This window comes from Humulus lupulus, chromosome 6, assembly GCF_963169125.1.
Source record: "Humulus lupulus chromosome 6, drHumLupu1.1, whole genome shotgun sequence".
In the NCBI taxonomy this organism is placed as follows: domain Eukaryota; kingdom Viridiplantae; phylum Streptophyta; class Magnoliopsida; order Rosales; family Cannabaceae; genus Humulus; species Humulus lupulus.
Genome location: NC_084798.1, coordinates 4,896,711 through 5,040,889, shown reverse-complemented (window position 1 = coordinate 5,040,889; position 144,179 = coordinate 4,896,711). Strand labels below are relative to the sequence as shown.

The 144,179-nt window shown below is 32.7% G+C and overlaps 7 protein-coding genes, 3 long non-coding RNA genes and 1 pseudogene across 22 annotated transcripts in view; 10 read left to right on the top strand and 1 right to left on the bottom strand.

Annotated features, from left to right (window-relative positions):
• The window catches only part of LOC133781473 (receptor-like protein EIX2), a 4,434-nt gene extending 526 nt beyond the window's left edge, over nucleotides 1-3,908 (top strand). The window contains exons 2-5 of one of the 4 annotated variants that reach the window (XM_062220466.1): nucleotides 902-2,061; nucleotides 2,170-2,209; nucleotides 2,304-3,344; nucleotides 3,617-3,908. In XM_062220466.1, the coding sequence (XP_062076450.1) occupies nucleotides 902-2,058 (1,157 nt within the window). In that variant the 3' untranslated portion in view covers nucleotides 2,059-2,061; nucleotides 2,170-2,209; nucleotides 2,304-3,344; nucleotides 3,617-3,908. Of the gene's footprint in view, nucleotides 1-901; nucleotides 2,062-2,169; nucleotides 2,214-2,303; nucleotides 3,345-3,610 lie in introns of all 4 variants that reach the window. The other 3 variants (XM_062220467.1, XM_062220464.1, XM_062220465.1) reach the window with 3 other exon arrangements.
• A 113-nt stretch (nucleotides 3,909-4,021) lies between these two features.
• On the bottom strand, nucleotides 4,022-5,327 carry LOC133781474 (uncharacterized). Its single transcript, XR_009870127.1, has 2 exons — nucleotides 5,061-5,327; nucleotides 4,022-4,432 (listed from the first exon to the last, which is right to left on the bottom strand). It is a non-coding gene; the product is annotated as an uncharacterized LOC133781474 (long non-coding RNA).
• A 36,169-nt stretch (nucleotides 5,328-41,496) lies between these two features.
• LOC133781472 (receptor-like protein EIX2) lies at nucleotides 41,497-45,418 on the top strand. Its single transcript, XM_062220463.1, has 2 exons — nucleotides 41,497-44,848; nucleotides 45,127-45,418. The coding sequence occupies exon 1, from the start codon at nucleotides 41,849-41,851 to the stop codon at nucleotides 44,843-44,845; it is 2,997 nt and encodes a 998-aa protein (XP_062076447.1). The 5' UTR covers nucleotides 41,497-41,848; the 3' UTR covers nucleotides 44,846-44,848; nucleotides 45,127-45,418.
• Nucleotides 45,419-54,439: 9,021 nt separating this feature from the next.
• LOC133781470 (uncharacterized) lies at nucleotides 54,440-57,913 on the top strand. 3 transcript variants are annotated; one of them, XR_009870125.1, is made up of 7 exons: nucleotides 54,440-54,602; nucleotides 54,694-54,771; nucleotides 56,048-56,152; nucleotides 56,259-56,330; nucleotides 56,587-56,639; nucleotides 57,147-57,199; nucleotides 57,291-57,913. It is a non-coding gene; the product is annotated as an uncharacterized LOC133781470 (long non-coding RNA). The 3 variants fall into 3 exon arrangements; XR_009870124.1 differs by lacking the exons at nucleotides 57,147-57,199; nucleotides 57,291-57,913 and having other exon boundaries at nucleotides 54,446-54,602; nucleotides 56,587-57,140; XR_009870126.1 differs by lacking the exons at nucleotides 54,694-54,771; nucleotides 57,147-57,199; nucleotides 57,291-57,913 and having other exon boundaries at nucleotides 54,446-54,602; nucleotides 56,587-57,140.
• A 1,940-nt stretch (nucleotides 57,914-59,853) lies between these two features.
• On the top strand, nucleotides 59,854-63,396 carry LOC133781469 (receptor-like protein EIX1). The gene is made up of 2 exons (XM_062220462.1): nucleotides 59,854-62,881; nucleotides 62,990-63,396. Exon 1 carries the CDS (start codon nucleotides 59,873-59,875, stop codon nucleotides 62,876-62,878), a length of 3,006 nt encoding a protein of 1,001 aa, XP_062076446.1. The 5' UTR covers nucleotides 59,854-59,872; the 3' UTR covers nucleotides 62,879-62,881; nucleotides 62,990-63,396.
• A 6,336-nt stretch (nucleotides 63,397-69,732) lies between these two features.
• LOC133781481 (pentatricopeptide repeat-containing protein At1g03100, mitochondrial-like) lies at nucleotides 69,733-141,230 on the top strand. 6 transcript variants are annotated; one of them, XR_009870130.1, is made up of 4 exons: nucleotides 69,733-69,801; nucleotides 69,923-70,001; nucleotides 70,748-70,848; nucleotides 71,913-72,231. XR_009870130.1 is itself a non-coding variant. In XM_062220486.1 (4 exons), the coding sequence occupies exons 3-4, from the start codon at nucleotides 105,475-105,477 to the stop codon at nucleotides 140,771-140,773; spliced, it is 2,451 nt and encodes an 816-aa protein (XP_062076470.1). In that variant the 5' UTR covers nucleotides 69,733-69,801; nucleotides 69,923-70,001; nucleotides 105,423-105,474; the 3' UTR covers nucleotides 140,774-141,230. The 6 variants fall into 6 exon arrangements, 2 of the variants coding, with proteins under 2 accessions (XP_062076470.1, XP_062076471.1); XR_009870129.1 differs by having other exon boundaries at nucleotides 70,744-70,848; XM_062220486.1 differs by lacking the exons at nucleotides 70,748-70,848; nucleotides 71,913-72,231 and adding exons at nucleotides 105,423-105,556; nucleotides 138,405-141,230.
• Nucleotides 73,691-75,440, top strand: LOC133784561 (pentatricopeptide repeat-containing protein At1g03100, mitochondrial-like; the record flags this gene model as incomplete). The annotated part of the gene is made up of 1 exon (XM_062223856.1): nucleotides 73,691-75,440. A coding segment is annotated over one exon (1,545 nt), but the record flags the coding sequence as incomplete, so codon positions are not given.
• On the top strand, nucleotides 80,906-83,786 carry LOC133781468 (pentatricopeptide repeat-containing protein At1g03100, mitochondrial-like). Its single transcript, XM_062220461.1, has one exon. It carries the CDS (start codon nucleotides 80,970-80,972, stop codon nucleotides 83,118-83,120), a length of 2,151 nt encoding a protein of 716 aa, XP_062076445.1. The 5' UTR covers nucleotides 80,906-80,969; the 3' UTR covers nucleotides 83,121-83,786.
• LOC133781467 (receptor-like protein EIX1) lies at nucleotides 94,854-98,364 on the top strand. Of its 2 annotated transcripts, none has more exons than XM_062220460.1 (3): nucleotides 94,854-97,884; nucleotides 97,993-98,032; nucleotides 98,127-98,364. In XM_062220460.1, exon 1 carries the CDS (start codon nucleotides 94,873-94,875, stop codon nucleotides 97,879-97,881), a length of 3,009 nt encoding a protein of 1,002 aa, XP_062076444.1. In that variant the 5' UTR covers nucleotides 94,854-94,872; the 3' UTR covers nucleotides 97,882-97,884; nucleotides 97,993-98,032; nucleotides 98,127-98,364. The 2 variants fall into 2 exon arrangements, with proteins under 2 accessions (XP_062076444.1, XP_062076443.1); XM_062220459.1 differs by having other exon boundaries at nucleotides 97,993-98,036.
• LOC133781483 (pentatricopeptide repeat-containing protein At1g03100, mitochondrial-like) lies at nucleotides 105,928-109,247 on the top strand (annotated as a pseudogene).
• LOC133781487 (uncharacterized) lies at nucleotides 132,020-135,177 on the top strand. Of its 2 annotated transcripts, none has more exons than XR_009870135.1 (4): nucleotides 132,020-132,259; nucleotides 133,835-134,084; nucleotides 134,206-134,284; nucleotides 135,126-135,177. It is a non-coding gene; the product is annotated as an uncharacterized LOC133781487 (long non-coding RNA). The 2 variants fall into 2 exon arrangements; XR_009870134.1 differs by having other exon boundaries at nucleotides 135,117-135,177.
• Nucleotides 141,231-144,179: the final 2,949 nt, after the last annotated feature.

The following is a 144,179-nucleotide window of genomic DNA, read 5'->3' as shown; positions in this document are numbered from 1 at the left end:
GAGTTAAATCTTGAGGACTTTGAAAACACATTCCCATCTTTGATATATTTATATCTTGATAATAATCAGTTGGAGGGTTCTTTCCCTAACCGTTTAAAGATATTTCCTTGTCTTCAAATGTTGAGTTTGGATAACAACAAAATCACAGGGCTATTGCCTGATCTTTCATCAATGCCAAATTTGACATATGTCACTGTATCCAACAATAAGTTGGATGGTACTTCGAGTGAAAGTATTGGCAAGCTTAATTATCTTGAAACTTTAAACATTTCTTCCAACTCTCTTTCTGGGATTATCTCTGAAGTGAACCTACAGTGTCCCAAATTAAAAACTCTAGATTTATCATATAATCCAGCTATGAGATTGAAATTCAACTCCAATTGGATACCTTCATTTCAGCTTACTTTCATTGGAATGAATTCTTGCAAGTTAGGTCCCTATTTTCCTAGTTGGCTCCAAACTCAAACACATGTCTCCTATCTAGACATTTCCAACTCTAATATTTCAGGTCCTGTTCCTTCTTGGTTCACAAATATTACTTCCAACTTGAATTATTTAAATATGTCCATAAATCTACTTAATAGCACCTTGCCAAATATTCCATCAATAGAACACTTTAGAGTGTTGAAAAATTCTCCATATTTACACGATGGCAATAATTCATATGTGAGATCCTCTTCATCAAATTATAGTGGGAAAATAGGTAATTTTATAGTTGACTTAAGTTTCAACAAATTCCAAGGTTCTGTCCCACCTTCTTTGTCATCTACAGCAACTGAATTGTATCTCTCCAATAATAAATTCACCGACTTGCAGTCTTTTCTATGTGAATCAAAAGATGAGTACAGGCGAATAGTAATTATTGATCTTTCTCATAATAAATTATTTGGAAATATTTCAGATTGCTGGGATAGTTTCCACCATTTGTATATTCTAAATTTAGAATACAATAAGTTGTTTGGAGAGATTCCGAGCTCAATTCAAACGAATACCATTGAAACTCTACAATTAGGACACAATAACTTCTCAGGAAGTTTGCCTTCCTCATTGGAAAATTGCACTTCACTTCGAGTTCTAGATTTGCCGAGTAATAGTTTGGAAGGACCAATACCATCATGGATTGGAGAGAAACTAAACAAGTTGGTTTTTCTTAGTTTGAAGTCAAATAAATTTAATGGAAGTATACCATTGAATCTTTGTCATCTTACTCAAATCCAAATATTGGATTTTTCCTTGAATGATTTATCAGGAGCCATTCCTCATTGCATTAAAAATTTCACTGCAATGGCTCAAGCGGATAAATATTTGAATTCTACCCTTACTTCAGACATCGACTATGGCAGAGGAACTTTTGGGTTGGATGTTGTGTCATACCATGACAATATTTTGTATATGAATTATGCAACAGTCACTTGGAAAGGAGTAGAGCACAGATATGATAAGTTGTTGGGATTGCTGAGAATTATTGACTTATCAAGTAACAAATTGAATGGAGAGATTCCTGCTGAATTGACTGATCTTTCTCAATTGGTTCAACTGAATCTATCAAGGAATAATTTGAGTGGGGGGATTCCAATAAATATTGGGAGCATGACTAACCTACTAGTGTTTGATTTGTCCCACAACAAAATACATGGCGAAATTCCCATAAGCTTGGCTGAAATACATTTCTTGAGTTACATGGATTTGTCGGACAATAGACTGTCAGGAAAAATCCCTACTGGTACTCAGCTACAAAGCTTTGATCCTTCCGTATATGCAATGAATCTTGGGCTGTGTGGGCTTCCTCTGTCAAAGACATGCCAACGAGATGACAATAATGAAGGAGATGATGATGATGAAGAAGATGGTGGAGAATTATGGATTGACTTGCCATGGTTTTACATGGGAATTGGAGTTGGATTCGCTATTGGATTTTGTGGCGTTTGGGGGAACCTATTGATAAACACTTCATGGAGAATGTCCTATTTTCGGATGATGCATAGATTTGGCGACTTGCTTTATGTGATGATCATTGTAAAGTGGAATTTGTTGAAGAGAAAACTAGCTCGGCACTAACTAGTAAGTTTTAATTCTCTTTGTTTGAATCTATCAATGTGTATTGTTTTGCTAATGACACTTGGACAAGACTAGAGTGTAATTAATTTGGGTATTATTTTTCATTTGCAGAGAGGACATAATCAACAAGCACACATCTCTCTTTGTGAAGGCAAGTAAGTGATTTTTTTGTTCATATTTCATTTTTTTGGAATGATCATATATAATAAGTACTAGTATTTATGATCAAATTTGATGTGGTCTAGGGTTTTGTTGCAAGGGACAGTAACACCAGAACACAAATTTGGATGGAATCTTCAAAACGACATCGTCCATAGGTCTTCTGTCTATCTATCTGATGTTCACTCAGCTGTATTGGATAACCATATATATATATATATATATATATGTTGTTGTTTACTTTGTCATTACTATTTGTTTGTAGTTGTTATTTTTGAGCCTCTCTTTGTGAGACACCATATTACTATTGTTTCTCTATTTTAGTTTCTGTATATATATATATTCAAATTTCTGTGTTTGTTCTATTATTACCAAGTACTCAATCACAATCAACATTTTAATTAAAATAAAATAAAAAAAAACAGAAGAAAGTTGATGTAATGGAACATATTCGCAATCTGCTATGTCACATATAATGTAGTATAATCAGATTGCTCACAGAATGCCAAATTCTGTTTTAATTTTCTTAATTTTTATATAACTATAAGAAAATGAATATTTTGCTACGAAATTAACCAACCAACACGTTATGAAAAGATAGAGAGTTGAACCAAAAAATGTTGGACATGAAGTAAATAATAAGTTTCCTTTTCCACACTTGATTCTATACGCTAAAGAGATGGACCCATCGTATTACATTTTACTTTCATGGCTGGTGAACTCTCAAATATTCTTTGATCATTTTACCAGGAAGAATTCCTACTGGTACTCAATTACAAACCTTTAATAATGCTTCTATATATTCCATGAATCCTGGACTTTGCGGACCTCCTCTATCAAGTTCATGCCCGGGAGATGAGACATCCCGTGATCATTTACATTCAACTTATTATGGCAATGAAGGTGATGATGAAAATGGTGGAGAGTGGTTTGACCTACCTTGGTTTTACAAAGGAACTGGAGCTGGATTTGTTATCGGATTTTGTGGCATTTGTGGAAATTTGATGATCAATACTTCTTGGAGACTTTCTTATTTTAAGGTGATGCATAACATAGGAGATTGGCTTTATGTGATGATCATCATTAAATGGGCTTTGTTGCGGAGAAAACTATCCTTGCACTAATTAGTAAGTAATTTTCTTATTTGCAACTTTCTATTATATAATTTTTTTTCCTAAAGTTCAATTAAATTGCAAGTTTATTTTTTATATAATGCATGTAAGGGAAACTATCAGCTTTGCTAATGACACTTGTACAAGACTAGGCTATAAGATGAAAAGTTCTTAAACCCAATTTATTTAATATATATATATATTTATATATTATTTGGATAGTATTACAACTCTGATGTGGTAGTGTCTCACTAAGGTTTGCTCTTGGCTTTTGCTGTAAGGGACAGTAACCAGAACACAAGTTTGATGAAATGGAAGCTTGGAGCTGGGATTGATAATGTTGTATTTCAATGCCATTCAGTTGTGGTGGTGGCCAATATCGTCGTCATTTCTACAACTTATCAATTTCTCCATGTTATATTTGAAGTTCCAGCTTTGGTTTTGTTTTATTAGTTTCTGTTGGATGTTGTTATTGCTTGTTTTGTTGGGTCTTTAGTATGTGTTTTTGTTGTGTTTTCGTTGGGCTCTGTTTTTGTTGGAAAACCTATTGCAATAAATACAAACTTTTTTCTCTTTGTATGTCAAAAATGAGATTATTTATCAAACACCACAACTAGCAATATCAATATATAAACTAAAGCAAAACAAGCAATGGAAAACACAAATCAAGAATTTTCCATGGAAACATAATGTGGGAAAAACTACGGGGACCGTAATCCGCTTAAATCATCCATTATCACCAAAGTTCAATAATGAGATTACAATGTTCTTTTCTAGTATAACTAGAGGCTCACAACAACATCAAGATACAATATTGGATCAACAATACACATAGTCATCATCTATAAAAATGGATATACATAGAAAAAGTTTGGGTCTCACCAAATGATTATAGTAGGAGAGTACCTTAGAGATGTTGCAGGCTTCACCACCCAAAATTTGAGCTAAAATTAATGAGAACAACCACTGAATCTTCAAGTCAAAGTACCAATACCCACTTTTTCTCTCCTCTTTCCCTCTATTTTTCTTCTCTGTTTCATGCTGGCCTCTCTCACTCTCTAGCCCAGCTTTTTTTTTAATCAACTGCGTTTCTGTTTTCTTTTCTACAAAGAAAAAAAAAAGCAACCAGTCTCAAACTGACTTTTTCTGCTTTGGTGTGATACAAAATTCTTCAATTTCAACCAAGTAATAAACAAAACAATACGTAACACCACCCGTCACCAATTGAATCATATATGTCATTAAAAAAATTAAAAAAAGTAAAGGAATAAAAAGAAAAACATCATTGCTAGGATTCTTGAGCATGATCATAATAGGGATTAGAGTAATTTCTTGACAACCGTACCCAATTGGTCCAAATTATTTAGTTTTTAATTAAAAAATTAAATAAAAAATTATTTAAAATTAACAAATATTTTAAAATTTCATTAAAATAAATAATCTTCTTAAAAATTAAAAATAGTAAAATTCTAAAACCTAAATTAATTCCACTATAAAATAAATAAACAAGATCTGATTTGGGAATTCATTCATCGTCTATTTAATATTGTTTCCTTAAGAAAAAAAGAAGAAGAAGAAGAAAAGAACTCATCATTCCCGGCACATTTTCAACAATAGATTTCAGATCCACAAACCAATCTACTGACTAGAAGACATAATTTCAACAATAGATTTCAGATCCACAAACCCACCATTGATGAGAAATAAAGAAAAAAGTTCAGTACTTTATACCCAGTACGACTTGAGCACGAAGAAGAAAGAAGTTGCCTTTCCACAATAGATCTCTGCTACACTCGCCCCCTTTGCTCCTCCGCCCTGCCTTGCCGGTGTTAAATCCTAGCTCCACCCATCTCTGTCACTTAACTTTTTTGGGTTTGCAAAGAATGAAAGAAAGAAAGAAAGAAGAAGGAGAAGAAGACGAAACACTAGTAAAAGGAAGTCATCGAATCAATCAGTTAAAGTTTGTGGTTTTAGTTTTTTAATTTTTACTGGTATTGTTTATTTTAATAAAATTTTACATATTTTTAATTTTCAAAATGACTTTTAAATAATTTCTAATGATTTTTGGATTTTATATGCTTATATATATATATATATTTAAATAAAATTTTTAATTAAAAAATAAAAAGTAAATGATCTAGGTCAATTATATACTACCACGTAGTTGACTACCTTGCATTTAACGTCCAAGTAACTACTGCTGTAAAAAAATATTGACAGAAGTTATTTTATTGGTAAAAAAAACTTGGGTATTCAAGTGTAATTTTGTGGAATCCATTTGATATAAAGAACTGGTCCTTGAAGTCATTGGGGTGCATGGGCAGCTTAATGACTGGAGGCGAGTTAGGGAACCGGGTCAAGTAATAGAACCTGTCCCCTCGTCCCCTCTGGTCCGAGCTGGCTTTGAGGCAGAGAAAGTAAAGGCTGTCTGCCGGAGTGGGGACCTCCCACTCATGTTTCAGGAACAGGTAATTCAATCCTGCCAGCAGCCGGTACGAGTTGGGGGGGAGCTGGAATGGCGCCAACCTCACGTAGTTGAGGAAGTCCGCAAAGTACTGGTCGAGGGGGAGAAAGGCGCCAGCCTTCAAATGTTCGTCACTCCAAGCCGCGAAGTCGTCCTGGAATGGTGAGCAGCTCTGCTCCCCCTCGTAGGGAGGTCGAGTGATTAAGGACCCTTTCCCAGCCTCAATATTGTGGGATAAGAGGATTTTGTTGACCCTTCCTTGGGTCGTAATCCTGGAGATGATCCTCTCGGCCTCGAAGAAGGCATTCTGGAGCAACCGCGACCTTTGTCTCCACCACGGGACCAAACTCCGGAAGGGGGGAGTCGGGGATGACCTCCTTCCCCTTGCGAGGCTGCTGGGACGATGAGCCAGCCGCGTTCCTCTTAGGCGCTCCTTTCTTTGGTGCCATCAGCTCGCCTATCGAATAAAAACGACGGACATTTTTAGTAGGCGACGTGGAATTTTTTAACAAAAGATATAGCAAAGGCAAGTGTCCTAACACGCGAGCTGATGCGATATCAGCCCGCATGATGCCACGCGTTGCCTGTGCCACGTGCCTAAGTTTTCCAACAGACCCCTGATATTCTGTAGAGTCTCAGAATTTACTTAGCTAGTTAGATAGTAGTAGTAGTAGTAGTAGTAATAGCTAGTATTAGTTATAGTATATTCATTACTGTGGATTTTGGTTCAAGCCGGGACTTAGTTGGAAACTCCTAGCAATAGTTATGGATTTTATAAGTTTAACCTATAGTTTAAGAATATTAATTATAACATAATGTTTGATTAATATTGTTGGTTATTAATATGATAATTATTATAACCTAAGATTTAGATAGAGCTAATAAGAATATGACACTTGTCATGAGCATGGTTATTCCTAAGGTTTAGATAGAGCCAATAGGAATATGACACTTATTATATGTATGATTATTAAGAAATTATTATTTTAATGATAAAATAAGATAAATATAAGACTTAGTCTTCACCAAAATCTGATAGGAGTATGATATTTGTCACAATTTTATTTATTTGTGGATTAGGTTGTAAATAGATTTTTCGTAACTTTAGGGTACTGTAACTTTCAACCTATTTTTGACCCAGTTATGTTATGAATTTCGAAAAATAGTATTTCTAGAAAGTTGTAGATAATTTAATTAGCTTTCTAACGGTATAAAGAGAGTTCAAATTAGAGTTCTACAGCTCCAGATATGTTGATTTTACTGCAGGGGAGTTTAGAGTTACGAGATTTAGGGAGTTAGAAGTTAGGATTCTATTTGTTTTTATTATTTTAAAAATCAAGCTTTGAATCCTTAAATCTCTCTGAAAAATTTGACCAATTCCTAAGCCTTTGGCTGAAGGATATTCAAATATTTTCAATTAAATTTATTATTTTTATTCAAAGCCAAAAAGAAGATTTTTATTCCTAGAACTATAGAGTGAGACTATAGAGTGATAAATACTTGGATTGGGATTATAAGCTTAATAAACACTTGGGAAGTAAGGTTATAGTGTATTTCGGTTTCGAGGTATAGTTCGGTCATAGAAGCATTCAAGGTATTCCTAATTCTAGTTCCTTTCTGTATTGATTCTTATAGTTCTTCTATGCTCAAATCCTAACTCAGTCTTTTCTATTCTTGGTTAGGCATCTAAGTTCTTCGAACTTAAGGTTTTCGTTGGTAAGTATCGTTTCGATGGTGTAGTTTATTCTTTCCATCTCTTTTCTTTAGTATACTCACCTCTATATTATGGTTTTTAGGAGTGTTCCAAAATCCCGACTTTGTTCTCATCATCCCGGTATATTGGTAAGGAAAATAGGATAGGATTTTATATGTTATATGATATGTGATATGTTATCTTATGTTATGTTGTGTTATGAAATGTTATATTGTGTATGTTTGTAGACTTGGGCATATGACCTGTTCACTAACAAGCCCCAATAAATTTATGGGCACATGACTTGCTTAGCTAGCAAGCCCCACAAATCTAATGGGCATATGACTTGTTTAGTTATGGGACCCCAAGTAATAATGGCCATTATAGTATGTGTGACATATGTTTATGATATGTTTTATTATATGCTACGTTATGAATTTTATGAATATGAGTTATGTGTTAGGTTTTCCTTGCTGGGCATTAGGCTCATTCCTTTATTTTTTTAGTGTGATGCAGGAAACTAGATACGGAGGCGGAAGGATTCTTGGAAGCTTGGCATGTGTGTTGAGGATGAACGAACTGAGTGGACTGCGTGTCGATCGAGGATGAAGTTATTTATATTTAGTCTTTTAGATCATGTTTTTCCGCATTTAGTTTTGTAAACAATTTTCTTTAGTTTAAAATTATGTTTTATGTTTTAAACAATGGGTACCCATGCCATATTTTCTATTATGTATTTGATACAATATTTCAAGATTTAATAAAGTTAGTTATATTATTTCTTATGTATCTTTCCCAAAATAGTAGTTATGTATAGTAGATCTAATGGTCCAAGGTCTTAGAAATAGTTGGGTCATTACATATTCAGGGATCCGTGTGTCAGGCGAGTCAGGCCACTACTGGCCGTGGGAGGAGGGTTTTAAAGAAAAACCACCTAGGAAACGTGACCCTTAACTTACCCGATTTACACCCTAAAAACCTCTCGCCTTCCACACCCCGAGTGGGTATTTCCTAAATTTACCCAGAAATTGCCTAGTTATGAACTTCTCAATCTTAGACATGTTTTAGGACCTACTCGATATGCCTAAAATCAAAACATATACGCCAAAGTTATTCAGAAACAACCTACGGTTCATGACTATGAAATATAGATTTGCATGTCAAAGAAAAAGGAAACTGAAACACACAAAAAGCAGAAAACTTACAGTATATTTTCCAGATGAAAGGTGCAAGTAGCGTAGAGGTGTAAGCCCTAGAGAAATCCTCAAGACTGGGGCGTTCGAAGGGTTTTTGTGGCAAGAATATGGGGACTTCTGGGGTGTTAAGGAGAAGAAGAGTTCTTGAGACTCAGAAGAGAGAACATGAAGAAAATTTTCGAATAAAAGGTAAAGAGTACTGAAAATGGCCAGCCCTATTTATACGTAAGAGGCATGAGGAAACGAGGACCGTCCGATCAAATCAATGTGAGACACGAGGGTCATAACTCGAAAGACGAAACGACGGCAAAAGGGTGGCCATGCCATTTAATACAATCCTCGAAACCCGAACAGATGGCAATCACGGTGTTCCACGTGTCCGATACTCAAGTAATGGACAGGGTCTGGATAATCGAAAAGAAAGTTAAAAGCCCCCGCTGTGAAAGTCAAAAGTGACGTCATAGATCACGAGCAGGGGCTTGGGGGGAAAATGTACGCCCAGAGTATCAGCACGTTCTTTGTTGAAGTAGCTCGGGAGAAGCAAACTAATAAATAGCCATAAGAAATACGCCACGTGTTCACCATGTATTCGGGGAAACCTGGAGGGATCCCCTAGAAGAATAGCTCGAACTGATGAATCATTTAGCAGCTTAGCACCTAGAACCATTGTATAAACATGGCACCAAAAGACACGAGCTAGACTTACATTAAGCTCGTGGTACCACATAAGCCTGACATACCCCAGGGTCTTTATAAAGTTGACCATGCAATATAAACGTGCATATAACAGACATCATGTGTCTGTTTTATTCCTGAATTCCTGGATACGCAATTTAAACGTGCGTGATCAGACATCCCACACTTGATTTAGGCCATGCGGCCCATTATCCATTTTTACCTATTGATTAGACCACACTTCAATGTAAGGTTTAGATATTAATCATCAGTGTCACAGAGATGACGTGAAGAATGAAGAGATCATGGGATGACCCCAATACCTACTCAGAGATCATTCTCCTATAAATACCGAAACCCTGAGTAGTGCAAAGGGTTGGATTCTTCTTGTAAGGTAAATACTCTGTAAAAATAGCAAGAGAGAGAAATAGTAATAATATTGACTCGTGGACTAGGGGGATTTTAACCTCTGAACAATGTAAAATGGAGTGATCATTTTTCTTCTCTTGATAGTTGATTGCCAGCTTCCTTGAGCATTATCATTTTCTTATTACGGTTTACCATTAAGCACTAATCCTTCCTACTTATTCATATAATTCACTGTTGGCGAAAAAACGCGTCAACAGTAGCAATGTTTAAATAATTTGCTTTTTTAGATGGTCCTGTCTACTGGCCAGCTGTAATGACCCACTACTCTAGACTTTTTGGACCATTAACGAAACTATACATAAAACTTACATTTTTGCGAAAATACCATAATTTATCAGAAACTTGTAGAAACAAAGTTTACTTTCATAAAATAAGTAGGATATGGGTACCCATTGTCTTTAAAACAAAAATAAATTAAAAACTAAAAAGAGTTACATAGAAAATGCGGAAAATACATTTAAAACCATAAAAACATAAACAAGACTACATCCTCGAATCGAATAACGCTCGGCCCCTTAACTCCATTCACCATCGATACATATCCTCTAAGCGTCACGAATCTTTCCGCCTCTAAAGCTTATTTCCTGCACATAAACAGAAAGGAATGAGCCTAATGCCCAGCAAGGAAAAATCTAACACATAGTCATAAACATAAACATAATTTCATAATAACGTAAAGACATATCATAACACATAATTCACTTATTATAATGGCCATTATTACTTGGGGTCCCATAGACTAAACAAGCTTATGCCCATGAGATTAGTGGGGTCCTACCAGCTAAATAGGCATATGCCCACAATCTTTTTGGGGTCTTGTTAGTCAAATAGGGCATAAGCCCAAGCCTACAACAAACACATGCACAACATATTCATAACATACTCATATCATATCACAACATAACACATAAGATAACATAAACATAAACATATAGATTCTAGCCTATTTTCCTTACCAAAGTTACCGGGATAAAATGGACTGAGTTGGGACTTTTTGGAACACTCCTAAAACCATAATGAACAAGAGTGAGTCTAAAGAAAGGAGATGAAATGAAAGAGAATAGGAAGACTAAACCATTAAAAGAAAATATGCTTACCACAACTTAAGTGCTTAAGAACTTGGATTCCCTAACCAAAATAAGAATGAGGTTAGGAAATTGAGTAGAAGACTAAGAGAAAGGAAACATAATACAGAAAGGAACTAGAGTTTTGGTTACCTCAAAGATTTGCAAGATCAATCTAACCTCCACCGAAATACTATAGAACTCACTTCCCAAAGTGTTTGATAAGCTTATGATGTTTAAGCTTATAGTTTTTCCCCAAACCACGTGTTTACACTCTCACACTCACTTAACACTAGCAGCTTCTGAACTTAGAGCAAATGGTAAATAATGGCTGGGTACTAGGTCCTATTTATAGAGTTTGGAGATGAAAAGATCTTGATTTTACTTGAATAAAAATAATGGCTTTTTAGGTGAAAATCATTTGAATAATCGTTCAGCAGAGGCTGAAGACTCGTTCAAAAGATGCTGGACTTATGAAGAAGTTTGAATGGCTGAAAGGAAAAGAATTAAAAAACAATTGAACATATGCTGAAGGAGGCGATATATCGCCCCCTGTAGGCGATATATCGCCTGGGCCAGTATGCCCGAGGCGACCGTGCATCGTTTCGTATTTTCCGTATCTACGTGCTGCGATATATCGCCCCCTATAGCTGCGATATATCGGCACACGCTGAATATTTAAACACGAAATTACACATTTTTAGCTAAGTTTGAATGGAGTAAACAGCCTTGACTAAGACCTCAACGTACTCAAAGCTGCTGACTGACCCTATAACATTCAAACTTTACTCCTTATTAGATTTAATCCCCAAAAATACTTAATCCTTAATCACCATTCATAACATGTGTTTAAAATCCTATTGGTTGATGTCTAAACCTTATAATATAATAAATATGATCCTTAATATCAGTCACATAATCAAACCTTAGGTTATACTTAATATTCTTAAACTATAGATTAAACTTAGAAAATCTATAAGTACTACTATGAGTGTCCAAATAATTCCCGGTCTGAACCAAAAATCCATAGTAACAAAGATAATGCTATAAATACTATCATACTATTATCTATCTTAGCTAAGTAAAGTTCTTGGACTCTACACCAGCTTACGAGCATGATTGACACATTCAAGCACCTCCACAAGAAGAAGGATAAGTGGATTAGTGATGTAGCGGCGACAAAACATGTATTGTAATGACCCACTACTCTAGACTATTTGGACCATTAATGAAACTATACATAAAACTTACATTTTTACGAAAATACCATAATTTATTGAGCAACTTGCAAAATAAGAGTTATTTACAAATAAAAAGAATACTAAGAAGGATTATGGGATCCCATTGTTTTTAAAACAAAAGATGATTTAAAATAAAAGACATTACATAATTGGTGCGGAAAATACACATAAAATCATAAAAATTAAAATGAGACTACATCCTCGAATCGAATAACGCTCGGCCCCTTGACTCCATTCACCATCGATACACTTCCTCTAAGCGCCACGAATCTTTCCGCCTCTAAAGCTTAGTTCCTGCACATAAACAGAAAGGAATGAGCCTAATGCCCAGCAAGGAAAATCTAACACATAGTCATACACATAATTTCATAAGAAACATAAAGACTTAACATAATACATATAACATACACTTATTATAATGGCCATTATTACTTGGGGTCCCATAGACTAAACAAGCATATGCCCATGGAATTAGTGGGGTCCTACTAGCTAAGTAGGTCATATGCCCATAACCCATTTGGGGTCTTGTTAGTCATATGGGTCATATGCCCAAGCCTACAAACATACATACATATCATAACACATTTAATAACATAAAACATATAGATAACATAGGCACATAACATATTGATTCTAGCCTATTTTCCTTACCAAAGTTACCGGGATATAATGGACTGAGTTGGGACTTTTGGAACACTCCTAAAACCATAATGATCAAGAGTGAGTTGAAAGAAGAAGAAGAAATGAAAAGGATGGAAAGACTAAACCATAAAAAACATACTTACCGACTTATATGCTTAAGAACTTGGATTCCCTCAAAGATTTGCAAGATCAATCTAACCTCCACCGAAATACTATAGAACTCCCTTCCCAAAGTGTTTGATAAGCTTATGATGTTTAAGCTTATAGTTTTTCCCCAAACCAGGTGTTTACACTCTCACTCTCACTTAACACTAGCAGCTTCTGAACTTAGAGCAAATGGTGACTAATGGCTGGGTACTAGGTCCTATTTATAGAGTTTGGGAATGAAAATATCTTGATTTTACTTGAATAAAAATAATGGCTTTTTAGGTGAAAATCATTTGAATAATCGTTCAGCAGAGGCTGAAGACTCGTTCAAAAGATGATGGACTGTTGAAGGAGTTTGAATGGCTGAAAGGAAATGAATTCAAAAGAGTTTGAATTCATGCTGAAGGAGGCGATATATCGCCCCCTGTAGGCGATATATCGCCTGGGCCAGTAGGCCCGAGGCGACCGTGCATCGTCTCGTGTTTTCCGTATCTACGTGCTGCGATATATCGGCACACGCTGAATATTTAAACACGAAATTACACATTTTTAGCTAAGTTTGAATGGAGTAAACAGCCTTGACTAAGCCTTCAACGTATTCAAAGCTGCTGACTGACCCTATATCATTCAAACTTTACCCTTATTTAATTTAATCCTCAAAAATACTTAATCCTTAATTACCATTCATAACATGTGCTTAAAATCCTATTGGTTGATGTCTAAACCTTATAATATAATAAATATAATCCTTAATATCAGTCACATTAATCAAACCTTAGGTTATACTTAATATTCTTAAACTATAGGTTAAACTTAGAAAATCTATAAGTACTACTATGAGTTTCCAAATAATTCCCGGTCTGAACCAAAAATCCACAGTAACAACGATAATGCTATAAATACTATCATACTATTATCTATCTTAGCTAAGTAAAGTTCTTGGACTCTACAATTCTCCCCTACTAAAAAGAATTTCGTCCTCGAAATTTACTTATCAAATAACTCCGGATACCGGCCTTGCATGTCCTCCTCCAACTCCCACGTTGCCTCGCGTTCAGAACTATTGCTCCATAGGACTTTGACTATAGGAAATCTCTTGGACCGTAACTGCTTCATCCCTCTATCTAGGATGCTAACCGGTCGTTCCTCATAACTTAAGTCTTTCTGGAGCGCTATGGTATCGTACTTGAGGACGTGAGATGGGTCGACACATACTTGCGTAACATCGAGATGTGGAAGACGTTGTGACTATCGGCTAGTGCTGGCGGTAGGGCTAGTCTATACGCAACTGGTCCCACTTTGTCCAATATCTCAAAAGGACCTAAGAATCGGGGACTGAGCTTGCCTTTCTTCCCGAACCGCTTGACACCCTTCATAGGAGATATCTCTAGGAAGACTTGATCTCCAACTTGGAACTCCACATCGCGTCGCTTGGTATCCGCATAGCTTTTCTGACGACTTTGAGCAGCAAGCATACGCTGTCTAATAAGCGTTACTGCTTCTTGTGCTTGTCTAACAGCTTCGGGCCTTAGAGCTGCCTTTCTCCTACCTCGTCCTAGTGCAACAGTGATCGGTACCTTCGTCCATATAGCAACTCATAAGGTGCCATCCCGATCGTCGACTGGTAGCTGTTGTTGTACGAGAACTTGATCAGCGGTAAGTACTTGTTCCACGATCCTTCGAAATCAAATATACACGCGCGTAACATATCCTCTAAGATCTGAATCGTACGCTCAGACTGCCCATCTGTCTGAGGATGGAAAGCTGTACTAAGGCTTAATTTAGTACCCATAGCTTGCTGTAAGTTTCTCCAAAATCTTGACGTAAATACTGATCCTCTATCTGACACTATCGTCTTGGGGATTCCATGCAATCGTACAATCTCATGGATGTAGATGTCTGCATATTTGTCTGCCGTGCATGAAGTCTTAACAGGCAGAAAATAAGCCGACTTGGTTAGTCTATCTATGACTATCCAAGCGGAATCATGCTGCTTGTTCATCTTTGGCAGACCCGTCACGAAGTTGTAGAGTCCAAGAACTTTACTTAGCTAATTGTTTAGTAGTATTATAGTATGTTTAGTGTTATCATTGTTACTTTGGATTTTTGGTTCAGACCGGGAGTTATTTGGACACTCATAGTAGTACTTATAGATTTTCTAAGTTTAACCTATAGTTTAAGAATATTAAGTATAACCTAAGGTTTGATTAATGTGTCTGATATTAAGGAATATATTATTATATTATAAGGTTTAGACATCAACCAATAGGATTTTAAGCACATGTTTTGAATGGTAATTAAGGATTAAGTATTTTTTAGGATTAAATTAAATAAGGGTAAAAGTTTGAATGTATAGGGTCAGTCAGCAGCTTTGAGCACGTTGAGGGCTTAGTCAAGGCTGTTTAGTTCATTCAAACTTAGCTAAAAATGTGTAAATTCGTGTTTAAATATTCTGCGTATGCCGATATATCGCAGCTATAGGGGGCGATATGTCGCAGCACGTAGATACGGAAAACACGAATCGATGCACGGTCGCATCGGGAACAAAGGTCCAGGCGATATATCGCCTATAGGGGGGCGATATATCGCCTCCACCAGCATGTTTTCAAATTCATTTGAATTCTTTTCCCTTCAGCCATTCAAACTCCTTCAACAGTCCAGCATCTTCTGAACGAGTCTTCAGCCTCTGCTGAACGATTATTCAAATGATTTTCACCTAAAAAGCCATTATTTTTATTCCAAGTAAAATCAAGATATTTTCATTCCCAAACTCTATAAATAGGACCTAGTACCCAGCCATTATTCACCATTTTCTCTAAGTTCAGAGGCTGCTAGTGTTAAGTGAGTGTGAGAGTGTAAACACTTGGTTTGGGGAAAAACTATAAGCTTAAACATCATAAGTTTATCAAACACTTGGGAAGTAAGTGAGTGCTATAGTATTTCGGTGGATGTTAGATTGATCTTGCAATCTTTGAGGTAAACCCAAAACTCTAGTCCTTTCTGTATTCTATGTTATTTCTTTTCTCAAAACCTTCTACTCAGTCCCCTAACCTTATTCTTATTTTTGGTTAGGGAATCCAAGTTCTTAAGCACTTAAGTGGTGGTAAGCATATTTTCGTTTAATGGTTTAGTCTTCCTATTCTCTTTCATTTCATCTCCTTTCTTTAGACTCACCCTTGTTCATTGTGGTTTTAGGAGTGTTCCAAAAGTCCTAACTCAGTCCATTTTATCCCGGTAACTTTGGTAAGGAAAATAGGCTAGAATTAATATGTTATGTGCTTATGTTATCTATATGTTTATGTTATTAAAAGTGTTATGATATGTATATGTGTATGTAGGCTTGGGCATATGACCCATATGACTAACAAGACCCCAAATGGGTTATGGGCATATGACCTACTTAGCTAGTAGGACCCCATTAACCCCATGGGCATATGCTTGTTTAGTCTATGGGACCCCAAGTAATAATGGCCATTATAATAAGTGTATGTTATATGTATTATGTTAAGTCTTTATGTTTTCTTATGAAATTGTGTATATGACTATGTGTTAGGTTTTTCCTTGCTGGGCATTAGGCTCACTCCTTTCTGTTTATGTGCAGGAAAATAAGCTTAGAGGCGGTAAGATTCGTGATGCTTGGGAGGATGTGTATCGATGATGAATGGAGTCAAGGGGCCGAGCGTTATCGATTCGAGGATGTAGTCTCCTTTTATGTTTTTTATGGTTTTACATGTATTTTCCGCATTATTATGTAATGTCTTTTATTTTAAATCTTATTTTGTTTTAAAGACAATGGGATCCCAAAATCCTTCTTAGTATTCGTTTTTTTGTAAATAACTCTTATTTTCAAGTTACTCAATAAATTATGGTATTTTCGTAAAATGTAAGTTTTTATGTATAGTTTCGATAATGGTCCAATTAGTCTAGATTAGTGGGTCATTACAGTTGGTATCAGAGCAACGGTTCCTTCGCATGAAGTTCTCCTCGATACACATGCTCAAAGCTCCGAATCGGACCGCCAAGTAAGTGTTTAAGTTACAAGTTACAAGTTACTTTGTCTATGTGTATAGCTAACAACTTTAGTGTTTATGTTTCAGTTAAAAATGAATGGAGCTTTAACCTACCAAGATATCCGAGCCATTAAGGCCTTAAAAAGAATAAGGGAGCCAAGAAACACCGTAGGAGCCCTAGAAAGGATTACACAAAGGTTGCTTTTGTTTCACCAAGCAATAGGTGGCCTTCAAGAGGCTAAACAAATAATGCTAAGATCAACGGAACAATATGTATTAGTGATTAGGTTGTTTAAAGATTTCCATCCTGTAATAGCAGCCTTAGAAGAAATATGGGAAGAAATGAATGATGAGGATGAATCACCATTAGCAATGAGATACTATTTCCTCTTAGTTAGGTTCACCGCAAAATTTGAATTTCAATTCACCAAGGAGCAAAAGAATAGGATTCTCACAAACCTTCCTAGAGGGCATTTTGATGCTCATGATAATGATGACTATGAGGCTATAGATGATGATATGTTAGATGACGGATCGGATGTAGAAGATCCCGATTTTTAGATTAGTAGTTTTTATTTGTTTTATTTACTTTTATGTTATGATTGTAATAAGTGAAATTGTTTTCCAAACGAATAAACATGCTATTTGAATATCATGTGTGAGTTTGAAATTTTTTTCACAATCATAATAAATACTAAATAAAATGAATAATGACTGAGTTCGGTGAGGGTGGATACGAATCAATGAACCTGGTTTCCTTGTTGAGAGTTAGGGGGCCTTAGTAGTGGGAACGATTTTACTGATCCCAGCCCTCCCTCAATATGGTTAACTTTGGAACAAAGATAAGTTTCGAGCCTGAGAATTAAGTCATATAGGATTATTAGAAACACACTTAGAAAATAAATATGACTTGTTTTTCTAAGTATAGAAACCCACTCTAATAATAAATAAAGACCTATATAATTTTTCATAAAAAGTCATAATAAACAGGTCCGAGATATGTTTGTTTTAGAATAAGTTTTTGCCTTAGAGCCTATTAGGAAAAGTTCTAACATGTTTCTTTTAACTGTTAGAACTCTGCTACGATGTCTCTCCGAAGATCTGCTCGCACCAACGGGAACGCTTCCAACGATGTTCCAGCGACCAATGCGGTCCCTACCGTTCGCCGAAGGAGAGTGCGTGTTACTGCTCGCCGCAACGCGCCGGCACAGCCAGCTGACAACACTGCAGAGATTGCCAGACTGCGACAACAAGTTGAGGAACTTCTGCAGCAACGACGCCAACAGGCTCAATCTCAGCCTCAGCCTCCGCCACAGCCGCAGCCGCAGCTGCAGCCGCAGCCGCAGCCACAGCCAATGGCCCCAGCACCCCAACAAGTTGGTCCGTATGGGGGATGGCCTATGACGAACTACGCTCCTTATCCTGTACAGCATATGGAGCCAGTGTACGAGAGGTTCCGCAAGCAGCACGCTCCGAACTTCGAAGGGACTACGGACCCCTTTGAAGCAGAAGAATGGCTAAGGAATGTGGAGCCGATCCTAGCCCACATGAACCTCAATAATGCTGACCGCATATCCTGCGTCTCATCTTTACTCAAGAAAGATGCCAGGATATGGTGGGATTTGGTCCAGCAATCCCACGATGCTGCCACTATGACGTGGACCCGATTTGTGGAGCTCTTCCACAAGAAGTACTACAATTCAGCAGTGCTTGCTACGAGAGTTGAAGAGTTCACCAATCTGAAGCAAGGGAACTTAACAGTGGCGGAATATGCTCGTCAGTTCGATCGCTTAGCAAAGTTCGCAGCAGAGTTGGTTCCAACCGACTATCTAAGGGTGAACAAGTTTGTTAGAGGACTTCGCCCGAAGATCGAGATGGGGGTTAAACTAGCAAACCCGGGAAACACTTCATATGCCGACGTTCTTGAGACGGCAATTGAAGTAGAAAGGTTGCAAGCCAACGTGAGCAAAGAAGAAGCCAGCAAGCCGGAACCTAAACAACAGAGCCAACCTCAGGCCAGTCGGAACAGCAATCAGTCTACCAATAGCGGCAACAGTCAGTCCAACAACAACGGCAACGGACATAAGAGAAGGCATCCTGACAACAGGCAAGTTGACAACAACAAAAGGGCACGACCAAATAATGGGGGAAACAAGTCGGGGTACGTGGAATACCCGCCATGTGCCAAATGTCAGAAGAAGCACCCCGGAGAATGCCGTGCCAACACCAAGGAGTGTTTCAACTGTGGTCAAGAAGGGCATCGTAAAAGAGACTGTCCTCAGCAAAAGCCGGAAGGAAAGAAGGACGAAAAGATGGTTCCTGCTCGGGTTTTTGCTTTAACCCAAGGAGAGGCAGATGCTAGCAACAAGGTGGTCACAGGTCAGGTTTCCATCCTCAATAAACTATGTCATGTATTATTTGATTCGGGAGCCACCCATTCGTATATTTCGTTAGGAATGATAGATAAACTAGACAAACCTAGTGAAAGATTTAGAACTAGGTTTGCAACCGAGTTGCCTTCGGGCAAAGTAGTTCTATCATCACGAATTGTACGAGGCGTACCAATCAAGATTGAGGACAAGGAACTAGAAGGAGACCTGATAGAGCTGGTGATCAAAGACTTCGACGTCATACTAGGCATGGATTGGCTAGCACGGCATGGCGCAACGATCGACTGCAGTCGCAAGAAGGTGACATTCGATACTCCTGACGGCCAGAAACTGTGCTTCATGGGACAAGCTTCAGGACTACGCACACCGTTAGTATCATCTCTCAAAGCTCAGAGAATGATGGAGAAAGGATGTCAAGCATTCTTAGCCAACATCACGAATATGGAGAAGGAGACATCACTCAAAGTTGGAGATGTTCGAGTCATACAAGAATTTCCAGAAGTATTTCCCGATGACTTGCCAGGATTGCCGCCAACTAGAGAAATAGACTTCACGATAGAATTAGTACCGGGCACCGAGCCTATCTCTAAGGCACCATACCGGATGGCACCTACGGAACTCAAGGAGTTAAAGACGCAGCTACAAGAACTCCTAGACTTGGGTTTCATTAGGCCAAGCCATTCACCATGGGGAGCTCCGGTACTATTCGTGAAAAAGAAGGACGGAAGTATGCGCATGTGCATAGACTACCGTGAGCTGAATAAAGTAACGATTAAGAACAAATACCCGCTACCTCGGATTGATGATTTGTTTGATCAACTCCGAGGCGCGACTGTATTCTCTAAGATCGATTTACGGTCCGGGTATCATCAGCTCAAGGTAAAGGGGGAAGATATTCCTAAGACAGCCTTTAGGACTCGTTATGGACATTACGAGTTCTTAGTTATGTCTTTTGGTCTTACTAACGCGCCAGCCGCGTTTATGGACTTAATGAATAGGGTCTTCAAGGACTACTTGGATAAATTCGTCGTTGTGTTCATCGACGACATTTTAATTTACTCCAAGGATGAAGTGGAGCACGAGGAACACTTGAGGATAATTTTGACGCGATTGAAGGAGCACCAACTCTACGCGAAGTTCAAGAAATGCGAGTTTTGGCTCTCACAAGTGGCGTTCCTCGGGCACATCATATCGAAAGACGGAGTTGCAGTAGATCCATCGAAGGTAGAGGCCGTGAAAGATTGGCCTAGACCAAAGAACGCGTCGGAAGTAAGAAGCTTCTTAGGGCTAGCAGGTTACTATAGAAAGTTTGTAGAGGGCTTTTCTAAAATAGCCACTCCACTCACCAACCTGACCCGGAAGCAACAAAAGTTTAACTGGAATGATAAGTGTGAGGGAAGCTTCCAGTTGCTTAAGGATAAGCTTTGCTCAACACCAGTACTTAGTGTCCCAACACCCAACGACAAGTTCGTTGTCTACTGTGATGCATCAAAGTTAGGATTGGGATGCGTACTGATGCAAAATGACAAGGTGATAGCCTACGCGTCACGTCAGTTAAAGGAGTATGAACAACGCTATCCAACTCACGATATGGAGTTGGCAGCGGTGGTCTTTGCGTTAAAAATCTGGCGCCATTATCTTTACGGAGAACGGTGCGAGATTTATACGGACCACAAAAGTTTAAAATACTTCTTTACTCAGAAGGAGCTTAACATGAGGCAGCGCCGGTGGTTGGAATTAGTAAAGGATTACGACTGCGAAATCCTATACCACCCGGGGAAGGCAAACGTAGTTGCCGATGCACTTAGCCGAAAAAGTTATGGGAACTTAGCAGCCTTATCCGGAATAGAAAAGCCACTACAGCAGGAGCTTATCAGTGCCGGAATAGAAGTGGTTGTAGGCAAGTTGGCTAACTTGTCTATCCAATCGAATATGCTAGAAGACATACGGAATGGTCAGAGACATGATGATTCACTAGCAACGCACATGGATGCAGTCAGAGAAGGCAAGACTACAGATTTCTCAATATCCAGTCAAGGTTTATTGAGATATAAGGATCGGGTATGCGTGCCAGACGATCAAAGTATTAAGAAGACGATCCTAGAAGAAGCGCACAACACCCCATACTCGGTTCATCCAGGGTCTACCAAGATGACTCATGACATCAAGGCAGTCTATTGGTGGCCAGGGATGAAGAAGGACATAGCGGAATATGTATCTAAGTGTCTGGTATGCCAGCAAGTGAAGGCGGAGCATCAGCGGCCTGCAGGATTATTGCAACCGCTTAGCATACCGGAGTGGAAGTGGGACGATATAGCCATGGACTTCGTGACGGGTCTGCCAAAGACAAATAAGCAGCATGACTCTGCTTGGATAGTCATAGATAGACTAACCAAGTCGGCTCATTTTCTGCCTGTTAAGACTTCTTATACGGCAGACCAATATGCAGACATCTACATCCAAGAGATTGTACGATTGCATGGAATCCCCAAGACGATAGTATCAGATAGAGGATCAGTGTTTACGTCAAGATTTTGGAGAAGCTTACAGCAAGCCATGGGTACTAAGTTAAGTCTTAGTACAGCTTTCCATCCTCAGACAGATGGACAGTCAGAGCGTACGATTCAGATCTTAGAAGATATGCTACGCGCATGTGTACTTGACTTTGGAGGATCGTGGAACAAGTACTTACCGCTGATCGAGTTCTCTTACAACAACAGCTACCAGTCGACGATCGGAATGGCACCTTATGAGTTGCTATATGGAAGAAGGTGCCGATCACCGTTGCACTGGGACGAGGTAGGAGAAAGGCAGCTTCTAGGGCCCGAAGCTGTTAGGCAAGCTCAAGAAGCAGTAACGCATATTAGACAGCATATGCTTGCTGCTCAAAGCCGTCAGAAGAGCTATGCGGATACCAAGCGACGCGATGTGGAGTTCCAAGTTGGAGATCAAGTCTTCCTGAAGATATCTCCTATGAAGGGTGTCAAGCGGTTCGGGAAGAAAGGCAAGCTCAGTCCCCGATTCATAGGTCCTTTTGAGATATTGGACAAAGTGGGACCAGTTGCGTATAGACTAGCCCTACCGCCAGCACTAGCCGATAGTCACAACGTCTTCCACATCTCGATGTTACGCAAGTATGTGTCAGACCCATCTCACGTCCTCAAGTACGATACCATAGCGCTCCAGAAAGACTTAAGTTACGAGGAACGACCGGTTAGCATCCTAGATAGGGGGATGAAGCAGTTACGGTCCAAGAGCTTTCCTATAGTTAAAGTCCTGTGGAGCAATAGTTCTGAACGCGAGGCAACGTGGGAGTTGGAAGAGGACATGCAGAGCCGGTATCCGGAGTTATTTGGTAAGTAAATTTCGAGGACGAAATTCTTTTTAGTAGGGGAGAATTGTAGAGTCCAAGAACTTTACTTAGCTAATTGTTTAGTAGTATTATAGTATGTTTAGTGTTATCATTGTTACTTTGGATTTTTGGTTCAGACCGGGAGTTATTTGGACACTCATAGTAGTACTTATAGATTTTCTAAGTTTAACCTATAGTTTAAGAATATTAAGTATAACCTAAGGTTTGATTAATGTGTCTGATATTAAGGAATATATTATTATATTATAAGGTTTAGACATCAACCAATAGGATTTTAAGCACATGTTTTGAATGGTAATTAAGGATTAAGTATTTTTTAGGATTAAATTAAATAAGGGTAAAAGTTTGAATGTATAGGGTCAGTCAGCAGCTTTGAGCACGTTGAGGGCTTAGTCAAGGCTGTTTAGTTCATTCAAACTTAGCTAAAAATGTGTAAATTCGTGTTTAAATATTCTGCGTATGCCGATATATCGCAGCTATAGGGGGCGATATGTCGCAGCACGTAGATACGGAAAACACGAATCGATGCACGGTCGCATCGGGAACAAAGGTCCAGGCGATATATCGCCTATAGGGGGGCGATATATCGCCTCCACCAGCATGTTTTCAAATTCATTTGAATTCTTTTCCCTTCAGCCATTCAAACTCCTTCAACAGTCCAGCATCTTCTGAACGAGTCTTCAGCCTCTGCTGAACGATTATTCAAATGATTTTCACCTAAAAAGCCATTATTTTTATTCAAGTAAAATCAAGATATTTTCATTCCCAAACTCTATAAATAGGACCTAGTACCCAGCCATTATTCACCATTTTCTCTAAGTTCAGAGGCTGCTAGTGTTAAGTGAGTGTGAGAGTGTAAACACTTGGTTTGGGGAAAAACTATAAGCTTAAACATCATAAGTTTATCAAACACTTGGGAAGTAAGTGAGTGCTATAGTATTTCGACATCAACCAATAGGATTTTAAGCACATGTTTTGAATGGTAATTAAGGATTAAGTATTTTTTAGGATTAAATTAAATAAGGGTAAAAGTTTGAATGTATAGGGTCAGTCAGCAGCTTTGAGCACGTTGAGGGCTTAGTCAAGGCTGTTTAGTTCATTCAAACTTAGCTAAAAATGTGTAAATTCGTGTTTAAATATTCTGCGTATGCCGATATATCGCAGCTATAGGGGGCGATATGTCGCAGCACGTAGATACGGAAAACACGAATCGATGCACGGTCGCATCGGGAACAAAGGTCCAGGCGATATATCGCCTATAGGGGGGCGATATATCGCCTCCACCAGCATGTTTTCAAATTCATTTGAATTCTTTTCCCTTCAGCCATTCAAACTCCTTCAACAGTCCAGCATCTTCTGAACGAGTCTTCAGCCTCTGCTGAACGATTATTCAAATGATTTTCACCTAAAAAGCCATTATTTTTATTCCAAGTAAAATCAAGATATTTTCATTCCCAAACTCTATAAATAGGACCTAGTACCCAGCCATTATTCACCATTTTCTCTAAGTTCAGAGGCTGCTAGTGTTAAGTGAGTGTGAGAGTGTAAACACTTGGTTTGGGGAAAAACTATAAGCTTAAACATCATAAGTTTATCAAACACTTGGGAAGTAAGTGAGTGCTATAGTATTTCGGTGGATGTTAGATTGATCTTGCAATCTTTGAGGTAAACCCAAAACTCTAGTCCTTTCTGTATTCTATGTTATTTCTTTTCTCAAAACCTTCTACTCAGTCCCCTAACCTTATTCTTATTTTTGGTTAGGGAATCCAAGTTCTTAAGCACTTAAGTGGTGGTAAGCATATTTTCGTTTAATGGTTTAGTCTTCCTATTCTCTTTCATTTCATCTCCTTTCTTTAGACTCACCCTTGTTCATTGTGGTTTTAGGAGTGTTCCAAAAGTCCTAACTCAGTCCATTTTATCCCGGTAACTTTGGTAAGGAAAATAGGCTAGAATTAATATGTTATGTGCTTATGTTATCTATATGTTTATGTTATTAAAAGTGTTATGATATGTATATGTGTATGTAGGCTTGGGCATATGACCCATATGACTAACAAGACCCCAAATGGGTTATGGGCATATGACCTACTTAGCTAGTAGGACCCCATTAACCCCATGGGCATATGCTTGTTTAGTCTATGGGACCCCAAGTAATAATGGCCATTATAATAAGTGTATGTTATATGTATTATGTTAAGTCTTTATGTTTTCTTATGAAATTGTGTATATGACTATGTGTTAGGTTTTTCCTTGCTGGGCATTAGGCTCACTCCTTTCTGTTTATGTGCAGGAAAATAAGCTTAGAGGCGGTAAGATTCGTGATGCTTGGGAGGATGTGTATCGATGATGAATGGAGTCAAGGGGCCGAGCGTTATCGATTCGAGGATGTAGTCTCCTTTTATGTTTTTTATGGTTTTACATGTATTTTCCGCATTATTATGTAATGTCTTTTATTTTAAATCTTATTTTGTTTTAAAGACAATGGGATCCCAAAATCCTTCTTAGTATTCGTTTTTTTGTAAATAACTCTTATTTTCAAGTTACTCAATAAATTATGGTATTTTCGTAAAATGTAAGTTTTTATGTATAGTTTCGATAATGGTCCAATTAGTCTAGATTAGTGGGTCATTACAGAAGTCCATGGCTATATCGTCCCACTTCCATTCCGGTATGCTAAGCGGTTGCAATAATCCTGCAGGCCGCTGATGCTCCGCCTTCACTTGCTGGCATACCAGACACTTAGATATATACTCCGCTATGTCCTTCTTCATCCATGGCCACCAATAGACTGCCTTGATGTCATGAGTCATCTTGGTAGACCCTGGATGAACCGAGTATGAGGTGTTGTGCGCTTCTTCTAGGATCGTCTTCTTAATACTTTGATCGTCTGGCACGCATACCTGATCCTTATATCTCAGTAAACCTTGACTGAATATTGAGAAATCTGTAGTCTTGCCTTCTCTAACTGCATCCATGTGTGTTGCTAGTGTGCTATCATGTCTCTGACCAATCCGTATGTCCTCTAGCAGATTCGATTGGATAGACAAGTTAGCCAGCTTGCCTACAACCACTTCTATTCCGGCATTGATAAGCTCCTGCTGTAGCGGCTTTTCTATTCCGGATAAGGCTGCTAAGTTCCCATAACTTTTTCGGCTAAGTGCATCAGCAACTACGTTTGCCTTCCCCGGGTGGTATAGGATTTCGCAGTCGTAATCCTTTACTAATTCCAACCACCGGCGCTGCCTCATGTTAAGCTCCTTCTGAGTAAAGAAGTATTTTAAACTTTTGTGGTCCGTATAAATCTCGCACCGTTCTCCGTAAAGATAATGGCGCCAGATTTTTAACGCAAAGACCACCGCTGCCAACTCCATATCGTGAGTTGGATAGCGTTGTTCATACTCCTTTAACTGACGTGAGGCGTAGGCTATCACCTTGTCATTTTGCATCAGCACGCATCCCAATCCTAGCTTTGATGCATTGCATTAGACAACGAACTTATCGTCGGGTGTCGGTACACTAAGTACTGGTGTTGAGCAAGGATTATCTTTAAGCAACTGGAAGCTTTCTTCACACTTATCGTTCCAGTTAAACTTTTGTTGCTTCCGGGTCAGGTTGGTGAGTGGAGTGGCTATCTTAAAAAAGCCTTCTACAACTTTCTATAATAACCTATTAGCCCTAAGAAGCTTCTTATTTCTGGCGCGTTCTTTGGTCTAGGCCAATCCTTCACGGCCTCTACTTTTGGTGGATCTACTGCAGTTCCATCTTTCGATATGATGTGCCCGAGGAACGCCACTTGCGAAAGCCAAAATTCGCATTTCTTGAACTTGGCGTAAAGTTTATGCTCCTTCAATTGCGTCAAAATAATCCTTAAATGTTCCTCGTGCTCTACTTCATCCTTGGAGTATACTAAGATATCGTCGATGAGTACAACAACGAATTTATCTAAGTAATCCTTGAAGACTCTATTCATTAAGTCCATAAACGCGGCGGGCGCGTTAGTAGGACCAAAAGACATAACCAAGAACTCGTAATGTCCATAACGAGTCCTAAAGGCTGTCTTAGGAATATCTTCTCCCTTTACCTTGAGCTGATGATACCTGGACCGTAAATCGATCTTAGAAAATACAGTCGCGCCTCGGAGTTGATCAAACAAATCATCAATCCGAGGTAGCGGGTACTTGTTCTTAATCGTTACTTTGTTCAGCTTATGATAGTCTATGCACATCCGCATACTTCCGTCCTTCTTCTTCACGAATAGTACCGGAGCTCCCCATGGTGAATGGCTTGGCCTAATGAAACCCAAGTCTAGGAGTTCTTGTAGCTGTGTCTTTAACTCCTTGAGTTCCGTAGGTGCCATCCGGTATGGTGCCTTAGAGATAGGCTCGGTGCCCGGTACTAATTCTATCGTGAAGTCTATTTCTCTAGTTGGCGGCAATCCTGGCAAGTCATCGGGAAATACTTATGGAAATTCTTGTATGACTCGAACATCTCCAACCTTAAGTGATGTCTCCTTCTCCACATTCGTGATGTTGGCTAAGAATGCTTGACATCCTTTCTCCATCATTCTCTGAGCTTTGAGAGATGATACTAACGGGGTGCGTAGTCCTGAAGCTTGTCCCATGAAACATAGTTTCTGGCCGTCAGGAGTATCGAACATCACCTTCTTGCGTTTACTGTCAATCGTTGCGCCATGCCGTGCTAGCCAATCCATGCCTAGTATGACGTCAAAGTCTTTGATCACCAGCTCTATCAGGTCTCCTTCTAGTTCCTTGTCCTCAATCTTGATTGGTACGCCTCGTACTATTCGTGATGATAGAACTACCTTGCCTGAAGGCAACTCGGTTACAAACCTAGTTCTAAATCTTTCACTAGGTTTGTCTAGTTTTTCTATCATTCCTAACGAGATATACGAGTATACTGCTACCAATCAAGCGATACTAGAACATATACTATCGAGGATAGGATCTGACCTGTAAATGCTTGTTACTAGTATGGGTTCCTCCTTGGGTCAAGGCAAAGACTTTGGTCTGGAACCATCGTTTAATCCTTCTTCTCCTTACTAACATTAATCTGAATCCTTTCTACTTCTATTGCCGTTTCTAGAATATTGGCATAGGTAGTGGTTCCCAGGTCTGCTAACTTAACCCCTAATTCCATCTTTGGTCTAAGTCCTCTGACGAACTTGGTCAACCTCGTAAAGTCGGTTAGGACCAACTCTGGTGCAAACTTGACTAATCTGTTGAACTGACGAGCATATTCTTCTATCATTAGCGATGAATGCCGAGGTGTAATACTTCTTGTGGAACAGCTCCTTAAATCTTGTCCATATCATGGTGGTGACATCGTTAGTCTACTGAACTAAGTCCCACCATATTCTGGCATCCTTCTTGAGTAATGACGAGACACAGGATATGCGGTCTGCATTACTGAGATTCATGTGCGTAAGAATTGGCTTCACATTCCTTAGCCACTCTTCTGCCTCAAAGGGGTCTATAGTCCCTTCGAAGTTTGGAGCGTGCTGCTTGCGGAACCTCTCATACACTGACTCCATATTCGGTACTGGATGTGGCGCGTAGTTCGTCACTGGCCATCCCCCATATGGACCAACTTGTTGGGGTGCTAGGGCCATTTGTTGTAGCTGCGGTTGCGGCGGAGACTGAGGCTGAGTCTGCGCCTGTTGACGTTGTTGCTGCAAGAGTTCCTCGACTTGTTGTCGCCGTCTAGTGATTTCCGCGGTGTTGTCAGCTGATGGTGTCGGCGCGTTGCGGCTAGTAGTAGCACGCACTCCTCTTCTGCGAACTGGAGGGCATCATTGGTCGTTGGAACAACGTTGGAGGCGTTTCCGTTGGTGCGTGCAGATCTTCGGAGCGACATCTTCACCAAAAGTTCTAACAGTCGAGAACTTGTTAGAACTTACCCTAATAGGCTCTAAGGCAAAAACTTATTCTAAAACAAACATATCTCGGACCTACTTATTATGACTTCTTATGAAAAATTATATAGGTCTTTATTTATTATTAGAGTGGGTTTCTATACTTAGAAAAACAAGTCATCTTTATTTTCTAAGTGTGTTTCTAATCATCCTATATGACTTAATTCTCAGGCTCGAAACTTATCTTTGTTCCAAAGTTAACCATATTGAGGGAGGGCTGGGATCAGTAAAATCGTTCCCACTACTAAGGCCCCTTAACTCTCAATAAGGAAACTTGGTTCATTGATTTGTATCCACCCTCACTGAACTTAGTCATTATTCATTTTATTTATTACTTATTATGATTGCGAAAACAAAATCAAACTCATACATGATGATAAAATAACATGAAATTAATTTGGAATTTTTTTTTTCACTTATTACAATCATAAAATAAAGAAATAAACAAAACAAACAATGAAAAACTAGCTATTCTAAAAATCGGGATCTTCTACATCTGATCCTTCATCTAGCATATCATCATCTATCTCCTTATAATCATCATTGTCTTGAGCCTCAAAATTTCCTCGGGGAAGATTCAAGAAGATCCTATGTTGTTGCTCATTAGTGAATTGAAACTCTAAATCATAGGTGAACTTAAGTATGAGAGAATAATATCTTAGGGCTGCTTGTAAGTCATCATCATTATTTATATTCTCCCATATTTCTTCTAAAGTTAAAATTGCTGAAGGAAAATCTTTTAAAAGCCTAATTACTAGGACATATTGTTCTGCAGCTCTCATCATGATTTGCTTAGACTCTTGAAGGTGACCTATCTCTTTGTGGAACAAGATCAATCTTCGAGTGATCTTTTCTAGTGCTCCTACGGTGTTTCTTGGCTCCCTTATTCTTTTTAAAGCCTTAATGGCTCGGATATCCTCATTGCTTAAAGCTCCGTTCATTCTTAACTGAAAACATAAACATTAAAGGTGTTAGCTATACACATAAGTAACATAACTAGTAACTTAAACACTTACTTGGCGGTCCGATTCGGAGCTTTGAGCGTGTGTATCGAGGAGAACATCATGCAAAGGAACCGTTGCTCTGATACCAACTGTAATGACCCACTACTCTAGACTATTTGGACCATTAACGAAACTATACATAAAACTTACATTTTTACGAAAATACCATAATTTATTGAGCAACTTGCAAAATAAGAGTTATTTACAAATAAAAAGAATACTAAGAAGGATTATGGGATCCCATTGTTTTTAAAACAAAAGATGATTTAAAATAAAAGACATTACATAATTGGTGCGGAAAATACACATAAAATCATAAAAATTAAAATGAGACTACATCCTCGAATCGAATAACGCTCGGCCCCTTGACTCCATTCACCATCGATACACATCCTCTAAGCGCCACGAATCTTTCCGCCTCTAAAGCTTAGTTCCTGCACATAAACAGAAAGGAATGAGCCTAATGCCCAGCAAGGAAAATCTAACACATAGTCATACACATAATTTCATAAGAAACATAAAGACTTAACATAATACATATAACATACACTTATTATAATGGCCATTATTACTTGGGGTCCCATAGACTAAACAAGCATATGCCCATGGAATTAGTGGGGTCCTACTAGCTAAGTAGGTCATATGCCCATAACCCATTTGGGGTCTTGTTAGTCATATGGGTCATATGCCCAAGCCTACAAACATACATACATATCATAACACATTTAATAACATAAAACATATAGATAACATAGGCACATAACATATTGATTCTAGCCTATTTTCCTTACCAAAGTTACCGGGATATAATGGACTGAGTTGGGACTTTTGGAACACTCCTAAAACCATAATGATCAAGAGTGAGTTGAAAGAAGAAGAAGAAATGAAAAGGATGGAAAGACTAAACCATAAAAAACATACTTACCGACTTATATGCTTAAGAACTTGGATTCCCTCAAAGATTTGCAAGATCAATCTAACCTCCACCGAAATACTATAGAACTCCCTTCCCAAAGTGTTTGATAAGCTTATGATGTTTAAGCTTATAGTTTTTCCCCAAACCAGGTGTTTACACTCTCACTCTCACTTAACACTAGCAGCTTCTGAACTTAGAGCAAATGGTGAATAATGGCTGGGTACTAGGTCCTATTTATAGAGTTTGGGAATGAAAATATCTTGATTTTACTTGAATAAAAATAATGGCTTTTTAGGTGAAAATCATTTGAATAATCGTTCAGCAGAGGCTGAAGACTCGTTCAAAAGATGCTGGACTGTTGAAGGAGTTTGAATGGCTGAAAGGAAATGAATTCAAAAGAGTTTGAATTCATGCTGAAGGAGGCGATATATCGCCCCCTGTAGGCGATATATCGCCTGGGCCAGTAGGCCCGAGGCGACCGTGCATCGTCTCGTGTTTTCCGTATCTACGTGCTGCGATATATCGGCACACGCTGAATATTTAAACACGAAATTACACATTTTTAGCTAAGTTTGAATGGAGTAAACAGCCTTGACTAAGCCTTCAACGTATTCAAAGCTGCTGACTGACCCTATATCATTCAAACTTTACCCTTATTTAATTTAATCCTCAAAAATACTTAATCCTTAATTACCATTCATAACATGTGCTTAAAATCCTATTGGTTGATGTCTAAACCTTATAATATAATAAATATAATCCTTAATATCAGTCACATTAATCAAACCTTAGGTTATACTTAATATTCTTAAACTATAGGTTAAACTTAGAAAATCTAAAAGTACTACTATGAGTTTCCAAATAATTCCCGGTCTGAACCAAAAATCCACAGTAACAACGATAATGCTATAAATACTATCATACTATTATCTATCTTAGCTAAGTAAAGTTCTTGGATTCTACATGTATGTTGCCTAACCTTAACTAATTTATGATCATTTAACTTTAAAAAAGTTTAGTAAATAATTAATAAATATTAATTATTAATTGGTTGGTGTCAATTAGTAATTATTTATTAAATTTTTAACAATTAAATCTTTATAATCTATGTGCCAATATTTTTATGATTAATGATTGTGGACTAAGATAAAAAAAAAAAGAATGTAACTAATGTTGTCCCCGTATCAGGGAGCTTGTGAGCTAAGTTAGTTTGTTCATGAAAATCCATAGCTAAATCACAACACATACAAATATAGTTGATGTATATGTGTAAAGACGTAAATTCCCCATTAATGGAATTAACTGCTCTTACTGTATATATCAACAATATCTTCATGATTGTGATTTAGATATCGATTTTCATGACCAAATTAACTGTAGCCCACTTGCTCCCTGATACAAGAACAAAATTAATTACATTCTTTTTCAATCAGTGGTCTGCCGTCATTAATGATAGGATGTTGGCAGATAGATAATAAAGTTATATTTTATATGTAGTTGTATTAAAAATTTATATTGGTTGGTGTCAATTAGTAATCATTTATTAATTATTAATTAAATTTTTAACAATTAAATGTTTATAATCTATGTGCCAATATTTTTATGATTAATGATTGTGGACTAAGATAAAAAAAGAATATAACTAATGTTGTCCCCGTATTAGGGAGCTTGTGGGCTAAGTTAGTTTGTTCATGAAAATCCATATCTTAATCACAAACATGCAAATATAGTTGATGTATATGTTTAGAGACATAAATTCCCCATTAATGGAATTAACTGCTCTTACTGTATATAACCACAATAACTTCATGATTGTGATTTAGATATGGATTTTCATGACCAAATTAACTTTAGCCCACTTGCTCCCTGATACAGGAACAAAATTAATTACATTCTTTTTCAATCAGTGGTCTACAGTCATTAATGATAGGATGTTGGCAGATAGATAATAAAGTTATATTTTATATGTTGTTACATTTAAAATTTATAAGTTAGGTTTTCAAATAATGTTATATTAGAATTCGAGATACGTGGTTTTTATTGTGCAGACTGAGATGACCGAGCGTCGAGCATCGCAGAGTACGACCCCTGTATCATCTGCTGCTTCTTGTGTCGGTGATAATGTCGATGGTCAGTTCCCGCCTGATATGGATATTGTCACGGATGTCCTTGGACCCCGCTCGCGTTATAAGAAAGGGTTTGGGGGGTTGCCTAGGTTGAGGACAATTGGCGCAAAGAGGACAGCATCTTCGTCAACTTCTCAAATGTCCGGGCAATTGCCACCTGAAGTGGACACCATTTTGCAGCAAACTCAGGATATTATGCTGTAAAATCATAACCTAAAGAAGTATACGACTAAACTTGAGAGTTGTCAACGACGTCAAGATGTACTGCTCAGTGCTTTGTTGAAGCAGGTTGGTGTATTGGGTCCTGGTTTTACTGTCGACTTACCAGAATAGGATCCGGACGAGGACGATGATGCTCACGGGGGCGGGGATGCTGAGGAGGGTAGTACACATTTGTTGAACTTATTTATTTATTTATAGTTTAATTTATTAGATATTTAATTTACTAAATTACTTTTATATTTTAATGTTTGGTGGAGACAATAAATATTAATAGTTATAATTTTTTTTATTTATTTATAAAATTCTAATTTTAATTTTATTTCCAATTAAATAATATTACTAAAAAATCGAAATTTAATATATTAAAATCGAAATTTATTAATTAATATTAATATATTGAAAATAAAATTAGTAATATTATCAAAAAATTTATTTAAAAAATACTTTTACAGACGCAAAATTATGTCGGCAAAAGTCTCAACCTTTACCGGCGCAAAAACGCGTCACTAAAAGACACATCTTTTGCCGGTGCAATTTTGCGCCACTAAAAGAATCATCTTTGCCAGCGCAATTTTGCGCCACTAAAAGTGTTTTCCACAATCCCGTGACAAAAATTTTCATTGGCGCATCCTTATTTTTCCCGGGGCATTTTTTCATCGCCAAAAGATACAATTGTCGACGCAGTCCATTTCGTGTCGACAAAAGTGACATTATCGATGGAGGTATGCCGTTGCTTTTTGTCGACGTAAAAGCGCGTCGGGAAAGGCTATAAGGCTTTTGCCGGCGCAAAACGTGACTTTTCCTGGTGCAAAATTGCGCCGGCAAAGGTGACGTTTTTTTTTGTAGTGAAAGTGTAGAAAATACAAATTAACTATATTGCTACAACCAAAAAAATAGTTGTTACACATTTAGACTAAAGTAAATTACTCTTTGTTAAATACAAAAATTAAAATTTTTGCATTTAATTAAAACTAGAGAGACAAAAAATACATTAAATAAAGATGTCTAGTCTTATAATAAAGATTAAGAAGGGCATTTTTAGGAAAGAAAGTTGTGTGTTTCTTTTTTCTGCAATGATATATATAGAAAAATTCCATGGTGTGGGCGTACAAAACGCCCGCACCACGCACCTGTGCGACTGTTTTTCTTCTAATTTTATTGGTTAAAAATGAAAGATGCACCACTTTATATTTATGAATGGGTGTATTCTAACACTTCTCAGTATTCCAGGCTCCTCTTTTTTTCAATCTTCCATGTTTCTTCAATCTTTCTTCTCTATCCTCTATGTTTCTTCACTGATCAGGAAAAACTGACAAAATAAAATTACCCTTCTCCGTTCCACTATCGCCGACACCTGTCTAAACTCTTCTAGGGAAAGCGTTCACCATGGCAACAGAACACTGCTGAGGAAAACAGTACAATTTGGTAGTTCAAAAGTCCTACCACGCGTGGCTATTTTTTTAGACCACATATCTCTGAACAGATGAGTTAGATTTATTGGATACATTAAAATTATAGTGTGCCAAACCACCAATATTGTCCCTGTTATTTCACCATCTTCACTTTTTTCTAAATTATAAAAATAAAAATTTTGCAATTAGAATGAGACTTTATGTGCTTGAGACATTTACATTAGTCACAGTTGCCTAATTTTTTTTTTTTGGGAAAGTTAGATTGGATTTCGAACAAAGGAAGAAGATTAACATTTTTTTTATTACACATTTGTTAGTTGTCTAGAGGATTAGGTTTTTTTTTCCAAGTACCTGTAGTTGATTCCATTTTAAGTGCAAAAAGTGTTTATTGAATGTTATTTTCTTTGGTATATGTGTGTTGGGAAGTTAAAAAATGGTTGCTAAACTTGAAGAAGATGAAGCAGAAAGAGTATGGTGATAATGACTTCTCTCTCCAACTCTTTCAAATGTGCATTAGTGAAAGGAAGCTCCATGGACGGCACCATGAACCCATAATTCCAAATAAAATATTTTGGGCTCTATTGTTTTCCCCTAATTACACAAAACTACTTTATTCATTCGATAAATTATCAACTTATTAAAGGGTCAATTAAAAAACTTGCACTTAACAAAAAAAAAAAAAAACTTTGGTAGTTTGATAAAAAGAAAAGAAAAAACATGGTTTTGCAATGGCTATCTAAGAATAGATGAATGCAAACCAGTAATAAAAGATGAAGAGTTAAGGAAAATTTTAACTACACTAATTATGTGTAGTGAGAATTACCATACATCCAATCTTAATTTAAGATTGTACAACCTTAAATTTTAACCAGTAATATTTCTCAAAAATCAATCGCATTGGTGCAGGCGTTTTCGTACGCCTGCACCACAGATGAACCCTATATATATATTGGATAATTATTCTATAGGGTCTTTAAGCCCTATCGGTGGAGCTCTTCAGTGTTCTTGACTCGTGAACAGTTTTCGGCACAATTTTTTTATGACCCATGTATATTGTAGTTGTTTAGAGCATCCTGCAAATTTTTCAGAAAATTCCGAATAGTTTACAGTATCGAAAACTAGGTTCAAACATGTTGTTTTCTATATGCATACAAAAAATTAGTCACGCGTGCAACATATTTGAACTTAGTTTTCGGTACTGTAAATTATTCAAAATTTTCTAAATATCGTACCGATGCTCTAAATAGCTACACCTACAATATACATGGTCATAAAACAAAAATTATGCCAAAAACTGTTTAAAGGTCACTAAAAGTCCCGTAAATAAAGCTTAAAGTGAAGTCACATATAAAAAAATTCCCTATATACATTACCCATTTAGACTAAAAGAGATTCCGTCCTTTCTACGTTCGGTTGACTTCAAAACTGTACCACTAAAGCATTTGTCCCATTTATGGATCTCAGTGGGGATAATCCCTTTTTCTGATAACTAATTATTCAAGTGAAGAAAAACAGAGTACTAATTATTCAAGTGATTCTACACGCCATGACTCACTAGTATATGGGTTGTTGAACTTATTGAATCCCATTAATGGCTCATTACTTTTGTGACTTTAGTACATTGGTTGATTTATTTATTGAAGTGAAATGATGTATAATAAGAGTCTTGTTTATTCATGGAGACTTCTTCATATTATTAATTATTGGGGTATTATTCATTATTATATTCTTAATCAGCTAGAGTTTTATACTATATTGTGATTTTATTTATTAGCACAATTATGTGAGTGAAACTAAAATGCTTTCAATTGAATAATAATACAAATAGGACACGCATGACATTTCTTCTCTACCCATTTGGATGTGGTTGGAGTGATCATATGAATAGGACACGCATGATCGTTTTATTAAAGAGATATTTGACCAAAGAACAAGTCATTTTTTCCCACTCTTCCAATTCAGAGTCAATGGCTTAACTTTAATTTGTTTTTGGATTGAATATGAAGATTATCGAATTTCATATAGACTTTCGTTTTTTGAGATCGAATTTCATATATATTGATCGATATTGTAGGAAGACTATTAGAACTCTAAACAAAATGATACAAAGATAAGATGATTGATTAAATAAGGTTACAACTCATTACCCAAAATACAAGTAAATGTAAAAAAAAAAAAAGTAGATGAAGTGAATGATTAAAATAGAACTCTAAACAAAAGATACAAATAAAGTAAAAGTAGTAGAACAAAAGATGTATAGAAGATTACAACTCTAAAGCAAAATATACAAATAAATATGTAAAGAGAAAATAGAAGAAGATGTGATAAAAGTAATAGTAGAAAAGAAAAATAACAAGAACACTTTTACTCACACAACCAAAGTGAAGATCATTGGGAATTACCAACTTGAACAAGATTTACAACCTTTGTCCAAAAGTTTATTTCTCCTATCTCAAGTACTAAGAGATTTCTCACAAATGGAAATAACTATATGGAATAAACAAGTCTTTTGGTGTATTTCTAGCTAAGTGATCTAGTGGATAGAAAATTGTGTATCTTACAAGTGAGCAATAGACTCCTATTTATAGAGTTTTGAGACACCATTTGAATTTCAAATTCCACCAACCCCCATGGTTGTTACCAATGTTTAATTGGATGCTTATAGAATTAAAATGAAGTTTTGGGAGTTACATGAGTTTTTAGAACCGTTCAAAATGGAAAAAGGGAAATTGGTTTGGCTGCCAGCCTCACTGGCCACAACCACTAGCATTCCTGGCCGCAGCCGTGGCTCTTTGTCCCCCAAGCCGCGGCCACAGGCCAATTTCAGCACATCACTTTTGTCGTTGACATAAGGATCGTAGCCATAGGGACCGTACTCTGCTGTGTCATGCAAATATGACAGATCTCTAATAGGGATATCATCATGGACTATAACGTCTAGATTTGTCTCGGGAACAAATGTCCTAACCTCACTTTGAGTTCCTTTGAAACCATGACATGGGGGAGAAATGTTCTCTTTCAAATCGAACTTCTTTATTAACATTGGAAAAGGCCGATGCATTTCTTATACCTTCCTTCTTAACCAATGTCACACATAGAGGAATAAACTTATCTACAGATTTCAATGCTAACCCAATGAATGCACGCACATTCCTATCATTTTTTATAACGGTAGGTTTGACGGATTGTGATAAGCATGTGTATGGGACCTCAATTTTCAAGTCCTGCACACATTTATCCACTTCAAGCTCATCATACAGAATGTCAAACATTTGCTCATACGTCACACCCTTCTCTAAAGGCAGAACTTGATTTTCAGCATCCCTGAAAATCCAATCCCTATTTTCCAGTTCTCAAACACCATTGAATGCAACAAATATTGAAACAGTCGAATATGTATCCAAAAAAAAAAATAGGTTGAAAATTAAAACTATAACATAAAACAACAAAAAATTGATTTATGGAGTAACGGGATTTGGTAAATGACTAAATTGCCCTTAGGTTACTTAAGCGTTGAGGATAAGTTCAAGGGGCAGTCTGGTCATTTGGGCAGGGATATACACTTAGAGGCTTAGGAAATCACTGGAACTCAGAAAAAGATAAGGCATAAAACTTTCAAGTCTCTCTCTCTCTCCTTCGGTTCTCCTTTCTCTTCTTGGTGTTTGAAGGCTCTCGATTAGTTGGAGGATTTTGATTGAGTTCTTTGAGGAATGGGAAGCTTAAAGCTCAGGGATTCAGTTCAGGAACTCACTTAAGTGTAGAGGTAAGCTTTCAAATTGAATTAAGCTGTTGAATTCTGCTGGTTTTTTTGAGAACTCAAGCTTGCTTGAGGTTTGGTTTGGTTAGCTATGTTTGAATTTAAATTATGGTGCAGGTAAGGATTAGGGAGCTGTTATTAGGTGGATGTGATTCCTAGGATGTGTAGATGAAGAATCCAAGGCTAGGAATGCCGCGAACCGTGTGTGTGTGAAGGCCTGGGGAGGCCTCTGTTCTTGAGGCGCGCCTCAGATCTAGGAAGGGTATGCCGCGACTTGTGTCTCCTAGCAGGGAGGCCTTTTGCCTCTGTCCTAGGGCATACCGTGGCCCTTAAGGGGCTGGGCCACGACCCTAATTCAAAGTGTTGGCTGTTTGTAGGTTCTTGGCTCGGGAACCCAAAATTTAGGGCTCGGGAAGGATCTTACCACCCGGATTGGTAGAATCCAAGGTCCTGGAGACTAGAATTTTAACCCAAAGTAATCTAATGGATTAGAGCTCTATGGATAGCTTTTTTCAATGCGTTGTGACTAGGTTTTCAGCGAGGCTTGGATTAGAGGACTGTGCCCGGGAATGTGGTGCTCAGGAAGCTTGGGACACAGGTAAGAAAGTTGTTGTACACGTAGAGTAGGGCGTGGCATTCTAGTTTGTATTGCAGGGCTCGACCCTATGTGATTAATTGCAGGGCATAGCCCTATTGTTTATGTTTTTTTTAATTTTTTAAGTATTTGTTGATTATATGCTACGTATTGCATATTTGTGAATGAACGGTGAAGACCAGGAATGGCGAAGGCCGAGAACGGCAAAGGGCCGAGAAGAGCGTTAAGCACGTGGAGTGCAAGGCCGAGTATGGTAAGGGGCTAGGAGTGGCGTTGAGCATGCATAGTGCAAGCCGTTAGGGTGAGACCTTTCTCGGATGCTTGAGTTGTCCTCACGGTGTAGACCGCGAACCCATGGCCTGGTAAAGCGCCCGGGGCGGCATGGCCTGCTTTGTTATATGTTGATTAATAGATATGCATATGTTGATTGTTTGTGTTGAGTTTTCTTGCTGGGCTTCGGCTCACGGGTGCTCTATGATGCAGGTAAGGGCAAGGAAAATGTCGACCAACCATGAGTACGGAGAGCGTGAAGCGACAGGTACATGTTCGGCCTGGTTGGCTGCCACAGCCAGTGGTGTTTTTGGGAAATGTGATGTATTAACCTGAATTTTGTCGCCTAGACGACCTTAGTTGTATTTTGAGTTGTAAATATTTTCTAAACAGTGTTTTGGGATTCCAACTGTAAATTTTGACATTTTCAATGAGAAAATGGGTTTCTATCTCAGCTTAGCTATGCTTTTAAAATAAAACCTCGATTAGCGAGTGATTAGCACATTTTAAACTCACTTAGTAATGACTCTAAGGAAGTAGGGTGTTACAACTTCTACTTCGGTTTTTACATAATAACCGAAGTAGAAAGCCTATATTTGACTTCGGTTTTTATATACTTTTTATTTCGCCCCGAACTACTGCGATTGCGAATTTAAGCGAAAACCGAAGGGAATCCAGCATAAAAATTGAAGTAAAATCCATTTGTTCTTGTAGTGTAGACAAATAATATAAACCTATGAGGGTTTTATCGAGGTCCATCGAGGACCATCGAGTCTCATCGAGGCATATCGAGGTAGAAAAATAATATAAACCTATGAGGGTTTTATCGAGGTCCATCGAGTCTCATCGAGGCAGACAAAAAACAAAAAAAACCAAGAAAGGAACGATTCGACAATGATAAATTACAATAAAACATGAAGGCATACATAGATTTGTTCGAAATAGCAAAATCAATGTTGATAAACAAGTTTTCTCACTACATATAAAAAATATATACTTACCCATAAGATTTTTATCCGAAATCCAAAATGAAGTTATTGCATTGTAAGGATTCACAACTTGCCCCTAAAATCCAAGCCTGAAAATTTGTATAGGTTAAACTGCCTTGTTTTTTTTTTGTATACGAGAGCTTGAGAGATAGAGAGGGAAAACGTGAGAGATAGAAAAGGAGAAGACAATTAAAAAAGAGGGAAATTTATAATATGAGCATTTTGGAAATCCAAATAATACTAGAATAAAAATGTGATATTTTTTTAGCTTGATATCATTTTGTTATGCGATCACATTTAATGCATCAAAATCAAATAATTAATAAGTTAAAAAATTTTAACTTGTAAATTGTGTCCAAACGCCAGGAAAGTGCATGACAAAAAAAATCAGTTCTTAGATAGTATTGTCGTCAAAATGTTTACATTCGTACATTTAAGTGTTGCAAAAATAACTAATTTTAATGTTTTCTTTATATGAAATTTCCACAAATACATTTTAATTGATGGAAAGTGATGTATTTAATTTCCACAACCAACCAATGAATGATATATATTTTGTTTTTATTAATATTAGTATTATTATTACTTTATTGAAATTAATTTATTTTCAGTTGACTAGTAGACAAAACCAAACATGTGCTTGATTAGTAGATTATTCTACACCAAACATGTCAGTTGGATCACTATATATTATAGATTGAAGAAAGAAAACATGTATGTTTTTTTTTCTACACTCTATTCTACATATTTTGACTTTTGAATTCATGCATGTAATTAAAATCATTTTTTTTTCTTTTCTGTTAAGATCAAATATACCAAAATAATAAATATCAAATATACCAAAAAAATGTTTTTTTTCTTTTACATACAGCTTCTTCCAAAGTTCTTTTTCTCTTCTTCTTTTATGATCTACTTCTAGAAGACATTAAATTTAAGAAGTTGTCTACAAATTTACATTATTTGTCTAAAAATATATATGAATTATCAAATAAAGAATTTGAACATACGAAGAAGACATCAAACTAAAATACTAAATAACTAGTTATGGTTCAAAAATAAGTAAAATATACTTTGTTTATAGAATCTTTTAAAAGTTACGAGAAAAGTCTCTTTTGCATATTTGACTTAGTTGATTTTCTAACGTTAATATTACACTAATAATTAATAATGAAAGTATAAAATTAACGTCTTCAAATTAATAGCTATTTTTAGAAAAAAAGAAAAAAAATGAAAACACACACTAGATTATGTTTGGTTCATGGTATACTGAATGGTATTAGAATAATGGATTTAAGAAAAAAAATGCCACTCCTGTATGTTTGGTTCAATATTACAAATGGATGGAAAATTCATTGACAAGTTTTAAGGAATTGATATTCTTTCTAATTTGGGTGGAATAACATCACCATTCCAATGTCAATTCAAAAAAATAGTGTTAATTTTTGTCAAATATATGTAATTTAACTTTGCAATTAAAAAATTTTCTATAAATTTTTTTGAACTTTACAATTAAAAATTATATAAACAGTATAATAATCAATTTTAAAAAGATTGAATTGGGTAGCAAGTGATGTCAAACATAAAAGAAAAAGTCATAATAAATTAGTAAACAAAATTCTATCTATTTTCTAATAATAGCGACAAATCAGTAATAATTAGCAAAAGTTTTGTGGTAAATATAATAAAGATAATGGTGGTTTTGTATTCTCCTCTAGTGGAGGAGACTATCTTTTCAGGAGTGTCAACATCATAACCTAATAAAAAATCTTCCAAAAAATAAAAAATAAAAAAACTTGACAAAAAAATTCCAGACCATAATTAAAAAACGAAAGAAGATAAATAGAGAGTAATTTTATTCATAAGCAGGGACATGTATTATAAATAGAGAGTAGTGGGTAGCCAAGGAATGCAACATTCCTAAATTTCCCATCTCGATCATTGCTATACACTTATATTGATTATATTTGAGAAAATGAGGAGAATGATTGTTGAAGTGGGTTGGCTTATGCTCTTGCTTGCCACCGCTGCAAATGTGGTGATGAGTTCACAGACCAATCAACCTCTCTGCATACCCAAAGAGAGACAAGCTCTCCTCACCTTTAAGCAAACTCTCAATGATACTTACGATGATCTCTCCTCCTGGACCAACAGAAGCGCCGACCAAAACTGCTGCAATTGGCACAGAATCACTTGTGACAACACCAATCATGTTATTTCCATTGATATTAATGGGATTGACACAATTGGTGGTGACATTGATTCTTCCTTGGCTGAACTGCAACATTTGAAAAACTTGGACCTCTATCAGATGAACATTCGTCGGATTCCCAAGTTTATTAGCTCTTTGAAAGAGCTTACAAATCTCGATCTTGAATTTAATGAGATTAACTCGGTTCCTGATTTTATTGGCTCTTTGAAAGAGCTTACATATCTCAGTCTTGCAGGAAATCCTATCACTGGAATTATTCCTCCACAACTTGGAAATCTCACCAAATTGCAAAGTCTTGATCTTTCAAGCATTTCTCAGATGAGTAATTATGAATGGATCTCTCATCTCACTTCTTTAAAGACCTTATCACTGTCTGAAGTGAATTTCACTGCAGCAGAGTTTCAATCATTCAAAGGGGCACCTTTCTTGTCAAGCTTATCCATATCAAATTGTCTGCTTCCCAAGGTAGATATTTCATTTCTTTCCCATACAAATAATTCCTTTCATTTTCTCCAATCTCTTGAGCTATCTGACAATTATATACATCCTTTAGCAATTACATGGTTGTTAAATTCTAGTGTTCACCTTACAGATCTTTGGCTCATAAATAACATCATAGATGGTTCCTTTCCAAATTCCTTTGAACAAACAAAATCACTTCAATTTGTAGATTTGTCTTCTAACAATCTTGGTGGAACATTACACGATCTTTTAAAAATTCTATCAGGTTCCACCAAGAATTCATTAGAAAATTTATACTTGAGTTCTAACCAACTTGGAGGGTTGATTCTTGATGACTTTGAAAATATTTTTCTGTCTTTGAAAGAGTTATATCTTGATAATAATCAGTTGGAAGGTCCTTTTCTTAGTGGTTTAAAAAGATTTCCTAGTCTTGAAATTTTGGTTTTGGACAATAACAAGCTGACAGGACTATTGCCTGATCTTTCCTCAATGCCAAATTTGACAAGATTCAGTGCATTCAACAATAGGTTCAATGGTATTTCAAGTGAAAGTATTGGGAAGCTTGATTATCTTGGTACTTTAGATATTTCGTCAAACTCTCTTATTGGCATTATCTCTGAAGTGAACCTACAGTATCCCAAATTGGAAACACTAGATTTATCGTATAACCAAGATGTGAGATTGAAATTCAACTCCAGTTGGGTCCCCTTATTTCAACTCACTTCCATAACATTAAGCTCTTGCATGTCAGGTCCAGAATTCCCTAGTTGGCTCCAAACCCAAACAAATATCGAGCATCTAGACATTTCCAATAATTCTATTTCTGGTCCTATTCCTTCTTGGTTCACAAATATAACCTCCAACTTGGGATACTTAAATATGTCCCTAAATAATCTTAGCAGCAGCTTGCCTAATTTTCCACTATCATCATATAAGAGAGACACAGTAGTTGACTTAAGTTTCAACCAATTCCAAGTTTCTATCCCACCGTCTCTTTCCATCAATGCAACACGTTTGCTTCTCTCCAACAATGCATTTTCCGAGTTTAGGTCTTTTCTATGTGAAGCCAAAGAGGAGAGCAAGAAAGCAAAATTGATTGACCTTTCCCATAATTATTTATCTGGAAACCTGCCTGATTGTTGGGAGAGTTTTCAAGACTTGCTTATTTTAAATTTAGGATATAATATGTTGTCTGGCCATATCCCAAGCTCAATTAATATGAAAAATGTTGCTACTCTGCAATTGAGGCATAATAACTTTTCTGGAACTTTGCCTTCCTCATTGGAAGACAACACTTCACTTCAAGTTCTAGATTTGACGAATAATACTTTGGAAGGGACAATACCACCATGGATTGGAGAAAAACACACTTTGGTTTTTCTTAGTTTGAGATCAAATAAATTTTATGGAAATATACCATTGAATCTTTGTCGTCTTACTCAAATCCAAATATTAGATTTATCTTTGAATGATTTATCAGGAGCCATCCCTTCTTGCATCCAAAATTTCACAGCAATGATTCAAATAATGGATGATCAAGAAGCCACCATCTCCACATTGATTAAGATACCTTCTATTACTAGGCGTTATGAAAGAATTGTTAAATATTATGAAAATATTGCCTCAATCACTTGGAAAGGAAAAGAACACGAATATGAAGAGATTTTGGGATTACTAAGAATTATTGACTTATCAAGTAACAAATTGAATGGAGAGATTCCTATTGAAGTGACTGATCTCTCTCAAATGGTTCAACTGAATCTATCAAGGAATAATTTGAGTGGAAGAATTCCTAAAAATATTGGGAACATGATGAGGCTAGAAGTCCTTGATTTGTCCCACAACAAATTATATGGTCCAATTCCCACAGGCTTGGCTAAAGTATCTTCTTTGAGTTACTTGGATCTGTCAGATAATCAATTGTCAGGAAGAATCCCTACTGGTACTCAATTACAAACCTTTACTACTTCTATATATTCCATGAATTCTGGACTCTGCGGACCTCCTCTATCAAGTTCATGCCCGGGAGATGAGACATTCCATGATCATTCGCATTCAACTTATTATGGCAATGAAGGTGATGATGAAAATGGTGGAGAATGGTTTGACCTACTGTGGTTTTACAAAGGAACTGGAGCTGGATTTGTTATCGGATTTTTTGGCATTTGTGGAAATTTGATGATCAATACTTCTTGGAGACTTTCTTATTTTAAGGTGATGCATAACATAGGAGACTGGCTTTATGTGATGATCATCATTAAATGGGCTTTGTTGCGGAGAAAACTATCCTTGCACTAATTAGTAAGTAATTTTCTTATTTGCAACTTTCTATTATATAATTTTTTTTCCTAAAGTTCAATTAAATTGCAAGTTTATTTTTTATATAATGCATGTAAGGGAAAATATCAGCTTTGCTAATGACACTTGTACAAGACTAGGCTATAAGATGAAAAGTTCTTAAACCCAATTTATTTAATATATATATATATATATATTTATATATTATTTGGATAGTATTACAACTCTGATGTGGTAGTGTCTCACTAAGGTTTGCTCTTGGCTTTTGCTGTAAGGGACAGTAACCAGAACACAAGTTTGATGAAATGGAAGCTTGGAGCTGGGATTGATAATGTTGTATTTCAATGCCATTCAGTTGTGGTGGTGGCCAATATCGTCGTCATTTCTACAACTTATCAATTTCTCCATGTTATATTTGAAGTTCCAGCTTTGGTTTTGTTTTATTAGTTTCTGTTGAATGTTGTTATTGCTTGTTTTGTTGGGTCTTTAGTATGTGTTTTTGTTGTGTTTTCGTTGGGCCCTGTTTTTGTTGGAAAACCTATTGCAATAAATACAAACTTTTTTCTCTTTGTATGTCAAAAATGAGATTATTTATCAAACACCACAACTAGCAATATCAATATATAAACTAAATATCAAAACCTCCTCAGTATCAAAACCGATACATTTTTGGACACTCTTCCTAGTCTCCTCCACTATATTTTAGCTTTACCGATTTTCAAGGAGGATAGATGCGACCTCCGCTACCTAATGTTAGGTATGGGGAGGTTGGAGGTTCGTCGTCGCAGCAACCATATGTGAGATATGGTGAGTTAGGGGGGGAGGGGGGGGGGGGGGTCGCAGCCACAGCCTCGAGATCAGTTTGGGGATCTCACGCTCGGATGATCATCACAGCCACCTTATATTCCTTCACCGCCACAGCCACAACCACACCAAAATGTTGAAGATGAGGACAATTTTAATATTAATCTTAATGATTTTATTTAGTTATTAGTTTATGTATTTGGATTGAATTAATACTGTATTTATTTTTAATGACAATATCGATATTAGCTAGGTTGATAAATATTAAAACTATTCACATTAATTTTAATGTTAGTTATGTTTAAATTAATTAAATGCTTATTTTGTTAAATTTTGTTATGAATTATTTTTAAAAATAATTAAATTTAATAAATATTAATTTATTAATTTATTTCAAATACATTTTAAAATATATTATAAAAACAATATTAGCGGTGGATCCCGTAGCTAATAATTATGCATCTGACAAAAATATTAGCGGCGGGCTCCGCCGCTAATAAGCATTAATAGCGACAAATAATTAGCGGCGGGTCATTAGCGGCGAGTCACCGCCGCTAACACTTATTAGCGGCGGAGGACCCCACCGCTAATGAGGTCAATTCTTGTAGTGTATATAGAAAAATTCTCTTATAGGGGCTTCACTTTAAGCTCTACCGGTAGGACTTTCAGTGTTCTCGACCTGTGAACAGTTTTCGACACGATTTTTTTTATGACCGTGTATATTGTAGTTATTTAGAGTATCTGCAAATTTTCAGAAAAATTCCGAATAATTTAGCGTACCAAAAACTAAGTTCAAACATATTGTTGTACGCATGACTAATTTTTTTGAGCCTCTGTTTGTGAGACACCATATTAAACTATTGTTTCTCGTTTTTAGTTTCTGAATATATTCAAATTTCTGATTTTGTTACCAAGAACTCAATCACAATCAACATTTTAATTAAAATAAAAAAAGAACAGAAGAAAGTTGATGCAATGGAACATAGTCGCAATCTGCTATGTCAAATGATCTATAATGTAGTATATCTGATTGCTCACAGAATGCCAAATTCGGTTTTAATTTTCTTAATTTTTATAGTTGTTTTCTTTTTAGATTTATTTATATATTTGATTTTTTTTTAGATTTTAAATGTTTTGAAAATAATTAATTTTAACTCGTAAATTGTATTGTCGTATATTTAAGTGTTTAAAAAATAACTAATTTTAATGTTTTCTTAATTTATATGAATTTCCACAAATACATTTTAATTGATGGAAAGTGATGTATTTAATTTCCACAACCAACCAATGAATGCTATATATTTTGTTTTTATTAATATTAGTATTATTATTACTTTATTGAAATTAAAAAAATTTCAGTTGACTAGTAGACAAAACCAAACATGTGTTTGACTAGTAGATTATTCTACACCAAACATGTCAGTTGGATCACACTATATACTATAGATTGAAGAAAGAAAACTTGTATGTTTTTTTTTTCTACACTTTATTCTACACCTTTTAACTTTTGAATTCATGCATGTAATTAAAATCATTTTTTTTTCTTTGCTATTAAGATCAACTATGCCAAAAAAAATATGTTTTATTTTTATTTTTTTATATACAGCTTTTTCCAAAATTCTTTTTCTCTTCTTCTTTTATGATCTACAGCTAGAAGACATTAAAATTAAGAAATCGTCTACAAATTTACATTTTTTTTGATGTGGAGCTGCAAAAGTAAATTAAAGTAACCAAACAACACGTTAATTAAAGTAGTAGACATTTTCTATTTTCTACAAGACTCAATGGGTTGACTAAAAAAGCTGTCATGTACTAATTCATTCTCGTATTCTCATTACTTTATTTTTTTCTTGGTTATATATTTTTGTCATCCTATACTTATACTTGGTAGAATGAACGTAATCGGACCATTTTAATATAAGTATCTTCCCAAATCACAAGTAGCTCTTTTGATTCTTTTTGGACCATGTTTTGGATTTTAGATTTTGGTTTGGATACATACTCATTAGAAATTTATTAGGTGTATAGTAAGAAACATATGGTTTTATCTCAAAATTAATTAATGATTAGTGGAATAACTCGTATTTTTATGTATTTTTATGTATTGTTGAATGTACTCATACATTTTTTTATGTAGGATATTTTCTCTAACAAATTCACATTTGAAATAATTGTATAATATGAGCTTTGTTTTTGGGTTTATTGTGTCATGTCACATCTAAAATTGGCACAGTCCACACTATTAATTAATTGTGTATAGTATTTGGTGTAGAACCATATTTTTCTTTTGTCTCATGTTGTGTTAAAACACATGACACACATTTAAAGCTTTACCAGTGTAAAATTACGAAATTGAGGTATATAGGACAAATGTGAGGGCATGATTATCGTCACTTTTCTTTGTGTTCCCATTATGATGTAGTTGCCATAGGCCAACTTCGATTTCATAAACAAGACATGTTTTTATATAACTATAAGAAAATGAATATTTTTTCTACGAAATTAACCAACCAACACGTTATGAAAAGATAGAGAGTTGAACAAAAAAAATGTTGGACATGAAGTAGATAATAAGTTTCCTTTTCCACACTTGATTCTATACGCTAAAGGGATGGACCCATCGTATTACATTTTACTTCCATGGCTGGTAATATTCTTTTACATTTTATTTTAAGATTACGTACCACAAATCTAACATATTGAAAATTCATAAACAATAAATAACAAACAATAGTACAATCAATCATATTTATATTAAAAGATATATATTATCACATACTAAATTCAATGTTTTTTTAAATATCTCTTCTATATAATATAAGTGTGTAGATAGCGGAAATTCTTGATTTTAACAATTTTTTTATTTTTTTTATTAATTTTAACAGCATATTCTTATATTTAACAGACTATTCTTATTTAACAATATATTGTAAATATTAATTAAACTTAAATAACAGTTGTGTATGTATGCAGCACAACAAGAAAGAGAGATTCTTACATATATGTAATCACATAGATATTCACTTACATATATATATATATATATATTTTGACAAAACAAATCAAATCAAATGACACTGTAGATTATGGATAGTAATAATATAATGGAAACGTGATAAACATTGAGATAGATGGAACCTCATAATTATTATCACACACGTCATTGTCATATAAAGAAAACATTAAAGTTGCTTAGAAAAATGAAAAAAAAATGAAAACACACATTAAACTATGTTTGGTTCATGGTATAATGAATGATATTAGAATAATGGATTAAAAAAAATGTTATTCCTATATGTTTGGTTCAAAATTACAAATGGAAATAACCTTTCCAATGGAAAATTCATTGACTAGTTTTAAGGAATTGATATTCTTTTCTAATTTGGGGGAATAACATCACCATTCAATGCCAATTAAAAAACGTGTTAATTTTTGTCAAATATATGTAATTTAAAGTATTTTTGTTAACCAACCAACATGTTATGACTAATTTTTTTATCTACGAAATTTTCTATAAATATTTTTTAACATAATTAAGTTGATTTAGAAAATTATATAAACAGTATAATAATAATTTTTTTAAAAAATGAAATGATTAGCTAGTGAGAGAGTGACCCCAAACATAAAAGAAAAAGTCTTTATAAATTAGTAAACAAAATTCTAGCTATTTTCTAATAATAGCTATAGATGAGTAATAATTAGCAAAAATTTTGTGGTCACTATTTTCTCTTCTATTGGAGACTATCTTTTCCAGAGTGTCAACATCATAACCTAATAAAAAGTTTTCCAAAAAATACAAAATAAAAAAAAATTGAAGAAAAAATTCCAGAACATAATTAAAAATCAAAGGCCATAAAAATAAAATATATATCTTAAATTTTTAATTAATAAAATAAGAGCTCTTGTCAATGTGACATATATCAGACAAGACATTAAAATTTAACAGTGATGGAAAGTTACATATATCATACCAAAGAACATGTCTTTTTTTTCTTCTAATTTAGAGTTAATGGCTTGACCTTGACTTGAAGTTTTTATTTGGATTAAATATGAAGATAATTGAATCTCAGAGTTAATTATTGTAACAAAAGAGAAATTTTTTATTTATTAAGGACTATTATTACAATATAATAAGGGTTTGTAATCATAATATATAATATTATATTTTAACATAATTATAGTATTTTCAGTCTTATATAATGAATTGAGGAGCTTGAAATATTTATTATTTATTAATTAATTGTGTCTAACACGATAATTAACTGTGATATTTTGATATTCTATTATAAATAGAGAGTAGTGGGTAGCCAAGGAATGCAAACATTCCAAAATTTCTCATCTCGATCATTGATATACACTCTCTAATATGTTATTGATTATATTTGAGAAAATGAAGAGAATGATTGTTAAAGTGGGTTGGCTTATGCTCCTCCTTGCCACCGCTGCAAATGTGGTGATGAGTTCACAGACCAATCAACCTCTCTGCATACCCAAAGAGAGGCAAGCTCTCCTCACCTTTAAGCAAACTCTAAATGATACTTACGGTGAACTCTCCTTCTTGGAAGATATTAAATTAAATGACCAAATTGGAGTCGATTATACTCTTACCCTATGACTAAGCTTTTGGATGAAGTTGGGCAAGATGAATGGCTGCTCTCTAGAAGACTGTTACATCTCTCCAGAATTTCAGGAAAATGAACCACCTTTTGGATCTCACCTTGGCCAATTCCAGAGCCTTTCGTGGCCTAAGAATTAGGAACATTGTTTTGTTTTTTGGTTTTTTCCCCTCAAATCATGTAAAGCAAACCTTCAAATAATTTATACAAGCAATAAACATGGGCTTTAAAAGCTATTTTGATTGCAATAAACATGGTACTGCTGCTGTGGCGGTGTATGAAGGTCAAGATTGGCAGTGTTACTCTGAGAAGACGAACCACTTTCGGATTGTGGTGGCAAATACCTCTGCAGAAAACTGTCAAACCGTGGGTCATACAGATTACTAGGTTGCTCAGGTACCACCTTCTGAATCGTCTCACACATTGCCTTCATCATCAGAGCTATAGTAGTCATATCTTCATTAGGCGTAGCAGCAGTATTTGCTTAGGACTGACTTTGATATGTAGAGCTAGAGGTTGTCTTTCTTGCCTTCCCTTTCACCCTATAACCCACTCCTCTTTGGTAGTCAGATCTCTCCGGGAGTACTTTACTTAGTATCTCGTATTGATCGACCGGGGACGAATCAACGCCAGATACATTAAGAGATGCCTCACTCTGTTGTTGACTCTGCCTCTCAAGCTGTGACCTCTGAACCTCTGCTGCCATTTTTTCCTGTATAAAGATAACATTATAAACAAAAATCAGAAACATTAGAAATATTAGAAACAAGAAAACAATACTATTCACTTACATAATCTTGTTGAGCTGCCTCATTGACAAAATATTTTGTCGATTTTTTCATATGAGCATCCCTCCAAGTATCAACAACATGCGCATCTGGGTTCTCCTATACAAATGTAAACAAAATGTTTTAGAATGTGTTATTTTATAAAATTAAATCAACATCTTCACTTACATATTGGTGACGCTTAGCTACCAACGAATTTGTGCCTTGTGTTGTTACATACTTTCGCTAAAAAACAATATTCTGCCAAGCCTCCTTAGTGCAATGGTCAGGTGGCTTAGAGAGGATATTCTCCAAATCTTCTGGTCCAACATAATGACTTTTGAAGTGTTTATGTCTATTGTTCTTTCTCTCGCGATATCTTTCGCCCATCTCCTTATTGACAGTTGCCAGAACTGACTCACGTTTTGGATGACCGTCTATATTATAGTAATACTGCATTAAGAAAAAAAATTAGATGACTTTGTAAATAATGGAAATAAATAATGAAAAGTACAAGATTTGTAATTTTTTTACCCTCATACGATCAAGCACTTGATCCTTAAACTGTTGAGGTACATCAGCAAAATCCAAGTAATGTCCCGGACACAAAATGGTAACTAGAGTGCCCAACATGCGAATAAAAGCTTGATCCTCCTGCCCAACCACTTTGTTCGTCACAGGATCAAGCTCTAGATCCAATGGTTTCTCGGCTTTTTTCCTTCGGTCTTCAAGAACATTATTACTAGCAAGGCCACGACCTTTTCTTCTCGTTGGCGGGGCTTTAAAATTTATTAACAATAACCAGTATTAGTATTGATGTTATATTTCTCTAACAATATAATTTCTAAAAATAATTTTGATATGCAATATTTAACCTGACTCGCAAGATGATGGTACCCTAGAAGGATCTGGCGGGTCTTGACCCCCACCATCTCCGCCATGATAAGTTGCTATATCAGCTGACATTATACTTCAGTTTAAAATTTATTAGTTAGTAATTAGCATTAACATAGAAGTATATCACATTCAATTCATAATAATAATTACAAAAAAAAAACTTTATTATATTTAAATATATAGTTCTGTTACATAAATAAAAAAACTAAACAGAGTAATCACTATCATTTCCATCAGTAATCAGAGACACATTTTCATCTTCACAAAGCTCAACTAACAATTCATCATCTGCATATGCGACTTCCTCATGTTCTGACATATCAGCTTCGTCGTCACCCTCTTCATCAGCTCCAACATATGCAGGAAGTTGATCAGATTGCATAATCAACTCTCCGAGGTCCAGAGTCAACACACAATTTGATGAACTTGTTTCATGTACAACATCAATAACATCATTAACCTCATCATAATTGTCCTTAATGTCCCAAATCTGTTGATTATTCACATCTTCTACAACTTTCCAATCACGACCTCTAAGTAGATCATCGAGATAGAAAACTTGCTTAGCTTGAGTAGCAAGTATGTACGGCCAAGGGATTGCAATCATAGTCTCATAGAGATCATAGCTGACCTGGAATAGAACAAAAATGGATCACTGATAACGGAAGTTCTGGCTTCTTAAACCAGAAAAGATCATCCCTTGGCCTCATCCTTTCTCCATGAACTCTTAAACCAACATTCTCTAGTGTCAGGGTCGCAATAATATGTTGTAGCTTTGTGCCAATCAAAAGAACTAGTTGCATCTGACAATATTCAACGGCTCGTTTTAAAGGTTATCATTGTTGCAAAATATTCAAATGCCTGGTGCTAGCACCTTATTGAAAGACTTACTGAAATTGGAATGATTGCAATCCAGAAATAGAGGTTAGAATCTGTTATAACGTACACAAGAAGGGAAAAAAAAACTTTCAGTCTCAGAATAATTTAATCAGAATAATGCTTAAATCACATTAATATATCTAATTCAAAGTAAAAATTACAACCTAAATAAAGAGCATTACATAACATATATGTGTATATATATAATCCACACTGTATCAATATCTATATTATATGTATATACACACAAATACAACTGAGATGATGATTGATACCTCCTACGGGCTTGCGAATCCCAAGAGAGCGAGAGAGAGAAAATCATTGGAATTCGATGTCGTATTAAGCTTTTGATGAAGAACCCATAAAATCAGTCACCGCTGCCAATGTTCGACTCTGCTCTTCGCCTTCTACTACTTTGGCAACATTAGTAGCGTCGTATCAGATTCAGTTCTGCAGTCCTCTGGTCCTCCTCAGAAGCCGATCGAATACACTTGGTCCTCCACCAAAACCCTAAGCACAATCGGAGCAATTAAAGAAGTGGAGATCTCAAAATTCTTACGTGGTGCAGGCAGAGAAAAGCTTCGCTGGTGTTGTTGACGGCGCCGGAGAATGGACAAAGAATTGGAGGAGAAACTGTCGTGAAGTGAGACGGAGACCATCTGTGAGAGAGAAGGCGGGGTGGAGAGAGACTACGGCGGAGTGAGAATAAGAGATCAAAAGAAAAAAAAACATGTGATAGGCCCAATGCTCAATATCATACTTAGAAACCAATATATGAGATCTTACTGGCCCAATAAACAATAGGAATATCCTAAACAATAACACTTTTTGAAAAATGTCATTTTTCAGTGGAATACAAAGTCAAAATTGTTGTAGTGTTAAAACGAAGGAAAGATTGACTTAAGACATTATATTATGAATTTTGAACACTTGTGTATAAGATTTTTTGGTTTTGTTTGGCTTTCTTATAGATATAAAACTTAAAAAATTGTAGAAAAAACACTGCATTAACCATAACCATGCCAATACTATTACAAAACGAAGTGCAGGAATAATTAAGACATCCAAGAACCTTTTTTGTAAACTAGGTTTACCACGCGCACCCCAACACCTGACCCAGAGACAATTCAAGTGCACAGATAGGAGAACGAATTCAAGGCCTTTGGCCCCTAAATAGAGCTGCCCTTACCAGCACCTAAGAATATGTAGTGATGGACTAAATCCCATAGATATAAATAGTTGGTAGGATGTAAAAAATAAAAAAAATAAAGGTAACAAGGTTTATAGGGTAATGTTCTAGCAAAATACTGTGACCCTAATGTTTTACCGTTCACATACAAATATGAACAAGCATCAAGCTGGTGGGAGTGTGACTTTTAAAGATGAATTGTTCAGCCTTCTGTGGGAACTAATAATGTGTTTCCCAACCTTCCTCAGGACTTGTAAAAAACCAGCAACCAAAAAGTAGTGGAAACGTGACATGGATGTAAGGTGATATGGAAATAAGTTCTACAATCACTGCAACAATTTTATTATTTAATTACATTAGATGATAACACATTTTAAAAAATGTTACCGAATTATATTAAAAAATAAACATTTTATTAATTATTTAGTACTATTGTTTGATATTAAAAAAAAAAGATTGAAAAAATACACAGTACCACTGTTTCACTCTCTCTCTCCCTTTTCTCCTCATCTTCGATTCTCTCTTCCATTTCTCCAATCACTCTCATGGATTTCTAGCAATCATTCTTGTGATACTCAAGCTCTCATCAACATCAACATTAATAGGTATATCTCTCTCCCATTTCTCGACAACTCCTCTCTCCCTTTTCTCCCATTTCTCACTTTGATTTCTGGCACTCACCTTCTCGATTTCAAGCTCTCATCGGCATGGTTATGGTTATGTACTTCGGCATCTCCATTTATCCATCTTCATTCATTTTTACCCTCACTCTAGGTATATCTTTCTTTCAATTTCTCTTTTTGTGTTTACATCACTAAATCAGTGATTCATCAATAATTTTCTCTTTGTTAGTTTTATTTTTGCAACCATGATAATAGTGATCTATGTTTCTCAATCTTTGTTTCTCTATTTCTCTGTTTCTTTCAACGAATGAATGATCTCTATTTTTCTGTTTTCTCTCTCTATATATATTTATATATAGATGTATATATATTTGTTAGGTTAGCCCTAGCCTAGATTAATAATACCTCAAATCATCTCATATGAAGAAAAAAAATGAATCTATTATATCTATAATGTATATGTTTGACACTAAGCTCGATGATTGACTCTATCTCTATAAACTTTGTCTGTCTAATTATACCAAATTAATGTCACCTTTGAAAGTGACTAATTATATATAGATTAACACCTTCCATTCCATTGGAGATTGGAATATGAGAAAAGGTAAAGAAAAAATAAAAAGATTAAAGAACACCAGACCAGTGGCTGAGATGACTGGGAACCTGTTCTTTCTTTTTAATTTTATATATATATATAATTCTGTTTATTATATATTTTTTAAACATTGTTGACACCTCGTAACTAGCAAAAGGTGATAAGAGCATTCTGGGCATATTTTTTATTTAATTATAGACGTGTCCCACAAATTTATGAATCAACACCTCTTATTTTTAATCTCTAACTTAATATCATGGATTTTCAAGGCTTAAAATATTGATTTCCACTGTTCTGTTATTAACTGGTTTGTCTTTTTTCTTTAGCTTGTCTCATTTTTTAGTACTATTTCTATATAAATATACGGTGTGACTTGAAAAATAATTTGGGAATTGAATAATACCCATCATAAGGAACAAGTCAGCTACATGTCGGATTGGATTGGGAAGATTAGGTCACAACCAAAGACCAATTGTCCCCTATTTTCTTTTTTCTAATTTGTTGAAGAGCGTTCTACTTACCATCTGACCTCTCCACCCCTAATCTCCCAAAAGGGAATATAAATACACAAGTCTTCTATGAAATTTTCAGGAACAGGAACCAGAAAGGCTAGAACTATTCTCTAGTCTACAAGGCTCTCACAAAAACCACCATGGCTTCTGTTCTTAGATGTTCAGCAGAGCTAACAATGATGTAGCAAAAAGTGTTTCATGTCTATTGTTATGTTTGTTGTTTGTTGATATATACACATGCATACTGACATGTCAGCACTTCATGTCAGCATACTGAGTTTAATAATTGTCATTAACAGATAATTTTTCACTACTTGCAGTTTGAATCCGAAGACACTTACTCTTTCTTACTTTTTGGTGGCGGTGCCTTGCTTACCCTGTGGCTAGCATCAGCTGTTGTTGGAGCAATTGATTCTATCCCGGTGGTGTGTAGGCTTTTCCTTAGCATCTTTGTTTTTCAATCAAGTCAATAGATTGTTTTTCACTAAGTTGGCATATTGATGATATGCTTAATTCAATGAAATCAATCAGTTCCCCAAATTGTTGGAGATTGTTGGTCTTGGCTATACAGTTTGGTTTGCATCTCGCTATCTGATATTCAAGGTGGATATACTTACTATTAACCCTTCAGTTTTTGACGACTACCATTAGATATCTATAGTCAGACTAATATGAATCGAATGTCCATACTAATTAATACAGATAAACCTCATTTTCATGATCCATGTATCTATATTATTAGTTATAATACTTAGTACATATATATTGAGATATGTTTAATTAATAAAATTAATTCATATATGAGATAGCAACAGGAGATAGATTTGACACTTCAATATTTATTTTATGCTTTGTGCAGATAATTGAGTAGCCTCATGAGAAACTCTTACTTTTGTTTGCATTTTGCAAGAGGTATGTCGTTTACGTTTGTTTTAATATTATGCAATTGTTAGAGGAGTTTGAATATCTTAAATATTCATCCATAGTGAAGTAGGATCTGAGAAATTTGTGTGCTGCGGTGATAACGGAAGGTTGAACATTTGTGTTTTAGTGAAGTAGGATCTGAGAAATTTGTGTGATGCGGTGAGATAAGGAAGAATAACATGGTGATGTTTGATTTAGTTGACATATCTAGTATTACTATTTTATAATTGAATTGTGTTTGTTTGATTTGTTTAATTATTGGTACATTAATTTAGTTTTACAAAAGCAATTAAAAGCATTAAGTGACATCTTTCTTTGAATAGCTTACTTGCTCTGTTTTTAGTGCCTTTGTATGGGGATGATTTTTCACCTGCCTTTGTTTGTATGTGTTGAAGCTTACATAAATGCTTTGGAGTACCACTGGAAGGTCATTGTTCTATTTATATAAATTTATATAAATAGATGCATTAACATATAATGTGTTGATGATAGCAGGATAAATCAATTGAATCTTCTATGATGGATAAAACTTGGGTATCCTTTAGCAGGTAATAGGATAAGAGGCATTTAGTAAATTCTTATGTATATACTTAGGTTTTATTGATAAATATATAAGTGTGATTTCATATGCCATTGTAGAGTTTCAAATGAGTATAAGGAAGGTGCAAAGTATTTTGTAGAGACTATAGAAAAGGAAGCTGGTTATCCAACAAAGTTGATTTGTCCTTGCAAAGATTGTCGAAATTTAAGTCACCAGTATGTTAGTGTTGTTTATGAGCACCTGGTTATCAATGGAATTGATCCAACATATACTGTTTGGTATCATCATGGGGAGGAATCATCTAGAAGTGAAGATATAGCACAAAGGGACAATGATGATGTATACAATTTGTTTAGAGCAACAAATATTGGCGATGATGATTATAATGAACAAGAAGAAAGTGCTCAAGAAGAATGTTTCGCCAAACAATTGGAAGATGCAGAAACTTTATTATACCCGGGGTGCACAAAATACACAAAATTATCGGCTATAGTTGCTTTGTACAAGCTAAAAACAACCAATGGTTGGTCAAATAATAGTTTTGACAAACTTCTAGAACTTCTACATGATATGTTTCCAGTAGGTAATGTGATCCTCAAGTCAATGTATTCTGTTAAAAAATACAGAATATTAACTATTTGTCAGTTATGTTAGAAAACTTAAAAAATTAGGCATACCCTTTAGAAAACCACTCATTAAACTGTTCGTGACTATCAAATAAGGTTGGCATAATGAAATGTAGTAAGGCCCACATTAGTATCTCCATATTATTATTATTTTTATTAAATAAATCCCTCATAAATATTTACAATTTCTTTTGACAACTTTCAAAAATAAAATTTAGTACATAATTCCCCATTAATAAATAATTTAGTTTTTAATTTTTTTCCACTTTTATAATTAATTATTTTCAAATAACTTAGAGTATTTTTGACACTATATACCAATTAAAAAAAAATACTTTACAGCAACTAAATGGAAAATTTATTTTATTTTTCGATAAAAAGTATCTTATTAGAATTAAAACAATTAGTAAATTCACAATATTGTTTTTTTTTACTTGAAAAATTAAAGTATATAAACAAAAAAAAAAAAAATCATAATCTAATTAATATATAAGTGCAATATTAGATTTTTCTAATGTATATTTAAAAATATATATGAATTATCAAATAAATAATTTGAACATATGAAAAAGACATAAGTACCAAATAACACGTTATGGGTTTAAAAAAAAAAATATACTTTGTAGAATCTTTTAAAAGTCACGAGAAAAGTCTCTTTTGCACACTTGACTTAGTTGACTCACCAACGTTAATATTACGCTAATAATGAATAATGAAATAATAAAATTAACGTCTTTAAATTAATAGCTGTTTTGGCTCTCATCAAGACTTTTCTATTCTCACATATCGTTGTCATGTAAATAAAACTTAGAAAAAAGACATAAAAATGAAAACACACATCATATTATGTTTGGTTCATGGTATAATGGATAATATTAGAATAATTGATTTAAGCAAAAAAATTGTCATTCCTATATGTTTTGTTCAAAATTACAAATGGAATAATCTTTCCAATGGAAAATTCATTGGCAAGTTTTAAGGAATTGATATTCTTTTCTAATTTGGGTGGAATAACATCATCATTTCAATGCCAATTCAAAAAAGTGTTAATTTTTGTCAAATATATGTAATTTAACTTACTGTTGTTAACAAATTATTTATTCCATTCCATTCAATTATCAACCAACCAACACGTTATGACTAATTTTTTTAACTTTACAATTAAGAAATTTCCTATAAATATTTTTTAACATAATTAAGTTAATTTAGAAAATTATATAAACAGTGTAATAATAAATTTTAAAAAAAATTGAAATGGCTAGCTAGTGACCTCAAACATAAAAGAAAAAGCCCTAATAAATTAGTAAACAAAATTCTAGCTATTTTCTAATAATAGCCACAAATCAGTAATAATTAGCAAAATTTTTGTGGTCACTATTTTCTCTTCTATTGGAGACTATTTTTCTGGAGTGTCAACATCATAATAACCTAACAAAAAATCTTCCAAAAAATAAATAAATAAAAAAACTTGACAAAAAAATTTCAGACCATAATGAGGACATTAAAATTATATGTGGTTGGAATATATATGTGGTTCATATAAAGAGGACATTAAAATTATGAAATTTCCTACAAATATACTTTCAATGGATTGAATGTGCTTTAACACATGTCACTTTATAAAGTGATATAAAACCAGCCAACACGTTATGAATAATGAGTTGACTTAAAAAAAAAATTTAATTCAACCATAATTATTAATATAAAAGTCTATTTTCTGAATTTGATTGATTCTACACGCTACTCTAGAGTTCTTGCTTGGGTGACTTACAAAATGGGGTGTTGAACTAATAAAATTGAATCTCAGATTTAACTCTAGAATTCAGGTCTTGCAAGTCAGGTCCAGAATTCAGCACTTTGCCTAATTTTCCAATTCCAAGTTATTGCAGATACAATCAGTCCATGATATTGAAAAGTCTATTTTGTACACCTAGATTTGTCTAAATGAATCTCATACAATTTCCTAGAAAGTGATACATAAATAGAGTACTGTGTTGCCTATAAGAATATGCAAACCACAAATTTCCTTACAACTTTTTACGCTTTAAATCATAATGATGAAAATAGTGGGGCTTATGCTCTTGATTGGCCTTGCAAATGTGGCGAGTTCAGAGAGTAATCAACCTCAGTGCATACACAAAGAGAAAGAGGCTCTCCTCAGCTTTAAGCAAACTCTAAATGACTCTAACCATGTTCTCTCCTCTTGGACCGATAACAGCACAAGTCAAAACTGTTGTGCTTGGAGTTACATCACTTGTGACAACCAGACCAATCATGTCGTCGCTATTGATCTTTCTTATCAAAGTCTAAACGGAATCGGTGGCCATGGTGAGTTTGGGTCGTCTTTGGCTGAACTGAAGCATTTGAACCACTTGCAGCTCGTTGGCATGAACATTATTCGGATTCCAAAGTTTGTTTTCTCTTTAAAAGAGCTTACGTATCTCGATCTTAGCGACAATCCAATCAGTGGACTTATTCCACCACACTTTGGAAATCTCACCAAATTGGAGTTTCTTAGTCTTTCAAGCACTTCTAAAATGACTGTTGATAATCTTGAATGGCTCTCCCAACTCACTTCTTTGAGGACCTTTCACCTATCAAATTGTCTATTTCCCAAGGTAGATACTTCCTCTCTTTCCCATACAAATTATTCCTTCAAATTTCTTGAATCACTTCATCTCATTGGGAATTATATACATCCTACAACAATTACTTGGTTATTAAATTCCAGTTTTCTTCTTAATGATCTTTCCCTGGTATATAACATCATAAATGGTCCTTTTCCAAATTCCTTTAAACACGCAAAATCTCTTGAAAATGTTGATTTGTCAGGGAACCAAATTGAAAGTGAAGTGCCAAGATCCTTAGGCAACCTTACCAAATTAAAATCCTTGGATTTGTCTCATAACAATCTTAGTGGAACATTTCATGATCTTCTAGAAAACTTGGCAGGTTCCACCAAGAATTCTTTGGAGAGATTAGACTTGAGTTTTAACCAACTTGGTGAGTTAAATCTTGAGGACTTTGAAAACACATTCCCATCTTTGATATATTTATATCTTGATAATAATCAGTTGGAGGGTTCTTTCCCTAACCGTTTAAAGATATTTCCTAGTCTTCAAATGTTGAGTTTGGATAACAACAAAATCACAGGGCTACTGCCTGATCTTTCATCAATGCCAAATTTGACATATGTCACTGTATCCAACAATAAGTTGGATGGTACTTCGAGTGAAAGTATTGGCAAGCTTAATTATCTTGAAACTTTAAACATTTCTTCCAACTCTCTTTCTGGGATTATCTCTGAAGTGAACCTACAGTGTCCCAAATTAAAAACTCTAGATTTATCATATAATCCAGCTATGAGATTGAAATTCAACTCCAATTGGGTACCTTCATTTCAGCTTACTTTCTTTGGAATGAATTCTTGCAAGTTAGGTCCCTATTTTCCTAGTTGGCTCCAAACTCAAACACATGTCTCCTATCTAGACATTTCCAACTCTAATATTTCAGGTCCTGTTCCTTCTTGGTTCACAAATATTACTTCCAACTTGAATTATTTAAATATGTCCATAAATCTACTTAATAGCACCTTGCCAAATATTCCATCAATAGAACACTTTAGAGTGTTGAAAAATTCTCCATATTTACACGATGGCAATAATTCGTATGTGAGATCCTCTTCATCAAATTATAGTGGGAAAATAGGTAATTTTATAGTTGACTTAAGTTTCAACAAATTCCAAGGTTCTGTCCCACCTTCTTTGTCATCTACAGCAACTGAATTGTATCTCTCCAATAATAAATTCACCGACTTGCAGTCTTTTCTATGTGAATCAAAAGATGAGTACAGGCGAATAGTAATTATTGATCTTTCTCATAATAAATTATCTGGAAATATTTCAGATTGCTGGGATAGTTTCCACCATTTGTATATTCTAAATTTAGAATACAATAAGTTGTTTGGAGAGATTCCGAGCTCAATTCAAACGAATACCATTGAAACTCTACAATTAGGACACAATAACTTCTCAGGAAGTTTGCCTTCCTCATTGGAAAATTGCACTTCACTTCGAGTTCTAGATTTGCCGAGTAATAGTTTGGAAGGACCAATACCATCATGGATTGGAGAGAAACTAAACAAGTTGGTTTTTCTTAGTTTGAAGTCAAATAAATTTAATGGAAGTATACCATTGAATCTTTGTCATCTTACTCAAATCCAAATATTGGATTTTTCCTTGAATGATTTATCAGGAGCCATTCCTCATTGCATTAAAAATTTCACTGCAATGGCTCAAGCGGATAAATATTTGAATTCTACCCTTACTTCAGACATCGACTATGGCAGAGGAACTTTTGGGTTGGATGTTGTGTCATACCATGACAATATTTTGTATATGAATTATGCAACAGTCACTTGGAAAGGAGTAGAGCACAGATATGATAAGTTGTTGGGATTGCTGAGAATTATTGACTTATCAAGTAACAAATTGAATGGAGAGATTCCTGCTGAATTGACTGATCTTTCTCAATTGGTTCAACTGTATCTATCAAGGAATAATTTACGTGGGGGGATTCCAATAAATATTGGAAAATTGACTAAGCTACTAGTGCTTGATTTGTCCCACAACAAAATACATGGCAAAATTCCCATAAGCTTGGCTGAAATAGATTTCTTGAGTTACATGGATTTGTCGGACAATAGGCTGTCAGGAAAAATCCCTACTGGTACTCAGCTACAAAGCTTTGATCCTTCCGTATATGCAATGAATCTTGGGCTGTGTGGGCTTCCTCTGTCAAAGACATGCCAACGAGATGACAATGATGAAGGAGATGATTATGACGAAGATGGTGGAGAATTATGGATTGACTTGCCATGGTTTTACATGGGAATTGGAGTTGGATTCGCTATTGGATTTTGTGGCGTTTGTGGGAACCTATTGATAAACACTTCATGGAGAATGTCCTATTATCGGATGATGCATAGATTTGGGGACTTGCTTTATGTGATGATCATTGTAAAGTGGAATTTGTTGAAGAGAAAACTAGCTCGGCACTAACTAGTAAGTTTTACTTCTCTTTGTTTGAATCTATCAATGTGTGTTGTTTTGCTAATGACACTTGGACAAGACTAGAGTGTAATTAATTTGGGTATTATTTTTCATTTGCAGAGAGGACATAATCAACAAGCACACATCTCTCTTTGTGAAGGCAAGTAAGTGATTTTTTTGTTCATATTTCATTTTTTTGGAATGATCATATATAATAAGTAATAGTATTTATGATCAAATTTGATGTGGTCTATGGTTTTGTTGCAAGGGACAGTAACACCAGAACACAAATTTGGATGGAATCTACAAAACGACATCGTCCATAGGTCTTCTGTCTATCTATCTGATCTTCACTCAGCTGTGTTGGATAACCATATATATAAGTTGTTGTTGTTTACTTTGTCATTACTATTTGTTTGTAGTTGTTATTTTTGAGCCTCTGTTTGTGAGACACCATATTATACTATTGTTTCTCTATTTTAGTTTCTGTATATATATATATTCAAATTTCTGTGTTTGTTCTATTATTACCAAGTACTCAATCACAATCAACATTTTAATTAAAATAAAATAAAAAAAAACAGAAGAAAGTTGATGTAATGGAACATATTCGCAATCTGCTATGTCACATATAATGTAGTATAATCAGATTGCTCACAGAATGCCAAATTCTGTTTTAATTTTCTTAATTTTTATAGTTGTTTTCTTTTAGTTTTATTTATATATTTGATATTTTTTAGATTTTAAATGTTTTGAAAATAATTAATAAGTTAAAAATAATTTTAACTTGTAAATTGTGTCCAAACGCCAGGAAAGTGCAGCACAAAAAAATCAAAATGTATACATTCGTATATTTAAGTGTTGCAAAAATAACTAATTTTAATGTTTTCTTTATATGAAACTTCCACAAATACATTTTAATTGATGGAAAGTGAAGTATTTAATTTCCACAACTAACCAATGAATGCTATATATTTTGTTTTTATTAATATTAGTATTATTATTACTTTTATTGAAATTAAAAAAATTCAGTTGACTAGTAGACAAAACCAAACATGTATGTTTTTTTTTTCTACACTTTATTCTACACAGAAAATGGCTGTAAAGATTGACTACTTCTTGGAAGATATTAAATGAAATGACCAAATTGGAGTCGATTATACTCTTACCCTATGACTAAGCATTTGGATGAAGTTGGGCAAGATGAATGGCTGCTCTCTAGAAGACTATTACATCTCTCCAGAATTTCAGGAAAATGAACCACTTTTTGGATCTCACCTTGGCCAATTCCAGAGCCTTCCGTGGCCTAAGAATTAGGAACATTGTTTTGTTTTTTGGTTTTTTCTCCTCAAATCATGTAAAGCAAACCTTCAAATAATTTATACAAGCAATAAACATGGGCTCCAAAAGCAATTTTGATTGAAAATAGTTTTGCAGGATCTTGAATTAGCTGTCTAGTTTTGAGTTGATTTTATCGAAATTCTCATGGTTTCAAGTTGAAAAATTGGCATATTGGTTTTACAGAATCCAGATTTTAATTAGTACTTGACTCAAGTTTCACCAAGAGGGAACATGGGATGCTTGTGGATTGTAGTTCTTCTACCATGATTATCCTCTGTTGGTGCAGTAGTTTGTGATTTTTCAAGTATAATGAGCTGCCCATTCCTAGTTCTTGGAACTTAAAACAACCAAAAGGAATTAGAAGCAAAATTTTTGGCCCAGTTTGTAATGTTGGGTGATGGTTGTGAACTTGTGAATAAGTTTTGGGCTTTTAGGTTTGATATTGAGAATAGAGAACTTAGTTTGAAGAATAAAATTAAAAGGAGACAACAAAAACTGAAACTAAGTTTGGGATGTTTGATATTGTAGACCGAACTTTGTTTTTGGAGAGATGACTAGCATATTGGTATGTCAGCAAAAATTTTGAATCTGATTTTTACTTAGTTATTATTTTGAGTTTGAATTTGATTTTTGATCTATATACAAGTATGTTTTGAATCTGAATTTTTATTTCCTTAAAGGGGAAGGGGCAAATCTGATTTTTATTTTGAGTTTAACTGTGAAAGATTTATGTGTTTGTTGTTTGGTTCATATTTCATATTCATTGATTTTAAATATATATATGTTATTTTGGTTATGTTTTGAATTTTTATTTCTTTGATATTGAGAATAGATAAATTAGTTTGAAGAATAAAATTAAAAGCAAACAACAAAACATGAAACTAAGTTTGGGATGTTCGTTATTGTAGTTTGATATCTATATCTATCTATATATATATATATATACTAGGTATAAAATACGTGCAATGCACGTTATATTTTATATTTTTTAGAAACGATGTAATATTTAAAAAATTAATTAGATAATAAATAACATGATTATTAAAATGTACAATATGATTTAACTAGAAAGTTGTTGTCGTATTACATGAATAATTACTTTGAGGTACCTTTTCCAATAGTAATTGTTTCAATAACATAATATATTAAATCTATATCTGGTTAAAATCAAATTAAATGAAATAATTGAGTTCGACAAATTAGGCAAGAGGAATTTCGACGAAGCCAGTTAACAGTACAGTCGACATGAAACAAATGTAAACATTGTAGCATATGTGCATAGCTCGTTCCCACTTCAAATTCCTCCAAACACATAGGACAGCTCTGCCCTATCTGCTCATCACCTTCTCCAACTATGAAAGTAATAAAAATCAAATTCACAATCTCCATATTATTCCAATATGGAAACCAATCCTCAACTGTCATGTATGCCTCATAGTCTCAAAGTTCTATCTATCTTTAAACATTCATTTTTAAATAGTCACGAGACTTTGGTTAATAGCCAAAACATAAAAGTTAGATTGTGTTCGATAATAATGATATTAGTAATTTATAAAAATTATTTTTTAAAAATATTTATAAGTAACAAACTTTAAAAAGCACAACTAACAATTATTTCTCATTTTATTTTCAATTTTGGTAAAGGATAACAATTATTTAATTTTTTTGAAGTGTAGTTGAGATATAACTCTTAGTTTTTTCTTAATCTAAATATAATACAAATTGTCAAATGTTTGAAGGTGGTATTCAACCATGTTTGCTTTGGTTTTCATTTTATTTGGTGAAACCATATTGAATTATATAGTAGTTTAGTTTATGCATAAACAATAAATTGGCATTTGTTAATGTACCGAGAATAATAATAATTTAACTAACCTTTGAATTGTTCGAATTGTAAACGATGTTGAATTATGTAGTAGTTTAGTTTATGGATAAATAATAAATTAGAATTTGTTAATGTACTGAGAATAATAATAATTTAACTAACCTTTGGATTGGTCGGATTGTTCCTTAAAAGTTCATGAGATGAAATCACAATGTATTATAACAAAACACCTGAGAAAAATAAATCAAAAGTGGAATAAGTTTTCTAAATTGTCAATTTGTATAAATATAATATATATTTTTAATATTTTCGTAATTTTGTAAGCAAAATTCCGGTATAATAGTAAGCGAAATCCTAATAGGATCACAGTAAAATTCCAGTATAATTGTAAGCAAAATCCTTGATAATATAAAAATAATTGTTTTCTCTTATTCCGTGGACTGTATATGATTTATATATAAATATATAATTAAAATGTTGTTTTTAATTTTAAAACAATTTATCTTCACTTTTTTTTTATGTTATGTGTAGTTTTTTCCATATTATTCCATGGATATTGGTCGTATAGAAATGTTACTGTAAATGTTATTTTTGTCCGTGTGTGATTGCGTGAAATAAAAATTTCAAAAACAATATATAGTTAATTAGTTTTGTTATTTTTTTCAATTATTATAAACCTGTTTTAAATTTATTGATCAAACTTTTATAATATTATTATACTATAGTATAAGTATAAATAAAAGGTACATGCCTTGATGATCAAAATAAGCAAAATTTAATGAGCACAAACTAAGATTCAAGTTAAACCCACATTGTTAAGATCTTTTAGGAATTCTTGAAGCAAAGCATGGCTAATAATAAGCTTAACACAAAAATAACCAACCATACTCCCAATTTTTGCATATTCTGTTTCTGAAATGAGTTCAATGTATTATTAGAAAATTGAAAATTAAAATGAGTTCTACAGTATCTGCTAGCAAAAATTCCTTTTTTACATGCTTGTTTCTGAAATGAGTTCTATGCTTGTTTTTCATTTTTATTTTTGAGAATTTGGGACTAAAAATATCATAGAATTTTTAATAGAGAGACAAGAAATGATTGTCTCAAATTTTAAGCAAACTGATTCCACTAATTGATGATATGTATTATGTATTCCTTTTTGAGTCTTCATTACAACTACAAGACAAGAAGTGATTTGAGTCCCACATTAGAGAAGTTCATGTTCATTTCAGGTGTTATCATAAACAAGTGATGTGATTATAATGTTCTCAACTTATTCACATTAAGTAATCACAAAAGAAGAACAATCATGTCAATCATAATTTCAAAACATTGTCTAACATTGGGTTTAATGAAATAAATTCTCATTAATTTGTAATTATGAATTAATTAACAGTCCAACAAGCTCATGTTAATGCAGTTGTCAATGTAATCTAAAGATGAATATAAGGCAGATATTGAGGCAAAGGATCGAAACAACAATCTTCTTGTATACTATCATTTACCACTATATAATTATCTTAGTTCCTATAGTACATTCCTTTGTTTCACTTCACCATTTCAAGATCCTACTTTTATAGATTTGCCAACACTTTGAGATACAGGGCATTTTCCTCTTCCTACATATGGTCAGACTTCTTTTTCTTTTCCCATTGATTCTTAATCCTGGTCTTTTCCAAGCTATCACATGTATAAGGGTTGTACATTAAGTCTCTAAGCCTTTTTTTTGTTGCTATAATATGATGTTTTATACCTTAAATATTTGTAGTTTTCAGGGATATGTGTACTGATCTAGAGGATAGAAATTATAAAAAATAAAAAATAAAGAGTCTCCATACTTGAGAGAGTGAGACCGGAGTGAGAGAGAAAGGGCAGTGAGATTGAGAGATCCCTTTTCACCAAAACAAAAGAAAAAAACAGAAATTAAATTATAATATAAAATAAAAAAGCAATCTCCATACCTAACTGACTGAGAGGGAATAGACTGAGAAAATGCCCAGCCCCTGCGCCGTTGAGCCCAGACCCGAGACCCCCCCACCCACCGTCGAGCGCAGCCCCGAGCCCCCTGCCGCCGTACAGCCCGACCCCGACCCACTTGCCGCCGCCGACCACCATCCCCCGACGTTTAAAAGAAATGGAGAGAGAGAGAGAGAGAGAGAGAAATTATCTTCCTGAATATTTAAGCTCATTGATATTGATTAGTAAGAAAAAAAAGTAACTGGACTAAAACAGTAATAAGGAAATTGTTGATTAAATCAAGAATCAACCTTGACAAAAGAATTAGATGTAAAACTCAATATTCCAAGAACCAGTTCCATCTTTTCATCTCTTGAAAAAAGGAATGCAGGCCTGATGGCCATAACTGCAGTAGTCATCTCTGCAATCCCCAAAGCAATTGCTTCTCCTTTGGTTGTCATAAGCACAACTTCCTCACCAGCCTCAATATTATTCTCAAATCTCAGCATCATCAACTTAGCACCATAACAAATGGCATTCACAGTAGAGCCCTTCACTACCAGTCTTTTATAACTTTTCAGAATCATTTCAAGTGGCATAATCACCTTCCTCAAGTAACTATCATCTCTATAATTATCATATGCCCATTGAGCATCCATAACATCATGCACAGTAACCATGTCATCTTTCTAACCCAGAATGCCAGTCCGCATACTCCTAATCTCCTGCATATGGGTTCCAACACAAAGAATCAGACCCCAAATGGACACAAAACGTCCTAACATAAGTTCCAGCCTCACAAAAAAAATCCAAAAAACAACCAAATGCTTTTCTCGGTCAAATTCAAGTAGCTTACTATTATAAATAGTTCTAATTCATAATATTGTACCTTATGTACTCAGCCCTTGAGAAGAGTGTAGTGTCGATGGTGGGAGTGTAGCTCTGTGGTTTGAGTCGAGGAATGTATTGTCTGGTTCGTACAATGAGAAGATCGTAGTCCTTGAGATAGAGTGGCCACTGAGAAGTGCCGATTGTTGGATTGTAGCTCTGTGGCTTGATCATGAAATTGGTGTCCTTCTAAGCCGGCTGCGAGTCCAAGTCACCGACTGCCTTGGGCGTATCTACTGATGAATGCTTCTTCTTCTTCTTGTCGGAGCGAACCTCGACGACGGCCATGGCTGAGCTAGAATGACTGTTCTCAATGATTATCTAGGGATTAAATGGCGGTGAAAAATGGGAGAATAATTCTTCTCTGAAAAATGAAAAATGGAGACTAATGAATGATCAAAGAAAAACTTGCCCTAAAATTAAAAAGTGTGTAAATGCTAAAGGTTGTCACCTATGGTAAGAAAGGTTGTCTCCTATGGTAATGGTTGTGTCCAATGTTAATGGTTGAATATTTATCAAGAGTTGCATTGCTTGATTAAATTATAGATTCTGTTAAAGTGTCGATAACAACTGTTAAATCGTAACAAAATCTGTTAAATCATACTATTCTGTTAAATACAAAATGTCGTTTGATAGGCATTTATATAATAGGTAAGATAAGATTAACCTATCTCGTATATGTTCTACAATGCTTTAGCTGACCCTTACGTGAGTAATACCAGTCGACCTTGGAGTCCCCTTCTTCTTCGTCTCTCTCTGTTTGTTCAACTTGTCACTTGCAATCCCCTTCTTCTTCGTCAAATCCCCTTCTGCCATTTCCATTGACGAGCTCTGTAAGCCGCCGCCACTGCCTCCAGAGCCACCCATAACCGCCTTTGTCTCAGTCTTTGTTGATAACGATTTTTTACTCTATACGTTTGTGGTTTGTATTTAGTTTTTATTTCTTTGCTTGTAGTGGGTATTATTTTTTTAAATCTGATCATGTTGTTTTCTGAGTCTTTGTGTACTGAATATGCTTAGTTTGTGTTTTTGTATCTTTTCAGAAGCATTGTGCTGGGTCATGGCTTTGGATTGCAGTGGCTAGGTTGCAGCTTGGAATGGCTTGGTAGATTTTTGTTTGAGGTATATTTTTGTTTGCATTGCACCTAATGCATATCTTAGTTGGTATTGAGTTGTATGTATCGATGTTATGGAGTTGTGTTTTTTATCAGAGGCTTTGAGTTGTTTTCCTTGTTCTAATACGTTTGTTATATTGCATTGTCCTTAGTTTTTGAGTTGTGATTCATTACTTTGATTCCCTGTCTTTTTTTGTCACTTTTAAGTCTGTGATAGTCTCTTAGTCCGTTTATTACATTTTTGTATATTATATATCTCAAAATATGTTAGACACAAACTAATGGGAATAATGGGAAGTGTTTAAAGTATGTTGTTGAGTACATTTTGAATCTGTTCAATGGTTTTATTTTGTTTCTGATTATTTTTCGGATCTGTTATTCGATCCTATTGTATGATTACATTTTTGTTTATGTGCAAGTGTTTGATCTGATGAAGCATTTAGTTCTAGCGATCTTGTCTAATATGTGTATTTATTTTTCAAACTTATTTTATTGCAATCAAAGAACAGCTTATGCTCTGGTTTTTCTGTGAAATATTTGAAATCTCCTTAGTAGTTTTTTTATGCAATCAATATTTATGAATTTTGTATCTTGACCTATTCTTTTGATAAATATTTTTTTGTGTGTGGCATGTTATAAATAAAAATTTAAGAAAATAGAGGATAACCACCGTAGGAACTTATTCAAGTGGGATTGCTACACACTGTGAGTTGTGTTCAACGACGAAGGATAATGACTAGGATCTCCAGGCAGTCGTGAGAGGTTGCTGGAAATGATGTCCCAACAGAGATCCATAGAGCACTGCCATCACAATCAGAAGGGTTTACTGCAACCACCTCTTACTGTCTTAGAGGGTAAGTTTCTCTTTCTTATTTCCTTTTTTCCCTTGGGAGATTGCTACCATTTTTTAGTTAATAAAAAATTAAGTATAATTTTAATGAGCCTCCTCCTTTGGAAATAAGAGGAATTCGGTCCCAAATGATCATCACTTTCATCAACCATGTTGAATGCCACATTGCAAGAAAATGTTTCATCAATACTTTCCATCTCATTTTTCCTATTTTTTGTAATGTGTCATATATGTAATTTTGGTGTTGTTTTTTTGTCCAACAATTAGTGTCGTTTTATGACACTGTTGTTTGTGCTTTTTGTTTAGAAAATTACATTATATATTCAAAATTTATAATTTAATTTACAGTTTATAATTTTTGTCAGTTACGAAATAAATCCCACACTGCTAACAAAGTTGTCTTCTTTTGGTATGTATCTATGCTTCTTTTTCTCACTTGATATCATTGCTGTCCACCAAGTATATGGTGAAATGTCTGTTAAGTAAGATACTGAGCGCTAACACATTAATTCAGTTTTTTTTATTTTTTTTATTTCATGAATGGATTGGTTTGACACATTACAGTAGCGCCTCTTATATTTTTTTGGTTTTCATATCATTGCTGGTTTGGCTACAGCACTTTACATAAATTTCAGCTTTAATATAAGGTAACAGAGTCTGTTAGTTCTTCAGCTGCTCTTGCTGGGGTTCTTTCTTTTTTCTTGTAAGGAATTTTCTGAAATTACAACTTCACTGGTTTGTTTGGTTTGACCATAATGGAATAAGAAAGTACGAGATAAAATATATAGTTAGAGGAAGGAAGGGAGGGAGAAATTTACAACTTTACCGGTTTGGTTTGATCAGCTCAGTAGTCATAGCAATAATGGAGCTTTTCATATCACTACTGGTTTCACTTATTTTCTTTTCATATCTATTTGTTCTTCAACTGCTCTTGTTGGTGTTGTTTCTTTTTCTTGTGTGTAAGTTGCCAAAATTACAACTTTGCTAGTTTGGTTTGAAATATCATTTTTAAGTGGTTATCTCATAATAATTTTACAAAATCCTAAGTAGAGTTTTCATTTTTTGCAGATTTCTTCTTGTTTTTTGAGGGGGTTTTTATCTTCAGAAGAGATGATGATAATTAGGAGACAAATGGGTTATCGTATCACTGCACTCTTCCCTGCATATGCGCACAAGTTTAAAGCTTATTCAAGTTCCATTTCTGTTTGTGGGTTTGCTCGCTCTTGTTTAGCCAATCCAAATGAGGTGGCTATATTTTTGGGAAGGAATAATGAATTCCCACTTGAGATGAAGTCTTTGTCAACTATGACAGGAACAATATTGGTGCAGGCTGGAGAACCAGCTAGGATAAGTGTGGAAATAGAGAATGCACTTGATGAACATAGACTTGAAGATACGTGGAAATTTTATAAACAACATATGCAGATAGATGGGTTCCCTAGGAAGTCTGTTGTTGTAATGCCCCAAATTTCCTAATAAGGTTTAAGAACCTTGATTAGGAGGCCGGGAGGGCCATAATTGCTTTTGTAATGACCCACTACTCTAGACTAATTGGACCATTAACGAACTATACATAAAATCCTTAAAAGAACTTACATTTGCGAAAATACCATAATTTATTGAGTAACTTGCAAAATAAGAGTTATTTACAAAGTAAATACCAAAACGGATATGGGATCCCATTGTCTTTAAAACAAAAAACATATTTTAAAATTACATAATTAGTGCGGAAAATACATATAAAAAGACATAAAACTGAAACTACATCCTCGAATCGAATAACGCTCGGCCCCTTGACTCCATTCACCATCGATATACATCCTCCAAGCGTCACGAATCTTACCGCCTCTAAAGCTTATTTTCCTGCACATAAACAGAAAGGAGTGAGCCTAATGCCCAGCAAGGAAAATCTAACACAAAGTCATATACATAATTTCATAAGAAAACATAAAGACTTAACATAATTCATATAATATACACTTATTATAATGGCCATTATTCTTGGGGTCCCATAGACTAAACAAGCATATGCCCATGGAGTTAGTGGGGTCCTACTAGCTAAGTAGGTCATATGCCTATAACTCATTTGGGGTCTTGTTAGCCATATGGGTCATATGTCCAAGCCTACAAACATACATACATATCATAACACATTTAATAACATAAAACATATAGATAACATAAGCACATAACATATTGATTCTAGCCTATTTTCCTTACCAAAGTTACCGGGATATAATGGACTGAGTTGGGACTTTTTGGAACACTCCTAAAACCATAATGAACAAGAGTGAGTTGAAAGAAGAAGAAGAAATGAAAATGATGGAAAGACTAAACCATAAAAAAAACATACTTACCGACTTATATGCTTAAGAACTTGGATTCCCTAACCAAAATAAGAATGAGGTTAAGGTACTGAGTAGAAGGTTTTGAGAAAGGAAATAACATGAAATAAATGAAACAAAGTTTCGGGTTTACCTCAAAGATTTGCAAGATCAATCTAACCTCCACCGAAATACTATAGAACTCACTTCCCAAAGTGTTTGTTAAGCTTATGATGTTTAAGCTTATAGTTTTTCCCCAAACCAGGTGTTTATACTCTCACACTTACTTAACACTAGCAGCTTCTGAACTTAGAGCAAATGGTGAATAATGGCTGGGTACTAGGTCCTATTTATAGAGTTTGGGAATGAAAATATCTTGATTTTACTTGAATAAAAATAATGGCTTTTTAGGTGAAAATCATTTGAATAATCGTTCAGCAGAGGCTGAAGACTCGTTCAAAAGATGCTGGACTGTTGAAGGAGTTTGAATGGCTGAAAGGAAATGAATTCAAAAGAGTTTGAATCCTTGACATGATGCCTCGAGTTGGTGTGAAACTTGACTCTGACTTACTGATAGTCATGGCACATATATATGAGAGAAATGGACGAAGAGAAGAGCTTAGGAAACTCCAACGGTACATAAATGATGCACACAACCTAAGTGATGTTCAATTGCGGCAGTTCTATAATTGTTTGCTTACATCCCATTTGAAATTGGGTGATCTTGGTTCTGCGTCAAACATGGTTTTAGAAATGCTTTGGAAAGCAAAAGTAGCTAGGTCCTCTTTTGCTGCTGCATCGATAGTAATTGATGCTGTTGGAAATGAAGGTAAATCTTCTTGTGCTCTTGGTTCCAGGTTGACTTCGAGCCATGAAGAATTTAGAGGTTTGGAATATGATAGACCAATTAAAATCTCCGTGGTATCTTATGAGGAGTATTTAAGAGATCGGAATTTTGTGAAACTCGATACTGAAGCAAAGGAGGTGCTGAATACCATGTTAGCTAAGCTGCAAACTCAAGTTGAACTGTTAACATCTGAACGAGGTATCATCCAACCAACTGAGGAAATTTTGGTGAAATTAGTCAAGGCATTTCTAGAAGCAGGAAAGATTAAAGATTTGGCAGAGTTTCTCATCAAGTTAGAGAGAGAAGATTCGCCAGTTTCCAATGATGATTCAATGATAGTTCATGTCATAAATTCATGCATATCGCTTGGTTGGTTAGACCAAGCACATGACCTTTTAGATGAGATGGTATTGGCTAGTGTCAACATTGCTTCTTCTGTATATTCTTCTCTCTTAAAAGCATATTGTCAAGCAAACCGAGTAGGAGACGTCGCAGCACTTCTTCGCGATGCTCGTAGGGCAGGAATCCAACTAGATTCTAGCTCTTATCAGGCATTGCTTCAGTCCAAGGTGATGCAAGAAGATACACAAGGAGCCCTCCATCTATTCAAAGAGATGAAAGTAGCAAAGATATCGAAAACTGGTCATCAAGAATTCGAGAAGTTGGTCAAGGGATGTGAAGAGGGAAATGAAGCCAAGTTAATGGGAAAACTTTTGCACGAAATCAAGGAAGGGCAAAGAGTGGATTCTGGAGTTCATGATTGGAACAATGTAATCCACTTTTTCTCTAAGGAAAGATTGATGCAAGATGCCGAGAAAGCTCTGAAGAAAATGAGGAGTCTTGGTCATACACCAAATGCTCAGACATTCCATTCCATGGTAACTGCATATACAACTATTGGGGGAAACTATATAGAAGTGACAGAACTGTGGGGGGAGATGAAATCTCTTGCTTCTGCAACCCCAATGAAGTTTGATCAGGAACTCTTGGATTCTGTGCTTTACACATTTGTGAGGGGTGGGTTTTTCAGTCGAGCAAATGAAGTAGTGGAGATGATGGAGAGAGGTAAAATGTTTGTGGACAAGTACAAATACCGGACTCTCTTCTTGAAGTACCACAAAACACTTTACAGGGGCAAAACTCCCAAATTCCAAACTGAAGGCCAACACAGAAAGAGGGAGGAAGCATTAATTTTTAAGAGGTGGGTGGGATTGAATTGATAATATTTTGGCACCCTACCCTTATTTGCTCTTGTCCAATGCGACTTCATGCAATAGAAAGATGTTTTGGTCCGTCCAGAAAATGGCTGTAAAGATTGATTACTTCTTGGAAGATATTAAATGAAATGACCAAATTAGAGTCGTTTATACTCTTACCCTATGGCTAAGCTTTTGGCTGAAGTTGAGCAAGAGGAATGGCTGCTCTCTAGAAATGGCTGCCCACTAGAAGACTATTACATGTCTCCACCAGAACTTCAGGAAAATGAACCACTTTTTGGATCTCACCTTGGCCAATTCCAGAGCCTTCCGCGACCTAAGAATTAGGAACATTGTCTTGTTTTTTGGCTTTTTCCCCTCAAATTTCTTGTTTTCTATTTTGATTTCTTTGTTACAATTTTATATTTATCTCCAAAGAAGGAAGAAAAATCACTTAAAGCAAACCTTCAAATAATTTATACAAGCAAAAAACATGGCTTTAAAAGCTATTTTGATTGAAAATAGTTTTGCAGGATTTTGAATTAGCTGTCTAGTTTTGAGTTGATTGTATCGAAATCCTTATGGTTTCAAGTTGAAAAATTGGCATATTGGTTTTACAGAATCCAAATTTTCCTGAGCAGGAATTAGTACTTGACTCAAGTTTCACCAAGAGGGAACATGGGATGCTTGTGGATTGTAGTTCTTCTACCATGATTATCCTCTTTTGGTGCAGTAGTTTGTGATTTGTCAAGTATAATTTTGAGATTGCTCAGCTTTCACTCATGTGCTACATATCTCTTTGCTTCTTTATCATTGTATCCTATGAAACCACTTGGAACTGTTGTATACTTGGGCATTGGAATTGTTGTATAGATTTCATGTAATAGGAGGAACTTGTTGGATTTTGTCCAGACTTCGAATTCCCAAGTATTTCAATACATATTTTACAGTTTCATTCTTCCATCTACTGTTTCTGGTGCTTGTGTATGTGATTGAGCTAAATGTAATGTTGGCAGTTGGTTAATGAACTTTATTTTTCCAGCACACAAAGCTTCAATTCTTGCACAGATTATTTGGCTAAGAGTAAAGGTCACAAGATAAGATGATCATTATGTATCTTACCATATACTTAGTTTACCTACCCATATTATTATTATTATTATTATTTTAGATAATATTTGCCAAAATCACATATTCTTTTTAAAGCCATAATGTCATGAATTTTTTTATTATTTATAATAAAGTAAAATGCAAAAGATGATAAATTTTAATGGTGAAGTGTCATTATCTATCCACCTAACTAATTTTTAATTATTTATTTATAATCATGCAAATAGAAGTTTATAAAATGTAAAACACCAATAAAATTAATAAATATTTATTTATCAATAGAAAAAGAAATTATTCATTAGGAAATCACATTGCATTATTATTGTATGTAAAAGTTGTGTGAATTATGATTTGATGATAAACTCATAAACTCTTGAAGCTTAATGCTTAATTAAACAAAATGCCACCACCTAAAAGAGTTTCAACTTTACAGTACCAAACATTTAATTGAAACAAGTATTTTTATTCTATGCTATAGAAATGTGTTTCCATGAGAAATAATTTATTTAAATTTTTTTAGCACTATTCTAGCTTCTTTGATTGCATTAACAAGCACTTGAGAAGATGTAATTGAATGGCCAAACTTGGTTTGAGCTTGATCTGCAAAAGGAGAGAGATTAATATTTTTTTCTTTCACGAAGATCAATTCACTAAAAGACTTGTTTTTTTTTTGTTTGTTTGTTTTTATGTAGCACAATGAAGACGGAGAATGGAAGATGAGGATGATGGTCACAAAGAGTAAAGTTGAATATATACTGTTTGGTTGTTAGGAAAACATGGAATACATAATAGTCTCACTTAAATAATTGTAGTGTGTTTTACTTGAAAGACTTTGACCACTCCATTTTCTATTTACTGTATAGTTTATTAAATAACTGTAGTGTGTTTTACTTGAAAGACTTGAAAGTCTTTCTATTAATTGCTTTTTTAAACATTAAAATAAAAGTAAAAGTAGAGAAAGCTGAGGGAGGAGTAAAAGAAAAGTAGTGAAGGGGCAAACACAATTAAGTCCTTTACTTTTCAGAAAGAAAAAAAACAACTTTATTTTTATTATTCATCATGTGATAACTTCACTACTTTTACTTCATATTATAAAAACATGGAATACAGCTAGCTATCTGTTAACTCATCATCATATATATAATTTGTTTAAAATATACGAATTTTTCACTTTTTTGTTTAAAATATAGGATGATGGAGAAGGGAAGATGAGGAGGATGATGATGATGGTTACCAACCCATATTATTATTATTATTTTAGATAATTTGTGCCAAAATCACATTTTCTTTTTCAGGCTGGCCCTGAAAAAAAGTGGGCCTAAGACGGTTTTAATAAATTTGAAAAAAATGGACCATTTTGTATATGTAATTTTTTTTTATGTAATTTTAAATATTTTTTTTTTTCTTTGAACACACTTAAGAGTTTACATGATATTTTTGGGCCCTGGGTAGGGGTGGGCCCTAGGCACGAGCCTAGTCCGCCTATGCCCAGGGCCGACCCTGTTCTTTTTTAAAGCCATAATGTCATGAATTTTTTTATTATTTATAATAAAGTAAAACTCCCAAATTCCAAACTGAAGGCCAACACAAAAAGAGGGAGGAAGCATTAATTTTTAAGAGGTGGGTGGGATTGAATTGATAATATTTTGGCACCCTACCCTTATAAGCTCTTGTCCAATGTGACTTCATGCAATAGAAAGATGTTTTGGTCCATCCAGAAAATGGCTGTAAAGATTGATTCCTTCTTGGAAGATATTAAATGAAATGACTAAATTGGACTTGTTTATACTCTTACCCTATGACTAAGCTTTTGGCTGAAGTTGAGCAAGAGGAATGGCTGCTCTCTAGAAGACTGTTACATGTCTCCACCAGAATTTCAGAAAAATGAACCTCTTTTTGGATCTCACCTTGGCCAATTCCAGAGCCTTCCGTGGCCTAAGAATTTAGAACATTGTTTTGTTTTTTGGTTTTTTCCCCTCAAATTTCTTGTTTTCTAATTTAATTTCTTTGTTACAAAGAAAAATCATGTAAATCAATCCTTCAAATAATTTATACAAGCAATAAACATGGGCTTTAAAAGATATTTTGATTGAAAATAGTTTTGCAGGATTTTGAATTAGCTGTCAAGTTTTGAATTGATTGTATCAAAATCCTCATGGTTTCAAGTTGAAAAATTGACATACTGGTTTTACAGAATCCAGATTTTCCCGAGAAGGAATTAGTACTTGACTCAAGTTTCACCAAGAGGGAACATGGGATGCTTGTGGATTGTAGTTCTTCTACCATGATTATCCTCTGTTGGTGCAGTAGTTTGTGATTTGTCAAGTATAATTTTGAGTTATCAGCTTTCATTCATGTGCTACATATCTCTTTGCCTCTTTATCATTGTATCCTATGAAACCACTGGGAACTGTTGTATAGTTAGGCATTTGAATTGTTGTATAGATTTCATGTAATAGGAGGAACTTGTTGGATTTTGTCCAGACTTCGAATTCCCGAGTATTTCAATACATATTTTATGATTTCATTCTACCAGCTACTGACTGACCAAACATTATTGTTAGCATTCCATATATATAATGCCATGGACTGAGCACTTAACACCACACCATAAAAAGTCTTATTCCTAGCATTCCATAGATAGAAGATGCCGCTCCTGAAATGATCCACAGGAATTTCATAACCTCGACAAAGAGCATTGATTCTAAGATTATTTCAAGAAGATTAGAAGTTGAGAAGGAGTGCAGCTGTGCGCTCAACAGAGTTGGAATATATGTGTAAAGTGAGCTTGAGAGTTTGATTTTCAACTGTATTGCAGTGTGTAATGTTCTTTGATTGATTATAGTGGAAATCAGCTGTGTCATTTGATTGATTTAGTAACCATAATTATTGTGTTCCGAGTTTTGTGCTTAATTTGAAAGTGTGTGATCTTGAAGTGGTGTGTATGTAAGCAGCACAACAAGAAAGAGAGGTTCTAAAAACCCATATAATCACATAAATGTTCACTTATATATATATATTTTGACAAAACAAAACAAATCAAATGAAACATTAAACATTGGTTCAATTACTATTCATGATCACAGTAAAATACAAACTTAAATGATATGATGAAACCACTTGTTGTATTGATATGACATATCATGGAGACTTGATCAGCCATGTTACTTGAAAGATATTCTCAAAGCATTCACAGTCTCCCGCATGATAGGTAGGAATACTTACCTTTATACTACAACGACTATTTTGTTAACAAAACTTAAAGTTATCAACTACTATAAATGCTTAGTTATAATTAGAGCTGTAAATACGGGCCGGGCTTTTGAGCACGGCACGAAACCGGCACGAGCACGACACGACACGAAAAAATATGGGGTTGGGCCAGGCACGACACGAAAAAATATAGGCTCGGGCCAGGCACGGGCACGACACGGGCTTAGCACGGCACGGCACGACACGACAAGCCCGAAGGCACGACACGAAAGCACGACACGTAAGCACGAATATAAAAAGCCCGAAAGCACGGCACACAAAAAGCCCGAATTAAACTCAAATAAATAAATAAATTATTATTATATCATCATTTTTTTATAGTATGTAAAAATATCATACTATTTTTATAGATTTTATTTCTTAAACTTTTTCTTGGTAAAGTTTTTAATGAGGCAATGTTTATTTTATTTTTATTTTTAAATTTGGAATTTTTATTGTGTTAATTAAGTAAATATACATATATATATATGTAAAAAGTAAAACAGGAAAAAAAAAGTAAAGCAGGTAAAAAAAAAAAAAAGTAAGCTCGAATCAGGCCCAGATTTTGGCTGACTTGAGGCCCATTTTTAGGGCACGAAAAAAGCCCATTTTTAAAAATAGGCTGGCCCACTTTAGAAATATGGGCTGGCACGATCTGGGCCCGATCCGGCCCGGCACGTGGCCTGTGTGGGCCGTGCTTGTGGGCCGTGCTGGGCCTATATATTTTTATGCGGGCTGGCCTGGCCCGGCCCGAATTTACCGGAGGCACGAAAAATGTGGGCCGGGCCGGGTCGGGCGGCCCACATTTACAGCTCTAGCTATAATCACTATTTAATGTGCCAAGGAATTCTCTACTTTTTATTTAAAATTTGATTCTTGTTTAATGCTCAGTTTTTTTTTTTTAAATGAAACTGTTAGGGCCTAATTGGTTCGTGATTGGAAAATTGCATTTTCAAAAAGTGTGTTTCTAAAATAAAATATGAATTTATAGTTTGAAAATATGCTTTTGAAAATGTAATTGTTGATTCAGTATCTAAAAACTGTTTTTGAGTTTTAAAAAACTAAATATGTGATTGATATGAAATCTAAAAATATAAAAAAGTGATAGATTTGTAGGATATAATGATTTGGAATAAAAAAAACGTGATTTTCTTGTTTTTGATTTTATAATACAAAATTAGAATACTGATTTAAATTTTATTTTAAAAAACATCTTACCAATCACTTATTCTTATAAGTCTCACTGTTTTTAAATTTTTAAAATGATAAAATTGGATTTGGATAATCTACTAATATTTTTTTTATTATCACTTTGCTAAGCTACACTCGCTCTTGTTTAGCCAATCCAAATGAGGTGGCTATATTTTTGGGAAGGAATAATGAATTCCCACTTGAGATGAAGTCTTTCTCGACTATGACAGGAACAATATTGGTGCAGGCTGGAGACCCAGCTAGGATAAGTGTGGAAATAGAGAATGCACTTGATGAGCATAGACTTGAAGATACGTGGGAATTTTATAAACAACATATGCAGATAGATGGGTTCCCTAGAAAGTCTGTTGTGAATAAACTTCTTGCAGCTTTTGCTGAAAGCCTTGATGTTCTGTGGTTAGAGAAGGCCTTTGGGATGGTAGAAGGAATTTTCGAGAAAGGAAAACATAATTTATTACAGAAAGAGACACTAATTTATCTCTCTATTTCTCTAGCGAAAGTCCAATTGTCGGTTCCTGCATCAACTATTTTGAGAAAGTTGGTGGAAATGGAGCAATTTCCTCCCGTTTCTGCTTGGTCTGCAACCTTGGCATATATGTGTCAAACTGGTCCTGGGGCTTATCTTGCAGCTGAGTTGATTCTTGAGATTGGTTATCTTTTTCAAGATAGTAGGATTGATCCACGGAAAAAGAGTAACGCACCTTTGCTGGCTATGAAGCCTAATACTACTGCTTTCAACATTGCTTTGGCCGGGTGCCTCTTGTTTGGAACACATAGGAAAGCAGAGCAGCTCATTGACATGATGCCTCGAGTTGGTGTGAAACTTGACTCTGACTTACTGATAGTCATGGCACATATATACGAGAGAAATGGACGAAGAGAAGAGCTTAGGAAACTCCAACGGTACATAAATGATGCACACAACCTAAGTGATGTTCAATTGCGACAGTTCTATAATTGTTTGCTTACATGCCATTTGAAATTGGGTGATCTTGGTTCTGCATCAAACATGGTTTTAGAAATGCTTCGGAAAGCAAAAGTAGCTAGGTCCTCTTTTGCTGCTGCATCGATAGTAATTGATGCTGTTGGAAATGAAGGCAAATCCTCTTGTGTTCTTGGTTCCAGGTTGACTTCGAGCCATGAAGAATCTAGAGGTTTGGAATATGATAGACCAATTAAAATCTCCCTGGTATCTTATGAGGAGTATTTAAGAGATCAGAACTTTGTGAAACTCGATACTGAAGCAAAGGAGGTGCTGAATACCATGTTAGCTAAGCTGCAAACTCAAGTTGAACTGTTAACATCTGAACGAGGTATCATCCAACCAACTGAGGAAATTTTGGTGAAATTAGTGAAAGCATTTCTAGAAGCAGGAAAGATTAAAGATTTGGCAGAGTTTCTCATCAAGGTAGAGAGAGAAGATTCTCCAGTTTCCAATGATGATTCAATGATAGTTCATGTCATAAGTTCATGCATATCGCTTGGTTGGTTAGACCAAGCCCATGACCTTTTAGATGAGATGGTATTGGCTGGTGTCAGCATTGCTTCTTCTGTATATTCTTCTCTCTTAAAAGCATATTGTCAAGCAAACCGAGTAGGAGATGTTGCAGCACTTCTACGCGATGCTCGTAGGGCAGGAATCCAACTAGATTCTAGCTCTTATCAGGCATTGCTTCAGTCCAAGGTGATGCAAGAAGATACACAAGGAGCCCTCCATCTATTCAAAGAGATGAAAGTAGCAAAGATATCGAAAACTGGTCATCAAGAATTCGAGAAGTTGGTTAAGGGATGTGAAGAGGGAAATGAAGCCAAGTTAATGGGAAAACTTTTGCACGAAATCAAGGAAGGGCAAAGAGTAGATTCTGGAGTTCATGATTGGAACAATGTAATCCACTTTTTCTCTAAGAAAAGATTGATGCAAGATGCCGAGAAAGCTCTGAAGAAAATGAGGAGTCTTGGTCATACACCAAATGCTCAGACATTCCATTCTATGGTAACTGCGTATGCAGCTATTGGGGGAAACTATATAGAAGTGACAGAACTGTGGGGGGAGATGAAATCTCTTGCTTCTGCAACCCCAATGAAGTTTGATCAGGAACTCTTGGATTCTGTGCTTTACACATTTGTGAGGGGTGGGTTTTTCAGCCGAGCAAATGAAGTGGTGGAGATGATGGAGAGAGGTAAAATGTTTGTGGACAAGTACAAATACCGAACTCTCTTCTTGAAGTACCACAAAACACTTTATAGGGGCAAAACTCCCAAATTCCAAACTGAAGGCCAACACAGAAAGAGGGAGGAAGCATTAATTTTTAAGAGGTGGGTGGGGTTGAATTGATAATATTTTGGCACCCAATTCTTATAAGCTCTTGTCCAATGCGACTTCATGCAATAGAAAGATGTTTTGGTCCGTCCAGAAAATGGCTGTAAAGATTGATTACTTCTTGGAAGATATTAAATGAAATGACCAAATTGGACTCGTTTATACTCTTACCCTATGACTAAGCTTTTGGCTGAAGTTGAGCAAGAGGAATGGCTGCTCTCTAGAAGACTGTTACATGTCTCCACCAGAATTTCAGAAAAATGAACCTCTTTTTGGATCTCACCTTGGCCAATTCCAGAGCCTTCCGTGGCCTAAGAATTTAGAACATTGTTTTGTTTTTTGGTTTTTTCCCCTCAAATTTCTTGTTTTCTAATTTAATTTCTTTGTTACAAAGAAAAATCATGTAAAGCAAGCCTTCAAATAATTTATACAAGCAATAAACATGGGCTTTAAAAGCTATTTTGATTGAAAATAGTTTTGCAGGATTTTGAATCAGCTGTCTAGTTTTGAGTTGATTTGTATCGAAATCCTCATGGTTTCAAGTTGAAAAATTGGCATATTGGTTTTACAGAATCCAGATTTTGAACTTGTTGTCCAGACTGAATAAGGTTGTAATCTTTAGGCAGTGACCAGGCTCTCGAATTCCTGAGTATATCAATACATATTTTGCTGTTTCTGGTACTTGTCTATGTGATTGAGCTAAATGTGATGTTGGCAATTGGTTAATGAACTTTCTTTTTCCATCACACAAGGCTTCAATTCTTGCACAGAATATTTGGCTAAGAGTAATAAAGGTCACAAGATGAGATGATCATTATGTATCTTACCTTATACTACAACCACATCTTTGTTAATATTATTCTGACACACACTTCTCAATATTAGTATTTTGCCTTATGAATATATTATATAAATTTAATTTTGAGAAATGCTTACTGCTTAACCAACAACAAGTAGTCTTGTTTTTTTAGTTTAAAACTCATAAAGTAGCTTGGTTGATACAAAAAGGAATGAACCCAAAACAACCATGTTAGGTTTTCACATAGCTGACCAAACATTATTGTTAGCATTTCATATATAGAATGCCATGGCCTGAGGACTTGGCACCATATCATGAAAAGTCTTATTCCTAGCATTCAATGGATAGAAGATGTCGTTCCTCAAATAATCCACAGAGGCTTTAATCAGCCACAAATAAGCTCTCTTGACAGAATAACAGTCATGAAAAACTTAAATGAGTCCCCTGTTGCATCGTAATAATCACAGATACTATGCAAATCATCAAAATATTTATGAGTCATCAGGAGGCTCCAGTATTCACAACTTTTACCATCTTTGGTTTTGAAATGAAACTCACATCCAACATTCACAATTTGCAGCAATGAAAACTCGACATCTATTGAAGATCCAAATAGCTATAATAACCACATGTATCCTTAGCTATAATTACTATTTAATGTGCCAAGGAATTCTCTACTTTTCATTTTAAATTTGATTCCTGTTTAATGCTCTGTTTTTTTTTATAGGGTTTATACATTTTTAGATTATGTGTTTTACTTTATTATTTGTTTGGACTCTGTGTTTTTGACAAATTATTTTTTGAATCTTGTGTTTTGTAAAATTGTTCAAATAGTCCCCTAAATCTGATTTTGTTGAACAAAAAATTTAATATAATAACACAATTCTTAGGTAGAATGATTGTATTTTTATTTAGAGTTGTTAGTTTGATGAATTATTTGTCATTTTAGTTAAAAAAAAACTTTGGTCAAAATTGGCTTTAGGGTTTTATTTGAACTATATTTTAGAAAACACAGGGTCCAAAACATAATTTGTCAAAACACAGAATCCAAACAGGTAATGAGACAAAACACATGGTCTAAAAAGGTATTAACCCTTTTTTAAATGAAACTGTTAGTTTTTTTTTTTTTTTGCAATGCTCAATAATTAGTAAGTATTAATTATCTAGTATTTTGTTATTATCTATGATTTGTGCTAGAATATGTTTTGTTTAATTAAGATATATCCCTCCCTCATCATATATGGTGTTTAATTAACAAGCTATTAATATATCAAGAAATTTCTCAAGACTTTCTACTTTAAATATTGATTAATGTACACAAAGAATGTGGTAATTTAATTGTACGAAGATAAAACAAAAACACAAAATGTGTTGAGAGATTATTTTAAAAGTTATTAATTTGACTTTTTCTCCACACGTGTCTTCCACGTTTAGACTATATGCACGAAGACTTGATTGGTTGACTTAGAAAACTGGTGCACTAATTAATAATTGATTGAAATATGTTAGTGCGTGGAAAGTGGTATAGTAGAATAGGGTTGATGGTGAGAAGCATGAGGTTTTATCTCAAAATTAATTGTTGAATGCATCCACATATTTTCTATGTGAGATATTTTTCTCTAACATAATATTATCATTTATATCATATATTTTAAATCTCATATTATTCTTTACTTGATTATAATTAATTACTGATTCTCATATAATTATATTCTTTAAGTAAGTATTGTTCCAAAAATTGTTTCTCTTACCATCATTATCATATTCTTTACTTAATTATAATAAGATCTTATGTTTGAAATACACTTATTTGAAATACAAAATACAAATACAGGCAAAGCTATTTTATGAATTATCAAATAAAGAATTTGAACATATAAAGAAGACATCAAACCAAACCAAAGTATCAAAATAACACGCAATATGAATAGGGTTAAAAAAAGAAGTAAAATGTACGCTTTGTTTATAGAATTTTTTAAAAGTCATGAGAACAGTTTCTTTTGTATATTTAACTTAGTTGATTCTTCAGCGTTAAAATTACACTAATAATGAAAAATGAAAAAGTAGAATTGATGCTTTCAAATTAATACATGTTTTTTCTATCATCGTGACTTTTTTTATTTTCACACATCATTTTCATATAAAAAAAATTAAAATTGTTAAGAAAAATACATTAGGATATATTTGGTTCATGGTTAAGAAAATAAAAATTAATTTTTGTCAAATATATATATATAATTTAACCTGAAGAGTATTTTTTTCAACAAATTGTTTATTCATTCTATTCAATTATCAACCAAACATAGAAATACTTATTTAGCTATTGATTTCATAACTCCAATAAAACAACATATATAATCACTTTATTATTTCTATTCTATTTCATTTTCATTACTCCAAAAAATTATGAAATTGATAAACTACATCTTGTCACATCATAAAGTAGATATAGAACCAATCAACGCGTTATGACTAATATTTTTAACTTTACTATTAAGAAATTTCCTATTAATATTCTTTAACACAAATTGAAATGGGTAGCTAGTGACCAAAAGAAAGAAAAAAAAAGTCCTAATAAACTAATAAACAAAATTCTAGCTATATTATAATAATAGCGACAAACCAGTAATAATTAGTAAAAATTTAATAATCATTATTACATCACTTCTATATAAAAAGTATAGATAATAGAAATTTTTGATTTTAACGGTTTGTTTTGTTAATTTTAATAGAATATTCTAAAAATATTTAATAGAATATACATTTAAAATTGATTAAAAATAAATATTATTAATTATATTAATACAAATTTAATTATTATAATATAAATTCAAATTCAAATGATAAAAATATTATTATAATAATAATATATAATACAAGACTATATTTATTAATTATATTAATATAAATTTAAATATTATTATAATAATATATAATACATAATTTTAATTTTTATTACAAAAATTATCATTTATAATTAAAAAAGGTATTATTATATATATATATTTTAAAAGAATATAAATAATATTTTGGTTTAATTTTTCATTTAATATGTTTATATCATTCTTGTATATATAGTATTATTTATTTATTTGAAATTTATATAATAATGATACTAATTTAATAAAAAATTAATAAATTCTATAAATAAAAATAAGCAAATGTGATACATTTGCTTGTATCTAGTATATATAATAAAGATAAATGTAATTTTGTATTCTCCTCTATTTTTTATCTCCATATTATTATTATTTTTATTAAATAAATCCCTCAAAAATATTTACAATTTCTTTTGACAACTTTCAAAAATAAAATTTAGTACATAATTCCCCATTAATAAATAATTTAGTTTTTAATTTTTTTCCACCTTTATAATTAATTATTTTCAAATAACTTAGAGTATTTTTGACACTATATACCAATTACAAAAATACTTTACAGCAACTAAATGGAAAATTTATTTTATTTTTCGATAAAAAGTATCTTATTAGAATTAAAACAATTAGTAAATTCACAATATTATTATTTTTTTACTTGTAAAAAATTAAAGTATATAAACAAAAAAAATGATAATCTAATTAATATATAAGTGCAATATTAGATTTTTCTAATGTATATTTAAAAATATATATGAATTATCAAATAAATAATTTGAACATATGAAAAAGACATAAGTACCAAATAACACGTCATGCGTTTAAAAAAAATATGTACTTTGTAGAATCTTTTAAAAGTCACGAGAGAATCTTTTAAAAGTCACGAGAAAAGTCTCTTTTGCACACTTGACTTAGTTGACTCACCAACGTTAATATTACGCTAATAATGAATAATGAAAGAATAAATCTAACGTCTTTAAATTAATAGCTGTTTTGGCTCTCATCAAGACTTTTCTATTTTCACATATCGTTGTCGTGTAAATAAAACTTAGAAAAAAGACAAAAAAATGAAAACACACATCATATTATGTTTGGTTCATTGTATATGTTATACCCAGATTTCGAGCCATGTTAAATGTGATCTCGAAAGCTGGATTCGCAGCAAATGAACTCGTAAAGTCTGAAGTATGTTCCAAAGACAAGATATCGAGCCTGCAAGGCTGAGACGACTTCGAATATGGTGGCCTCGAAATCTACACGATCTTGAAGGGTAGCTCCCGAGACACATCTATCCTCAGGGATGACCTCGGATCAGGGGTTCCGAGCCTGACGCGCATACGATCTCGAAAGCCATGTGACCTCGGGAGATGTCACTAGCTCGGACATTGATGAGAGACCTGGGAGAATAAGGCCTTGGAGATATATGACAATAACCTTGAACATCTACAAGTGTTGCCCATAAAAGACGTGGACTACATTTATTACTGTAAATCCCCTAAAATCATGGGATATTATTTGATTAGTTATACGCCCCCTGGTCTTCAGGGGACGTTTCCTTTGATATCAGATTACAGGCATTTAAAGCCATTTAATTTATTTGCACAAAAAGAGTAACTACCCAAAATATGTGGGATAATATTCTGCATCCTTCTCTATAAATAGAGAGATTATGCACCATTGTAAATGACCGAATTTCTGAATCTTGGGAGAAATCTCTAAAGAATTCATGCTTGAAGAATTTTCAGAGATCATCTTGAGTTTAATAACAAAGACTCGTGGACTAGGCAGATTTAACTGCTGAACCACGTAAAAAATCGTGTTTTGTATTATCATATTTTGATTGCCCATTACTAGTTATTGTTTACGTGCTCTTCTTTCACTGTTGACGAAAAACGGCGTCAACAGTATAATGGATAATATTAGAATAATTGATTTAAGAAAAAAAACTGTCATTCCTATATGTTTTGTTCAAAATTACAAATGGAATAATCTTTCCAATGGAAAATTCATTGGCAAGTTTTAAGGAATTGATATTCTTTTCTAATTTGGGTGGAATAGCATCACCATTTCAATGCCAATTCAAAAAAGTGTTAATTTTTGTCAAATATATGTAATTTAACTTACTTTTTGTTAACAAATTATTTATTCCATTCCATTCAATTATCAACCAACCAACACGGTATGACTAATTTTTTTAACTTTACAATTAAGAAATTTCCTATAAATATTTTTTAACATAATTAAGTTAATTTAGAAAATTATATAAACAGTATAATAATAAATTAAAAAAAAATTGAAATGGCTAGCTAGTGACCTCAAACATAAAAGAAAAAGCCCTAATAAATTAGTAAACAAAATTCTAGCTATTTTCTAATAATAGCCACAAATTAGCAAAATTTTTGTGGTCACTATTTTCTCTTCTATTGGAGACTATTTTTCTGGAGTGTCAACATCATAATAACCTAACAAAAAATCTTCCAAAAAATAAATAAATAAAAAAACTTGACAAAAAAATTCCAGACCATAATTAAAAATGAAAGGTCACATAAAAATAAAATATATATCTTCAAATTATAATTAATAAAAAAGGAGCTCTTGTCAATGTCATCGTGACTTTTCAAATAAGACATTAAAATTTAGTACAGTAATGAAAAGTGATAAATATCATACCAAAGATCAAGTCTTTTTTTTCTTCTAATTTAGAGTTAATGGCTTGACCTTGACTTAAGGTTTTTTTTTTGGATTAAATATGAAGATAATTGAATCTCAGAGTTAATTACTGTAACAAAAAGAGAAAAGTATTATTTATTAAGGACTATCATTACAATATAATAAGGGTTTGTATTCATAATATATAATATTATATTTTAACATAATTATAGTTTTTCCAGTCTTCTATTTATATAGTGAATGGAGTGAGCTTGAGATATTTATTATTTATTAATATATCTACTCCAAATAAATATATTGGTAGCATTATTTATTTATTGAGTTTGTGTGTCATTATTTACAAGTTATTTTATGTTTGTACATTCAAATAGCTATAATTACCACATGTATCCTTAGCTATAATTATTATTTAATGTGCAAGGAATTCTCTACTTTTTATTTTAAATTTGATTCCTGTTTAATGCTCAGTTTTTTTTAAAGGCTTTATACTTTTTTAGACTATGCATTTTACTTTATTACTCTGTTTCGATCTTGTACTTTGACAAATTATTTTTTGGACCCTGTGTTTTGTAAAATGGTTCAAATAGACCCCTAAATTTGATTTTGATTAACAAAAAATTTAATATAACAACACAGTTCTTAGGCAGAATGACTGTATTTTTGTTCTGAGTTATTAGTTAGATGAATTATTTGTGATTTTAGTTAAAAAAAAAGCTTTGATCAAAATCGGCTTTAGGAATCTATTTGAACTATTTTAGAAAACACAGGGTCCAAAACATAATTTGTCAAAACACAGAGTCCAAACAAGTAATGAGACAAAACACATGGTCTAAAAAGGTATCAACCCTCTTTTAAATGAAACTGTTAGTTTTTTTTTTTTTTTGCAATGCTCAATAATTAGTAAGTATTAATTATCTAGTATTTTGTTATTATCTATGATTTGTGCTGGAATATGTTTTGTTTATTAAGATATATCCCTCCCTCATCATATATTGTGTTTAATTAACAAGCTATTAATATATCAAGAAATTTCTCAAGACTTTCTACTTTAAATATTGATTAATGTACACGAGGAATGTGGTAATTTAATCGTACGAAGATAAAACAAAAACACAAAATGTGTTGAGAGATTATTTTACAAGTTATTAATTTGTCTTTTTCTCCACACGTGTCTTCCACGTTTAGACTATATGCACAAAGACTTGATTGGTTGACTTAAAAAGCTAGTGCACTAATTAATAATTGATTGAAATATGTTAGTGCGTGGAAAGTGGTATAGTAGAATAGGGTTGATGGTGAGAAGCATGGGGTTTTATTTCAAAATTAATTAGTGATGAGTAGAGTAACCATGTTTTTATGTATTGTTGAATGTACCCACACATTTTCTATGTGAGATATTTTTCTCAAACAGAAAATTATCATTTATATCATATATTTTAAATCTCGTATTATTCTTTACTTGATTATAATTAATCACTGATTCTCATATAATTATATTTTTTAAATAAGTATTGTTCCAAAAATTGTTTCACTTACTATCATTATTATATTCTTTACTTAATTATAATAAGATCTTATGTTTGAAATACACTTATTTGAAATACAAAATACAAATACAGGCAAAGCTATTTTATGAATTATCAAATAAAGAATTTGAACATATAAAGAAGATATCAAACCAAACCAAAGTTCCAAATAACACACTATATGAATAGGGTTAAAAAAAAGAAGTAAAATATACGCTTTGTTTAGAGAATTTTTTAAAAGTCATGAGAACAGTCTCTTTTGCATACTTAACTTAGTTGATTATTCAACGTTAAAATTACGCTAATAATGGAAAATGAAAAAGTAGAATTGATATTTTCAAATTAATAGATGTTTTCTCTATCATCGTGACTTTTTTATTTTCACACATTATTTTCATATAAAAAAATTAAAATTGTTAAGAAAAAAAATAGAAAAATACATTAGGATATGTTTGGTTCATGGTTAAGAAAATAAAAATTAATTTTTGTCAAATATATATATATATAATTTAACCTGAAGAGTATTTTTTTCAACAAATTGTTTATTCATTCTATTCAATTATCAACCAAACATAGAAATACATATTTAGCTATTGATTTCATAACTCCGATAAAACAACATATATAATCACTTTATTACTTTTATTCTATTTCATTTTCATTACTCCAAAAAATTATGAAATTGATAAACTACATTTTGTCACATCATAAACTAGATATAGAACCAATCAACACGTTAAGACTAATTTTTTTAACTTTACAATTAAGAAATTTCTTATTAATATTCTTTAACACAAATTGAAATGGGTAGCTAGTGACCAAAAGAAAGAAAAAAAAAGTCCTAATAAACTAAAAAACAAAATTCTAGCTATATTATAATAATAGCGACAAACAAGTAATAATTAGCAAAAATTTAATGGCCATTATTACATCACTTCTATATAAAAAGTATAGATAACAGAAATTCTTAGTTTTAACTGTTTGTTTTGTTAATTTTAATAGAATATTCTAAATATTTAATGAAATATACATTTAAAATTGATTAAAAATAAATATTTATTAATTATATTAATACAAATTTAATTATTATAATATAAATTCAAATTCAAATGATATAAAATATTATTATTATAATAATATATAATACAAGACTATATTTATTAATTATATTAATATAAATTTAAATTCAAATATTATAAAATATTATTATGATAATAATAATTAATACTTATATTAATATAAATTTAAATATTATTATAATAATATATAATACATAATTTTTATTTTTATTAAAAAAATTATCATTTATAATTAAAAAAGTTATTATATTATATATATATTTTAAAAGAACATAAATTATATTGGAAATTTCTTTGGTAGGGCCTTCAAAAAGAGCCCTACCGTAGGGCTTTTTTGTGTTTTTCAACCTTTGAACAGTTTTCGGCACGATTTTTTTTATGATCGTGTATAATGTAGTTATTTAGAGCATCCTGTAAATTTTTAGAAAATTCTGAATAATTTACAGTACCGAAAACTAAGTTCAAATATGTTATTTTCCACGCGCATAAAAAAATTAGTCATGCGTGCAATAATCTGTTTTCGGCATTGTAAATTATTCGGAATTTTCTGAAAATTTGCAGGATGCTCTAAATAACTATAATATACATGGTCATAAAAAAAATCGCGCCGAAAACTATTCACGGGTTGAGAACACAAAAGAGCCCTACGGTAGGGCTCTTTTTGAAGGCCCTACCATATAATTATCCAATAATATTTTGGTTTAATTTTTCATTTAATATGTTTATATCATTCTTTAATATATAGTATTATTTATTTATTTGAAATTTATATAATAATGATACAAATTTAATAAAAAATTAATAAATTCTATAAACAAAAATAAGCAAATGTGATACATTTGCTTGTATCTAATATATATAATAAAGATAAATGTAATTTTGTATTCTCCTCTATTTTTTATCTCCATATTATTATTATTTTTATTAAATAAATCCCTCATAAATATTTACAATTTCTTTTGACAACTTTCAAAAATAAAATTTAGTACATAGTTCCCCATTAATAAATAATTTAGTTAATACTTTTTTTCCACCTTTATAATTAATTATTTTCAAATAACTTAGAGTATTTTTGACACTATATACCAATTAAAAAAATACTTTACAGCAACTAAATGGAAAATTTATTTTATTTTTCGATTAAAAGTATCTTATTAGAATTAAAACAATTAGTAAATTCACAATATTGTTTTTTTTTTACTTGTAAAAATTAAAGTATATAAACAAAAAAAATGATAATCTAATTAATATATAAGTGCAATATTAGATTTTTCTAATGTATATTTAAAAATATATATGAATTATCAAATAAATAATTTGAACATATGAAAAAGACATAAGTACCAAATAATACGTTATGGGTTTAAAAAAAAAATATACTTTGTAGAATCTTTTAAAAGTCACGAGAAAAGTCTCTTTTGCACACTTGACTTAGTTGACTCACCAACGTTAATATTACGCTAATAATGAATAATGAAAGAATAAAATTAACGTCTTTAAATTAATAGCTGTTTTGGCTCTCATCAAGACTTTTCTATTTTCACAAATCGTTGTCATGTAAATAAAACTTAGAAAAAAGACAAAAAAATGAAAACACACATCATATTATGTTTGGTTCATGGTATAATGGATAATATTAGAATAATTGATTTAAGCAAAAAAACTGTCATTCCTATATGTTTTGTTCAAAATTACAAATGGAATAATCTTTCCAATGGAAAATTCATTGGCAAGTTTTAAGGAATTGATATTCTTTTCTAATTTGGGTGGAATAACATCATCATTTCAATGCCAATTCAAAAAAGTGTTAATTTTTGTCAAATATATGTAATTTAACTTACTGTTGTTAACAAATTATTTATTCCATTCCATTCAATTATCAACCAACCAACACGTTATGACTAATTTTTTTAACTTTACAATTAAGAAATTTCCTATAAATATTTTTTAACATAATTAAGTTAATTTAGAAAATTATATAAACAGTATAATAATAAATTTAAAAAAAAATTGAAATGGCTAGCTAGTGACCTCAAACATAAAAGAAAAAGCCCTAATAAATTAGTAAACAAAATTCTAGCTATTTTCTAATAATAGCCACAAATCAGTAATAATTGGGAAAATTTTTGTGGTCACTATTTTCTCTTCTATTGGAGACTATTTTTCTGGAGTGTCAACATCATAATAACCTAACAAAAAATCTTCCAAAAAATAAATAAATAAAAAAACTTGACAAAAAAATTTCAGACCATAATGAGGACATTAAAATTATATGTGGTTGGAATATATATGTGGTTCATATAAAGAGGACATTAAAATTATGAAATTTCCTACAAATATACTTTCAATGGATTGAATGTGCTTTAGCACATGTCACTTTATAAAGTGATATAAAATCAGCCAACACGTTATGAATAATGAGTTGACTTAAAAAAAAAAATTTTAATTCAACCATAATTATTAATATAAAAGTCTATTTTCTGAATTTGATTGATTCTACACGCTACTCTAGAGTCCATGCTTGGGTGACTTACAAAATGGGGTGTTGAACTAATAAAATTGAATCTCAAATTTAACTCTAGAATTCAGGTCTTGCAAGTCAGGTCCAGAATTCAGCACTTTGCCTAATTTTCCAATTCCAAGTTATTGCAGATACAATCAGTCCATGATATTGAAAAGTCTATTTTGTACACCTAGATTTGTCTAAATGAATCTCATACAATTTCCTAGAAAGTGATACATAAATAGAGTACTGTGTTGCCTATAAGAATATGCAAACCACAAATTTCCTTACAACTTTTTACGCTTTAAATCATAATGATGAAAATAGTGGGGCTTATGCTCTTGATTGGCCTTGCAAATGTGGCGAGTTCAGAGAGTAATCAACCTCAGTGCATACACAAAGAGAAAGAGGCTCTCCTCAGCTTTAAGCAAACTCTAAATGACTCTAACCATGTTCTCTCCTCTTGGACCGATATCAGCACAAGTCAAAACTGTTGTGCTTGGAGTTACATCACTTGTGACAACCAGACCAATCATGTCGTCGCTATTGATCTTTCTTATCAAAGTCTAAACGGAATCGGTGGCCATGGTGAGTTTGGGTCGTCTTTGGCTGAACTGAAGCATTTGAACCACTTGCAGCTCGTTGGCATGAACATTATTCGGATTCCAAAGTTTGTTTTCTCTTTAAAAGAGCTTACATATCTCGATCTTAGCGGGAATCCAATCAGCGGACTTATTCCACCACACCTTGGAAATCTCACCAAATTGGAGTTTCTTAGTCTTTCAAGCACTTCTAAAATGACTGTTGATAATCTTGAATGGCTCTCCCAACTCACTTCTTTGAGGACCTTTCACCTATCAAATTGTCTATTTCCCAAGGTAGATACTTCCTCTCTTTCCCATACAAATTATTCCTTCAAATTTCTTGAATCACTTCATCTCATTGGGAATTATATACATCCTACAACAATTACTTGGTTATTAAATTCCAGTTTTCTTCTTAATGATCTTTCCCTGGTATATAACATCATAAATGGTCCTTTTCCAAATTCCTTTAAACACGCAAAATCTCTTGAAAATGTTGATTTGTCAGGGAACCAAATTGAAAGTGAAGTGCCAGAATCCTTAGGCAACCTTACCAAATTAAAATCCTTGGATTTGTCTCATAACAATCTTAGTGGAACATTTCATGATCTTCTAGAAAACTTGGCAGGTTCCACCAAGAATTCTTTGGAGAGATTAGACTTGAGTTTTAACCAACTTGGTGAGTTAAATCTTGAGGACTTTGAAAACACATTCCCATCTTTGATATATTTATATCTTGATAATAATCAGTTGGAGGGTTCTTTCCCTAACCGTTTAAAGATATTTCCTAGTCTTCAAATGTTGAGTTTGGATAACAACAAAATCACAGGGCTATTGCCTGATCTTTCATCAATGCCAAATTTGACATATGTCACTGTATCCAACAATAAGTTGGATGGTACTTCGAGTGAAAGTATTGGCAAGCTTAATTATCTTGAAACTTTAAACATTTCTTCCAACTCTCTTTCTGGGATTATCTCTGAAGTGAACCTACAGTGTCCCAAATTAAAAACTCTAGATTTATCATATAATCCAGCTATGAGATTGAAATTCAACTCCAATTGGATACCTTCATTTCAGCTTACTTTCATTGGAATGAATTCTTGCAAGTTAGGTCCCTATTTTCCTAGTTGGCTCCAAACTCAAACACATGTCTCCTATCTAGACATTTCCAACTCTAATATTTCAGGTCCTGTTCCTTCTTGGTTCACAAATATTACTTCCAACTTGAATTATTTAAATATGTCCATAAATCTACTTAATAGCACCTTGCCAAATATTCCATCAATAGAACACTTTAGAGTGTTGAAAAATTCTCCATATTTACACGATGGCAATAATTCATATGTGAGATCCTCTTCATCAAATTATAGTGGGAAAATAGGTAATTTTATAGTTGACTTAAGTTTCAACAAATTCCAAGGTTCTGTCCCACCTTCTTTGTCATCTACAGCAACTGAATTGTATCTCTCCAATAATAAATTCACCGACTTGCAGTCTTTTCTATGTGAATCAAAAGATGAGTACAGGCGAATAGTAATTATTGATCTTTCTCATAATAAATTATTTGGAAATATTTCAGATTGCTGGGATAGTTTCCACCATTTGTATATTCTAAATTTAGAATACAATAAGTTGTTTGGAGAGATTCCGAGCTCAATTCAAACGAATACCATTGAAACTCTACAATTAGGACACAATAACTTCTCAGGAAGTTTGCCTTCCTCATTGGAAAATTGCACTTCACTTCGAGTTCTAGATTTGCCGAGTAATAGTTTGGAAGGACCAATACCATCATGGATTGGAGAGAAACTAAACAAGTTGGTTTTTCTTAGTTTGAAGTCAAATAAATTTAATGGAAGTATACCATTGAATCTTTGTCATCTTACTCATATCCAAATATTGGATTTTTCCTTGAATGATTTATCAGGAGCCATTCCTCATTGCATTAAAAATTTCACTGCAATGGCTCAAGCGGATAAATATTTGAATTCTACCCTTACTTCAGACATCGACTATGGCAGAGGAACTTTTGGGTTGGATGTTGTGTCATACCATGACAATATTTTGTATATGAATTATGCAACAGTCACTTGGAAAGGAGTAGAGCACAGATATGATAAGTTGTTGGGATTGCTGAGAATTATTGACTTATCAAGTAACAAATTGAATGGAGAGATTCCTGCTGAATTGACTGATCTTTCTCAATTGGTTCAACTGAATCTATCAAGGAATAATTTGAGTGGGGGGATTCCAATAAATATTGGGAGCATGACTAACCTACTAGTGTTTGATTTGTCCCACAACAAAATACATGGCGAAATTCCCATAAGCTTGGCTGAAATACATTTCTTGAGTTACATGGATTTGTCGGACAATAGACTGTCAGGAAAAATCCCTACTGGTACTCAGCTACAAAGCTTTGATCCTTCCGTATATGCAATGAATCTTGGGCTGTGTGGGCTTCCTCTGTCAAAGACATGCCAACGAGATGACAATAATGAAGGAGATGATGATGATGAAGATGATGGTGGAGAATTATGGATTGACTTGCCATGGTTTTACATGGGAATTGGAGTTGGATTCGCTATTGGATTTTGTGGCGTTTGTGGGAACCTATTGATAAACACTTCATGGAGAATGTCCTATTTTCGGATGATGCATAGATTTGGCGACTTGCTTTATGTGATGATCATTGTAAAGTGGAATTTGTTGAAGAGAAAACTAGCTCGGCACTAACTAGTAAGTTTTAATTCTCTTTGTTTGAATCTATCAATGTGTATTGTTTTGCTAATGACACTTGGACAAGACTAGAATGTAATTAATTTGGGTATTATTTTTCGTTTGCAGAGAGGACATAATCAACAAGCACACATCTCTCTTTGTGAAGGCAAGTAAGTGATTTTTTTGTTCATATTTCATTGCTTTGTAATGATCATATATAATAAGTAATAGTATTTATGATCAAATTTGGTGTGGTCTAGGGTTTTGTTGCAAGGGACAGTAACATCAGAACACCCAATTTGGATGGAATCTACAAAACGACATCGTCCATAGGCCTTCTGTCTATCTATCTGATGTACACTCAGCTGTGTTGGATAACCATATATATGTTGTTGTTTACTTTGTCATTACTATTTGTTTGTAGTTGTTATTTTTGAGCCTCTGTTTGTGAGCCTCTGTTATTTTTAGTTTCTGAATATATATTCAAATTTCTGTGTTTGTTCTATTATTACCAAGTACTCAATCACAACCAACATTTTAATTAAAATAAAATAAAATAAAACAGAAGAAAGTTGATGTAATGGATCATATTCGCAATCTGCTATGTCACATATAATGTAGTATAATCAGATTGCTCACAGAATGCCAAACTCTGTTTTAATTTTCTTATAGTTGTTTTCTTTTTAGTTTTATTTATATATTTGATATTTTTTTAGATTTTAAATGTTTTGAAAATAATTAATAAGTTAAAAATAATTTTAACTTGTAAATTGTGTCCAAACGCCAGGAAAGTGCAGCACAAAAAAATCAAAATGTATACATTCGTATATTTAAGTGTTGCAAAAATAACTAATTTTAATGTTTTCTTTATATGAAACTTCCACAAATACATTTTAATTGATGGAAAGTGAAGTATTTAATTTCCACAACTAACCAATGAATGCTATATATTTTGTTTTTATTAATATTAGTATTATTATTACTTTTATTGAAATTAAAAAAATTCAGTTGACTAGTAGACAAAACCAAACATGTATGTTTTTTTTTTCTACACTTTATTCTACACAGAAAATGGCTGTAAAGATTGACTACTTCTTGGAAGATATTAAATGAAATGACCAAATTGGAGTCGATTATACTCTTACCCTATAACTAAGCTTTTGGATGAAGTTGGGCAAGATGAATGGCTGCTCTCTAGAATACTATTACATCTCTCCAGAATTTCAGGAAAATGAACCACTTTTTGGATCTCACCTTGGCCAATTCCAGAGCCTTCCGTGGCCTAAGAATTAGGAACATTGTTTTGTTTTTTGGTTTTTTCCCCTCAAATCATGTAAAGCAAACCTTCAAATAATTTATACAAGCAATAAACATGGGCTCCAAAAGCTATTTTGATTGAAAATAGTTTTGCAGGATCTTGAATTAGCTGTCTAGTTTTGAGTTGATTGTATCGAAATTCTCATGGTTTCAAGTTGAAAAATTGGCATATTGGTTTTACAGAATCCAAATTTTAATTAGTACTTGACTCAAGTTTCACCAAGAGGGAACATGGGATGCTTGTGGATTGTAGTTCTTCTCCCATGATTATCCTCTGTTGGTGCAGTAGTTTGTGATTTGTCCAGTATAATTTTGAGTTATCTACTATCATATCTGGGATTGCTCAGCTTTCATTCATGTACTACATATCTCTTTGCCTCTTTTATCGTTGTATCCTATGAAACCACTGGGAACTTTTGTATAGTTAGGCATTGGAATTGTTGTATAGATTTCTTGTAATAGGAGAAACCAAAAGGATTATGAGACGCTGCCCATTCCTAGTTCTTGGAACTTAAAACAACCAAAAGGAATTAGAAGCAAAAATTTTGGCCCAGTTTGTAATGTTGGGTGATGGTTGTGAACTTGTGAATAAGTTTTGGGCTTTTGGGTTTGATATTGAGAATAGAGAAATTAGTTTAAAGAATAAAATTAAAAGGAGACAACAAATCTATACAACAAAAGAATGCATAACAAGCAAAATCTGGGTATAACATAGTGTAATTAAGTGATATTTTTATTTCACCATTTTGAATCCCAAGAATAATACTTCATACTGAAATAATAATAGAAAGAAAGTAATGGTGGAGCACTATATATATGAAGAAAAATCTATGGTTTCCATTCCCAATTATTCTAATAATAGTTGTATCTTAATATCTAAGTAAACAAAAGAATGCATAACAAGCAAAATACTCAAGATAATTCATTTATCATTACAGCTCATTATGTGGTCTTCATCTAACACATTTATGGGGCAACACTAAGCAAGAAAAGCACCAAAAATCTAAAAGTGTAGCACAACAAATTTTAATAAAGAAGCCAACATGATATATCAAATTGATATTCATGAGAGTAATACAAATTGATGTAAGTAAGAACAAATAACAATAAAAGAAATAAGAGTCACTCAATACCTTTTTAAAGATTACCGTATTTTGTCTTAAGTTCAACATTAAATAAAAGTGTTGGGCTTGACATGGCAGACCTCTACAGTCATTCACAAATTTAGAGAAAGGATAGATAAAGATATCCAATAATATTTTCACAATGAAATGGAACCATGACAAATATACTAGCCTATTAGTTATTCAACAACACTCTCTTATGTAAATTTATCTTCAAAAGTAAAAGAAAAACAAATAAAATAGAGAATCAATTTCCGTCAGTAAAGATGTCATTCTTTATTGTACAAAGTTCACATGTGCCTCATTGGCAACACAAATATTGGAAACTTTGAATATATTTTCAGATTTGTTAAGAAGCTTGAAAATGAACATATAAGGTTGTATACTAAACAGAAGTTCAAGGCTTTGTATAAGTGGAAGACTGGAAGTAGGTACTGTTAGGCGCAAAAATATCCGGCTTGGCCCAAATATGCTCAAAGGTGTCTCAAACCTTTAGATTTTGGAGCCTAATATTAAGATTATAGGATAAAACTTGGGACTTTCATCAAACATGTGCTATGCAAGAAAATTGTAGAACATGCATAAATTACTATAATGATATAATCACACAACATAATCAGACTGAGCAAAGCACAACATCAATTAACAGAAATATACTACATGAAAATTTAACAAAAAAATAAGTTACAAAAAAAACATATTACATGAAAATTAAAACATAGTAAAATACACATCTTGCACTGAAAATAGAAGAAAAAGAGAAAAGCCAACATGTCATCATCTATAGAAAATCGGACAACATATCCCCTAATTTACTAGTCTAGCCATTTGCCACATTCAACACCAACATGTCAAACAAATCAAACAACACACAAGTTTTCATCCATATATCACAGCAGCATACAAAATTCTCAGAACCTACTTCACTAAGACATGCAAGTTCTCAATCTTCCGTTATCACCGCAGCACACAAAATTCTCAGAACCTACTTCACTACGGATGAATATCTAAGATATTCAAACTCCACTAAAGTAATAAAATTATCATTCAAAACTGTAAAATATTGAAAATTAAAAAAAAAAATCAAATACAACATACCTCTTGCAATTAGCTACCAATCCAATGCTTTAAGACCAATCAAAATATTAACCTATTCGTTTTAATCAACATTGTAAAAAAAGAAAAATGTCAAATGTTGACATTTGATTTTAAAAAGTTCACATAAGTATTGCAATGCCAAAATTACCCTAATCTCATAACTTTTTCTTTTTAATCAACATCCTAATGTTAACTAATTATTTATTTTTAATCGACACTTTCTCATAGCTTTAGTAATTATATTATTAATTATACTTTCTATAAAACTACATTCAAATTAAATTTGAAATAAAACTTTATATTTGAAAGTAACAATTATTATAAATACACACTGAACATAAAGAAAATAATAAAAAAATTAGTAAAAATGATTTTTTTTAAAAAAAATAAAAAAAAGTTTAGGAGGGAAGTTTTTTTTAACGGCTTACGAGTTGAAAAGTATCAACTCAATTAAACATTTCAAAAATCCACCCAACCTACCTAATCTAACTATTAATTACCACCTTTAAGCTCTGGTAGATTTTTTATTTTTGAACTACTTTTAGTTCATAGAATTACAAAATTACTTTTTAGAAGTATTCATGTAAAAAATGATAAGCCTTTTTTAATTTAAAAGGTCTTTTTTACAAACTAGGATTTGTAGTTTTTTTTAGGATTTATTCATTTTTAGATTATGTGTTTTGTCTCATTATTTGTTTGGACTCTGTATTTTGATAAATTATTTTTTGGACTCTGTGTTTTCTAAAATAGTTTAAATAGACTCCCTAAATCCGATTTTGATCAAAATTTTTTGAACTAAAATCACAAATAATTCATCAAACTAACAACTCAGAACAAAAATACAGTCATTCTGTCTAAGAACTGTGTTGTTATATTAAATTTTTTGTTTATTAAAATCAAGTTAGGGGCCTATTTGAGCAATTTTATAAAATACAGGATTCAAAAAATAATTTATCAAAATACAAGATCCAAACCGATAATAAGATAAAACACAGTATAAAAAACATAAACCCTATTTTTTATAAGTTAATTTCTAAATTAGAATAATTTTAATTACTTATAATTTTGTTTTTTGATATTCAAACAATTTAAAAATAAAAATCATTTTTTTTAATGGTTAAAAATAAAAATCATTAAAAGATCTTTTTAAAATAATTATCCAAAAACATACAAAATAATTCAAAAGAAAAGCTTTGGTTAACGGGCCTATGTGTTTTTCGTTTCTTCATCTCTGATATTACTCTCTCCTCTCTACCATGGTTGAAGCCTTCCCCTAACCTTGAGCTATCGACCCTCTAACCTAAGCTACCGATCATCTCTGCTCTTCTTTCTACAAATGCTTCATCCGACCCTCTATTCCCCCATTTTTGAATACTTGAGCCACCATTAGAACTCTTCTCTGTGTGTGCCGCCGCCTCCTACTTCAAATCTTTGAGTCGCTGCCTTCTGAAGAAACATTTGAGCCAACGCCGGTCCTAGCTCGTTCCTGCCATCTTTGAAGAATCATTAGAGCTGCCGCTGCCGCCGGTCCTAGCTCAGACAGTCGTTTAGCCTCTGTAACAGTTCACATACTTTTTTTCTTATAAATACTTGGTCTCTAATTATTTTATCAAGAACTTAATTATTGATTGTAAATTTTAGTGGATTGTTTGTTAAGGTTTGATTTTTGGATTGGTATTGGTGGCTTTGAGGGTTTGATTTGTCTATGTTATTTTGTTTTTAGATTTTATCTTTGGTACTTTGTTGCTGAATTGTTGTTAGTGTTTGTTGATGATGAATCTGTCGATTTTGCACTATGTGGGCAATTCTCTGATTTGGCTTTGGGCTCCTAGTGTCTTAGGGTTAAACAATAAAACCTTCTAATATGATGATAATGTTCTCTGTTTTAGATGATTTGTGTGTGAGCCTCAAGTGTGGTGGTTGAATCAGCACTAATTATTTTTTAAGGTTATCTTCGTTTATGGTGTTTTTTTGTTGTCTCTTGGTTATTTGAATCAGAGACATTTTTTAGTATGTTTTAATCTAATGATTTTCTTTTTAATTTGTTTTAATATGATAATTTAAATCATGATCACGATGCCTTCATTATATTACAAGTTTTTATATGATTCATATTTATTTGTTCCCTATGCAAATAGCTAGATTGATTAAGAGTATGGTTTATTTAGAATAGTTTTTTAATATGTGCAGCTTTATAGTTTGTATATTTGTATTTAAGTCATGATTATGTCTTAGTTAATTGTACAAGCTTTATCTACGATACATTTTGATTAATATATTCTACAAGTGTTTGAGAAATGATCTTCATGCTCCTCCCTGCTTATTCTTTATCAGAGTATTGTGGTTTGCCTTGTTCTTTATCAATTTGTTATGTTGGGGATGGTTGTGAACTTAGTGAATAAATTCTGGGCTTTTGGTTTTGATATTGAGAATTGAGAAATAAATTTAAAGACTAATATTAAACTTATATGGAATAGTTTTTTTAATATGTGCAACTTTATAATTTGTATATTTCTATAATGCCTTAAGTATTCGTACAAGTTTTATCTATGATATATTTTGATTAATTGCCTTATTTTGGCCCAGTTTGAGATGTTGGATGATGGTTGTGAACTTGTGGATAAGTTTTGGGCTTTTGGGTTTGATATTGAGAATAGATAAATTAGTTTAAAGAATAAAATTAAAAGGAGACAACAAAAAATGAAACTAAGTTTGGGATGTTTGATATTGTAAACCGAACTTTGTTTTTGGAGAGATGACTGCATATTGGTATGTCAGCAAAAATTTTGAATCTGATTTTTAGTTAGTTATTATTTTGAGTTTGAATTTGATTTTTGATCTATATACAAGTATGTTTCGAATCTGAATTTTTATTTCCTTAAAGGCGAAGGGGAAAATCTGATTTTTATTTTGAGTTTAACTGTGAAAGATTTATGTGTTTGTTGTTTGGTTCATATTTCATATTCATTTGATTTTAAATATATATATGTTATTTTGGTTATGTTTTGAATTTTTATTTCTTTGATATTGAGAATAGATAAATTAGTTTGAAGAATAAAATTAAAAGCAAACAACAAAACATGAAACTAAGTTTGGGATGTTCGTTATTGTAGTTTGATATATATATATATATATGTATATAAGATTAGCTTATCTTGTATATGATCAGCCGCCACATCTCATTCTCTCTAACAATCTTTCTCTTTCTTCTTCTTCTTCTTTCTACAATGCTTTAGAAAGACCCTTACGTGAGTAATACCAGTCGACCTCGGAGTCCCCTTCTTCTTCGTCTCTCTCTGTTCGTTCAACTTGTCACTTGCAATCCCCTTCTTCTTCGTCAAATCCCCTTCTGCCGTTTCCATTGACGAGCTCTGTAAGCCGCCGCCGCTGCCTCCATTTTACTAGCCACCTAAAGCTGCCTCCAGAGCCACCCATAACCGCCTTTGTCTCAGTCTTTGTTGTTAACGATTTTTTACTCTATACGTTTGTGGTTTGTATTTAGTTTTTATTTCTTTGTTTGTAGTGGGTATTGTTTTTTTAAATCTGATTATGTTGTTTTCTGAGTCTTTGTGTACTGAATATGCTTAGTTTGTGTTTTTGTATCTTTTCAGAAGCAGTGTGCTGGGTCATGGCTTTGGATTGCAGTGGCTAGGTTGCAGCTTGGAATGGCTTGGTAGATTTTTGTTTGCACCTAATGCATATCTTAGTTGTTATTGAGTTGTATGTATTGATGTTATGGAGTTGTGTTTTTTATCAGAGGCTTTGAGTTGTTTTCCTTGTTCTAATACGTTTGATATATTGCATTGTCCTTAGTTTTTGAGTTGTGATTCATTACTTTGATTCACTGTGTTTTTTTGTCACTTTTAAGTCTGTGATAGTCTCTTAGTCCGTTTATTACATTTCTGTATATTATATATCTCAAAATATGTTAGACACAAACTAATGGTAATAATGGGAAGTGTTTAAAGTATGTTGTTGAGTACATTTTGAATCTGTGAGTTGTGTTCAACGACGAAGGATAATGACTAGGATCTCCAGGCAGTCGTGAGAGGTTGTTCCTCTACTGGAAATGATGTCCCAACAGAGATCCACAGAGCACTGCCATCACAATCACAAGGGTTTACTGCAACCACCTCTTACTGTCTTAGAGGGTAACTTTCTCTTTCTTATTTCCTTTTTTCCCTTGGGAGATTGCTACCATTTTTTAGTTAATAAAAAATTAAGTATGATTTTAGTAAATATAATTTTAATGAGCCTCCTCCTTTGGAAATAAGAGGAATTCGGTCCCAAATTTTTGTTCATGGATATCCACTACCTGATATTTCTTGGCCTATGAAAATTAATGATCATCACTTTCAGATACAGATACAGATTTTGGTTCATGATCATCACTTTCATTAACCATGTTGAATGCCACATTGCAAGAAAATGTTTCATCAATACTTTCCATCTCATTTTTCCTATTTTTGGTAATGTGTCGTTTATGTAATTTTGGTGTTGTTTTTTTGTCCAACAATTAGTGTCGTTTTATGACACTGTTGTTTGTGCTTTTTGTTTAGAAAATTACATTATATATTCAAAATTTATAATTTTTGTCAGTTACGAAATAAATCCCACACTGCTAACAAAGTTGTCTTCTTTTGGTATGTATCTATGCTTCTTTTTCTCACTTGATATCATTGCTGTCCACCAAGTATATGCTGAAATGTATGTTAAGTAAGATACTGGGCTCTAACACTTTAATTCAGTTTTATTTTTTAATTTTTTTCATTTCATGAATGGATTGGTTTGACACATTACAGTAGCGCCTCTTATATTTTTTTGGTTTTCATATCATTGCTGGTTTGGCTACAGCACTTTACACAAATTTCAGCTGTAATATAAGGTAACAGAGTCTGTTAGTTCTTCAGCTGCTCTTGCTGGGGTTCTTTCTTTTTTCTTGTAAGGAATTTTCTGAAATTACAACTTCACTGGTTTGTTTGGTTTGACCATCATGGAATAAGAAAGTATGAGATAAAATATATAGTTAGAGGAAGGAAGGAAGGGAGAAATCTACAACTTTACCGGTTTGGTTTGATCAGCTCAGTAGTCATAGCAATAATGGGGCTTTTCATACCATTACTGGTTTCACTTATTTTCTTTTCACTTGTTACAAGGGAACTATCTGTTAGTTCTTCAACTGCTCTTGTTGGTGTTGTTTCTTTTTCTTGTGTGTAAGTTGACAAAATTACAACTTTGCTAGTTTGGTTTGAAATATCATTTTTAAGTGGTTATCTCATAATAATTTTTCAAAATCCTAAGTAGAGTTTTCATTTGTTTTGCAGATTTCTTCATGTTTTTTGAGGGGGTTTTTATCTTCATAAGAGATGATGATAATTAGGAGACAAATGGGTTATCGAATCACTGCACTCTTCCCTGCATATGCGCACAAGTTTAAAGCTTATTCAAGTTCCATTTCTGTTTGTGGGTTTGCTCGCTCTTGTTTAGCCAATCCAAATGAGGTGGCTATATTTTTGGGAAGGAATAATGAATTCCCGCTTGAGATGAAGTCTTTCTCGACTATGACAGGAACAATATTGGTGCAGGCTGGAGACCCAGCTAGGATAAGTGTGGAAATAGAGAATGCACTTGATGAGCATAGACTTGAAGATACGTGGGAATTTTATAAACAACATATGGAGATAGATGGGTTCCCTAGAAAGTCTGTTGTGAATAAACTTCTTGCAGCTTTTGCTGAAAGCCTTGATGTTCTGTGGTTAGAGAAGGCCTTTGGGATGGTAGAACGAATTTTCGAGAAAGGAAAACAGAATTTATTACAGAAAGAGACACTAATTTATCTCTCTATTTCTCTAGCGAAAGTCCAATTGTCGGTTCCTGCATCAACTATTTTGAGAAAGTTGGTGGAAATGGAGCAATTTCCTCCCGTTTCTGCTTGGTCTGCAACCTTGGCATATATGTGTCAAACTGGTCATGGGGCTTATCTTGCAGCTGAGTTGATTCTTGAGATTGGTTATCTATTTCAAGATAGTAGGATTGATCCACGGAAAAAGAGTAACGCACCTTTGCTGGCTATGAAGCCTAATACTACTGCTTTCAACATTGCTCTGGCCGGGTGTCTCTTGTTTGGAACACATAGGAAAGCAGAGCAGCTCCTTGACATGATGCCTCGAGTTGGTGTGAAACTTGACTCTGACTTACTGATAGTCATGGCACATATATATGAGAGAAATGGACGAAGAGAAGAGCTTAGGAAACTCCAACGGTACATAAATGATGCACACAACCTAAGTGATGTTCAATTGCGGCAGTTTTATAATTGTTTGCTTACATGCCATTTGAAATTGGGTGATCTTGGTTCTGCATCAAACATGGTTTTAGAAATGCTTCGAAAAGCAAAGGAGCTAGGTCCTCTTTTGCTGCTGCATCGATAGTAATTGATGCTGTTGGAAATGAAGGCAAATCCTCTTGTGTTCTTGGTTCCAGGTTGACTTCGAGCCATGAAGAATCTAGAGGTTTGGAATATGATAAACCACTTAAAATCTCCCTGGTATCTTATGAGGAGTATTTAAGAGATCAGAATTTTGTGAAACTCGATACTGAAGCAAAGGAGGTGCTGAATACCATGTTAGCTAAGCTGCAAACTCAAGTTGAACTGTTAACATCTGAACGAGGTATCATCCAACCAACTGAGGAAATTTTGGTGAAATTAGTGAAAGCATTTCTAGAAGCAGGAAAGATTAAAGATTTGGCAGAGTTTCTCATCAAGGTAGAGAGAGAAGATTCTCCATTTTCCAATGATGATTCAATGATAGTTCATGTCATAAGTTCATGCATATCGCTTGGTTGGTTAGACCAAGCACATGACCTTTTAGATGAGATGGTATTGGCTGGTGTCAACATTGCTTCTTCTGTATATTCTTCTCTCTTAAAAGCATATTGTCAAGCAAACCGAGTAGGAGACGTCGCAACACTTCTTCGCGATGCTCGTAGGGCAGGAATCCAGCTAGATTCTAGCTCTTATCAGGCATTGCTTCAGTCCAAGGTGATGCAAGAAGATACACAAGGAGCCCTCCATCTATTCAAAGAGATGAAAGTAGCAAACATATCGAAAACTGGTCATCAAGAATTCGAGAAGTTGGTCAAGGGATGTGAAGAGGGAAATGAAGCTAAGTTAATGGGAAAACTTTTGCACGAAATCAAGGATGGGCAAAGAGTAGATTCTGGAGTTCATGATTGGAACAATGTAATCCACTTTTTCTCTAAGAAAAGATTGATGCAAGATGCCGAGAAAGTTCTGAAGAAAATGAGGAGTCTTGGTCATACACCAAATGCTCAGACATTCCATTCCATGGTTACTGCGTATGCAGCTATTGGGGGAAACTATATAGAAGTGACAGAACTGTGGGGGGAGATGAAATCTCTTGCTTCTGCAACCCCAATGAAGTTTGATCAGGAACTCTTGGATTCTGTGCTTTACACATTTGTGAGGGGTGGGTTTTTCAGCCGAGCAAATGAAGTAGTGGAGATGATGGAGAGAGGTAAAATGTTTGTGGACAAGTACAAATACCGGACTCTCTTCTTGAAGTACCACAAAACACTTTACAGGGGCAAAACTCCCAAATTCCAAACTGAAGGCCAACACAGAAAGAGGGAGGAAGCATTAATTTTTAAGAGGTGGGTGGGATTGAATTGATAATATTTTGGCACCCTACTCTTATAAGCTCTTGTCCAATGCGACTTCATGCAATAGAAAGATGTTTTGGTCCGTCCAGAAAATGGCTGTAAAGATTGATTACTTCTTGGAAGATATTAAATCAAATGACCAAATTGGAGTCGTTTATACTCTTACCCTATGGCTAAGCTTTTGGCTGAAGTTGAGCAAGAGGAATGGCTGCTCTCTAGAAGACTGTTACATGTCTCCACCAGAATTTCAGGAAAATGAACCACTTTTTGGGTCTCACCTTGGCCAATTCCAGAGCCTTCCGTGGCCTAAGAATTTAGAACATTGTTTTGATTTTTGTTTTTTTCCCCTCAAATTTCTTGTTTTCTAATTTAATTTCTCTGTTACAAAGAAAAATCATGTAAAGTAAGCCTTCATACAAGCAATAAACATGGGCTTTAAAAGCTATTTTGATTGAAAACAGTTTTGCAGGATTTTGAATTAGCTGTCTCGTTTTGAGTTGATTGTATCGAAATCCTCATGGTTTCAAGTTGAAAAATTGGCATATTGGTTTTACAGAATCCAGATTTTGAACTTGTTGTCTAGACTGAGTAAGGTTGTAATCTTTAGGCTGTGACCAGGCTCTCGAATTCCTGAGTATATCAATACATATTTTACTGTTTCTGGTACTTGTATATGTGATTGAGCTAAATGTGATGTTGGCAATTGGTTAATGAACTTTCTTTTTCCATCGCACAAGGCTTCAATTCTTGCACAGATTATTTGGCTAAGAGCAATAAAGGTCACAAGATGAGATGATCATTATGTATCTTCCCTTATACTACAACCACATCTTTGTTAATATTATTCTGACACACACTTCTCAATATTAGTATTTTGCTTTATGAATATATTATATAAATTTAATTTTGAGAAATGCTTACTGCTTAACCAACAACAAGCATAGTCTTGTTTTTTTAGTTTAAAACTCATAAAGTAGCTTGGTTGATACAAAAAGGAATGAAACCAAAACAACCATGTCAGGTTGTCTAATAGCTGACTGACCAAACATTATTGTTAGCATTCCATATATAGAATGCCATGGACTGAGGACCTAGAACCATATCATGAAAAGTTTTATTCCTAGTATTCAATAAATAGAAGATGTCGTTCATGAAATAATCCACAGGAGCATTAATCAGCCACAAATAAGCTCTCTTGACAGAAAAACAGTCACGAAATACTTAAATGAGGCTCCTGTTGCATCATAATAATCACAGATACTATGCAAATCATCGAAATATTTATGAGTCATCAGGAGGCTCTAGTATTCACAGCTTTTACCATCTTTGGTTTTGAAATGAAACTCACATCTCAACATCCAACATTCACAATTTGCAACAATGAAAACTCGATATTTTTTGAAGATCCAAATAGCTATAATTACCACATGCATCCTTAGCTATAATTACTATTTAATGTGCCAATGAATTCTCTACTTTTCATTTTAAATTTGATTCATGTTTAATGCTCTGTTTTTTATAGGGTTTATAACTTTTTAGATTATGTGTTTTACTTTATTATTTGTTTGGACTCTGTGTTTTTGACAAATTATTTTTTGAATCTTGTGTTTTGTAAAATTGTTCAAATAGTCCACTAAATCTGATTTTGTTGAACAAAAAATTTAATATAACCACACAATTCATATGTAGAATGATCGTATTTTTGTTTTGAGTTGTTAGTTTGATGAATTATTTGTGATTTTAGTTAAAAAAAACTTTGGTCAAAATCGGCTTTAGGGTTTTATTTGAACTATTTTAGAAAACACAGGGTCCAAAAAATAATTTGTCAAAACACAGAGTCCAAACAGGTAATGAGACAAAACACATGGTCTAAAAATGTATCAACCATTTTTTAAATGAAACTGTTAGTTTTTTTATTTTTGCAATGCTCAATAATTAGTAAGTATTAATTATCTAGTATTTTGTTATTATCTATGATTTGTGCTAGAATATGTTTTGTTTAATTAAGATATATCCCTCCCTCATCATATATTGTGTTTAATTAACAAGCTATTAATATATCAAGAAATTTCTCAAGACTTTCTACTTTAAATATTGATTAATGTACACAAGGAATGTGGTAATTTAATCGTACGAAGATAAAACAAAAACACAAAATGTGTTGAGAGATTATTTTATAAGTTATTAATTTGTCTTTTTCTTCACACGTGTCTTCCACGTTTAGACTATATGCAGAAAGACTTGATTGGTTGACTTAGAAAGCTGGTGCACTAATTAATAATTGATTGAAATATGTTAGTGCGTGGAAAGTGGTATAGTAGAATAGGGTTGATGGTGAGAAGCATGAGATTTTATCTCAAAATTAATTGTTGAATGTACCCACATATTTTTTATGTGAGATATTTTTCTCTAACAGAATATTATCATTTATATCATATATTTTAAATCTCATATTATTCTTTACTTGATTATAATTAATCACTGATTCTCATATAATTATATTTTTTAAGTAAGTATTGTTCCAAAAATTGTTTCTCTTACTATCATTATCATATTCTTTACTTAATTATAATAAGATCTTATGTTTGAAATACACTTATTTGAAATACAAAATACAAATACGGGCAAAGCTATTTTATGAATTATCAAATAAAGAATTTGAACATATAAAGAAGACATCAAACCAAACCAAAGTACCAAAATAACACGCTATATGAATAGGGTTAAAAAAAGAAGTAAAATGTACGCTTTGTTTATAGAATTTTTTAAAAGTCATGAGAACAGTCTTTTTTGCATATTTAACTTAGTTGACTCTTCAGCGTTAAAATTACATTAATAATGAAAAATGAAAAAGTAGAATTGATGTTTTCTCTATCATCGTGACTTTTTTATTTTCACACATCATTGTCATATAAAAAAAAATTAAAATTGTTAAGAAAAAAAAAAAGAAAAATACATTAGGATATGTTTGGTTCATGGTTAAGAAAATAAAAATTAATTTTTGTCAAATATATATATAATTTAACCTGAAGAATATTTTTTTCAACAAACTGTTTATTCATTCTATTCAATTATCAACCAAACATAGAAATACTTATTTAGCTATTGATTTCATAAGTCCAATAAAACAACATATATAATCACTTTATTATTTTTATTCTATTTCATTTTCATTACTCCAAAAAATTATGAAATTAATAAACTACATCTTGTCACTTCATAAAGTAGATATTGAACCAATCAACACGTTATGACTAATTTTTTTAACTTTACAATTAAGAAATTTCCTATCAATATTCTTTAACACAAATTGAAATGGCTAGATAGTGACCAAAAGAAAGAAAAAAAAAGTCCTAATAAACTAATAAACAAAATTCTAGCTATATTATAATAATAGCGGCAAACCAGTAATAATTAGCAAAAATTTAACGGTCATTATTAAATCACTTCTATATAAAAAATGTAGATAAGAAAATTTTTTGGTTTTAACGGTTTGTTTTTTATTAACTTTAATATAATATTTTAAATATTTAATGGAATATACATTTAAAATTGATTAAAATTAGATATTTATTAATTATATTAATACAAATTTAATTATTATAATATAAATTCAAATTCAAATGATATAAAATATCATTATTATAATAATATATAATACAAGACTATATTTAGTAATTATATTAATATAAATTTAAATTCAAATATTATAAAATGTTATTATGATAATAATATTTAATACTTATCTTAATATAAATTTAAATATTATAAAATATTATTATAATAATGTATAATACTTAATTTTAATTTTTATTAAAAAAAATTATCATTTATAATTAAATAAGTTATTATATTATATAAACTTTAAAAAATTATAAATAATGTTCTGGTTTAATTTTTCATTTAATATGTTTATATCATTCTTTTATATATAATATTATTTATTTATTTGAAATTTATATAATAATGATACAAATTTCATAAAAAAAATTAATACATTCTATAAATAAAACTAAACAAATGTGATACACGTTGCTTGTATTTACTATATATGATAAAGATAAATGTAATTTTATATTCTCCTCTATTTTTTATCTCCATATTATTATTATTTTTATTAAATAAATCCCTCATAAATATTTACAATTTCTTTTGACAACTTTCAAAAATAAAATTTAGTACATAATTCCCCATTAATAAATAATTTAGTTTTTAATTTTTTTCCACCTTTATAATTAATTATTTTCAAATAACTTAAATTATTTTTGGCACTATACCAATTAAAAAAAATACTTTACAGCAACTAAATGGAAAATTTTATTTTATTTTTTCGCTAAAAAGTATCTTATTAGAATTAAAACAATTATTAAACTCACAATATTGATTTGTTTTACTTGTAAAAATTAAAGTATATAAATAAAAAAAATGATAATCTAATTAATATATAAGTGCAATATTAAAATTTTCTAATGTGTATTTAAAAATATATATGAATTATCAAATAAATAATTCTGAACATATGAAAAAGACAACTAACTAAAGTACCAAACAACTCGTTATGAGTTTAAAATATATATATATACTTTGTTTGTAGAATCTTTTAAAAGTCACGAGGAAAGTCTCTTTTATACACTTGACTTAGTTAACTCTCTAACATTAATATTACGCTAATAATGAATAATTAAATAATAAAATTAACGTCTTTAAATTAATAGCTGTTTTGGTTCTCATCAAGACTTTTCTCTTTTTACACATCATTGTCATATAAAGAAAACATTAAAATTGCTTATAAAAAAACAAAAAAAAAATGAAAACACACATTATTGTTTGGTTCTTGGTATAATGGATAATATTAGAATAATGGATTTAAGAAAAAAAAACTGTCATTCCTGTATGTTTGGTTCAAAATTACAAATGGAAATAATCTTTCCAATGGAAAATTCATTGACAAGTTTTAAGGAATTGATATTCTTTTCTAATTTGGGTGGAATAACATCACCATTTCAATGCCAATTATAAAAAGTGTTAATTTTTGTCAAATATATGTAATTTAACTTACTTTTGTTAACAAATTATTTATTCCATTCCATTCAATTATCAACCAACCAACACATTAATTATGACTAATTTTTTTAACTTTACAATTAAGAAATTTCCTATAAATATTTTTTAACATAATTAAGTTGATTTAGAAAATTATATAAACAGTATAATAATAAATTAAAAAAAATTGAAATGACTAGCTAGTGACCTCAAACATAAAAGAAAAAACCCTAATAAATTAGTAAACAAAATTCTAGCTATTTTCTAATAATAGCCACAAATCAGTAATAATTAGCAAAATTTTTGTGGTCACTATTTTCTCTTCTATTGAAGATTATCTTTTCTAGAGTGTCAACATCATAATAACCTAATAAAAAATCTTCCAAAAAAAATAAAATAAAAAAGCTTGACAAAAAAATTCCAGACCATAATTAAAAACGAAAGGCCATAAAAATAAAATATATATCTTCAAATTATAATTAATAAAAAATGAGCTCTTGTCAATGTTATCGTGACTTTTCAAATGAGACATTAAAATTTCATAAGTAATAGAAAGTGATATATCAGACCAAAGAACAAGCTTTTTTTTTTCTTTCTAATTTAGATATAATGCAAAGCTATTTTATGAATTATCAAATAAAGAATTTGAACATATAAAGAAGACATCAAACTAAACCAAAGTACCAAATAACACGCTATACGAATAACGTTAAAAAAAAGAAGTAAAATGTACGCTTTGTTTATAGAATTTTTTAAAAGTCATGAGAACAGTCTCTTTTACATATTTAACTTAGTTGATTCTTCAGCGTTAAAATTATACTAATAATGAAAAATGAAAAAGTAGAATTGATGTTTTCAAATTAATAGATGTTTTATATCAACCAAACATAGAAATACATATATATATATTTTTGTCAAATATATATATATATATATATAATTTAACCTGAAGAGTATTTTTTTCAACAAATATCAACCAAACATAGAAATACTTATTTAGCTATTGATTTCATAACTCCAATAAAACAACATATATAATCACTTTATTATTTTTATTCTATTTCATTTTCATTACTCCAAAAAATTATGAAATTGATAAACTACATCTTGTCACATCATAAAGTAGATATAGAATCAATCAACACGTTCTGACTAATTTTTTTAACTTTACAATTAAGAAATTTCCTATTAATATTCTTTAACACAAATTGAAATGGCTAGATAGTGACCAAAAGAAAGAAAAAAAAAGTCCTAATAAACTAATAAACAAAATTCTAGCTATATTATAATAATAGCGACAAACCATTAATAATTAGCAAAAATTTAATGGTTATTATTGCATCACTTCTATATAAAAAGTATAGATAATAGAAATTCTTGATTTTAAGGGTTTGTTTTGTTAATTTTAATAGAATATTCTAAATATTTAATGGAATATATATTTAAAATTGATTAAAAATAAATATTTATTAATTATATTAATACAAATTTAACTATTATAATATAAATTTAAATTCAAATGATATAAAATATTATTATAATAATAATATATAATATAAGATTATATTTATTAATTATATTAATATAAATTTAAATTTAAATATTATTATGATAATAATAATTAATAATTATATTAATATAAATTTAAATATTATTATAATAATATATAATACATAATTTTTATTTTTATTAAAAAATTTATCATTTATAATTAAAAAAGTTATTATATTATATATATATATTTTAAAAGAACATAAATAATATTGAAAATTTCTTTGATAGGGTCTTCAAAAAGAGCCCTATCGTAGGGCTCTTTTGTGTTTCTCAACCTTTGAACAGTTTTCAGCGCGATTTTTTTTTATGACCGTGTATAATGTAGTTATTTAGAGCATCCTGTAAATTTTTAGAAAATTCTGAATAATTTACAGTACCGAAAAATAAGTTCAAATATGCTATTTTCCACGCGCATAAAAAAAATTAGTCATGCGTGCAATAATCTGTTTTCGGCATTGTAAATTATTCGGAATTTTCTGAAAATTTGCAGGATGCTCTAAATAACTATAATATACATGGTCATAAAAAAAAATCGCGCCGAAAACTATTCACGGGTTTAGAACACAAAAGAGCTCTACGGTAGGGCTCTTTTTGAAGGCCCTACCATAGAATTATCCAATAATATTTTGGTTTAATTTTTCATTTAATATGTTTATATTATTCTTTTATATATATTATTATTTATTTATTTGAAATTTATATAATAATGATACAAATTTAATAAAAAATTAATAAATTCTATAAATAAAAATAAACAAATGTGATACATTTGCTTGTATCTAGTATATATAATAAAGATAAATGTAATTTTGTATTCTCCTCTATTTTTTATCTCCATATTATTATTATTTTTATTAAATAAATCCCTCATAAATATTTACAATTTCTTTTGACAACTTTCAAAAATAAAATTTAGTACATAGTTCCCCATTAATAAATAATTTAGTTTTTAATTTTTTTCCACCTTTATAATTAATTATTTTCAAATAACTTAGAGTATTTTTGACACTATATACCAATTAAAAAAAAATACTTTACAGCAACTAAATGGAAAATTTATTTTATTTTTCGATAAAAAGTATCTTATTAGAATTAAAACAATTAGTAAATTCACAATATTGTTTTTTTTTTACTTGTAAAAATTAAAGTATATAAACAAAAAAATGATAATCTAATTAATATATAAGTGCAATATTAGATTTTTCTAATGTATATTTAAAAATATATATGAATTATCAAATAAATAATTTGAACATATGAAAAAGACATAAGTACCAAATAACACGTTATGGGTTTAAAAAAAATATATACTTTGTAGAATCTTTTAAAAGTCACGAGAAAAGTCTCTTTTGCACACTTGACTTAGTTGACTCACCAACGTTAATATTACGCTAATAATGAATAATGAAAGAATAAAATTAACCTCTTTAAATTAATAGCTGTTTTGACTCTCATCAAGACCTTTCTATTTTCACATATCGTTGTCATGTAAATAAAACTTAGAAAAAAGACAAAAAAATGAAAGCACACATCATATTATGTTTGGTTCATGGTATAATGGATAATATTAGAATAATTGATTTAAGGAAAAAATCTGTCATTCCTATATGTTTTGTTCAAAATTACAAATGGAATAATCTTTCCAATGGAAAATTCATTGGCAAGTTTTAAGGAATTACTATTCTTTTCTAATTTGGGTGGAATAACATCACCATTCCATTCCATTCAATTGTTAACATATTATTTATTCCATTCCATTCAATTGTCAACCAACCAACACGTTATGACTAATTTTTTTAACTTTACAATTAAGAAATTTCCTATAAATATTTTTTAACATAATTAAGCTAATTTAGAAAATTATATAAACAGTATAATAATATATTTTAAAAAAAATTGAAATGGCTAGCTAGTGACCTCAAACATAAAAGAAAAAGCCCTAATAAATTAGTAAACAAAATTGTAGCTATTTTCTAATAATAGCCACAAATCAGTAATAAATAGCAAAATTTTTGTGGTTAGTATTTTCTCCTTTTTTTGGAGACTATCTTTTCTGGAGTGTCAACATCATAATAACCTAATAAAAAATCTTCCAAAAAAAATAAAAAAAAATATTTGACAAAAAAATTCCAGACCATAATTAAAAATAAAAGGCCATAAGAATAAAATATATATCTTCAAATTATATTTAATAAAAAAGGAGCTCTTGTCAAATGTCATCGACTTTTCAAATAAGACATTAAAATTTAGTACAGTGATAGAAAGTGATATATAAGACCAAAGAACAAGTCATTTTTTTCTTCTAATTTAGAGTTAATGTCTTGACCTTGGCTTAAACTTTTTTTTTTGGATTAAATATGAAGATAATTAAAACTCAGAGTTAATTACTGTAACAAAAGATAAAAGTATTATTTACTAATATTATTACAATATAATAAGGGTTAGTATTCATAATATATAATATTATATTTTAACATAATTATGGTATTTTAAGTCTTTTATTTATACAGTGAATGGAGTGAGCTTTAAATATTTATTATTTATTAATAATTAATTGTGGCTAACACGATAATTTGTATATACTTATTAATATATCTACTCCAAATAAATTTATTGGTAGCATTATTTATTTATTAAGTTTTAAACTAAGTAAAATAAATTCACATCAATTATTAAAAAAAATAATTTTTTTTAATGAATAAACTATATTAAGTGATATTTTGTTAGAACAAGATCAACCAAATCCATTTACGTTAAAAACATATATTAAATTCGATGAATTTAAAGATAACAATTTTTTAATCTTTATGTGTAATTTTATTCATAAGCAGGGACATGTATTATAAATAGAGAGTAGTGGGTAGCCAAGGAAGAACATTCCTAAATTTCCAATCTCGATCATTGCTATACACTCTCTAATAATCTGTTATTGAGATTATATTTGAGAAAATGAGGAGAATGATTGTTGAAGTGGGTTGGCTTATGCTCCTGCTTGCCACCGCTGCAAATGTGGTGATGAGTTCACAGACCAATCAACCTCTCTGCATACCCAAAGAGAGACAGGCTCTCCTCACCTTTAAGCAAACTCTAAATGATACTCTAAATGGGTTGCATTATATTGTTGTGGGATTGTTGTTTTTGTGTTGTTTAGATTTTATGTATAGTTTTTTTCATATTAGTTTATAGTTGTTTAAGTTCTTTTGTAGTTGTTCTGTTGTTGTATTGATATCTATTTGTTGTTTAGTTGTTTGCAGATATATTTTAATTTTTTTTTTAAAACATGTTAGTATGCAGCGGGTTAAAGCTTAGGTGTTGTCTTATTGTTGTTTTTTAGTTGTTTCATTAACACCGTATTTTTGTAAATATTAAACTTTAAAAAACATATTTTTTAAAACTTAAGTTAGTATTTTTGAAGAAAAAAATTAGGGACCGTAAAAAATACAAAAAAATTATATTTTTGAAAAAATCTCTTAAAAAAACGCATGTACTATATTAGGAAAAAAAAGATGATATTTAATTCATTAAATTATTTCTCAAAGTGATCACTGATTTAATAACATGATAAAAATTGAGTCTCCAAATTAACCAATAAATAAGTCTATAAATCAACATCATAAATAAGTCTTCAAAATAATTATTTAACATTAAAAAAAATTCCACATAAAAACTGCCGACCAAAACTGCTGGACCAACAGAAGCGCCGACCAAAACTGCTGCAAGTGGGACTACATCACTTGTGACAACCAAACCAATCATGTTATTTCCATTGGTACTGGAGGGACTGAAACAATTGGTGGTGAGCTTGACTCTTCCTTGGCTGAACTGCAACATTTGAATCACTTGGACCTCGGTGGGATGAGCATTCGTCGGATTCCCAAGTTTATTGGCTCTTTGAAAGAGCTTACATATCTCGATCTTCAATTTAATGAGATTAACTCGCTTCCAGATTTTATTGGGTCTTTGAAAGAACTTACATATCTTGATCTTGCAGGGAATAACATCAGTGTGTTTCCAAAGTTTATTGGGTCTTTGAAAGAACTTACATATCTGGATCTTGCATGGAATAACATCAGTGTGGTTCCAAAGTTTATTGGCTCTTTGAAAGAGCTTACATATCTCGATCTTGCGGGAAATCCTATCACTGGAATTATTCCTCCACAACTTGGAAATCTCACCAAATTGCAATCTCTTGATCTTTCAAGCACTTCTCAGATGAGTATTGATAATGATGAATGGCTCTCTCATCTCACTTCTTTAAAGACCTTATCACTGTCCAATGTGAATTTCACTGTAGCAGAATTTCAATCATTGAAATGGGCACCTTCCTTGTCAAGCTTATCCATATCAAATTGTCTGCTTCCCAAGGTAGATATTTCATTTCTTTCCCATACAAATGATTCCTTTCATTTTCTCCAATCTCTTTGGCTACATGACAATTATATACATCCTTTCACAATTACATGGTTGTTAAATTCTAGTGTTCACCTTACAGATCTTTTGCTCATAAATAGCATCATAGATGGTTCCTTTCCAAATTCCTTTGAACAAACAAAATCACTTCAATTTGTTGATTTGTCATCTAATGATGTTGGAAGTGGTGTACCAAATTCATTAGGAAACCTTACCAATCTTAAAGAATTGGATTTGTCTTCTAACAATCTTGGTGGAACATTACACGATCTTTTAAAAATTCTATCAGGTTCCACCAAGAATTCATTAGAAATTTTACACTTGAGTTCTAACCAACTTGAAGGGTTAATTCTTGATGACACTGAAAATATTTTTCCATCTTTGAGAGAGTTATATCTTTATAATAATCAGTTGGAAGGTCCTTTTCTTAGTGGTTTAAAAAGATTTCCTAGTCTTGAAATTTTGTATTTGGACGATAATAAGCTGACAGGACTATTGCCTGATCTTTCGTCAATGCCAAATTTGACAAGTTTTAGTGCATCTAACAATACGTTCAATCATATTTCTAGTGAAAGTATTGGGAAGCTTGATTATCTTACGCATTTATATATTGATTCGAACTCTCTTACTGGCATTATCTCTGAAGTGATCAACCTACAATGTCCCAAATTGGAAACACTAGATTTATCATATAACTCACCTGTGAGATTGAAATTCAACTCCAGTAGGGTCCCCTTATTTCAACTCACTTCGATAAGATTAAGGTCTTGCAAGTTAGGTCCAGAATTCCCTAGTTGGCTCCAAACCCAAACAAATATCGAGCATCTAGACATTTCCAATAATGTTATTTCTGGTCCTGTTCCTTCTTGGTTCACAAATATAACTTCCAACTTGTATTACTTAAATATGGCCCTAAATAATCTTAGCAGCACCTTGCCTAATTTTCCAGTACAATCATCATATAAGATTGACTTAAGTTTCAACCAATTCCAAGGTTCTGTCCCACCGTCTCTTTCCATCAATGCAACACGTTTGTTTCTCTCCAACAATGCATTTACTGAGTTTAGGTCTTTTCTATGTGAAGCCAAAGAGAAGAACCATAGAGCAAAAATGATTGACCTTTCCCATAATTATTTATCTGGAAACCTGCCTGATTGTTGGGAGAGTTTCCCAAATTTGGCTGTTTTAAATTTAGGATATAATATGTTGTCTGGCCATATTCCAAGCTCAATTACTATGAGAAATATTGCTACTCTGCAATTGAGGCATAATAACTTCTCTGGAACTTTGCCTTCCTCATTTGAAGATAACACTTCACTTCAAGTTCTAGATTTGACGAATAATACTTTGGAAGGGACAATACCACCATGGATTGGAGAAAAACACAATTTGGTTTTTCTTAGTTTGAGGTCAAATAAATTTTATGGAAGTATACCATTGAATCTTTGTCATCTTACTCAAATCCAAATATTAGATTTATCTGCGAATGATTTATCAGGAGCCATTCCTTCTTGCATTCAAAATTTCACAGCAATGGTTCAAATAACGGATTATCAAGAAACTGCCCTCTCCACAAATATAGGTTTCGCTAGTTTCGCTAGTCCTTATAACCGCGATGGTGGTAATGAATATTATGAAAATATTGCCTCAATCACTTGGAAAGGAAAAGAACACGAATATAAGAAGAATTTGGGATTATTAAGAATTATTGACTTATCAAGTAACAAGTTGAATGGAGAGATTCCTATTGAAGTGGCTGTTCTTTCTCAATTGGTTCTACTGAATCTATCAAGGAATAATTTGAGTGGAAGAATTCCTGAAAAGATTGGGAACGTGATGAAGCTAGAAGTCCTTGATTTGTCCCACAACAAATTATATGGTCCAATTCCCACAAGCTTGGCTAAAGTATCTTTTTTGAGTTACTTGGATCTGTCATATAATCAATTGTCAGGAAGAATCCCTGATGGTGGTACTCAATTACAAACCTTCAATGCTTCTATATATTCCATGAATCCTGGACTCTGCGGACCTCCCTTATCAAGTTCTTGCCCAGGAGATGAGACATTGCATGATCCATCATATTCAGCTTACGACAATGAAGGAGATGATGAAAATGGTAGACACTGGTTTGACTTGCCATGGTTTTACAAGGGAACTGGAGTTGGATTTATTATCGGATTTTGTGGCATTTGTGGAAATTTATTGATCAACACATCTTGGAGACTCTCTTATTTTAAGTTGATGCATGAAATAGGAGATTGGCTTTATGTGATAATCATCGTTAAATGGGCTGTGTTGCGGAGAAAACTATCTTTGCATTAACTAGTAAGTGATTTCCTTATTTGCCTAAAGTTATATTAAATTGCTAATGACACTTGTGTACAAGACTCATAAAAAGTTCTAATCTGCAGGACATGCACAACATTCTCTCTTTGTGAAGATAAAGAAGGTAAAATTTTCACATTGATATACTTTAAAGTACTTATAATGCTCTCTGTTTTAATAATTAAATTTTGGTTATTAAAAAAGTACATCAAGATTAAAAAGTCACTTGCTGGTGAAGTTTTGTTGGGTTGTTCTAAATTAATTAATGATATATCTCAGAAAAAAAGGCTAGAAAAATATTATTTATACTATCAAACCACTTTGTAATGACTCTTATAACAACTCATATATATTACTTATTTTATCATCTGATGTGGCAGTATCTTACCAAGATTTGCTCTTGGCTTTTGGTGGCGATGAGTGCATGCGTCCAAGGATTGTCCTTGCTCGATCCTTAACTCTGTCAAAAGCTACAACTGAGCAATGTCTCCATGTCATTTATGAAGTTCCAGCTTTGGTTTTGTTTTAGGTTCCGTTCGCTATTGTTATTGCTTGTAGTTTTGTTTGGTCTTTAGTATGTGTTTTTGTTGTGTCGTTTTGGACCTCTATTTTCAGAGCTCATTTCTACAAAGAAAAAAAAAAGGCAATCAGTCTCAAATAAACTCTCTTTTTGGTTTGGGTGTAATACAAAATCCTACAATTTCATCCAATATATTTAATAATTAAACCAACTAAAGATACACTTGTAACCAATTATCACATCTGAAAAATAAACAAAATAATTAAGAGACAATACTATACCCTATTAGCAAATCGTTCAAAGAACAAAATAGCCGTCTTTAAAAAAATATTATACTTAATTTGTTCTAGTTTATTGTAAAAATATCTTTGTATAAAGAGTGTTGTTATTTGACACCTTAAAGTGTCTAACACCACATGAGATGATACCCCATCATTAGTTAGTAATACCCCATAATACTTATTAAATTCAAATAAGTAGGACCCGATATTGGATTACACCAATAGCGATATGCCACATACTTGTGGTTTTGAGCACCAGTGGTGCTCCTTAGCAATTGTCTTGTATAAAAGCGCCACAATTAATGCAAAATTTAAATATTTTTGAAGGGTTTATTTAAAACAAGGATGCAAAAAAGAAAAAAAAAAAGGGGTTTCATTTAGAATTAATTACTAGATGTTTGTTAAATCAAAAAGTTAAAATTTACATTTAACTGAAATTAGAGTGTCTACAATTGTATTATTATTCAAATAAAGTTATCCATTTAATTATAACAAAAAAAAAAAAAGCATTTTTAGAAAAGAAAATTGCATTTCTTTCTTCTTCAATGAAAAGCTGTTAAATACATGCATTTAAACTAATAGAATGAAGTTTATTCATTAGTTCATTAGTTCGAACAAGACAATAAAACTAAGAAACTTTCAAAGAAAATTTCGTCCTTTGTAATCTTTGGTTTTTTTTCTACACAGTCAGTCTCCCACGTTGAGATCACTTCGTAAGCTAAGATTTTATGGATTAACATGCAGTAGTACAATTTTGAAATTCAATTCTCACTAATTATACTGCTAACCGGGACTATTGATAACACTTCTGAAAATGCTAACATAGCCCCTGTTATTAAAAGTCCAGTATTTTCTATAACAGTTTTTGAATGTTATGTTCGGTGTTATCTTAAACTATTCAATAACACATTTTTAGGTGCTATAATATTCAAATAATAACATTTAGATAGAGTTTTTGGTTATAAATTTGAAGTTTAATCCTGTACTTTTTTCATAACACTTTTCAACTGTTACATTTGATTATTTTGATAACATTTTCAGTTTGTTATATTATATAAACCATAACGATTTTTTACGCTTATAATATGTTTTTAAATCATAACATATAGTAATAAAATTTTAAATTTTATTTTGATAAGTATACTTATATGGTTTTTCTTTTAATTAAAAGATTTTCATTATTGTATTTTGATAAAAAAAAAAATCAAAATTAATCATAAAATGTAATTCTCAATAGATTGATAAACCATAAGTATTACTTTAAACAATAACTAATTCAAACTATAAATGTGTCTACTTCATGAGAACTTAGTTCTAACTTAAGTTTGAAAGCATAACATAATAAAGTTTTATAATCTTGAACAATTTTTACTTCAAAAATGAAAAATAGAAACATTACAAGATACACAAAAGTAAACCATGCGTGAAACTTGCTCCATCCTTCAATTCATCATCCTTTGTGCACTTGCTCCATATCTCTCTTCAACAACCTTATCCATTTCCAAATTTAGTCTAAAGCTCTTCCTCTTTTCATTGAGGAGTTTAACTAATTTTCTTGTAGGTATGTGTTTTGGCCTCTTTCCTTTTGTAGATGGAGGTGACATATCTTGTACTTGGCAAACTCTTTGATTAGTTTCTAATCAACCGTTTCTATAATTAGTACGAATTTTGATGAGTTACAAAAATCATATATAACAACATATTATCAATTATCACAAAAAAAAACTTATAATAAAAGTCAGAAAGAAAAAAATAAACAGTCATTCTTGGCATCAAAGAAATAAAAATTCAAAGTGTCATACTAATAGTAAAAGAGCGGATAAGCATCTCTTGGTCCATTTTTGCCACTTTTATCCTCATATTATTTATATTTACTTTTTCCACTCCATAAAAATGTAGAATTTTTACATTACATACGACTGTGTTTAGTAGCCACTGCCATCAAAAAATAAATAAATAAAAGACATGTTGACTAAGAGAATATTCTTAGTGCCAGCACTTAGTCTACTTAGTGACTAAGAGAATATATATATATGTGAGGTAGCTTTACATATCCTATGTACTTCTTTGTAGAATTTTTGGTTCCTATAAGTGTATATCTAACAAGTATAGAATGCCAAATTGCTATACTCCTCTTGAAGAGTTTCTTTATACTTTTGGAGGACCCTGGCATTTCTCAGTTTCTTTAGTGTAATGATTTGATTTGAACCCATAAGTAGATCACTAGTATTACATCACAATAGCTGTCATAGAAAACTCTTGCTTGGAGAACCTAGAAGCAACATGATTCTTCATTGTACAATATTTGCATATTCAGGTGAGGGTTAAGGTAGAAATAGAAGAGAGACTTGGATTTTGGGATGATTGTGAAATTGAGGAAGAACTTTTAAAGGACAACTTTAAATTCTAAGATTTTAGCTGTTTACTTTCTACATGAATGGAACTCACTATGTCTATTGGAAAGGATCATTCTGCTCTGTCTCAGAGCTGGTGTTTTGCACAAAACCAGCAATGAGACAGTCAATCATTTATTTATTCATTGCCTTTTTCTGAAAGATTGTGGATAATGTAAAACTATTTATAGTTGGAGGCTTTTTGGATTACTTTACAGTACTCTGTAAATTTGTTAAGTTTCAATTTTTAGGAGTGGGTAACGAAAATAGAAAGTAGCTGTGGGATTCTGCTGTGATGGCTATTTGTTGGTCATTGTGCTTAGAAAAGGACAAGATAAATTTTTTAATATTGAAAAAGAGATTGATATTATGTGGGCTAAAGTAGGCATCTCAGTGATTTGTTTAAAAAGAATTCAGAAATTGTATTTTTGGTTTTTCAAGAGATTGAGCATTTTTTGTTATTTGGATTTCAGTGGACTTTTCATCTCTTTTATATTTTGTCTTTGACAATAGTAGGGTCTAGTTCTTATTAAACAAAATAAAATAATGTATAAATAATATGTTTTCTAAAGTCTATGGTTTAGCTCATTTCATTTTGTCAAACTTTCTGATTATGTTCATTGTGTTTCTCTCACACATAGATTATGATGAGAAGGCTGAAGATGCTGTTGATTATGAAGACTTTGATGAGCAATATGAAGGACCAGAGGTTCAAGCGGCCACTGAGGAGGACTATCTTTTGCCCAAAAAGGCATACATTTCTAATTCATTGGCTACTTTGAAGCCTACTGCATCTGTATTTGACGATGGAAATTATGATGAAGAAATTGAAGAGGAACAAGAGGTGGTTGATAATGATTCAAAGGTTCAGAACACTCTTTTGGGTAGGCTTGGTTAAGGCTTTTATTTTGGCAACTTTTCTGTTAACTGTTCAATATTTTATAGAAGCGTATCATTTCTTTATTTGGTTGCTATCATGCATGTATAATTTTGTTTTGTTTTTGAATGTTTGTTTTCATACACATTCCAGCTTAAACTGTTTTCAAATGACTGCACTTTTTAGGCCTTCTTGCTTGGTAACATAATTATTTTTTTGCACCCTGAAAGTCTAGAACAGACATGATTTTGGTTTAAAAAAATAGAAACATGCCTGGATACTATAAATTGCAGCTTATAAGAAAGGCAAAAACTATGTTTGGGAGCCTTCCAAAAATAAGAAAAACAAAACTCCATTGCTATGGATAGAAGATATTGTTTTCAACTTCCCGAAAGATAGAGAGAAACAGTAATAAATGTTATATCAAACACCTTTAGGAATATGCTATAAATGTAAAGTATTTGTATTTGTGGGTATATGTTTTCAATACAAAGTCCATATATGCATGTATCCAGCAATATGTATTTGAGGAATGAACATGCCTACCTAGGACACAAACACAACATTTATTGATCAATGAAATAGTTGTAGAATGAGGGAGATCATACATTGCTTTTACGAAAAATAGAGAAGAATATGTACCAGCAGTTTAAGCTTGAGGGCTTTGGCAGTTTTGATGTCTACTGCTAATTGGTCAGCTAATTCTTGCAAGTTTAGGTGTTTGTGTTGAGAACTGATCTAGAATTTATCGCTGAATTAAATTCAATCGTTTTTGTTGATTTATGGTACTATTCTTTTTTCTGTTATTTGGCTGCTATGATGTTGAGTGTGTGCTGTTAGGTATTTATTAAGATTTATTTTTTATTATAAGAAACCAGATTGTATTACAAAGAGATGATGGGAAATCATCCGTATTACAGTCTAGCCACTGCCAGCAAAAACTAAGTAAATAAATAAAAGACATGTTTTCAAGAGTTCTTCGCTAAAAATACACAAATAAGAAACAACAAATTAATGAGCTGAAGTATAAACTGAAATTTCCATTGATTACAACTTTAAATGTCAAGTGCAACATCTTCTACAATTTACAAAAAACACAACAATAATCAAACTAATATACCCTCACAATCATCTCTAACATATTGTTTATCTTCCACTACATTATATAATCTAGATTCAGTAACTTCAGACATTATAGGCATGAATTCTTGCTCATCATAATTTTCCATGTCATAAAAACCTCTAGGGGGTGCCCTAATCACTTCAGACATTATAGGAATGAATTCTTGTTCTTTTTTTTTTTAATAAATTAACAATTGTTCTTTAATTAAACACAAAAGGCACTAGCTGCTAGAACAGACAAAAAAAAAATTCCCAATTTTATGTGTGAACGGGAAGACTAGAGCTAGCTAGCTAGCTTAATCTGTGTATATTCATACAACGATATTGTACTAAAATAATTTTATATATCATCTTCTCCCATACATACATGCTTTAATATTCTCTTTATTAATATATCACCAAATATTTTTTTTTGGTTCTATTGTCAATTGATTATATGCTAAAACCTTGAATTAGTGCAGCTCTGATGGTATACATTTCTATATTGGAGCAACAAGCAAAGTATGTGGATGCTTCGGAAATTCTCACTGGGAATTTAGGATCTCTGTTAATGATTGAAGTTGATAAACTACGTATACAGGTACTTTAGAAGATTTATTTGCACTGTTTGATGTTTTTGGCTTGTCACCTACTCATGAACTCGTGAATATTGGTTATTACATTACATCTTATGAAGCATATTACATTCATGTTTACAGAGGTTTAAGAAAATGGATAATTAATATAGGGTAATAATATTGATCCTCTAATCTTTTATAGGTGTATACAAAAGGGATACTAATCTTTTGAAGTTTATTAGATATACATCAAATAACTAACAGAAAATCAGAAAACATTCCAGCCATATTTATTAATCAACCATCAATCATTATCAATTCAAAATATTCAAACAACACGCAAGTTTTCTTCCTTATCTCGCCGCAGCACACAAATTTCTCAGAACCTACTTCACTAATACACACAAGTTCTCAACCTTCCGTTATCCCCGCAGCACACAATAATAATAATCTCAGAACCTACTTCACTATGGATGAATATCTAAGATATTCAAACTCCTCTAACATTTGCAAAGTATTTTAACAAAAATAAAAGAAAGCATACCTCTTGCAAACTGCTGCAAATAAAGTTCCCTCCAATTTGAAATCCAATGAAGCCACTAAAATGAAAGCAAAATTACATACCAATTAATAAACTATCAACATCATTCGACCTTTAATTAGGAGTCATCATTAAAAAAAATTACAACTCTTACAACCAAGAAACTATCCAAACCCACTATAGAGTCCTTGGAAACTAGAGCTCACAAAATAAAAAGAACAACAAAAATCTTAAATACAACGACAAGAGGCAGCAAAAGCAGCAAAAAAACTGATAGCAAAGGCCAACAATAATGCAACAGTTTGAAATAAAACCAACAATAAAAAGAAAAGCAGACACTACACACATAGAAAGAACAAAAAACCAAAAACAGTTTGTATTCCAATTTAAAAGGATGAAAAAAATCAGATTTATTATCAATACAAATAAGGGAAATGATAAATCCATGAAAGTTTGTTCTATCTTGAGCATTTTCTCTACAATAATGAATACCTTGAAAGTGAAAAAATAGCCAAATGAACCAAACCTAGCTGAGATGAAAATATGAGATCCCTTTATATATGCCTCAGTTCCCCAAAAGGTAACAAAAATAAAAACAGGGTCAAGAAAACACACAAGGACCGTCATTCCCCAAAAGCTATTACAGCCAATGAAGAAGAGTGATATTGGTTCATTATCAATGGTTCAGTGGAAATAGATATTAAAAATGATAGGTTCATATACAGTTGCTTTACCACCATGGACTGTCTTGACTCTTGAGACCAATTTTATTCCCATATAAGCCTTTCAATGAATACTAATAATAGCCAAATAGAAAAGAAAATGCAGAGAACATCTCTTTGATTAAACTGACCAACAATAAAATTCAACAAGAGTGGGATGGAGTGAAGAAAAGAGAAGCCCTTAGATGGTTTAGCAGCAAAAACTCATATCAAAACAAATGTAGATTGCTTTATTTATTATCACCTATTAGAACAGTTCATGTATATGCATAGCTAAGAAAATACATTATATATTATCTTAATCAATAAAGAAAATCAGTAGAACAAGAAACCTTATGACTTATGACTATAATTAAAACGTAACTGAACATGTTATATATGCAGCAATTATATACAATCACTATTGTAAACACCAATCATAACTCAGACAACTACAGCTGAAGTCCTCAACCTTAAGAGGAATAATCTCAAGACATTGCATCAACTTATAAAAAGAAAATGCTAACATTACTTGTACACGTATATTCCATAAATTTTTTAAAAAAAAAAGGCACATGGGACAAGAATAAACCACCACCCCACAAGAGAACCCTATTGGCATCCTCCAACTAATTACTACGAACCAATTCCTCTGCCACAACTAAGTAAGCATAAATCATACTAAAGCCCCACCAATATTAGTTTTCAAATTCTCTTATAACATAAAATATAGTTTTCAATACATTTAAGTTATTTACCATATAAATCTATGCAAATAATAAGATTTTTGAACAATTTTAAATCTAACACGCATCTTTAAATAAAACTCACTTGCTAGAATGCTGCTAAGACTCTTCTCAACTGCTTTTCCAAGAATATCATTGTTTGCATAATCCATTTCCACTCTTTTCATCTCCCAAAATCTATTTTAAAATTAATAAGAAAAAAGAAATCATTCCTTTTAAATCGAAGTCAATAATATTAAGTGAACTAATCTAAAAGCATGTTGCTTCATGCATTTTAATTTCTCATTAAGCCCTGGCTAAAAGCAATCAATACAAAATATTATATAACCACTATGTCAAAAAGTAATCAGTTGAATATTTATATTAGATGAAATTAACGCATAAATGATCAACTCTTAATATACCTTAATGTAGCAACAAGGAAGGGGTGGCCCTACACGGCCCACTGCTGTGTCATCTGCCTCAGAAAAAGCAGCTCCAGCAAAAGTTTCCGTCAAGCCAAATCCTTGGCCAATAGGAGCCCTATTTAAGCATAATCAACCAAAAAGAAAAGTATGCAATAATAAACAATAGATACACATGAAATGAAAAATAACACGACCCATTGCAAGAATTTCACAGTGCATAGTTAGTCTAGCATGGAACTAAATATGGAAGTATTAGCATCTAAATGAATTTAGACAAGTGATTGCGTGCATATAAGTATGATATATAACTTCACATGTGGACACACTAATCTAGTAGAGTTTGCAATCCAATAATTTAACCTTTTAATCGTATTAAATAACAAGGTTAAACCTCAAATTCAATTATTGTAAATCTCAAGAATATGAAATAATTACATTGATGAAGTGTTGTGAATCCGCAGATAAAGGAGCTCCACCACAGAGCATAGATCTAATATCTCCTCCAAGTACAGAGCGTATTTTCTTAACGATGATTAAATCCCACATCATTTTTTCCAGTCCCCAAGCCCCAAACCAGCTTCCTTCTACAGCTGTCAGTCGACGTGTATATGCAAATGTAAAAAGAGTCTTCGCTAGACCCCCAGTATCAAAGCTAAAAAACCAAATACACAAGACTGAGTTTCATCTGGATGTTGACTTTATCACTACATTACATCATTCATTCTATTTCACACATAGAACTATGACATAACTAATCTTATTCAAAATAAATTTAACACATCGTCTAATTAACCACAAAGCCTAAGACTGATGAGCAAAATACCCTCTCCAATTCCAGTAAAACCAAACAGTGTATCACTAGGCAGAAAGTTTATCCAAGTAATCTACCTCCAACCCGGCAACTTTCGACTCCATGCGAATGCCTGAACAATTCAACACCATTACAAATTTTTTCAAGGCAATTTTAATGTAGCTAGTTTAATCTAATCTCAAGATGCAACTTCTTAAAGTTTAAGTTTCCTTCTCAATTATGAGTTATGTTTCTCCATGGACGCCGGACATGAACACAAAAGGTTTACAGGAGTAACACAACATGTATTCAAAGGATTTTTACTATGGAGAAATCCTTCAAAATGAGCCAAATGGGTTTTGTTTCATGTCTCAACATGTCATTATGTAATTTCAATTATGTCAATGTAAACATGCTCATATTTTTTTTTTTAAAACCATAAATTCTGGTATCTTATGGGTTATCTCCTCAAAGTTTAAACTAACAATTGGAGATTTCCTAGTTCATCAATTATGATTTGTAAATCTCCCAACTAGAGTAGGCTATCCACAAACCCAGATTAGCTGTTTGCCTAATGCACCAATGATTTTCCAAAAAACAAACACTTATCACCTATATAAAATCCAAAAAATAAGAAAGAAAAAAAGAAGGGAGATCCCTAACCTAAGCTACCGATCATCTCTGCTCTTCTTTCTACAAATGCTTCATCCGACCCTCTATTCTCCCATTTTTGAATACTTGAGCCACCATTAGAACTCTTCTCTGTGTGTGCCGCCGCCTCCTACTTCAAATCTTTGAGTCGCTGGCTTCTGAAGAAACATTTGAGCCAACGCCGGTCCTAGCTCGTTTAGAGTTGCCGCTGCCGCCGATCCTAGCTCAGACAGTCGTTTAGCCTCTGTAACCTGTAACATTTCGCGTACTTTTTTTTCTTTTAAATACTTGGTTTTCTAATTATTTTATCAAGAACCTAGTTATTGTTAGTAAATTTTATGTGGATTGTTTGTTAAGGTTTGATTTTTGGATTGGTATTGGTGGCTTTGAAGTTTTGTGATTGGTCTTGGTGGCTTTGAGGGTTTGATTTGTCTATGTTGTTTTGTTTTTAGATTTTATATTTTGGTACTTTCTTGCTGAATTGTTGTTAGTGTTTGTTGATGATGAATCTATCGATTTTGCACCATTTGGGCAATTCTCTGTTTTGGCTTTGGGCTCCTAGTCTCTTAGGTAGAATTAAACAATAAAACCTTCTGATATGATGATAATGCTCTTTGTTTTAGATGATTTGTTTGTGAGCTTCAAGTGTTGTGATTCAATCAACACTATTTATTTTTTAAGGTTATCTTCGTTTGTGGTGTTTTTTGGTTGTCTCTTGGTTATTTGAATCAGAGACATTTTTTAGTATGTTTTAATCTGATGAATTTTTTTTTCAGTTTGTTTTAATCTGATAATTTAAATCATGATCACGATGCCTTCATTATATTACAAGTTTTTACATGATTCATATTGATTTGTTCCCTATGCAAATAGCTAGATTGATTAAGAGTATGGTTTATTTGGAATAGTTTTTTCAATATGCGCAGCTTTATAATTTGTATATTTGTATTTAAGTCATGATTATGTCTTTGTTATTTGTACAAGCTTTATCTACGATACATTTTGATTAATATATTCTACAAGTATTTGAGAAATAATTTTCATGCTTCTCTCTGCTTATTCTTTATCAGAGCATTGTGGTTTGCCTTATTCTTTATCAATTTTTTATGTTGGGAATGGTTGTGAACTTAGTGAATAAATTCTGGGCTTTTGGTTTTGATATTGAGAATTGAGAAATAAATTTAAAGAATAATATTAAACATATATGGAATTGTTTTTTTAATATGTGCAGCTTTATAATTTGTATATTTCTATAATGCCTTAAGTATTTGTACAAGTTTTATCTATATACATTTTGATTAGTATATATGAAACTAAGTTTGGGATGTTTGATATTGTAGACTGAACTTTGTTTTTGGAGAGATGACTAACATATTGGTATGTCAGCAAAAATTTTGAATCTGATTTTTAGTTAGTTATTATTTTGAGTTTGAATTTGATTTTTGATCTATATACAAGTATGTTTTGAATCTGAATTTTTATTTCCTTAAAGGGGAAGGGGTAAATCTGATATTTATTTTGAGTTTAACTGTGAAAGATTTATGTGTCTGTTGTTTGGTTCATATTTCATATTCATTGATTTTAAATATATATATGTTATTTTGGTTATGTTTTGAATTTTTATTTCTTTGATATTGAGAATAGATAAATTAGTTTGAAGAATAAAATTAAAAGCAAACAACAAAACATGAAACTAAGTTTGGGATGTTTGATATTGTAGTTTGATATATATATATATATATATATAAGATTAACTTATCTTGTATATGATCAGCCGCCACATCTCATTCTCTCTAACAATCTATCTCTTTCTACAATGCTGCTTTAGCTGACCCTTACGTGAGTAATACCAGTCGACCTCGGAGTCCCCTTCTTCTTCGTCTCTCTCTGTTCATTCAACTTGTCACTTGCAATCCCCTTCTTCTTCGTCAAATCCCCTTCTGCCGTTTCCATTGACGAGCTCTGTAAGCCGCCGCCACTGCCTCCATTTTACTAGCCTAAAGCTGCCTCCGGAGCCACCCATAACCGCCTTTGTCTCAGTCTTTGTTGATAACAATTTTTTACTCTATACGTTTGTGGTTTGTATTTAGTTTTTATTTCTTTGTTTGTAGTGGGTATTATTTTTTTAAATCTGATTATGTTGTTTTCTGAGTCTTTGTGTACTGAATATGCTTAGTTTGTGTTTTTGTATCTTTTCAGAAGCAGTGTGCTGGGTCATGGCTTTGGATTGCAGTGGCTAGGTTGCAGCTTGGAATGGCTCGGTAGATTTTTGTTTGAGGTATATTTTTGTTTGCACCTAATGCATATCTTAGTTGTTATTGAGTTGTATGTATCTTAGATGTTATGGAGTTGTGTTTTTTATCAGAGGCTTTGAGTTGTTTTCCTTGTTCTAATACGTTTGATATATTGCATTGTCCTTAGTTTTTGAGTTGTGATTCATTACTTTGATTCACTGTCTTTTTTTGTCACTTTTAAGTCTGTGATAGTCTCTTAGTCCGTTTATTACATTTGTGTATATTATATATCTCAAAATATGTTAGACACAAACTAATGGTAATAATGGGAAGTGTTTAAAGTATGTTGTTGAGTACATTTTGAATCTGTTCAATGATTTTATTTTGTTTTTGATTATTTTTCAGATCTGTTATTCGATCCTATTGTATGTATTTATTTTTTGAACTTATTTTATTGCAATCAAAGAACAGCTTAAGCGCTGTTTTTTCTGTGAAACTTTGAAATCTCATGAGTTGTTTTTTATGCAATCAATTTATATGGACTTTGTATGTTGATCTATTCTTTTGAATCTTTTATTTGTTTAGGATTATTTAGGAGCTCTGTTTTGGAGAATGATTTATGATTTATTTTAAAAAGTGTTATTAGTTGGTATGTTGAGTTTAACTGTTAGAAATGTATACTCTTAATTTTCGGTGATAAATAAAGTGTCTAGAATAGCTTAAAACTTGTGGGACACATTTAAAATAAATAAGTTTAATTTTTTTTTTAAAACTTCTATATTGTTTGTTAAAAATAATTTTTAATAATTAAGTTGAAATACTCCTTTTGTGTGTGTCATGTTAGAATAGCAACTTATTCATGTGAGTAATGACTAGGATCTCCAGGCAGTCGTGAGAGGTTGATCCCCTACTGGAAATGATGTCCCAACAGAGATCCTGTAACGACCCACTAATCTAGACTATTTGGACCATTAACGAATCTATACATAAAACTTACATTTTTGTGGAAATACCATAATTTTATTGAAACTTGTGGAAACAAAGGTTACTTTCATAAAATAAGTAGGATATGGGTACCCATCGTCTTTAAAACAAAAACAACTTAAAGTAAAAAGGGTTACATAGAAAATGCGGAAAATACATTTGAAACCATAAAAAAACATAAAGAAGACTACATCCTCGAATCGAATAACGCTCGGCCCCTTGACTCCATTCACCATCGATACACATCCTCTAAGCGTCACGAATCTTTCCGCCTCTAAAGCTTATTTCCTGCACATAAACAGAAAGGAATGAGCCTAATGCCCAGCAAGGAAAAACCTAACACATAGTCATAAACATAAACATAATTTCATAATAACGTAAAGACATAACATAACACATAATACACTTATTATAATGGCCATTATTACTTGGGGTCCCATAGACTAAACAAGCATATGCCCATGGGATTAATGGGGTCCTACTAGCTAAGTAGGTCATATGCCCATAACCCATTTGGGGTCTTGTTAGTCATATGGGTCATATGCCCAAGCCTACAAACATACACATATACATATCATAACACTTTTAATAACATAAAACATATAGATAACATAAGCACATAACATATTAATTCTAGCCTATTTTCCTTACCAAAGTTACCGGGATAAAATGGACTGAGTTAGGACTTTTGGAACACTCCTAAAACCATAATGAACAAGAGTGAGTCTAAAGAAAGGAGATGAAATGAAAGAGAATAGGAAGACTAAACCATTAAAAGAAAATATGCTTACCAACTTATATGCTTAAGAGCTTGGATTCCCTAACCAAAATAAGAATAAGGTTAGGGGATTGAGTAGAAGGTTTTGAGAAAGGAAATAACATAAAATACAGAAAGGAACTAGAGTTTTTGGTTTTACCTCAAAGATTGCAAGATCGATCTAACCTCCACCGAAATACTATAGAACTCACTTCCCAAAGTGTTTGATAAGCTTATGATGTTTAAGCTTATAGTTTTTCCCAAACCAAGTGTTTACACTCTCACACTCACTTAACACTAGCAGCTTCTGAACTTAGAGCAAATGGTGAATAATGGCTGGGTACTAGGTCCTATTTATAGAGTTTGGGAATGAAAGTATCTTGATTTTACTTGAATAAAAATAATGGCTTTTTAGATGAAAATCATTTGAATAATCGTTCAGCAGAGGCTGAAGACTCGTTCAAAAGATGCTGGACTGTTGAAGAAGTTTGAATGGCTGAAAGGAAAAGAATTCAAAAGTATTTGAATTCATGCTGGAGGAGGCGATATATCGCCCCCTGTAGGCGATATATCGCCTGGGCCAGTATGCCCGAGGCGACCGTGCATCGTTTCGTATTTTCCGTATCTACGTGCTGCGACATATCGCCCCCTATAGCTGCGATATATCGGCACACGCTGAATATTTAAACACGAAATTACACATTTTTAGCTAAGTTTGAATGGAGTAAACAGCCTTGACTAAGCCTTCAACGTACTAAAAGCTGCTGACTGACCCTATAACATTCAAACTTTACTCCTTATTATATTTAATCCTCAAAAATCTTTAATCCTTAATCACCATTCATAACATGTGCTTAAAATCCTATTGGTTGATATCTAAACCTTATAGTATAAAATATATAATCCTTAATATCAGTCACATTAATCAAACCTTAGGTTAACTTAATATTCTTAAACTATAGATTAAACTTAGAAAATCTATAAGTACTACTATGAGTGTCCAAATAATTCCCGGTCTGAACCAAAAATCCACAGTAACAATGATGATACTAAACATACTATCATACTATTATCTATCTTAGCTAAGTAAAGTTCTTGGACTCTACAGATCCATAGAGCACTGCCATCACAATCACAAGGGTTTACTGCAACCACCTCTTACTGTCTTAGAGGGTAAGTTTCTCTTTCTTATTTCCTTTTTTCCCTTGGGAGATTGCTACCATTTTTTAGTTAATAAAAAATTAAGTATAATTTTAATGAGCCTCCTCCTTTGGAAATAAGAGGAATTCGGTCCCAAATTTTTGTTCATGGATATCCACTGCCTGATATTTCTTGGCCTATAAAAAACCTATCCATTGTCTGGGATAGGTTTCACAGCTTCAGGTGTGTGAACAATAGGTCCAAAGACATTTCTCTTATTAAGTGAATCCAATTCAGTCTGCATAGCATCTTTCCATTTATTCCAATCATGTCTCCTTTGACATTCAGATACAGATTTTGGTTCATGATCATCACTTTCTTTAACCATGTTGAATTCCACATTGCAAGAAAATGTTTCATCAATACTTTCTATCTCATTTTTCCTATTTTTGGTAATGTGTCGTTTATGTAATTTTGGTGTGGTTTTTTTGTCCAACAATTAGTGTCGTTTTATGACACTGTTGTTTGTGCTTTTTGTTTAGAAAATTACATTATATATTCAAAATTTATAATTTAATTTACAGTTTATAATTTTTGTCAGTTATGAAATAAATCCCACACTGCTAACAAAGTTGTCTTCTTTTTCTCACTCGATATCATTGCTGTCCACCAAGTATATGGTGAAATGTCTGTTAAGTAAGATACTGGGCGCTAACACATTAATTCAGTTTTTTTTTATTTTTTTTATTTCATGAATGGATTGGTTTGACACATTACAGTAGCGCCTCTTATATTTTTTTGGTTTTCATATCATTGCTGGTTTGGCTACAGCACTTTACATAAATTTCAGCTTTAATATAAGGTAACAGAGTCTGTTAGTTCTTCAGCTGCTCTTGCTGGGGTTCTTTCTTTTTTCTTGTAAGGAATTTTCTGAAATTACAACTTCACTGGTTTGTTTGGTTTGACCATAATGGAATAATAAAGTACGAGATAAAATATATAGTTAGAGGAAGGAAGGGAGGGAGAAATTTAGAACTTTACCGGTTTGGTTTGATCAGCTCAGTAGTCATAGCAATAATGGAGCTTTTCATATCACTACTAGTTTCACTTATTTTCTTTTCATATCTATTAGTTCTTCAACTGCTTTTGTTGGTGTTGTTTCTTTTTCTTGTGTGTAAGATGCCAAAATTACAACTTTGCTAGTTTGGTTTGAAATATCATTTTTAAGTGGTTATCTCATAATAATTTTTCAAAATCCTAAGTAGAGTTTTCATTTTTTGCAGATTTCTTCTTGTTTTTTGAGGGGGTTTTTATCTTCAGAAGAGATGATGATATTAGGAGACAAATGGGTTATCGTATCACTGCACTCTTCCCTGCATATGCGCACAAGTTTAAAGCTTATTCAAGTTCCATTTCTGTTTGTGGGTTTGCTCGCTCTTGTTTAGCCAATCCAAATGAGGTGGCTATATTTTTGGGAAGGAATAATGAATTCCCGTTTGAGATGAAGTCTTTCTCGACTATGACAGGAACAATATTGGTGCAGGCTGGAGACCCAGCTAGGATAAGTGTGGAAATAGAGAATGCACTTGATGAGCATAGACTTGAAGATACGTGGGAATTTTATAAACAACATATGCAGATAGATGGGTTCCCTAGAAAGTCTGTTGTGAATAAACTTCTTGCAGCTTTTGCTGAAAGCCTTGATGTTCTGTGGTTAGAGAAGGCCTTTGGGATGGTAGAAGGAATTTTTGAGAAAGGAAAACATAATTTATTACAGAAAGAGACACTAATTTATCTCTCTATTTCTCTAGCGAAAGTCCAATTGTCGGTTCCTGCATCAACTATTTTGAGAAAGTTGGTGGAAATGGAGCAATTTCCTCCCGTTTCTGCTTGGTCTGCAACCTTGGCATATATGTGTCAAACTGGTCCTGGGGCTTATCTTGCAGCTGAGTTGATTCTTGAGATTGGTTATCTTTTTCAAGATAGTAGGATTGATCCACGGAAAAAGAGTAACGCACCTTTGCTGGCTATGAAGCCTAATACTACTGCTTTCAACATTGCTTTGGCCGGGTGCCTCTTGTTTGGAACACATAGGAAAGCAGAGCAGCTCATTGACATGATGCCTCGAGTTGGTGTGAAACTTGACTCTGACTTACTGATAGTCATGGCACATATATACGAGAGAAATGGACGAAGAGAAGAGCTTAGGAAACTCCAACGGTACATAAATGATGCACACAACCTAAGTGATGTTCAATTGCGACAGTTCTATAATTGTTTGCTTACATGCCATTTGAAATTGGGTGATCTTGGTTCTGCATCAAACATGGTTTTAGAAATGCTTCGGAAAGCAAAAGTAGCTAGGTCCTCTTTTGCTGCTGCATCGATAGTAATTGATGCTGTTGGAAATGAAGGCAAATCCTCTTGTGTTCTTGGTTCCAGGTTGACTTCGAGCCATGAAGAATCTAGAGGTTTGGAATATGATAGACCAATTAAAATCTCCCTGGTATCTTATGAGGAGTATTTAAGAGATCAGAACTTTGTGAAACTCGATACTGAAGCAAAGGAGGTGCTGAATACCATGTTAGCTAAGCTGCAAACTCAAGTTGAACTGTTAACATCTGAACGAGGTATCATCCAACCAACTGAGGAAATTTTGGTGAAATTAGTGAAAGCATTTCTAGAAGCAGGAAAGATTAAAGATTTGGCAGAGTTTCTCATCAAGGTAGAGAGAGAAGATTCTCCAGTTTCCAATGATGATTCAATGATAGTTCATGTCATAAGTTCATGCATATCGCTTGGTTGGTTAGACCAAGCACATGACCTTTTAGATGAGATGGTATTGGCTGGTGTCAGCATTGCTTCTTCTGTATATTCTTCTCTCTTAAAAGCATATTGTCAAGCAAACCGAGTAGGAGACGTTGCAGCACTTCTTCGCGATGCTCGTAGGGCAGGAATCCAACTAGATTCTAGCTCTTATCAGGCATTGCTTCAGTCCAAGGTGATGCAAGAAGATACACAAGGAGCCCTCCATCTATTCAAAGAGATGAAAGTGGCAAAGATATCGAAAACTGGTCATCAAGAATTCGAGAAGTTGGTCAAGGGATGTGAAGAGGGAAATGAAGCCAAGTTAATGGGAAAACTTTTGCACGAAATCAAGGAAGGGCAAAGAGTGGATTCTGGAGTTCATGATTGGAACAATGTAATCCACTTTTTCTCTAAGAAAAGATTGATGCAAGATGCCGAGAAAGCTCTGAAGAAAATGAGGAGTCTTGGTCATACACCAAATGCTCAGACATTCCATTCCATGGTAACTGCGTATGCAGCTATTGGGGGAAACTATATAGAAGTGACAGAACTATGGGGGGAGATGAAATCTCTTGCTTCTGCAACCCCAATGAAGTTTGATCAGGAACTCTTGGATTCTGTGCTTTACACATTTGTGAGGGGTGGGTTTTTCAGCCGAGCAAATGAAGTGGTGGAGATGATGGAGAGAGGTAAAATGTTTGTGGACAAGTACAAATACCGGACTCTTTTCTTGAAGTACCACAAAACACTTTACAGGGGCAAAACTCCCAAATTCCAAACTGAAGGCCAACACAGAAAGAGGGAGGAAGCATTAATTTTTAAGAGGTGGGTGGGATTGAATTGATAATATTTTGGCACCCTACTCTTATAAGCTCTTGTCCAATGCGACTTCATGCAATAGAAAGATGTTTTGGTCCGTCCAGAAAATGGCTGTAAAGATTGATTACTTCTTGGAAGATATTAAATCAAATGACCAAATTGGAGTCGTTTATACTCTTACCCTATGGCTAAGCTTTTGGCTGAAGTTGAGCAAGAGGAATGGCTGCTCTCTAGAAGACTGTTACATGTCTCCACCAGAATTTCAGGAAAATGAACCACTTTTTGGGTCTCACCTTGGCCAATTCCAGAGCCTTCCGTGGCCTAAGAATTTAGAACATTGTTTTGTTTTTTGGTTTTTTCCCCTCAAATTTCTTGTTTTCTAATTTAATTTCTCTGTTACAAAGAAAAATCATGTAAAGTAAGCCTTCAAATAATTTATACAAGCAATAAACATGGGCTTTAAAAGCTATTTTGATTGAAAACAGTTTTGCAGGATTTTGAATTAGCTGTCTAGTTTTGAGTTGATTGTATCGAAATCCTCATGGTTTCAAGTTGAAAAATTGGCATATTAGTTTTACAGAATCCAGATTTTGAACTTGTTGTCTAGACTGAGTAAGGTTGTAATCTTCAGGCTCTCGAATTCCTGAGTATATCAATACATATTTTACTGTTTCTGGTACTTGTATATGTGATTGAGCTAAATGTGATGTTGGCAATTGGTTAATGAACTTTCTTTTTCCATCACACAAGGCTTCAATTCTTGCACAGATTATTTGGCTAAGAGTAATAAAGGTCACAAGATGAGATGATCATTATGTATCTTCCCTTATACTACAACCACATCTTTGTTAATATTATTCTGACACACACTTCTCAATATTAGTATTTTGCTTTATGAATATATTATATAAATTTAATTTTGAGAAATGCTTACTGCTTAACCAACAACAAGCATAGTCTTGTTTTTTTAGTTTAAAACTCATAAAGTAGCTTGGTTGATTCAAAAAGGGATGAAACCAAAACATCCATGTCAGGTTGTCTAATAGCTGACTGACCAAACATTATTGTTAGCATTCCATATATAGAATGCCATGGACTGAGGACCTAGAACCATATCATGAAAAGTTTTATTCCTAGTATTCAATAAATAGAAGATGCGGTTTATGAAATAATTCACAGGAGCATTAATCAGCCACAAATAAGCTCTCTTGACAGAAAAACAATCATGAAATACTTAAATGAGGCCCCTGTTGCATCATAATAATCACAGATACTATGCAAATTATCAAAATATTTATGAGTCATCAGGAGGCTCTAGTATTCACAGCTTTTACCATCTTTGGTTTTGAAATGAAACTCACATCTCAACATCCAACATTCACAATTTGCAGCAATGAAAACTCGATATTTTTTTAAGATCCAAATAGCTATAATTACCACATGCATCCTTAGCTATAATTACTATTTAATGTGCCAAGGAATTCTCTACTTTTCATTTTAAATTTGATTCATGTTTAATGCTCTGTTTTTTTATAGGGTTTATAACTTTTTAGATTATGTGTTTTACTTTATTATTTGTTTGGACTCTGTGTTTTTGACAAATTATTTTTTGAATCTTATGTTTTGTAAAATTGTTAAAATAGTCCACTAAATCTGATTTTGTTGAACAAAAAATTTAATATAACAACACAATTCATAGGTAGAATGATCGTATTTTTGTTCTGAGTTGTTAGTTTGATGAATTATTTGTGATTTTAGTTAAAAAAACTTTGGTCAAAATCGGTTTTAGGGTTTTATTTGAACTATTTTAGAAAACACAGGGTCCAAAAAATAATTTGTCAAAACACAGAGTCCAAACAGGTAATGAGACAAAACACATGGTCTAAAAATGTATCAGCCATTTTTTAAATGAAACTGTTAGTTTTTTTATTTTTGCAATGCTCAATAATTAGTAAGTATTAATTATCTAGTATTTTGTTATTATCTATGATTTGTGCTAGAATATGTTTTGTTTAATTAAGATATATCCCTCCCTCATCATATATTGTGTTTAATTAACAAGCTATTAATATATCAAGAAATTTCTCAAGACTTTCTACTTTAAATATTGATTAATGTACACAAGGAATGTGGTAATTTAATCGTACGAAGATAAAACAAAAACACAAAATGTGTTGAGAGATTATTTTACAAGTTATTAATTTGTCTTTTTCTCCACACGTGTCTTCCACGTTTAGACTATATGCAGAAAGACTTGATTGGTTGACTTAGAAAGCTAGTGCACTAATTAATAATTGATTGAAATATGTTAGTGCGTGGAAAGTGGTATAGTAGAATAGGGTTGATGGTAAGAAGCATAATGTTTTATCTCAAAATTAATTGTTGAATGTACCCACACATTTTCTACGTGAGATATTTTTCTCTAACAGAATATTATCATTTATATCATATATTTTAAATCTCATATTATTCTTTACTTGATTATAATTAATCACTGATTCTCATATAATTATATTTTTTAAGTAAGTATTGTTCCAAAAATTGTTTCTCTTACTATCATTATCATATTCTTTACTTAATTATAATAAGATCTTATGTTTGAAATACACTTATTTGAAATACAAAATACAAATACGGGCAAAGCTATTTTATGAATTATCAAATAAAGAATTTGAACATATAAAGAAGACATCAAACCAAACCAAAGTACCAAAATAACACGCTATATGTATAAGGTTAAAAAAAGAAGTAAAATGTACGCTTTGTTTATAGAATTTTTTAAAATTCATGAGAACAGTCTCTTTTGCATATTTAACTTAGTTGACTCTTCAGCGTTAAAATTACATTAATAATGAAAAATGAAAAAGTAGAATTGATGTTTTCAAATTAATAGATGTTTTCTCTATCATTGTGACTTTTTTATTTTCACACATCATTGTCATATAAAAAAAAATTAAAATTGTTAAGAAAAAAAAAAGAAAAAAAAAGAAAAAATACATTAGGATATGTTTGGTTCATGGTTAAGAAAATAAAAATTAATTTTTGTCAAATATATATATATAATTTAACCTGAAGAGTATTTTTTTCAACAAATTCTTTATTCATTCTATTCAATTATCAACCAAACATAGAAATACTTATTTAGCTATTGATTTCATAAGTCCAATAAAACAACATATATAATCACTTTATTATTTTTATTCTATTTCATTTTCATTACTCCAAAAAATTATGAAATTAATAAACTACATCTTGTCACTTCATAAGGTAGATATTGAACCAATCAACACGTTATGACTAAATTTTCTATTAATATTCTTTAACACAAATTGAAATGGCTAGATAGTGACCAAAAGAAAGAAAAAAAAGTCCTAATAAACAAAATTCTAGCTATATTATAATAATAGCGGCAAACCAGTAATACTTAGCAA

Coding starts and splice junctions, on each gene's coding strand:
- LOC133781469 (XM_062220462.1), top strand. CDS start 59,873: ATGATGAAAATAGTGGGGCTTATGCTCTTGATTGGCCTTGCAAATGTG.
- LOC133781468 (XM_062220461.1), top strand. CDS start 80,970: ATGAAGTCTTTCTCGACTATGACAGGAACAATATTGGTGCAGGCTGGA.
- LOC133781481 (XM_062220486.1), top strand. CDS start 105,475: ATGATGTCCCAACAGAGATCCACAGAGCACTGCCATCACAATCACAAG. Junction 105,557..138,404: donor ACCTCTTACTGTCTTAGAGG/GTAACTTTCTCT, acceptor CATTTTTTGCAG/ATTTCTTCTTGTTTTTTGAG.
- LOC133781472 (XM_062220463.1), top strand. CDS start 41,849: ATGAGGAGAATGATTGTTGAAGTGGGTTGGCTTATGCTCTTGCTTGCC.
- LOC133781467 (XM_062220460.1), top strand. CDS start 94,873: ATGATGAAAATAGTGGGGCTTATGCTCTTGATTGGCCTTGCAAATGTG.